Below are 143,887 nucleotides of genomic sequence, written 5' to 3' on the forward strand. Positions count from 1 at the left end.
GAAGTGATAGAGGTTGATCGCCGCCAAGTTGTGTCGCCTTGGTAAAGAGAGCTCATAGAGGAACGGTCGTTCGATCCGTCTTACCGGCCCTCCATGGCTACAATCACTCATCGCGGTTCGGAGAGCAGAACCGTAGCTCACAGAGCTACCACTGGGCGCCAAAGAGAGAATGAAGCACTCCGATCCGCGGCTCGGACGGTTGATTCACCATTCACTGACGAGATCCTAAATGCCCCGCATCCAAGGAAGTTTGCTATGCCAGTCTTTATTCTGTTTGACGGAACAACCGATCCGATCGATCATGTGTACCATATCCAGTTGAAGATGGCCCTGAATAAGGAAAACGACGCTTTAATGTGCAAATGTTTCCCTACAAGCCTAGCTGGACCGGCGCTCAGCTGGTTCAAGAACTTGCCTAGGAGCTCCATTGGTAGCTTCCGAAACCTGTGCGATCGGTTCATAAGCCAGTACTATGGGAACAAGCGTCCGCCGAAGGACATCTCGAGCCTATTCACAATAAGACAGCACAAAGATGAACGTCTCCAGGCTTTTCTCACCAGGTTTAATCTCACTAAGAGTATGGTGATCGAATGCCACCCTTCTACAGCGGTTCAAGCCTTCAAGTTAGCCATGACACGTGGCACTCCGTTCCATACCAGTCTGGTAGTGAACACGTCGACGACTATGGATGAACTCAATGAAAGAGCCGATGGCTTTGTGCGCCTAGAAGAAGAGGAGGCAGCCAATGCTCGGACAGCGTCGCTCGTGTCGACCAAGGAAAAGTCCAAGGCAAAGATCAGGTAGAAGCAGGCTCAGCCGCAACGTCAGACCTCCTAGAAGGCAGAAAAGAGGTCCAGGGAGGAAGAGCTGATCACTCCGCTGAAGGTCACTCTGGCGAGGCTATATCAGGAGAACAAAGATAAGTTTCATCCACCACTGCCAATTAGGCAACCCCTCGAACAGAGGGATCAGACTAAACATTGTGCTTTCCATTCCGATTTCGGTCATCAGACTAACGAATGCAGGAATTTGAGAAGGCAAGTGGAGATGTTGATAGCTAGAAGGGAGTTCGCGAGTTATGTTCAAGGCTCGGCGACAGAGCAGAATCGACCGATGGAACAAATAAAAAGGAGTCATAAACAAAGCTCCCACAATTCACAACCAGTTCGTATAATCAATGCTATCCACGGTCGACCCGAGCCCAGTGAAGATTCAGATGAGCTACTCCGAGCGCGCCTACGGCAGGCGCATATGAAGAAAAGGGTCAGCAGTGTGAATACTCTACACCAGCAGATCACATCGATACAGATAAAGTTCGACAGGACAGACCTGCAGCGTGTTCAAGTCCCCCATGAAGACCCGTTGGTAGTCAGTTTGACAGTGGCGGACTGCCTGGTGCGCAGAGTTCTGATCGATCCCGGGAGCAGTGCGAATGTCATGCCGAGGGACACATTTGATCGGCTCGAGATTAAACCAGAGAGGCTCAAGCCCACTAGAAATCCCCTGTTAGGATTCGATGGCAAGAGGGTGGAGCCCGTCGGAATGGTGGAAGTAGAAGTTCAAGCTGCAGAACGAGCTCTTATGGAAACTTTTGTGGTTGTGGAGATTCACCCCTCGTACAATCTCCTGATGGGAAGAGGATGGATTCACAGAGTCCAAGGTGTACCCTCAACTCTGCATCAGGTCATGAGGTGCCTCGGACCCGATGGAAATAAGGTGATAGACATTCGTGGGGATCAGGTTGCAGCCAAAGAGTGTTATTCCGTCACACTGAAGTATGCTGGGAAAGGGAAGGCGCCCGTCCGATCGGCGAGCCCCAGATAGCAATTACAGGAACCTCCACCTAAGCAGAACAGGGTGGAGGAGTCAGTTGACCTGACCGAAGAGCCCCTTCTGGATGTGCAGATCGATCAGTCCAGGCCAGAACGACCAGAGTAGGAGTAAGACTGACCAAGGAAGAGCAGCAAGAGCTAATTGACTTCTTGTCTCACAATGCCGATGTATTTGCATGGAGTCACCTAGACATGCCTGGAATTAATTCCTCCGTATCCTGTCATTCCTTGAATGTCAATCCCAATTTCAAACCAGTAAAACAGAAGCAACGAAGATTTGCTCCAGAACGCAACCAAATCATAGCCGAGGAAGTTGATAGGCTGCTTGATGCGGGATTCATCAGAGAAGTACACTACCCTGATTGGTTGTCCAACGTCGTTGTCGTGCAGAAGAAGAATGGGAAATGGCGAGTATGCATTGATTTCACCAATTTGAACAAAGCCTGTCTGAAGGATAACTTTCCGCTGCCAAAGATTGATCAAATGGTGGATGCCACCACCGGGTATGAGCGTTTAACCTTTCTGGACGCTTATTCAGGCTATAATCAGATCCCTATGGACCCGGCAGATGAAGAAAAAACTTCTTTTGTAACCGAGCGAGGGACATACTGCTACAAAGTTATGCCTTTCGGACTAAAGAACGCGGGAGCAACTTATCAAAGACTTGTTAGCAAAATTTTCAAGGATCAAATAAGAAAGATTGTGGAAGCCTATATTGATGATATGGTGGTAAAGAGTAGGAAGAAGGATGATCATCTGAAACATCTGCAAGATGTATTTGATGTGCTGAGGCGATATGGGATGAGGCTCAATCCAACCAAGTGCTCGTTCGGTGTGAGTTCCGGTCAGTTTTTGGGACAAGTGGTCAACCGTAGAGGCATCGAAGTTAGCCCCGCTCAAGCAGAGGCTTTGATTAAGAATACCGAGCCAAAGATGATCAGAGAGGTGCAAGCCCTTACAGGACGAATAGCTGTATTAAGTCGATTCATTTCTAAGTTGTCAGACCGCTGCAAGCCGTTCTTTGACACGATTCGGAGTCATGGAAGACAGGTCTGGGAAGATGAGCAACGACAAGCATTGTCCCATTTGAAGGAATATATGCAGAATCCACCAGTCCTGTCAGCCCCGGATCCAGAAGAAAAGTTATTTCTATATCTTGGAGTATCTAGTGTTGCGACAAGTGCCGTTCTGATTCGTTGCAAGGAAGGGGTGCAACACCCGGTATTTTATGTCAGTAAAACAATGACCGAGGCAGAACGAAGATACTCGAAGGCCGAACGGGTGATACTTTCACTTGTAAACGCAAAAAGAAAGTTGAGGCATTATTTCGAATCCCACCCTATAGCTGTTCTAACAACTTTTCCAATCAGAGTGCTTATGCACAAGCCAGAACTCTCGAGCAGAATGACAAAGTGGGCCATAGAGTTAAGTTCATTTGACATAACGTATGAGCCGAGAACAGCTGTCAAAGGACAAGCGGTAGCCGATTTCCTGTTAGAATGTGACTCTGAGGATACGGAAGAAGACCTTAGGTGCGGCTCTTGGAAACTTTATGTGGATGGCTCCTCTAACCAGATGGGGGCTGGAATTGGGGTTAAACTGCAAACTCCAGAGGGTACTTCTTTAAGTCAAGCACTCAGACTTGAGTTCCGAGCCACCTATAATGAAGCGGAATACGAGGCGTTGCTGAATGGGTTAAAGTTGGCCAGAGAGCTACAGGTCAGAAGTTTGACTGTTTATAGTGACTCACAGTTGATTGTTCGGCAGGTAAATGGTGAGTACGTGACCAAGGATGACACGATGGAGGCATATCGTTCTGTCGTTCTGCATAAAGCCAAGGACTTTGCAAAGATTGAATTCATACAGTTACCGAGGGAACAGAACGCAGATGCGGACCGGTTAGCATGTAGTGCTTCGAGTTCCGGTGAAACATTGGCGAGGGTGATTCCAATAGGAATATTGACCCAGCAATCTATTTTCGAAGAACCTTTGGACTCTGACCCTTGGCAAGTCAATGTCATACCGTATGAACCGAGTTGGATTGATCCCATCATCACTTATATTCGAGATGGCGTTTTGCCTATGCAAAGGGATGAAGCTAGGAAAATAAAAAAGAATGCTGCAAAATACGCCATCGTGCATAGCCAGCTGTACAGAAGGTCCTACTCTGGCCCATACTTGAAGTGTGTCACCCCCGCAGAGTCGCAGCAGGTGTTGCGAGCTATTCATGAAGGCGTATGTGGCAATCATTCTAGGGGAAGATCGTTAGCGCATAAAGCAATGACACAAGGGTATTTCTGGCCGAACATGTCAAGAGATGCGGAGGAGTTCTCTCGAAGGTGCGATAAATGCCAACGATATGGACCATTGATCCACCAACCACCTGAGGAATTGCACGTAATGGCCTCGCCATGGCCTTTCGCGCAATGGGGGATGGATGTGGTCGGTCCTCTGCCAACGGCAAGAGCTCAGAACAAGTATGTGCTACTGGCCACGGATTACTTCACTAAGTGGGTGGAAGCAGAACCATATCCAAGCGTGACTCAGACTCATGTGAGACGATTTATTTGGAGCAATATTATCTGCCGTTTCGGCATTCCAAGGTCAATAGTCATGGATAATGGCACGAACCTCGACAACAAGCAAGTAAGAGAGCTGCTGGAGGAGTATGGAATTAATCAGATGTTGGCTGCAGTAAGTCATCCCCAGGCCAATGGACAAGCAGAAATTACAAACAGAACAATTTTCACCTGCATTAAGAAGAAGCTGGTGGACCATAAAGGGAAGTGGTTGGATGAGCTCCCGAACGTCCTGTGGGCTTACAGAACCACCCCAAAGCGGCCGACTGGGGAGAGCCCGTTTGTAATGGCATATGGTACCGAGGCGGTTATACCGGTTGAGCACTTGGTCCCAACTATCAGAAGCTTAGCATGGAGTCGAGATCAGAACAACAGAATGTTAAGATTGAACCTCGATATGATATACGAAAAGAGGGACGCTGCAGCAATAAGGTTAGCATCATACCAGCAAGTATTGGCGAATAGTCACAACAAAAGAGTGAAACACAGAGATTTTGCCCCTGGCGATCTGGTTCTGAAAAGAAAGGTGGGGATAGTCAAAAAAATGATGCCACCATGGGAAGGCCCATACAGAATTGCAGAAGTCATAGGGAAGGGAGCATATACGTTAGAGACCATGGCGGGAAGGTTGGTCAGCAAGCCCTAGAATGCCACGTCTCTGAAGAGGTACTACCAATAAAAGCTAAGTTTCGGCTTTATTGGGTGTTGTTTGTTGTCAATCAAGTACGTATGAATGTGCAAAAATTTATAAAAATAACTTTCCTTTTCAATGGGTTTTTAAAAAAATGAAAAGCCAAGTGGCATTCTAGCCGAGCGCCAGACACTTAAGCAAGATAAGTGGCAGCTGGCACCATAAGCCGAACGCCAGGCACTTGCTAAAAAATGAAAAGCCAAGTAGCAAGTGGCATTCTAGCCGAGCGCCAGGCACTTAAGCAAGATAAGTGGCAGCTGGCACCATAAGCCGAACGCTAAGCACTTGCTAAAAAATGAAAAGCCAAGTGGCAAGTGGCATTCTAGCCGAGTGCCAGGCACTTAAACAAGATAAGTGGCAGCTGGCATCATAAGCCGAACGCCAGGCACTTGCTAAACAATGAAAAGCCAAGTGGCAAGTGGCATTCTAGCCGAGCGCCAGGCACTTAAGCAAGATAAATGGCAGCTGGCACCATAAGCCGAACGCCAGGCACTTGCTAAAAAATGAAAAGCCAAGTGGCAAGTGGCATTCTAGCCGAGCGCCAGGCACTTAAACAAGATAAGTGGCAGCTGGCATCATAAGCCGAACGCCAGACACTTGCTAAAAAATGAAAAGCCAAGTGGCAAGTGGCATTCTAGCCGAGCGCCAGGCACTTAAGCAAGATAAGTGGCAGCTGGCACCATAAGCCGAACGCCAGGCACTTGCCAAAAACACGCACACGACAAAGTTAATATATATATATATATATATATATATATATATATATATATATTTAAAATGGGTTTGAACAGAGCGTAACACAAAGAAAAAAGAGAAAAAAGAGTCCTGTCATCTTATTCATGATAAGCATTGGAGTTACAAAAAATGAAGTATTCAAGGCACATTATTACAAAAAAGTATGGAATTGAAGAGTCTGGAGGAGTCCTAGCTAGCTGCCTCAGTACCAACAGCCTTCTGGTTGTGCCGATCCGCCTTCTCGGTCCCGTCAGCCATCTCACCCTCACGAGGTAGGGAATCAAGATGAATAACAGAGTCATTCTGCTGGGGGCCAACGTCAGCAGTGACTATGGGGGATACCACAGTTGACGAATGAAGAGCGGTTAGAGGCTGAACGGTAGGAGGAGCTGTAGTGATCCTAGAGGAAGTAATCTCCTAACATTCATCAAATATATGCTCGGCTTCGGTGGGTTCTGGGTCAACATAGACCCCCAGAGGATCAATCCCTAAATCCTTATCAATCTCATCTGGAGTTGAGCTGGTCTGTCCCTCAGCCGAAACTCGGTCGGAGAAACCATCTCGGAATCCCTGAGCATATCTAAGAGCTCCGACTCTTGAGAACCGAGCATGAAGAGCCAGCATTCCACCATTCACTCTGCTGATGGTATCAATCAGAGTATTGCGCGTCCAGAGCTCTTTTCTCAAAAGCCATCCGAGCAGACTGTTTATCAGCCAGAAGGCGCTGGAGCTCTGCCTTTTCGTCTCTGATTGAATCACGTTCAGTTTGCCAGACACTCTTCTCAAGCTGGAGGACATCCTTCTCATCTTGAAGAGAGTCGTTTTTCTTCTTCAGGACATCTCTTTCTTTTTCGGTTTCTTCAAGCCGAGCCAATACCTCGGTATTCTTGCTGGCGAGAAGGTCGTTTTCCTTATTAGCCACCTCCAGGCTATCAGAGAACTTACGGGCCCTGGCGTTCCCCATTTCCACCTGCTTCTGCATAACCATCATACCGAACAAAGTCTGCATAGATATACATGAATACTGGTTAAACCGATAGCCTGGTCGGACGAAGGCAAGACCAAATAGTATGAGAGGATTCATGAGTTAGAAAATAAAAGTCACCTCCATGGCAGATTGGGGAAAGCGGCTGAACACATCCTTTTGGGATAGACCTTTCGCCGCCTCAAGGTCTTTCGGAGTCCACATGCTCCTATAATACGCCATGGCGGTCTGGCCATCCTTTAACATGGTCTCGTTCGGTTTCACGAACGTCCCATCCGTTCGGGTGTACTGAGGAGCCCATGGTGGTAAAACGGGAAGAGAAGGAGAAGCTGAAGCAGAAGCAGAAGTAGAGGCACCAGCTGCAACAGGCCCGGAGGGGGCAGGAGCTCTGACTGGGCGATGCAAGAGAGCACTCGGCCCAGAGACTCGGGTCCTTCTTATAAGAGGTTCCTCTTCAAGGTTGACTCCACTATCAGGATGAGGCCTTTTGCCTCGTTCTTTGCCCCGAGCGCCCCCAGCGGCAGCAGGGGTAGTAGTGATTTGTAGAGACGCGCTCGGGTTGGTAGCAGGGGTGCTGATAACAGGATCAATAGCCACCGTACTCGGGATGGTGTCAGAGATGGTGGCTGAGGAAGAGGCTGATGCAGGAGAGGAGGTTGCTCCAGCAGCAGAAGTGGCTGGGGGAGTATTTTTCCTCCTACCAAAGGATGGAATCTGAAGCCTGCTCATGGTATAGCCGAGAGATGAGAGCGCTAGAAGGTTGTCTGAAGTGAGGAGGTCTGAGCAAGAAGGAATATCGTTCAGAACGTATTTCTTCAAGTAATTACTCCTATCCCTGCAAACACTGTAGCTCAAGTCATCACAAGGTATGCCTAAGGAGCGACATAAGAAAGTACAAAAGCGAGGAACACATGTTTCGCAGGGACAATCGTTTTTATGAGATTTGAATTTCTTATATGAGGAAACAGAACAGACGCCAAATGCGCTTGGGATTGGGTAATCCTCTGCAACCGGTGAAGACCAGGCCCCACTGACGCTCACAATGTTATCCCTCCAACCCTTTTCAGATTTGATTGTATCCGTACATATGGACATCTTGTCGATCGGGTAAAGGTGGTAGAATGGCTCGTTAGTTCGGATCTTACTGACCTTATAACACAGAAGAAGATCTATGAGGTCAAGGTCCAGACTTCTGTCACGAATCAACAGTAGCATAACGGATATGATTCTAAAGAAATTGGGGTTTACCTGCAGGGGGGATATCCCCAGTCTATTGAAGACATAATTAAAGAAGGGGTGCAGAGGGAACCTAACGACATTCAGTTGAAGGTTTGTAAATAAAACTTCGCCGGGAAGAAGGCTGGCACCGGTCATAATATTAACATCCTTAGGGCAAACCCTAACTTGGATGTTGTCAGGAAGTCTAAGTCTCATACGAAGAACATCTAGATCTACAACCATGGTGGAAGTGATTGAAGGATCTAAAAGGGTAAAAAGAAGCCTGCCGAAAGTAAAAAGGAACAAAACTAACCTCTGAGATAGAAAGCAACAAAGAGCACTGCAAGATTGCTGGAAGAATGATTCTTGAAGGATTTCACCGGAAGAAATTTAGCACTGTTCTAAAAAGATAAGCGAGAGATTTGACTGATGATGGAGACGGTAAAAAGGCATGAAGTGGTATTCTAGAGCCTTATAAAGGCGAGGGGGACCCGAGGGCCGAAGAGTCAGGAAGGCGAGAAATTCATCGAGCCCCGGAACATTGATTCCGGATCTGACCGTCCTTTCCCCCATATGGGTTTCTCGAGCCGTCAACGTCATGATGAGACGCCTTCAATAATTACCCCCTTATTAAACAAGGGGTAATTATGGGGACAGTTGAGGAGGCCCAAAGTGACATGGGCCGGATATGACCTACAAACGCGACATCCGGTTCGTACAGATGGGTCAGGCCCATAGAAAGACACTGTCATATGGGCCGAACGCGAATAGCCCATCAAAGATGACCAAAACTCACAGAGGAACGGGCCTAGATCTAGCAGTCCATCAATATTTGTAAGTATCTATAAATAGGAGAAGTAATGGATAGAACAAAGGAGGAGATATTTTTTGGTTGAAATGTAAGAATTCTAGAGAGAGAAAGAAATGATGAATTTCTTGCATCTTCAGTATTCAATCTAAAATCCATTACATCAAGATTCAGAAAATTGTCAAGGCAGATTAGAAAATTACACATAAAATAGAGATATGGCATACCTGTCAAACCGCTTTGTGCCTATAGCATCAATTTCATCTACAAAAATAATGCAAGGAGATTTCTCCTTCGCAAGCTGAAAAACATCACGAACAAGTTTTGCTCCATCCCCAATGAACATCAATGAACCGTACAAGTATGATTTACTACTTCATTTGTAAAAAATAAATCCTAATAAACACTTAAATAAATCAACCAAGAGATATTCTTTGTTATGGATGTCAAAAAAGTATAGGAAATTTATTTTTATAATTCTGAATAATGTTCTTGTCAATTTTACCAACTGGAAAAGTAAGTTCCATGTAATTACTCAAGTCATTTACACAAATGTCATCTCCTTAGTTTAAGACCAGATACACTTTAGCAGAATTTTTTTGTTTACGAGTCCAAACGTCTCTTAAGATCCAAACCAAAAGAGTAAATTTCCATTATACAAGCAACAAACAGAAACAAGAAACAATATATCCATTTCATGATGTACCAAAAAAGATAAAAAGGGAAAGATCAAGTACAGGAATACTTGATGCAAATTCATCAAAAGCAATCAAAATCCTAAACTAAAAAAAAAAAACATATGTTTCGAAAACTGAATTGACTGGATTTTCAGGAAGGGAAAACAAAAGTCTTTGGAATCTCCAAAGTTAAATATGATAGGGATTATTACATATAAATGGGGTTAGGGCACCATATTTACTAAGAGGCTGAGTCAAAGTCCCATAGTTTGCCTAAAATGAGTTTGACCCAAAAGCTGAGGTGGCACATGGATTTCAGCAAACTCAACAAAAAGATTATGTTCCAACCACATAACTTACAACTTCAAAGACAATAAGAGGTGGACAAAAAAAAGGATGCCAAAAACTTCAAAGACAACATAAAGATCAAAAACTTTAATTTGTCCACTAATGGAAAAATAATATATGTGTGTCAATAAGAGGTGGACAAAAAAAAGGATGCCAAAAACTTCAAAGACAACATAAAGATAAAAAACTTTAATTTGTCTTTGAAGTTTTTGGCATACTTTTTTTTGTCCAGCTCTTGTTGTCTTTGAAGTTGTAAGTTATGTGGTTGGAACATAATCTTCTTGTTGAGTTTGCTGAAATCCATGTGCCACCTCAGCTTTTGGGTCAAACTCATTTTAGGTAAACTATGAGACTTTGACTCAGCCTCTTAGTAAATATGGTGTCCTAACCCCATTTATATGTAATAATCCCTATCATATTTAACTTTGGAGATTTCAAAGACTTTTGTTTTCCCTTCCTGAAAAGTCTGTCAATTCAGTTTTCGAAATATATGTTTTTTTTTTAGTTTAGGATGTTGATTGCTTTTGATGAATTTGCATCAAATATTCCTGTACTTGATCTTTCCCTTTTTATCTTTTTTGGTACATCAGGAAATGGATATATTGTTTCTTGTTTCCGTTTGTTGCTTTTATAATGGAAATTTACTCTTTTGGTTTGAATCCTAAAAGACGTTTGGACTCGTAAACAAAAAAAATCTGCTAAACTGTATCTAGTCTTAAACTAAGGAGATGACATTTGTGTAAATGACTTGAGTAGTTATATGGAACTCACTTTTCCAGTTGGTAAAATTAACAAGAACATTATTTAGAATTATAAAAATAAATTTCCTATACTTTTTTGACATCCATAACAAAGAATATCTCTTGGTTGATTTATTTAAGTGTTTATTAGGATTTATTTTTTAAAATTGAAGTAGTAAATCATACTTGTACTATTCATAGATGTTCATTGGGGATGCAACAAAACTTGTTCGTGATGTTTTTTAGCTTGCGAAGGAGAAATCTCCTTGCATTATTTTTATAGATTAAATTGATGTTATAGGCACAAAGCGGTTTGACAGGTATGCCATATCTCTATTTTATGTGTAATTTTCTAATCTGCCTTAGGCAATTTTCTAAATCTTGGTGTAATGGATTTTGGATTGAATACTTAAGAAGTTATGTCATAATGTGACTAATTGATTGTAAATTGTTTCTTTCAAGGCAGTGAAGTCAGTGGAGATAGAGAGGTCCAACAGACAATGTTGGAGTTAATCAATCAGCTTGATGGATTTAGTAGTGATGAACGGATAAAGGTTTTTATGTTTGCCTTTAATTAAACACACTTTTAGTTCTCTGGTCACACGTTCAGGCAATTGTGAGCATTTAGAAGGTTTTGAATTCAATAATTAGCAGAGTTTTATTTTGTCCCCATATTTTTGGCATGGAGATTGTATCTTCAGAACTTCTTACTTTGTTGAAGGGACAAATATAATTCTGGGCTATGGTTTCTACATTTTGAGTGTCTTCAGATTATAGTTTTCCTCACCGGCTGAGTCATAGCAGACTCATCTGTGCCCGTGTCTATGAGCCATGCTTCAGATGCCACCAACAAATAACTACTTCACTAATAAAATTTCAGTTAACTTAAATTATTATCCAAGTTAGTAATGCAGTATTTCGTAATCTCATGAACTGCAGGTAACAAATAGAGCTGATATTTTGGATCCTGCACTCATGCGTTCTGGTCGATTGATAAACTTATTATTAGGCAAGGTAGGTTAGATGACACGACTAGGACATTAGGGATCGACAGTAACACTGCTTGAGTGAGGCAATGTGTATATTTTGGTCATTTATATTTATTTGTGTACATAATTTGGACATTTTCGTTACATTTTTTCTCAAATATCACCGATTCCATTATAATCTAAAAATATTTGTATACATAATTTAGAGCAATTTTGTTCAAGTTTGGTCACAAAAATCTAATTTTTCCCCTAAAAAAAAATGTTAAATTTTTTTAGCATCCATACTAGAGAAAAAAATTAGGGAACATAGTAGAATGAATAAAGATTTAATTTTTTAAAAAATGTATGAATATTTAACAATTAATAGGCATGAACACACCAAAGACTATATTCTAACCAGAGAGAAAATGACTATTCAGTGCCAAACAGTTGGTGATGAATCGGGTAGAAACTAAAAGAAGGCAAGAAAAATTGGGTGTGAACTTTAAACACCTTCTAGTAAAAAAATTCTTCTCTTTTCACAGAAATTAAAAAATAAAAAATAAAAAATAGTTAGAACCCAAATCAGCAAAAATCCTGCTAAGGATGACACATTTTTCATGATTTTGTTAAGCAACAAAAGGAACAAGATGAACAGAAAGCATTCAAGAATGAAAAGGTACCTTCATCCTGGTAGAACTGAACAACTGGTCGCTGGCTGTCGCTCCCCTCTGGTCGCTGCTCATTGATCGTCGGTCGCCGGTCGCTGTTCACTGTACATCATCTTCTTCGTTACACGAAAGGCACGGAAATGGTTAGGGGTTTGTTGATCGCTGTTTACAAAAAAGGGGGGAGAGAGAGGGCGGCACGAATGGAATATGAAAGAGGCATTAGGGCTTGAAATTAGATAAGTGTAAAAAAGGGCATTTTAGGCAACACATAAAATAGGAAGAAGGGTATTTTAGGCAACAGAAATATGAAACAGTATTTTTTCATGTGCCACCTCAGCTTTTGGGTCAAACTCATTTTAAAGAAACTATGTGATTTTGACTCAACTTTTTAGTAAATATGGTACCCTAACCCCATTTATATGTAATAATCCCTATATCTAAATAGAAGGGACGGTTTTTTTTTTTTTTTTTTTTTTTTTTTTTTTTTTTTTTTTTTTGAAATAAAAAAAAAAATACTTGTCCCAGTGCTCTATGTATGATGGAGTTCATTATAACTACTACTTTGGATTAAATAGTAGACACATCAGAATCAAAGTATAATCGATTGCAAAATAAATAAAATTCTACTACTACTTTGGATTAAATAACTACTACTTTGGATTAAAATTCTACTTTGCAAAATAAATAAAATTCTACAATGAAATATCAGTTTTGTACCAAACTATTTAATTAAAGGTGCAACATCAACTTTCATATTTATGGTAGGAGGTCGAGGGAAATGGAAAATGTGAAATGGGGAGGTTCCCTGGTTTTGGGCTGCTAGTAAGCCATGCACTTAGTTTTGTACTAAATCCACACTCCACCAATAAGGCTATAATTTCATACAATTAGGACCAGAGGGCTCAGTTCGGCAGTCGTCCCTACTAAAAATAAATTTATTTATAATTTTAATTGAAATCTTAAAAATACTTGCATTCAATTTTGATAATATTTCGTTATATATTCTTATTGTTAAAAACCATTACTCTCATACAATTTTTTTTTTGGTCTATCACCTTATACAATTATTGCATTATACTCGCAATTATAATCCCACCACCTAAACGTGTCAATACTAATTTTTAATTTTTTATCACATACCACTCATTCATTGTTCATTAACTTTAGCACAAAATCACAATACTCGAACATCGACTCTGGAACAACGTGAAAAACTCAACAACTCCAACTAGTCACTTGCAATAACTACTAATACTACATGGAGTAACTCAACTTTTTTTGGGGTCAAATTAATCTAAATACTACTTCGTACATGCATTAATCTAAGGTGGCGGCCTTAAGAAAGCACATATCGTCCATAAAGAAATGGTAGCGGCTTCACGCGCTTTTCGTTGGCGAAGCGCGGACATTCTTACATTTCTATATGCGACTGGAACGTGGTGAGCGCGTGTACGATCGCGCTTGGGACTAGCATTCTTGTTCCTCTTCTCTCGTATGCACAAGGCCACGGTTCTTCCGAGCCAACCATAATCAACCAACAATCGGGGGAGAGAGAGAGGTGGATTATCAGGAAACCCCAATTCGCTGAGTTTCTCTCTCTCTATATGCATCTGCTGTTTTGGAGAAATAAAGAGAGGAGAGAGAGAATGCATTGTCGCGTTACATCCCTCGCTCGATCCCTCAAATCCACCAACCAATTCACCAATCTACTCTGCCATCAGCCCTCTCTTCTCTCTCTCTACAACCATCTCTCTCTTCAATCTTTCTCTTCATCACCATCATCACCTCCCTCCACTGAATCCTCCAAATCGCCCTACCCTCAAACCCTAGAGGATCTTCGACACCGCCTCGCCGACGAATCTCCGACGCTCACCGACTTCATTCGCCTCCAATCCAAAGACGAGTACTCGGTCGAGGTTGGCACGAAGAAGAAACCCCTCCCGAAGCCCAAATGGATGAAGGAGTCCATCCCCGGAGGAGAAAAGTACACGCAGATCAAGAAGAAGTTGAGAGAATTGAAGCTCCACACCGTCTGCGAAGAGGCTCGATGCCCTAATTTGGGTGAATGTTGGTCCGGTGGCGAAACCGGGACGGCCACGGCCACTATTATGATTCTTGGAGATACTTGTACCAGAGGTTGCAGGTGAGCCATTCAATTAAGTTCATATTATATTTTTAATCTGATTCTCATTTCAATTTCTTTGCATTTTTTAATGGCAATGAATATTGATAAAGATCAATTGCTGGCATGAATGAATAAATTTTGCGGAAAGATTTGTTTTTGGTGAGTAAATAACAAAATATCATTTTAATTTATGTTATTTAGGGTTAGTGTGGGGATTATAATAGGATGAGAAAGTTGAGGTTGGCAGTACAAACCGTACAATCTTCATTTTAGATCAGATACTATTAGAAGGAACCCATAGTTAGGTTTATTATGACATTTCATTTGCAAATCAGATTGGTAGACATGAGCAACTAGACATACTTGTGCTCTATACAAGGCAATAGTAATTAGGGACTAATAATTATTGTCAACAATTTATGATCTCATACTTGACATCGAATTTAATTTATTTTTTATAAGTGCTTGACAAATTGCTCTGGGTAGTCATTTTGTTAAAAATCATAGTAGAGAAAAGGGTGCCCAATTAATTTTCTTAAAATGTGTTCTACACATCTTTGAGGTGGATCGTAAAATTATATATATATATATATATATAAAATTATAATTTCAGACATATGGTCGACACTTCATATAAACTCCCCAGTCTACGGCTAGCAACACAGAAAGCTGCGATTTGGCTTTCTTTTACCCTAGTTACAAGATAATTTGAAAGGAAAAGCAAAGTAAGGGCTCATATATAAGTTCCAAAATTTCCAATTAAAAGATAGACAATATTTGAAAGCAGAAGTAAGAAATGAAGATTTGTTAGGGCAGTGGTAGGAGGAGAGGAGGCATCAAAGTGATGCGTGCCCAAGTATACATGCGGTGTCCTTCTTGTGTGCATGCCCTATCTTTTCACAATTCATTGTCCCAATTTGTTGTTTTGTGTCGTATCCGTAATTCATGTCCATGTCTATGCAAATAAAAAGAAAAATCTACAAACTTTGTGTTGAGGGATGTAACAATGGAAACCTATTGGTGTATTTTATTGTGAATTCTAAACTATGCATCACAAATTTTCATTGTGTCTTATTATGTGGAAAAAGTGTATTTACTTAAGACTGATGCATCTAAAATGTACATAGGGCCTGCTTATTAGATGATCAAGAATAATAATAAGTGAGGTAAACTCATTCCCTCTGTTTTTTTAGTTAGTTTTTTTTTTTTTTACCTGGTCAACTTCATTTCAATGCATTCTCATTCTCACCGGCTCTGACTCTATGTTATCCATGTCAGTGATGTGCATGCTTATTGTACCAAAATAGAAGTATTTCCTTTGTCCTAGGAATTCTACAGATGACTTATCATATGTTGTGTTGTGTTGTGTTGGGTGGGGGTGGTAGATTAGTTCTGCACAGATGTTATTGCTTTGCTTACACGAATGCTGTATACCTATTGCAGAATCATATGTGACATATTAGCTTTTCATATGTCTATATTCAGAGTTTTCCAAGTCATCATTTGCTTACTTTTGTTGCTCTAAGAATATAATTGGAGTTCTGCTCCCTATATTGGAGATGTTTGTGCTTAACTTTAGATTTTCATACATCTACACTTGGAGCTGTTCCAACCATGGTAGGCGCTATATTGATTTGGTTAGAACCTTCATATTCATTGTGCATATGGTCATTTCATTGGTTATGTTAATATTGAATTTCAGATTCTGCAATGTGAAGACATCACGTACTCCTCCTCCTCCTGATCCAAATGAACCGTCCAATGTGGCTGAGGCAATTGCATCTTGGGGTTTGGATTATGTGGTGATTACTAGCGTTGACCGTGATGATTTACCTGACCAAGGAAGTGGTCATTTTGCTGAGACAGTGCAGAAGTTGAAGACGTTAAAGCCAAATATGCTGATAGAAGCCTTAGGTATGAGTTATTGTATTCTTGAAGTATGTGAATCAATTGATGCAATTGATGGGATTCTGCATGTTGGAAGTTGGAGCAACCGGATCTAAAAAGTGGCAAAAATTTTAACTGAAGTCCACCCTAAATGTGGGCTGTTTGAGACAATTTTAAACATGCTACATATGCTGAAACTTGTAACTAATTTCACTGGTGAAGCCTTTGCCTCAAAAGCAAGGGCTTGATCGACAGTTTGATACAACAATTACTAAATTTATTGAATTTTTAGTGTTCTTTTGGGAAATATTCAGAAATCCGTGGCGGAGGGGTTAGGACTTAGGAAAGCCCCTAGATTGGTTGCATTTGATCATCTGGTTGGTGGTCTGGTTCTTTTCCTACTCAAGCTGCTGAAGTTTTTGTTGTACCTTTGTATTTAAAAATAAAAAAAATTAGTGAAGCTCATAATAAGTTAATAACAATAAAGTAAGTATATACGAAAGGACATCTTGACCATGTTATGCAACTGACGTTGAACTCATCAAGACTTGGAATGCATTGTTGAGAAATCCATGCAGATATTATTGTGCCACATCATATTGAAATAGGCATAACAGGAAGGAATTCTAATGCACAAATGCATCTCTAGATTTCTGAATGCATCTCACTTCTTTTTTGTTAATTTTTCTTGTGTTATTTTGATTATCAGTTCCTGATTTTCGAGGGGACCCTGGGTGTGTAGAGAAAGTTGCAAAATCAGGATTAGATGTCCTTGCTCATAACATTGAAACAGTTGAAGAGCTTCAGAGTGCAGTTCGAGATCGCCGTGCTAATTTTAAGCAATCCTTAGATGTTTTAATGATGGCTAAGGGCTATGCTCCTGCTGGTACACTTACTAAGACTTCAGTAATGTTGGGGTGTGGGGAAACACCTGAGCAAGTGGTGAGAACAATGGAGAAGGTGAGGGAAGCTGGTGTTGATGTGATGACTTTTGGTCAGTATATGAGACCATCAAAGCGACATATGCCAGTATCTGAGTACATAACCCCCGAGGCTTTTGACAATTACCGAACTCTTGGCATGGAAATGGTTTGCTCCAACCCTATTATTTCAAAATTTTTGTTTTTTTGTATCTGGTTAAATTGCTCTTTGCATGCAATATTTTCTATGAGGTAAAGGGTAATATGGGGATAGTAATTTGAGCTATTGAGTTATATTTGTGAATTGGTATGACCAGTATTTCTTGTCTCTACTGGTAGAATATGTGCTGGCTAGTTTAACAGTGTCCTATTTCCCCACTTCCTTTTTTTTCCTCTCTTTCTTCCATTATTCTTTTCGAGTAAACGAGGCAATTGAGTATATCCTAATTTGAATTATACACTCTAACAATTTCTTAGTGATGTCATTGATCAACTGCATTGTAGATTAACCATCATGTTATATCTACATTAAATTGCTAGTAATAATGTTTAGTTGAATAATTTATTTAATTTCAAGTATGCCCATGGACCAATTGTATCTCCCCACTCAATCCTCCACTTACTACAAACACCAGATGAGTGATTCGTGTAGCACATATATCTATGGTTTCTTATATTCTCACGTGATGTCTGTAACACACTTATGAAGTATCTCACATACAACTTTTTTAACATACAACATTATATGTACCCCTTGAACATGTATAGGGTGATATCTATGGACTATGGTAGAATAACATGGTCCATCTCAGTAAGATGGAAACATGCATGGGAGTGCTTAGTTTAGTTTTCTTACGTGTATGGTTTGGATATTTTTAAGAAATTAATTTCTGCATGAAATGTGGCAGGGATTTCGGTATGTGGCATCGGGTCCCATGGTCAGGTCCTCCTACAAGGCAGGTGAATTCTACATCAAATCCATGATAGAATCAGATCGTGCTGCATCTTCATTATAGTGTTGTGACTCTTTGATGGAAGTTTGATCGTGTTATTTAATACCATAAACACATCATTTTGTTGTAATGTTTGGGAATTTTTTAGCAACTTCAAAGCTAATGAGCTTCAGCATATATCTGAAGTAAATTTTTTCAGATTATATAATGGTTTTGGGGGGCGGGGAAGATAAGATTGTGTTTCGGATCTTACCCAGTCTAGTAGGTTTGTTGTCAGAATCAGAGGAGATTGAGCTGGTCTGGTCTGATCTGATCTGATCTGTAATAATGTTTAATCATAATATGTTCCAGTTGTATATCCAATTTCAAAGTTTCAAGTATAGCAGCTGATTTAACCAATGGCGTTTTTCCATTTTCCTATACCTTCTTCTCAAACCCCAGCAAGAGGTTTGATTTTGAAACGAGCTTCTTCATAGAGAGGATCTACGTATTCCATTGAAATGGCTCGTGGAATAAGCCTTCAAACAGTATCACAATTTTTACTTATAAATTTCCTTCTCATTTATATATATATTAGAAAGTGTACATTATTTAGCAAAACAAAATAACCAATAATCTACCTGTAGAAAAAAGAAAAATGAAAAGTTCACGTGATCAATTGTTCCGAGTCCTTTCAATTTTAGATTTAACTCGTCCTTATATTTTTTAAATTTGCAACACTCTTTTATCAAACATAAAATTATCATGAGTCAATGGGAAAATGTGAGAATTTTATTATTTCACAGCACATGATTTGGACATATGATATATTTTAATAGAAAATAATTGTTGCATTAAATTGCTAAACCTATTTTTTTAATTGGTCAATTATGCAATAAATAAAGAAATAGAGCCTATCACTTATTTGTATTTGATATAAATATCCAATTAAAAATTATTCGGTTAGACACTTCACTACGGTGTAAGTATCACTACTCTATTTTAATTGGTAGTAATGAGTAGTGATGGTCACACCGGACACTTGCAGTGAATTACCTAACCGAATAATTTTTATTAAATGGTTGCATAATTGACCAATTAAAAGAATAGGTCTAGCAATTCACTGCAACTATTCGGCGCAAGAATCATTTTTCCAAATATATCTAGACTGATATTATAGGATTTGGTCAAATTTATTATTACCTTTTTGGTAATTAATTATTTCTTTCTATTTTGATTAAAAGTGGAATTAAGGTTGCAATAGAAACTAGTCCTCTGCCTTTATAAAGTGGTATATTTTTCATGAATTATGTATATTTATGAAACAACAATTGCAAAATTTTATGTGTGCAAAAAGGTTGAGAGAGAGAGAGATGCTGATTTCTACACTAGGCTTTGGCTATTGTAGTTCATTCCACGGCATCTCTATGTTGACTTGATCCTTCGAAGTTTACTGTCATGATGGAAGTATTTATATTTATTAGGCTTTGGCTATTGTAGTTCATTCCACGGCATCTCTATGTTGACTTGATCCTTCGAAGTTTACTGTCATGATGGAAGTATTTATATTTATTTATACATTATAGACATACGGAAATAAATTTTTTTTTATACATTATAGACATACGGAAATAATAAAATTTAATTTTTTGTGATTATGATTTGTGTTTAATATTTTGTACAAATTAATATTATAACATGTTACAGAAAAACATCACCATTGGATTGATTTGGTCTTCACACCGATTTCCAAGGAGTATTGTAAGTATTTTATATTCAGAATCTAAATTAAGCAAATTAGATAAAAGATAATTTAAAAGTAGTAGAGTAAGAAGAGAAACTAATTAATAACATACATCTTCCGGTAGATAATTAATTATGAAGAGGTGAGGCTGGTTTGACACTGATTGATCAATGTCATGATGATGATAGAAGCTGGGGTCACAAAAGAAGTGTTGGCTACTTAACAAAATATATATATAGGAGATAAAATTGAAGTGCTTAGAATATTAAATAAGTCACTCTCAAAGTTTTGTGTTTTGAGGTTCGTGGAAATCAAATCTGCTTAAGCCCTGAGATTTTACATAAACCTGGATGGAACAACAATATGCAGAATATCCATTTATTGATTATCAATACCATATATTATATATATCACCTAATTAATTACCATATCAAGTTTCTTAATTAATTGGAACTGGTGACAAAATTGTTTCCTTAATTATGAAACCTCACCATACTTTGACAGTAAAGGATACTTCTTCTTCCCTTACTTTTTTTTGTTTATTACACATTTTTTTTTTTTGCCTTTTCAAAATGGGTAAGTTTTTGTTTGTAACACTCAAAGTTGAATCAAAGCAATCAATTTCGTAGATATAAGTAGAAGCCTCCTTTAGCGAACGTTCTGTCTAAGAGGAATGTTTGTCCTGCTTGTGGATAGATATATAGATATATAATGATATAATGATATATCTCCCTTCTTTGTTACTTCAAAGCGCACAGGATTTAAGTAGATCAGTGTTAGGAGGGGAAAGACGAGAAGAAAAATTAGGCCGGACAGTTCAACTGAGTCGGAAAATTGTAAGTGAGAAACCTAATACTCAAGATTCTTGAGTCAAGAATCTTGAGTATAAAAGGTAATCTAATTAGAAATCATTTTAAATCCGATTACCGATTTATTTATTTATTATTGTAACACAAATTACCGATTTATCTATTTATTGATATATTTATTATGAATTTTTGAGTCAAGAATCATAAAGTCGGTTCATAAACTTAAAACTATATGCCTCACAACACAGATATGCATCGAATCCAAATACTAAAAAGAAAACGTTTGCATGGCGTTCATTTATATAGAGTCACAACGTTGTCTATAAACTATACATTAATAATATATGCACTCGTATATATATATATATACACAAATATATAACTAAAACATGAGAGAACTGATACCTTTCCATTCTTTTCCTCTACATAAGTCACCCAACACCAACAGAAAAAACTAAGAGAGTAGAATGAGAATCGAAGCAGTGAGAGTTGACGGATGAGAATATATATAGAGGTCCGTTATATCAACAACTAATTTGGTTTTGAAATAGTATTTATGTACGAATGCCAGATAAGAGCCGATACCTTTCCTAAACTAACACCAATTTCTACTTTAATTTTTGTGCATTAGTCCTTGTTGAATTATGCACAAGATTTTTAATTAAATTTAAATTTATTTAATTACTATTTAAACTCATAATGCTATATTCATTAATTTACAAAAAAAAATTTAAAATTAAATTATATATCAAATTTTCAATTTATAATTGCAAAATTTAACTTCATATTAGTAAGGGTATAAATGAAAAATTAAATCATTCCACGATTTAGAATTTAAAGTAAAAAAAAAAATCAAAAGGATTTATTTGTTTTAAAAGAAATTTTTAGGATTTAATTGTCTTTATTTATATATATATATATATATATATATATATATGACGTGAGAGTAATTTTAATGGTTGATGATTTGGCCATGTTAATGTTGCTTAGAGATAAAGCACCCCATTTTTATAGGTTTCCAAATTGGGAGTCTCTGTTTCCTATTATTCATCGAAAAAAAGGAAAAGAAAATTAAAAAATCTCGCTTTCGTATTTCGTATTTCACAATTACAATCAAGATTACAGGAATCCGTGACATGGCACAAACTCATTGGCAAATATTAAATATTTCTTGAACTTCACAAATTTCCAAATATAAGGCAACTCTTTTGTTTCCTATTCTTGCAAGAACTTCTCTACCTTTCTATACATATTCACACATAGTTTTGTCAACAAAAAACATGGAATTGTTACACCAGTTGTTTGTTTTCTAAGAAACATAACCTTTGACATGCTCAAACCTTAGAAAACAATTTTTTTTTTTCGGTTGCGATCGAAGCCTAGACACAGAGAATGATTGCCAACAAAACCTATTTGGGTCATCCCACCAAAAGAAGAAAAACAGCATCACCAGATTGGTCTGTACTTCATACTGACTTGTGGGAATCAATCCTGAACCGATTGTATGTGGCCGACTTGCTTAGTGCCAGAGCAGTCTGTCATTCTTGGTGCTCTCTTGCGGAAGCCCGAATATCATCACTAGAGACTCCATTGTTTGATCAACCACCTTTGCTCATACTTCCTAGTGATGATGATGATGATCAAGGCAATAAAAATAGCAGTTGCTTATACAATTTTACACAGAAAAAAGTCTGCAGGCTGATCAATATTCCAGAATACATGGGTCATGCTCATTACATTGGATCATGTCATGGGTGGCTGATATTTTATGACCATAAAGAAGCAGCCCCGTGTATCTTCAGTCCATTCTTAGAGGTTCGGATTCAACTTCCTCTTTTTCGCGGTGCCGTTGTCGAAAGGTTGAAAATCCCTTATATTGAGAAAGCTGTAGTGTCATCACACCCAATTCACAGTAAAAACAAGTATTGGGTTGTAGTAATATATGGTGGTTCTTCAATGCTTGGATATTCAAAGTGCGGAGACAGTGAATGGACTGCCCTCAAAGAAGCAGAAGCAGATAAACCCTATTGTGATATCATATCCTACAAAGATTATATTTATGCATTAGCCAAGACAGGGTCAATTGAAATTTGGGATTTCAACACTTGTAATTTGATCCCTACAAAAAAGATGGACATTAAGCCTTCTTTTCCTAGGGAAACCTTAGAATTTGAGAAGTCTGTTCCTCCAATTTCTTCTTATACTAGTCGATGTTACATGGTGGAATCGAAGGGTGATATTCTGCTTATTATGAGGTATATTGACAAATATATTCCTGAAGGAATACTTGTTGGTGATGAAGAAAACCCAATACATTTGTATCCATACATGACAAAGTATTTTCATGTTTACAAGCTTAATTTTGATCAGACAAAGTGGGTGAAATTGGAATCCTTAGGCGATCACACGCTTTTTTTGGGTGGAAATCACTCTGTTTTACTATCTAAAAAAAAGACTTCTCTATTTTGTAAAAGAAATTCGATCTACTTCACGGACGATTATTGGCTTCGAATGCATGGCCATCCCATATGCAAAGGTCATGACAATGGCAGGTTTGATTTGGAGGATCAGAGCATAGAACGAATTAATGAAGATGATTTGCACAAGATTAAACCAGCACCCATTTGGATTGTTCCTAATCCATGGTACTAGAGACACCACAACACAAGAACAAACCAAATTTCATATGATTTGTTTTGTTTTTGGAATATTATTATTTTTATTGACACTAAAGGTTAATTTGTTGATACTTGATAACAATTACTTATTTTGTAATACCATCTTCTGACGGGTGAGAACATATATAAATTGAGTTCCTATTCCCCTGTACCAAATTTGACTGTCAAGGATAATGGACTGGCCATTCAATTCAATCTCACGGGTGAACATTTGCTGTCTTATTTTTTATTTTATACCACGGCAATTTAACAAGTATATAGGATATGGTATGCTTTTAAGTTACTATAAGCAATTTTACAACACCAATCAAAATAAGATTAATAAATAAACAAGCACGTAAAATTTCCCGAAAATTATTGCATCAACTACATTTTCTACCCATACAGTTGTTGCTTATGAGAAGGATTTTAGGATCTAGGAAATGACAGGTTCCACCTAAGAACAATCATTCAGACAAGGAAAGGGTGGGTCACAAGAAGAAATGCGGTGCCAATGAATATATTGTCTAAATAATGTCAACAATAAATACCATGCCCTCCAATAATAAGCAGCTGGAAGTCTGGATCAGCTCTAAGGTAGCTTGCTTTCCAGCAATGGTATAGGTAGAGGAAATCATACAAATAAGTTCTTTGTGGTAAGCTTTATCTGCTTGCACTTTGTTCTGTTTGTCAACTCAATTTTAGCTAACTAATTGCCCCCACTCCCATGAATTTGGGCAATAGGTTACGGAAAGTGATCAATCAAAGCAAATTTTTCCTTCATTCCGAGCTAAGCTCAGTTCAACTTATCACATTACCACACTTTCAAATAAAAAGAAATGTTACAGAAAGATACTGTAGCTGGGAAATCAATCCGAGTGGCAGAGAAATTTTTTCACACTAATTCAATATAAAGCGGTCCTGAACACTATACTGAAGATGAGCCATTCCCAAAAAAAAATATTTGTTCAAAATCAGTAAGAATGATATGAATCAACATTTCAGCATGGTTAATGAGAAAAAAATTAAGCAAAGATTATGTTAATTCAAAGAAATTCTCGTAAGGCAAGGTCTCTTTGCTGTAAATAATGAGTCCAATAAACATTCGTAACAAAGAGCAGCATGTAAAAGAAAGGAATATCTGCCATTGATACCTTAGTTCCCGAGTTGTGAAATCGCTCAAGTTTCATCAACACAGTGAATGCTGTGCACGAACCAGGTGTATTGATCGATTTTAATGTTTGTTTCCTTTTCTAGGAAGCCCAGTGTTTAGCTTAAACTTGAACTCGAGGAAAGATCGGCAAGTGTGCTATGTTGTTGAAGAGGTCGTGATATGCACTCGGTTGGACATGGTGCAGGAGCTGGATGTGCAATGAAGGTAGGAATTTCTTCTCCGGGCATCAGTACTGACAAGCCTCCAGCATAAATTGTCATCTGCAATTGTACAAGTAGATAAATAAACAACTAGTTTGAGAAAATAAATGGAGGGCCAATAAAAAATAAAAAAAAGAGTCGAGAAATCACAAGAAAATATGATCAGAACCACACAAGTTTTACACACAAACTAATGAACTGCTAAATATTTACAAGGGAAAAGGTTTTGAGTTCCTCAAATGACACATCCATTTAACAAAGGCATCACAGCAGACCACATGACGTTTTAGGTATAAGATTGCGGACAGAATAAAATCAAACAAGAGAATGGGTTGGTTTTATGAATCAATGGAGACCCCTTGACACCATAGTGTGGGTCTTGTGATTGGTATCGACTGCATACAAATGAAACTACTGCAGCACTTTCATGGCAAAGCACTAAACAGTCCAGCATCAACAAGAACAAAAAATCTGAGACAATAAGACCAACTTAATAGTGAAAAAAAGCAAATATTAGGAGATGAGTCCCTAAAATGTGGCAGGAACGTCGATTGCATGTGGCAATGATGTGGCAAGCAAAAAGGTTTCTCCAGTATGTAGGATATTTCCCTGCATATATTCTTGCCAATATATTCTCTCTTGTTGTAGGTAGAATGTCTACAGCCGGTGACACCAAAAAAACATCCTCAAGTTCATATGCATTAATTGCTATTGCCAAAAATTTCGGAGAAGACATCGGCTAGTGTTTATCCACCAAAAAAGACAACCATGCTTACACTGTAGATACCAAACTGAAGTTAAGTGTTGGTCGCCAGGTGATGAGTTGTCTGCTTCACGACATTAATGGAGTCTCTAAGGTTGAGAGTTGAGCAAGTAGCAGCCAAGGCCCAGATCAAGAGAAAGAGACAATACTCATAGGGGAGGAGAGAGAGAGTATCATAATCTATTCTATAGTGAAGCCGTTGACTTTTCCGACCGCTTCATCATCGTTTTCAGTCCTTGGTGATGGATAGGATATATGCCGGCATTATTTCCGGCTTCTTCTCAACGGCAATGGCTGCAAGCATTGAGTTGGGAATTTTTAAAAGGTGTGGGACCCTTCATAAAGTAGTTTGTTATATGTATCACGAATTCATTTTGGTGATGTTAATCATTTTCCTTCTCTCACACGGCAAATGACTATCATTTTCACAAAGTGGAGGTAAGATGATTTCAACTTTCAAAATTAGATGCAATCTATTAAAAATGATTATGATTTCCACAGATCATTTTTAAACCAGAGCAGGAGGGATTTCCCACTAAACAAGTGACATAAAGATTTGAATTGATCATTCATAAGATGCATGATACATACATAAGATGATGCAAGGATCGATGTACCAACTTTGCTTCAAGGTGCATAAAGCAACGCTAAAAGGAATACCTGTCTGTAGATTCCATGACATTTTCCATAAATTAAGGGTTTCTTACAAGTTACAACTAAACCCTATTGCAACCAATTAGACGTTAAATATTTCCAATGCCAAACATTACTAAGGCAGATTGGATTTGCACATGTTACATAAGGATTTGGCTATATCTTACTGTTTAAGATGCAAGATAAAAATATAAAATGATGCAATTGGATTGATATCTTAGTTGTGCTTTAAGGATTATTAAATAACGGTAAAAGGAATACCTGTTCATGTAGGTTCTGCAGCATTTTGCTTAAATTAAGGGCTTATTCCAATAAAAGTCTACCGCCAACCATTTAGAGGTTAACTGGTTGCAATGCAAAACATTACTCAGGCAGAACCACAAATTCTTAAGTTCATGTTATGTAAAGATCCTGATCTACACAAGAAAAATGAGATTAAAAAAGGCAGCCGAGTGGGTACACCAAGCATAGACTATGCAAGGGAGGGAGAATTGACAAACTTTTGACCTCGTATAAGGCTCTCGGGACAAATATCTTTCCTGGAATAAACTATCACAGCAGGTGATGATGGTTGCAAACAGAAAGTGACATGCATCTGACCCACAATTATGAGCATATAAAGCATTACATGTTTGAAGTATTTAGTGGTCCAGAACCAACTCTAGTATGGGTACGTATGAAAATTTCCCATGTCTAATCCATCACATATTAATTTGACTATCCAAATGGAGGACACTTCCAATAATTCATCATGAAATTTTCCACTAGTAATAAATAAATGAAGGTGAAATTATACAGCACAAGATAATTCAATCAAACTAGGTTCCTTATTGAATAAGAATAGATTGGAATTGTTTGAAGGCGAATCTAAATCTTTTTCTCAGGGGACACATCAAATTAATGCTTATTTAAAGTAGATAAAGTTTGGCAATAAGTTAAGTTGGTCTGCTTATGTAATTTAGACAAGAGCACATGCTGGTGACAAAAAGGGACCCCCATTAGCCAAAACACACCATCAAAAGCAGACAACCCGTTATTTTAATGTCTCTTTAACTTATGTCATAGATTTATAAAAGTATAAATATATAAAATTTCTATAGGCAATAATATTGAAATTAGTTGCATGTGCATCAAAAGCTGGAAACATAAAATAATAAAATCAAAGACTTCCCAGACCATAATGAAGCGAGCATGTTTGACATTAGAAAAGATTGATTTACCCAATGGTTTCACTATGCTTCCAGAACACATGAACCCCATTATTTGAGCACATGAACCATCAAATCACCACATCATTCTGTGGGGAAAATGGTATGGAATTACGAACCCCATATTTGTATCTTTATGATGAAAGTGTTGGAATTTTAGGGATTATTATTCTAAGATATGAATCAAATAAGGTTGCGTTTCGGTGCCGTTGTAATATAATATTTGAACACAATAATGCAAGTATTCCATAATGCAGTCACCATAGAAACTCCAAACTATCCTACTCATTCTCCATATAGATTATGGAGTATTAAACTAATGACCTGACAAATAGTAAGCCCGCCCTTCAATAAGCAAAAGTTTAAAAGGAAAACAGACATATATCATCATGGTATTAGCAATCACCAACTAGAACTAGTTGGATGGATACAGAATTGGTGGGATGATCAGATCAAATCCTAAGGAATAAACTTCAGTTTAAGGGTAGCAACTTGTGCAAATAATGTCAAAAGTTAGGTCTTTCAACACCCATTAGATTTCTTTTTTCTATAACTTCAAGGGAAACATTTTAGTGACATCGTGATAGGTTGTTAATAATTCAGTGATTCAAAAATAAATAAATAAATAAATAAAATTTGAAACAGGACCAATTCTTGGCTGGAAATTTACTAGAAACCATGCTAGCAATTGAAAAAGATAAATCCTCGACATGCCAAAATAAAATGGTATCCTGGTAGTTGAAATTGGTCTAATTAAAGAAAATTTGGGGACATGCCAACATGTGCAATCCGATATAGGGCCTATTAAGCTGATGGTCCATATACAATAGAAGAAATGGGCCCGTTTGTCAAATGTCTCTTCTTCTTTATTTTTATTTCCACAAAGAATCACATGTAAAGATGGAAACATTTCTAACTTTGGCTTTGCATCCACCAAAGCCAGAATTAACTCAAAGAAAAAAGGTTCCTTCTTTTGGTAGAATTTTATTATAAAATTACAAAAAAAGAAAAGAAAAAAAAAAAGTAATGAAACTAATGTGAAGATCTATGAAATTACTGTAATATTTTATCACCATCATCAGTAACAGAAAATTAGATCATCAAAACAACAGTAAAAAGACATTTGTTTAAGATGTAATGTCTAGGACCCATTCATAATTAACATACTAAACAGTCAAATTGCATAAATAAGCGATAATTACACTGGTAAGTAAAGCAAATAACTGCATAATAAGTTAGCTGGTGTATTCATTGCATTTGAAGAAAACACTGACCATGAATATATATATATATATATATATATATATATATATAGAGAGAGAGAGAGAGAGAGAGAGAGAGAGAGAAAGAGAGAGAGAGAGGATGGTGGGCATTTCCACTATTACTAAAAGATTTGCTTTCTTTCCTTATTAGAAATTTTTGCATATCCCCAAAACATGAAATTTAATGGAAGATGAAAGAAATATATATATATCACACATATATATACACAGACACATAGAGAGAGGGGGGGACATACTTTGGGAGATGGGTAATCGAGCTTCCCACTGAGGGTGATCTGTGGGTCGAGATCCCCATGATTCCGGGCACCGGCAGGCGTGGATCTCGGCCGCAAAAACCTCTCAAAGATAGCCATAGCAAGAAACATAGAAATGAGAATGGCAGTGGCAACAAATCCAAACGACACCGCATTGACAGAATTATCAAACTGCCTCCAATGCTCTTCTCTCTCCACACTACTACTCACTGGAGCTACGCTCGTTATCGGTGGTGGTACTATTCCCGGCCAGCTCCTACCTCCTCCCATTATCCAGCCAGAACCTCTCTAATTTCTCTCTCTCTCATCACCAATCAAATTAAACAAAAGAATGAAGCTGAAACGCAAGAAATTAAGAGAGAGAGATGAACCCAGTACTCGCTTCCTTCATGGTAGTCTATTTCCGTCTTGATTGATGAAAATGGCCATAGTTAATCGCTTTGCAGAATTTGAGGAGATAAAATAAAAGACTTCTAGAGAGAGAGGTTGTGGAATCGAGAGAGTTACTTTCAAGGCTTTACGCTAATATCGAAAACTGCATAAAGTTATGGTCTTCTTCACCCTTCACGGATAGACAAAGAAAGACCAATAAAAAGGCGTGTGTGAGTGAGAGAGAGAGAGTCACAGAGATCACCAGAAGTTGAAAAGTGAGGTTTGGATGGAGGGTTTGGTCACTCATTTCTAGATTAAACTCTGGCTTATTATGTGAGTTAATAGCCAATTAACTCTTAATTTAATTTTGACTTGGGCCTGGGCCTACTCTTGGGCTTGTTTCTTTCGTGAGCCGAGCGATTTTAGTCAACCTTAAAATCATTTTTTGTTTTTTATAATTCTTTTTATATAGTAATACACTTAGATTTGTGTCGACTAACCTAAACTTGCATTTTTTATTTTAAGAACTAAAAAAACATACGTTAGATTTGTCAATATTGGAGAAGCCAGTTTTTCTTCCTCTTATATTAGGACTCTATGGTATAATAACAATAGTTTATAATATTTTGCTTGTTAGAGATGGTGTATTATGTCAAGTAATGAACATATCTAATTATACATTTTTTTTTTTTTTTATTTTAGTTATACAATTCATGTTAAATGAATCATATTCTGATAGTGTTTGACTTAATAATTTATATAAATCAATCTGATTTTGTGTTATGTTGAAGTCTTTTTGGAGGATTTTCTTGATTTTATTTATATATTTTTTTTTTGGAGGATTTTCTTGAATTTTGCTACCCCCTAATTATAGTAGTAGTACAAGTTAGAATTCCAATCATTGAGCTCAATCATACTGTAAAATACTCGCTAGGTTGGGGTAGATATCCAACACAATACTTTATTCAGGTCATTTCTTTAATATATATATATATATTGAAAGATTTCATTTCTCAATATGTTACGTGCAGTCTATGCAGATAAACAACGGTAACGTACACTATAAATACAGATAATCAAGGATAACATACATCACACACGAGGAACATATTAATCCCTAAGATTTGCTCACAGTTGCACATAAAAAATTGAGAAATTACAATTTATAATTCTATACAAATGAGATCATTGTAGAAGTCAAAGAGCATATGAAATAGCTACTCTCGTATCTATATTTCTCACGTGTCTACAATTGGGTGTGTTTGGTAGGGTTGATTTGGAGGGATAGGGAAAGAAAAGAAAAGAAATGATAAAGTGAAAGTGTATTTGGGTGGATTAAAGGGAGAGAAAAAAAAGGATAGAGAGGGGTAGTTATCACTCCCTATCCCTCACTTGGTTTCCCTTTCATTTTAAGAAGATAGAAAGAAAAAGCATGGAGAAGTAAATGATATTTTAATAATACTAGAAATAACCTTCACAAATCAACATACCAAATAAAAAAAATAAAAAAAAAATTCCAGTCAAGTCCCAATTATTATACTAGTATTATATAAAACTTCCTCCTCATCACTCTCTCTTTCTCTCCTCCCATGGCGTCAATATCAGTACCTATGTTCTTCATTAACAACACTCAAACGAAAAAAAATTGGTTCTACGGTAGACATTTGTGATAGCAATATCTGCATTAATTTAATTTGTACCGTTTGACTTCTTGATTTAGCTTATGCCCGTAGCTTTTTCACATATAGCATAAGCTAAACCATGTATACTTAACAATTTTATTTATTTTTAAATTTTGTGTACTATTCTTATTTTCCAAAAAGGTTATGAGCTTGATTTGTTCTCTGTTTGAGATAAACTTAAAAATAAATAAAAAATTTAATTTAGATTAAAAATATATGACTCACTTATATTTGAAGAATAAAAAATTAATCATGAACAGTGATTTTTCTTTGGATTCTCTTTGTTGTTGTTTACAGATCAAATAAAGGCATCATGTTGCTATTTAAATGGTTTTTTTAGTTATTGGCTCCAACACTCTCATATATGAAAAAAAGTTTTTTAGGAGCATTATAAAAGGAAGAGTAGGACAGTACTTTGATTATTATCCTTTTTTTCTTTCTGTTTCTTTCCTATCTTATTCAAACAAAAATAATTATTATTTCTTTTCTTTTCTTTTAGAAATTATTACACAGGGAATTATGATGTGATGTTAATGATGAACACTTCATACCAAAAATAAATAAATAAATAATAATAATAATATTATGTGTTTGCTTATGTTCAAATAATATATATTCACAATAAAGAGAGAGTGATTCAAATGAAGCATGTGAGTGGGGGATACATTTGTAATTTTGGAGGTGTATTTATTGCCTGGCGTGACCTCATCACTCTTCTGTTGTCATAGTAGCACTTCTTCCCATGTTAATAATTTAAAAAGGGGACAATGCCTCGTAGAAAAATATTTAAGTCCGCGTTAGTAACGATTTATAATTTGATAGGTAGTAAATTTAATAATTAAAAATAATTTATTTATTATTAATTCATATCAACGGTCAGTATAGAATTTTTTTTAAATATTATTCTTAATTACGTACCCTTTTAAAAACTCTAATTTTTAAACATACATATCTAATCCATTTTATATAGAGTAATGCTAGCGCTCGCACCAACGAGCTCTCGATCTACACCGTCGGATTCAAATGGCTTGAGATTAGGAATAAAACAATTTTTTTTTTTTTTTTTTTTTTCTCTCTCCCCTCTCTGTCCTCCAGCTTTCCGTTTCTCTCTCCTCTCTCAGACTCTGTTTTCTGGCGAAGAAGAGAGAGGAAAGTAAGAAAACGAGAAAACGGCGGCCAGGACCCTCCTTTTCCAGCGAAGAGGTGGCGGTGAGCAGAAAGCCCACTGCGATTCAACCACATCCAAGCACTGCCGACGTTCTTCCACAGCCCATCTTGCCCTCTGTTCTGTCAATCGCCCGCCTGCACAAGCCGCCGTCCCTCTCCTTACTTTCTCTCTCCTACCCATCTCAGTTCTCCAACTCTTCATCATATCAATTTTCAAGGCTGATCTCACCATCTCTGAATCAAAAAACAAAACCCAAAACCATCACCACCCATAACCGCAATCAACCCAAAACCTGATCCGAAGAACTGGAAACCCATCACCACCGATTTTTGTTTTCAGTTTTTTAATTTTTACCCATCACTGTTTAAAAAAAAAAAAAAAATTTGTTTTCTCTGATTTTCAATTTTTTATATATATATAGAAGTACAGTATTGATGCAGGAGTTCTGAAAAAAACAAAACAAAATAAAACCATCAAAGGCCATCGCCGGAATCAAACTACAGTAAACAGCCGAGGTCACCGCCGCCCGCCGGTGAGTAGAGAGAGAAGAAGTTTTTTTGGGTTAGGAAGGAGGGGAAGATGAAGGACGAGAGAGAGAGGCCGGGGAGTAGAGAGAGAAGATGCTTTTTTTTGGGTTAGGAAGACCGAATCCCTAAGCAAACAGATCGGGTGGCCTATATGCGAGAGCTCGTTGGTGCTACTGCGACCGCCCATTACTCTATTATATATACCACTCCTCCATTTTATTTGGGGCCCACATCGGACAGGAAACGTGGCAAATATCCATTGGATGAGTCGAGTCCCTAGGACCAACGTGTCAGACCCCCTTGTCGGCTTTACCAGGAGCACTGTTTAGCGTAAGAATCACACCAGATCGGGAGATGATTTAACGACTCAGATTAACCTTTCAAATTGATCACGTGCAACGTCATTTCTTACTTTACGTCGTTGCGCCGCAGCGCCTGAGATCCACACATGCCAGTTGAAAATTAGAGCAAGAGTAAATTACAGATTTATCCAGAGTCTTAGTGAATCACTGAATTAGAAACAACTTCTTGGTCCTCTATTTTATTTTATTTTTTTTAACCTTTTTGTTTTTTCAAAAAAAAAAATTTCAAATAATATTTTATCAATAAAATAATTTAAAAATTAGTAAGCATGGGTAAGTTGGGGTGTGTTAGTGTCTTTGACTAATTGATAAGTGATTAGCAATGCTCAAAGAAGATGTCTTGTGCATATTTGGTTCATCATCCTATTTTTATTTTTTATTAATAGAGGCAATGAACAAATTAAAGAGGAAGAAGTCTATTATCAACACAAGAACCTTCATAAGCTTTTTCTTTATTTATTTTCCTTCCTTCTAAATCAAAGCATCCCTGTGATGTTAAAAACAAAAAGCATAACCTAAAATGAAAGGATTGGTACAACACTCGGTAAAAGGTTGCCACCATCGCTCCCCGCGAAATACTCCCGCCAGAGCCAAACACATCTAAATTCCTTGTCGAGCTTATACCATAACTTAATATAAAAATCAAAGATCACTTGGTTATCCAAGTATACAACACAATATCTATAAGTACAAGCTCCCAAGTAGGACCAAAGTGATTCTCAAGCCACCACATATCAAAAGTTACAAATCTAAGCTCGAGCTGCACAAAGATTAGTACGAAATCCTCTAAACAATATATCTTCAGACCTTGCTTGTCCTGCTACCCCGTCCGCCCATGCTAGAACCTGAAAAGTTTTTTAATGAAAAAGGTGAGCTCAAGGAGTGCAGTAGGTTTCCTTAGTTTGAACAAATTTTTTGATAAATTCTAGTCTAGAACGTAGAAAAACATATTTCATTTATTAAATTTACAGGAAAAGAAATGACATTACTTTTTCAGAAAATGATCAGAACATTAGGCTAGGCTGCAAAATATAATCAAATAAACTATAATATTTCAAATCAACTGAAAATAACACATCATTTCCAAATTCCACTCGTATCAAAATTCATTAAATCGATTACTCAAGAAATCCAATAGTGCATCAAGGATGGCAAATTCCGGAAGGCAATAATAACCATATCCAATCCAACAGTGTCTACCCTCATGCGTCTTCAAGGAGCTTCCCCACGGGACCGCTACACCCGTCCTTCGGTTTCAGGGGCTCTCACCCGGGACTGTGAACACCCTATCCTTAGGGCCCGGGCCGTTTAAGGTTTTTCAACCCAAGGGAAACTCTTATCCTACCAATTTGCTTCCGAGTCACATACACAGTGGAAACACAATCAAGTTCAAACATAGGCAAATAATAGATGATACCCAAACTCAATATCAATACAATTCATAGCCACGTTTTACATTCCAAAATTTACCATAAACCATATACTTTAGATTAAATAGTAAGATAAACTCTAGAGAAACATCATTAGGTCTATTTTTACTGCTCAAAATTTTATATTCTAAATAAACCCATAAATACGGAAATAAAATTATCCAAAGGCCCAGCTTTACACAAAATGTCAGCAGAAAACTGTTCCTCATTAAAATTTCATAGAAATTTAAATACTCACTCAAATTAGATGAACAGGAACCCAAAGCCAAAGGAATGGTAACACATCACACTATAGTACTAACAACTCATCTTCAGTAAAATCTTCACAAAACTAGTATATTAAAGTCAAAAGAGTAAGGGAAATTCTGATGCATGTGTAGAAAGCATCCCACAAGCAGTCTCATGCAACTTCAACAATTCATACATAATACAAAACAAAACTAAATTAAACCAAATAAAGTTCCAGAGTCTCGATTTCCATGGTATTCCAATATATCAAAATTTCAAAGTTGAATAACGAAATTAAGTCAAGTAAATAGCAGTCCAAATCATAGAGTTCAACTCAAGTTTTCAACATAGGAACTATGTTACATGGACTCGGATACGGGTGTCGGACACGGGTATATATCCATGCGTCGGACGTGTCAAATCTCCAAATATCAGGACACATGGACACGGCTAAATATTAATTTTATTAATTATTTTATTGTATTTTCTAGAGTAAAGTAATGTTTTTATCTAATATAATATTCAATATAGACATTTAACTCATTTTAAAGTAATAATATAATGTAATTGAATGATTGGATATGCTTTGTAAGTACATGTCCAACCAAAAGTGTCGGACACATATCCCAATATGTGTCCAATACGGATACTTCACTACCTTTGAAGAGTCCATGTAACAGAGCATAGGAAACCAAATCAATCTCTAATGATTCAAAGTCATTTTCATATGAAATAAAACAAATTGAAAATTAGGTTCCATAGTTTGCATGTAAGGAAAACGATTTTGTGAACATTTATATTAATTTAGCGAATTTGAAACTAACAATTTATTTTTCAAGAAATTTGAAATAGAAGGAAAACCTTCCCTTGAGCCCCTTTTTCCAACTTTGTCTTCCAATTTTTCTTCCAATTTTCCTCTTTACTCTCCTTCCTTCTCTCTATCGATTCCTCTTTACTCTTCTTCCTTCTCTCTGTCGCACCAATCTCTGCTACATCTCCTTCTCCTTCCTCTTTTCCCTTGTTCTGGCCGAAAATTGCTATTGTACTCAATATATAGACCCAAGGCTTTATAAATGAATAAATATGATGAACATCTGTACTGGTAACTCACATGCATAGTTACTAATGTCCTATAAGACCCTAAGGTAATAGTTGCAGATATACAAGTGACTTGGGCATACAAATAATGGCAACACCTGTCCTTTAAAGTTTTACACGTGGTCATATGCCTTTTACATGAGACTACTATTTCCGGCTCAATAACCGTTCTGACTTTATTTCTCTAATATGCATAAACTGGTTCACATGTATCCAGCTATAAACTTGTTAAATCTCTAGTTCATAAAATCCTCTACGTGAACATTCTACCCTTAACAGCTACTTTACTAAAATTCAGGGCACTACAAAGGTCCTGGCAGTGTTCCTTGCAAGTTGTAAAGAAAGGATTAGAGGCGACTAAGCAATGGATTAAAAAAGCAGGCAACAGCTGCCATACACAATCATCCATAACAATGACTTCCATCATAAGGCAAATATTGTATAATTATTCAGCTTTGTTCAATCTTTTCCATCCCTCTGTGTAAATAACCCAATATCGGTTCACAGTCAATAACATCTTCACCATCTAGAGTAACAATGAGTCGCAGAACACCATATAGTATGAGCAATGGGCATAAATTTTGTTCAGGTAATATTTGCAAATAGAAAGACAAACATTATAACGATAGAGAATACTTGAACTTACATCGATGACATCTCTTATTAGGCACTTCAAAGTTTATCAGCCTGGTAGGAGTGGATATGAAAGATGCTTGCACATATTGATATTTGAAAATTAGCTTCAGATAGTGACCAACAAGGCTTGTTGCTTCGAAACAGGTTCACTGCAGACTATTGCACCGGATCTCTTAACCCATAAATCTATTCCACATGGATATATTAAGTAATTCACTTGACTGAACATCTTAATCCCAACTACTTGGGCTTAGCTACAAAGATCTATCTTTCTTCTCCGGGCTGCGTTAAATCCAAGCGATGAGCCACAACAGCATCAAAATTGACTAGAACTTGTCTGCCGAACACTGGTATCTACCTGTTTGTCATCTAACTGGACCAAAACGCAATTGATAAAACTTAATAAGGTTTCCAGCTCAGTTATATTACACATCTGATCCTCCTTGCAGGGGATCTTCATAAATTGAGCTCTAAACTACGAGGACAAAGAGCCCTCATCATAAACTCTGCAAATTTACATGATACCTTACATGTGGTCCAAGAATCAAATGCCAACAAGAACCCGGAACTTGACTCGTCTTTTAACGCTACCCATCCTATCATAACCAATACCAATCTTACTGTGCATCAACTTCATCGCCAAATCTGAATTCCCAGCCTTCCTCAAGGCATTAATTAAAACAGTACGAACTCTTCCTGGTATTTCTCGACCCCTGTCTACAATTCCATCAGCCAACTTGCAAGCCTGCTCAATACGACCAGCTTTGCACAACACATTGATCATATCTTCAAAAGCAGTCTCAGGAATAACCCCCATGGGTGCTAGTTCATCCAGAATCTTACAAGCCCTCGCCACCTTGCCTGAAAGACAAAGCCCAGTTGAAAGAACTCTAAAAGAAGCTGCTGTGGGTGTGACACCCTTATTGATCATCATATCCCAAAACTTCAACGCCTCCTCATTTCTATGTTCTCTGAACAATTCACTGATCAATATTGTGTATGTATACACTGTCTGATCACAACCTTCATCTTCCATTCTCTCAAAGAGCACTAATGCTTCATCAATCTTTCCACTCTTAGCCATAGCATCAATAAGTACATTATAGCAATAAGAATCCCGTGTGCATCCCATCTCGGCCATCTCTTCAAAAAGTCTCTCAGCTTCATTCACTCTCCCAGCCTTTCCAAGACCATCAATGAGACTTGAATAAAACACGGCATTAACGGCCACATTGTTACCTTTACAGAATTCGAAATACGCCATGGCCTCCTCCATCCTCCCACTCTTGCATAAACCATTAACTATTACACCACATGTAACCTCATCTGGTTCAAGCCCATCACTCTTCATTCTCTCATAAAGCCTCATAGCCTCCTCCATGTTGCCACTTTTCGAATACGAATCAATCAGAGCAGTATATATAGCCACATTAGCTCTACAACCTTTCCGAATCATGTTTTCGAAAACAGCATACCCTTCCAAAGACTTCCCATCTTTGCAGAGCCCTCCAATCACTAAACTGTAAGCATGAGGCGGGATCTCCAATCCCTTCTCCTCCATTTCTTGATAAAGACTCAAACAGGAACTGAAATCCCCTTCAGAATAACACGCCTGCATCAAAGTTAAATAAGTGATCTTATCAGGTTCCACATTTCTCACCTCCATATCTCTAAATTTTTCCATTGCTTTCCGAGTCTTCCCAGATTTACAATACCCTTTAATCATTGTATTGTAAGTCACAATGTCAGGCCCAATCTTCCCACCTTCCATGACCTCAAAAACCTGTTCTGCGGATTCAATAAACATTGAATTCACCAACCCATTCATCAAAAAGTTATAGGTGTACAAAGTCGGCTCAATACCATTTTCTTTCATTTGACGCCACACAAACAACAATTCCTCCACCAACCCAAGACTTCCAAAACTCCTAATCAAAGAATTAGCAGCCGAGACATTAATTAAAAAACCTCTATCCTTAAATTCACGAAAAATACATCGAATTCTATTTAAATCACCAGACACAGATAACACGTCAATCAAAGAAACATAGCATTCTAGATTATGGGTATAGCCCTTTTGCTTACCAGCCCAGTAGAAAAACCTCAAAGCGACGTCGAATTGCCCGCGAAGCTGATCGGAGTGTAACACGAAAGCCACGAAATTGGGTGATAATCGGATTAGGAATTTGTGGCAATACACTTGTAAATTGTGCTCCATGTTTGGAGAATTGTCCAACAGGTTGAGAATTTGCTGGACCCAAGGGGAGGGTTTGAGGTGTTTAGGGCTTGTGATGAGGTCAGAGAGGTCAGCGAAGGGCTGTATCCACTCGGGTGGTGGGAGTGAAGTAGTGAATACCCATCTGGGATTTGACCTGAAAGGTGAGGCTGGGTCTTGTTTCGAGGGTTTTGGTGGCGTGGATGGAGAGAAATGAGAACTTCCATTGTTGTACGGACGAAGAGGTCGAGGAATTGCAGATAGAGGTGAGAGAGATTTGGACCTTAGGGTTCTTCTCATTAGGGTTTAGATCATTTGCTGCTAAAATGGCAAGTGTTAGTACAAAGCTTGGAGCGAAAATAAAAGTAAGAAAAGTACAAAGATTGGGACACGATTGATAGGATTATTTTAATAAAAGGGACAAAAAATTGAAATTTTCTCATGTTTAAAATCCGTTTAGTGCTGAAAATGCTTTTATCCCACAACTTCACCGGAAATAATTAGTTTCTTGATAGGCTTATAAAATCCGGCAATAATTAGGTTTTTCTATTTGAAATGAGGCTTCATCCTTGGCTCATTGGGTTTTTTTTTTTTTTTTTTTCTTTATCTGAAAACAGTATTTTATCAGTTTTAAGAATTGTTTTTGAAAAATAAAATTAAAGATATCAAGTGTCTATTTAGTTTGTAATTTTAAAAATAATTTTTAATTTTTTAAAAATAGATTATTGTACAAAAAATTTTGCTTGATTTATAAAAATATTTATTTTCAAAAGACTTTTTTTTTATAGTTATCTGAAAATAATTTTTTATTTTCTAAATTAATTATTTTTAAAGTTACAAATTAAGCGGACTCATTTTTTCATTTATTATTTTTATTGAGATAATAATTTTTTTTTTCTTTTTAACCTTTTCTTTTTCAAATAAGATAATAATTAGTATGGACAAGTGTGCATTTTCCTTTTGCAGTTGTTGAAAATCATATTATTTTCTTTCTTTTTTATATATTCTAACATTAACGAATTTAAAATCTTCAGACATCACAATGCAAATAATATGAGAAAAAAAGTCTAAAAAATTAGTAGGACACTTGAGATTTTAAAATCTATTCTACCTTATTTTGGAACTCGAACATATTATGAACCAAAAATTTAAATTGGTATTTTAAAATTTGAATTTATTTTGAACCAAAATTTCTTTTCCAACTTGACAAACCTACTTCTTTCTGCGTGTATACCATTGCATAATTACAAATTCCTCTTCTTTTGATGTAAACTGATATCATCATTTTCTTATTTTAAATGCATATGTTCTTGACAATTAATTGATTGGGACACGATTGATAGCAACATTGAATTAGTTTTACTTGCAACTCCAAAATTTATTATTTACCAAAGGAGAAATAGAAAATTTATTAGAAAAGTAAAAATTGAATTTTTTTAATTAAAAATTAGAGATATCGAGGTCCAAAATCGAGCTCCTCAACCAAAAAACAACTCAATTACTAAACTACAAAATAAAGTTAGTATCATTTTAAAAAAATTAGAAAAGTCCTTGAAATTTAGAGAAATCTCAACAATTCAACTGTTGATGGAAATTCAATTGGCGGTAACCACAATGACACGATATCTAATTATAAGCTGTATATGTATATAAATGATTTCCTGTATAGTATATTCCATATTGGACTTTGCTTTCTTCTTTTCGAGACATGGCTACTGTCACCGCCCATATTCTCTCTCCACCCGCCAAATCCATCACAGAACATAAGAAATCTCAATTACCTTCGAGTACTCTGTCCCTCTCTTCTTCTTCTTCTCAGCTCTTCACCAAATCAAACCCATCTCTGAATTCAACTATCTCGGCCAATAAGAGACCCAATTGGCTCGTTAAATCGGTCACCGAGGATCGGAACGCGGTTACAGCACATACAAGTGGTTCAGATGACCAAGAGGAGAAAGAGAAAACTCCAATTGGAGGAGAATTAGAGGGAGAGAAAATCAGCATATTATCTAATGGGTCTGAAAATTTTGATGGGTTCTTAGGCAGAGCAATCAATGCTACTATTGTTCTGGGATTTGGTACTCTTGCAATCACTAGGTTACTTACCATTGACCATGATTACTGGCAAGTGAGTGGTCTTTTTCTCTTATGAAAATCAAAGATGGGTATATGTAATTTCATGGTTTTGTTGCTTATATATATATATATATATACTGAAAAATACCTTCATTTGCTTTCTGGAAAAAAAAAAAAAAAAAACAAAACAAAACAAAACTGAAAAATACCACGTGGGTTCCACTATAATGGTGTTGCAAATGAGTGTTTCTTTTTACTTCTATCTTCTGACCTCAGGTTTTTGGTAGATTTAGCTTGAATTTATTTTACTTAAGTTTGTGTTTATTCTTTGTTGAAGTCAGATGACTTTTGGAGAGTTTCAGTTTTTAATTTTTTTAATTTTTTGATATATTCAAGTTGTTTATCCATGTCTAGTATCTGCATATTCCCAAATTGAGTTTCTTTACAGTAACCAGAATTGTCACTTGTATTTCCATATGTGAGGCTTCATTGCTTCTTCATCTATGCCATTCAGGGATGGACCCTATACGAGGTACTGAGGTATGCACCGGAACACAATTGGATTGCTTATGAAGAAGCACTCAAAACACACCCTGTATTAGCGAAAATGGTGATAAGTGGGGTTGTATACTCTGTAGGAGACTGGATTGCACAAGTAAGTCTGTGTTTTTGAAACATATTTCAATGGTTTCAAGTGAGACTTGTTTTTTTCTCTAAACATTTTGTGGGATACCACTGCTGAATTTCCAGTGTTATGAAGGGAAACCTCTCTTCGAGTTTGATCGGACACGCATGTTTAGATCAGGCCTTGTTGGGTTCTTACTCCACGGATCCCTTTCTCATTATTATTACCAAATTTGCGAGGTGATTATTATTATGGTTCATACATACTTGTGTTCAATCCAACTAGTTTGTTGAAAACCTTTTGTGGATGGTTGAATTTGTTTACTTTGGTTTACAGGCTCTTTTCCCGTCCAAGGATTGGTGGGTAGTCCCTGCAAAAGTTGCTTTTGACCAAACCGCATGGGCAGCAGCTTGGAACAGTATCTATTTTGTGGCTTTGGGGCTCTTGCGTTTCGAATCCTCAGCAAATATTTTCAACAAACTAAAGGCCACATTTCGGCCCATGTTGACTGTAAGAAACTCTTCTTGTCTTATGTAAATGTTGAAGGTGTACTCGTAATAATTTGGAAGGGAAGGTTTTGGTGTCTGGTATATCTAACAACAGTAACCAATTAGTTGGGATGCTTTTGAATCCTGGATTAAATATGAATATAAATTCAATATAGGTTAGTCAATTTCTTGTTAGTCATCTACTCATCAACATCTGGTAGAATAAACTTTTGGTTGATTGTGATTTGCTTGGCAGGCAGGGTGGAAGCTTTGGCCATTTGCTCACTTGATTACCTATGGTGTGATCCCCTTGGAGCAAAGGCTTCTTTGGGTGGATTGTGTAGAACTCATATGGGTTACCATACTTTCAACGTAAGCATCTTTCATAATCAATTAGAACAGTTACAATACTGCATATTCTGATGCTCTGTTTGGCCTAAGAGGATAGGTAGAGGAAAAAGAAAAAATTGCACAATCATGTTGATTTGGAATGCTGGTTGTGATGTTTAATCTCTCTTTTATTTTTGCTTTATGTTCTCTTGTTTTATTCCATATTTTTATAAATCAAATCAGACTGGAGATATAAATTAAGAAAATGAAGAAGCATGACCACATTCTACACATGACACAATAAAATTATCTGCGGTAGAGATTTTCTTAGTCAGTTGGTAGATTATACTAGAGCCAATAATAGAAAGCTGAACACATTGAATCTTTTTTGGGTTCTCCCATTGAAGAATCCCAAATGGTTGGTTTGATCCTTTGGCAGTAGTGTTTTGTGCTTAGATTGTATTTTCTGCCAAAAATTATATGAAAATCATAATAATAATCTATCTGTGATGGGCTGTGATCTTTTACAGATCCTCTCTGTTTGGCTGTTAGATAAGGAAGGATTGCTGAAATGTTTCAGTAGAAGCTTTATATTTCTAAACTGAAAATTTCCTTTGTAGTTATTCAAATGAGAAATCAGAAGCACGAATATCTGAGGCATCATTGGAAGCAAATTCCAGTTCTTCATCAAGCAGTCCCCATGAGGTATGACAAGTTGACAGCTACATTTTCATTTGAGAGTCTACAACCTTTGGACATTTTAGGATAAATAAACTGAATGCTAAGATGGATAACCGAATGGGTTATTCGCTGATTATATCAATTAATGAAGCTGGACACAGGCCCATGTCTTAACCAAAATACAATTACTGATTTTCAACCAGGCTTCCCTATTCTTCAGTTTATGAAAAAGGCTGACTCTGCTCCCATCTTTCTCAGTATTATGTCTTGCATCATTGAACACTAACATCTTCTAATTTTGTGGTCACTTTGCAGGAATAATTAAGTTAACAACTCGAGAACATCTTTAAGTCAAAAGGCCAACTGACCGAATCATCTTTTCGATTGATTTGAAGAAAAAATTATGGCAGGGTCAGTGATATACCTCCACAGGGATGTGTACATGTGGCTTCTGCAACTGTATGTCCCTGCTAATCAGCACACCCCACTATTGTATTATTATTATTTTCATTATTTTATTTTATTTTGGGGTTGGGGGAGGGGATTCAATTATGTTATAGCAATTCATGCTTGTTTTAAATATAGCACAGAACATTCTTTTTTTTCTCTCTCTTCAATATGATATCTAAATTCAAACACTATAAGTTCTGCTGTTAGACCTTGATATATACATTGTTGCATTCATTCCTTAACAGTTTAAGCTTTTGGAGTAATTGATAGATGGTCTAACAGTTACATACGTGTGTGGATGAGATGTTACTTGTTTAATTGTCGCGGTTGCATCTTTTGATAAATAAGCTACATCACATCACGTACATGACTCGTACAACTGCCTTATGACACACAAATTGAATAACAGTATTGTTGATCATTTTCATTTTCCCCATTCCATTTGGTAGTAACTTCCTGAAGAAAAGGAAGTCTACCAGATTTAACGAGCCAATGGCAACGTTTCTTCTTTTTAACGTTAGTCCTCATTAGCAGTTGCTGCATGTGTGAATCTGCAATCCCTTTTGTAACTCTGCAAGGGCACTCAAACCATATCCCACAATGTTGTGGTGGCCTCACTGTTCAAGGACTAATGTTAAAATTGAAACTTAATGGTATCAACAGTGTTTCAAATGCTTCAACTGTGGTCTAGGGTTCTTTGGGGCTCTATTTACCTTCAAATGATGGTCTCAAGTCTCAATTCCCGGCTGCTGTTGCCCATCGTTGCTTAAGCAATCACTAATAATGGGTACTAATACTGGCAATTCTTTAAATTTAAGCATTCCAGCATCTATAAGGTTCTCAATAATTTGATAAGGATAAAATTTATCTGTATCAAAAACCAAACTATTATCTTGGTCTGTGTGGAGTCACTTTCAACAACAAATCAAACAGTTCTCAAATCATGGTTTAAGTTTAAAAATGCAACAACATTAAGACATAATAGATCAACACAAATGATATGCTGCAGCAGAAAAATATTTGAAGTAATCTTCAATGATATGAACACTCAATCCAGAAAGATTTTCTATTACTTGGATTTTTGAGGCTGAAGCCAAGGTATTACAACACAACTAATCCCATTTAATTTCTCAGATATTACAAAAATTAAGTTTTTGGTCTTTCCTCAGAAAATCTTGGAAGTTGAACAAGCGAGTTCACTCGTGTGACTCCTTCCAAACCTGACCAATTCTGATCTTCGGACACTGCATTTTCATTTCCTTCAACCTCGGCCGATACTCTTTTGTAGGGTTCGTTTTCTTCAGATGATCTGACAGTAAAATTTCTCTGCAAAGATGGCTCAGAGTTCTGGCCATCATCTGATTCTGCTGCATTACCAGAATGATTGCTCTGAAGAGTTGCTGAAGAGAAACCTTGTTCATCATAATCAGATTCTGAGTCCATTTTCCCGTCCAAAAATAAGCAAACCACTGCACAGTCATCCATCTTCGATGTTGGGTATTTAGATTTCCATTCACGGGCTGCAAAATCAACCAGAATTCGTGCAGCTGATGACCGGGTTGGAGCTGATGAAACTATCTCAACCACTTCCTCATTGCTTAGTACGTCCCAGACCTGCAACAAGAATACACTGGAACAGTTCAGAAAATTAAAAGAATAATCTAACTGGGAAGCCTGAGGCAGGACCTTTTTAATTCTTTAACAGCACAGATCCTTGGGAACAAGGAGAAAAATATGGTTCCTAATTACGAGATTATCACATCTGCACATTAATAATGCTGTCTTACGCATAATTGTTTCTTGTTTGCCGTGTTGCTAACTACTTGAATCTAGACAATTTTCTACAGCAACTATCAAACTGCAGGGACTCATGTCAGCACCAATATCATGACCCCTTTCGTATTGTGGTCATAATTTTTTCTTCTAACCTGTTCATGTCTGCACTATATCCTTTAAGATCCCTTGATGTATATTCCCTCTTCCCTCCACCACCTTTCTTCAAAGACAATCAGTTTCTAGGAAAATATCCATAGCAATTTCCCTAGCTTATGCTTAGTTGCATTGTTTAAAGTTCCTTGTACCCAGCCCTGCCACTGACAAGACTACAGACAGAGTCCCATGCTGCAGAGTGATACTAGAACTCAAATGGTCGAGTGCTTTACTTTACTAAATGGGCAGAGTAATAGAAAATATAACCAAAAAAGCTATTTCAATACTTAGAAAATTCCTACTCTATATATCCTTACCAAAAATTCCTCTTAAATTTCTCGGGCCTGTCTGTAACAGAAGCTGAAATGGGAATGATCTAGTCAACAAGCTCGAGTGAGTATTCTTCGTAAAAGTGAGCTACCCCACTTTTGATAAATACTCTCTTTTTCTACCAAGAAACTCAAGACTACTGATTAGGATGGAAGAACCCGAATCCTACCCATAAAGTCCTCACATTTCAAGGATGAACTTGGTTTGAATCAGGACCAAGCCAAGGACAACTATAAGTTTGAGCCCCTTGTTTATTTGTAAGTTGAGTTTGTGCTATGCTAGCTTAGCCTGCACTCAATTCCAACCACTGTATAATAGTATTTCATATTTCTCATATACTGCATTTTTATTCTCTTTAAAATTTTAAGGACATTTTTATATTTTCTCCATCTCTCTTTAAAATATTGCACTGTTGGCTGATCTTTTAAAATGTAATTACAGAGCTTTGGTTCAAATACCATGTTAGCAAAGTGACGTACTGTTTTATTGTTTTACTCTTAGGAGAACTGATAACAAATCATCTAATTTGGGATAGCTAGAATTTATGTTAGAACTGGTCTAAAGAAAAGATTGAAGTTATTGAGCTCAGACCTATGGAAGAACTTTGGCCTGAGCTTAGGAAATTTTCTTTTGGCAGAGTTTAAAGTTACCATTTCTGACCCGGCCCGGCCCGGCCCGGCCCTGCCCAGCCCAATTGACAAACCCACAAGTCTCAAAAGTCTCCATCACAGAGTCCCACAACGAAGTTATTAACATGCTGAACTGAGAGGGAAACCAAAAAAAAATGTAGGGAGACATCTTTACTTTGCACCCAAATTCTTTGCCTAAAACACATGCAAGTCCTCCACAGCTTGGCAAGAACACTCATTTTTAGCCAAGTTGATCTTCAAATGAGACAAACTCAAAAAACATGATGCATTGTGGATATCTTAATTGCTCCTTTTTACTCCTTAAAAAAGATGATGTCATTGACAGAAATAAGATGAGAGATAGGAATAGGGGTCCCACTCACAGCTCCAACCGAGAATCCACTCAGATAACATGCGGTCAACTATTTTACTAATCATAATGTTCAATACTTCCATCACTATAATGAAGAAAAAAGCGAGAAGGTTTGCTCTCCCTTGAAGCCCTTGAGGTAGCAAAGAAACTCGCCTGAGTTTCATTCAAAAGACTGGAAAAACAGACAGTCAAAATACAAATTTCGGTCCAATTTCTCCATTTCACCCCCAAAGTCACGTGCTAATGAACATGACAATGGAACCACTAGTAAGCATGAAAACAAGTCTTCTCAATATCCTAGATTTCATACATCCAGGCACACTACTTTGCAGAGAGAGAGAATCTCTTAACAGAGAAAGCAATAGAGAGTAGGTAGAATCAGGATTTCACCCCCAAAGTCACATGCTAATGAATATGACAATGGAACCACTAGTAAGCATGAAAACAAGTCTTCTCAATATCCTAGATTTCATACATCCAGGCACACTACTTTGCAGAGAGAAAGAATCTCTTAACAGAGAGAAAGCAATAGAGAGTAGGTAGAATCAGGATTTTGTTGAGAGGAAAAAAAAAAAAAAAAAAAAAAAAAGGGATCTTTTTCATTATATATGTGTGTGTGGGGGGGATAAGAAGACGGCAAAAAAATGAAAAACGAAAAAAAAAAGGGAAAAAGTCATAAAGAAAGGCGATAGGGAAAAAAGATAAAAGAAAAGGGTCTCTGGCGAAGAAGAAAAAGAAAAGGAAGAGGAAGAGAACGGCAGAGATATAGATAACCCTAAAGAGAGATTGAGCCAAGATGTCATGTCATCTTTGGTTGTGTTGCAAGAGAGTGAATTTCTGAGTTTTGCAAGAGACGAGCTTGACAGCTTTGCAAATTAACATGTAATATGAAAAAGAAGGCTTTAATCAATTCATTTTGGATGAAACCAAGTACGGCTTGGGTCCACCATCCTCACAACAGACCAAAATTGGATTAAACCAAGCTGATATCAGAGAGAACTGAGTTCTATGAGAGATTGTTGTACTGTTAATCCCGCATTCAAGAACTTCATAATACAATAATCCATAACCAGTCATTAGAAGTTAACAATGGATGACTGTCTAAACACTAATAGGCCTTCAATTATATAACTTGCTCATTTCAACTTATCTATCAGGAAAACAGTATCCTCGCTCTGAACTCATAGGTAATACAACAAAATACAAGTTATAGTCGAATGAAACCATTTAGATGCACTGGTAGAGCAACTTTCATGCAATATGTGTAAATATGAAATCCATGTCTATAATCAGATAACGGGATAAATATTACTGAAGAAAGACATGTCCAAGTTCCATTGACATAAGCTAAATGCATGCCAAAAATAATAAGATGAGTATCAATGGTAAATTACAACTGTAAAAACAAACCTTTCAGAGGAAAATGACAACAAAACCATACATCAGATCAAAATGTCAAATTAACTTTAATCAATATGTGAAAGTGTTTGCTTTCCAGGTGTTGTTGCTTCACTGGTATAATAGAATGTGGCATTTTACAAGATGCCAAAATAATTCTAATACTTCATAATTAACGATATGCCAAATTTCTCAAACTTGTAATGCATGCTCGTACTCACCAAAAAGGGAATAGTACAAATAATAATGAAATAATTAACGGTCCTTGGTCGTAATATAACGTCACTTACAAATAGATGTCACAATTCAGTCCCCATCCTCAAGTTCAATCCAAGTAATATTTTCTCACTTTTATATGGTTGTATCAAATTTATCATATTATGTCAGCTGTTTGTTTCTGTTAGCAGGCATAGTCCACATTTTCAAATAGATCCCCAAGTCCTAACGATACCCAACTAGGCAATCCCTAATCCGCAATTTATATTAAGATGCACAGGAGGAATACTTACCCCATCAGAAGCAAGAACAATGAATTTATCTCTCTCTGTAAGAACCCGGTGAGAAAACTCAGGTATAGATATCACCCCGTACTCCTTCAAGCAGAAGTCCCCAAATGCTCGAGCCATTGCTAAGCCAGGGGCATCGTCAAATGGCAACCAAACTCTTTGTACTTCAGGCTCATCTTGCAACGCAAAAACCCTACCTTTACAACGTTTAATCCTTTCAGCTTCTCCTATTAGCAAATACATCCAGAAGAACACAATCAGGAATTCACAACAAAAATAAATGGCTCAAAATCTGAATTTTGGTAAGAACATACTTGGCAAATCAGGCTTTAGATCAACAGTCAACTGAATCGCTACCATAGTATCGTTGTTGTCTTTAGATCCCAAGATTGCCCTAGAATCCCCAATATATCCCATGAATAGATTTGACCCCTTGCGATCAAAACATGAATTGCATATAAGAGTAAAAACTTTAAACGAGAGAGTAAAAAAAAAAAAAGAAGAGTGGGCACCCTGCCATACCTGCTTCACCATAGTGACAGCAGTGCTACCACTGCAAAAGCAATCCAGGTTAGGATGGGATCTCAGCTCTTTGTCCATGGCCTTGTATGATTTAAGAAAAGCTTCTCTCCATACAGAATACACTTTATCCTCTGTAGCGCCACCATCCTTCTCAAGATCTCCAACATCTGATTTTAGGTTCCGGGTGCAACAAGTAGTACTAGACACATTTTGCTTCGATTCATGAGAGTGTAAGAACGACAATAGCTTCAGTGGCAGAGTATCCCTTACTTTTCGGGCAACAAGATGACCATGTGGACCATGGCCATCAAATATGCCACAAAAAGTAGCATCTTCTGGCATAAAATCCTACAGAAATTCAAAAATGAAGAAATTAACCTCCAAAGATGACCAACCATATTCTCAAACAACAGGATAGAACTTACTTCCCACACGATCATGGCATCCTGGTTTATACCCTTACGGCCCTGCTGAGTGAATATACAAGAAGTTCGACTCCTTCCATTTGCGAAAACCCGATTAGGAATGGATGACAAATGTTGCAAAGTAGTCACTTGATCAAAAAATGTTTTCCTAGTTCTTTTTTGCCCACAAAATCCAATGCCCATACAAGAGGGAGAAATAATCTCTCCATTGCTGCGGCTGCTACAAGTACTCCGACTGCTAGTTGAGATGCAACCCCCCATTTGCACAGTCCCAGTAACTCACATCTGGTCGAAATAAGGCGCGAGGTTCCTCCTTCTGTGAGAACAGATCTCACATGGAATTCCCAAATCAGGTTATATGGTAAACCAGGCACAAGGCTACTGAAACTCCAGAGATTCCCATACACCAAACCAGGGAATTTTGGAGCCTAATAACGAAAACTATGGTATGTTTATCTTGGTCAAATGTCAATCCACTGGAGGCAACGTGAATCAATAACAAAACCAGCTAAACAGAACAAGAAAACATTAATTAATTGAATTGTTTTCTATAATTAAATATAAGGCCGCATGTAAACTAAACAGATCAAACAAAATATAGTTATAGGATTTTGCATGTGAAAGGAATATAAAATACATAAGGCTGTCTTGCTCACTTGTCCTGCAAAGGGAATCTCATTTATATAATTATCATGGTCTCCATTCATGAATAGTCCAAACCAGCATCCCCTAATGACCGGGTTCGATACACACAAGGAGGGAAGGCAAAAAGAATTAGTCTTACAACAAATAATCTTTTGATAAAGAAAAAAAAGCAAAAGAACAATTGGATTCTCCAGGTGATTTTTTGGGATTTTAACTTCATCTCACAATCATAAAGAGGAAATGTGTCGGCGTATGTATGTATGCATGCATACATGTATCTTATATATACATAGAGAGAGAAGAAAAACTAGACATATATAGTGCTATAGAAACCCCATAAAAAATCTAGATTGTTAAAAGTAGAATCTTATGAATAGTCAAAAATTTTGAACATATTACTACAATTCAATCTTCTAAAAGGAGAGAGAATGTTGAAGCTTTGATCTTTCCCTCTTCAAAGGAAGTCAAAATGGAGTTGCTAAAAAGCCAAGCGGCAAAGGAGGAAAGGACGAAACAAAGCCATGAACTCGTCAAAACAAAATTAAAAAGGAACTAAAAAGCAGGACAAGAGATCAAAACAAATCTTACTTTAATTTTTTGGAAAGTGAAAGAAAAGTAAGAACAGAGAAACCAGAAATCAAATAGAACTATGCTTGGTTGCTGAGAAAGAGAAAGAAAACAAAAGTCATTAAGAAGAATAAGTAATTAGGAATCCGGAAAAGCATAAACAAAGCTCAACTGAGCCACAAACACAATAACCAAACCCTTCGCGTCCCTTTCTATTCTCAGTAACCAAACAGAGAGCAAGAGGAGGAAAAACGAACGGGAGAAAAACAGATCCTTCATTACTCGAAACATTCATCGAAAAATTCGGAAGAAACAGCAAAGAATAATTCATGCAAACGCGCAGAATAATCACAATGACAATCAGTAAATATATATATATTTTTAATTTATAAAAGAATTACTAATTTTACGGCTTTAATGATTCAAATTTTCAAATGAAGAACAATTTCGAAACATAGAATCAGATGAGAAAAAGAGAGCGACAAAGAGGCGTACCTACACCATTGGTTTCTTTGGAGTTGTAAAATTGAGATGAGAGTAAGAAAGAGGTTAGATTCTAGAGAGAGAGAGTTATTTATTGGAAGGAAGAAGGTGCATTAATTGCGAGAACAGGCAAAAAGTAGAGAGAGATATAATTAATACATATATACATATATAGATATAGAGAGAGAAAGTAGGGACTATGAGAGGGAGTGTGTTTTGGCCGGCAGTTACTATTTTGCTAGCCGTGCACCTCCGGTCGAAATGATGATAGAGATAACCAAACTACAACCACCACGCTCTTGAAAGGCGCGTCTAGGATCAACAACGTTTGGCTCATTCCAGCCAAGCAAGCATGCTACATGACCCAGTGTCCAAGTATATTTTCCGGACGGAAATGATTTTTAAAGGCAATTTGGGAAGGCAAAATAGCAAACTGATTTGTATTTGGCTTCCCTTTTTTTTTTTTTTTTTTTTATGCATGTGTGTGGGACCTATGCATGTGTATGGGTCCAATAGACATGTATTAAATGACTAAAAATATCTGTTTTTACTGTTTAGTTGTTTGGTTGATTTTAAATAGTAAAGTTATATTTTAAGAGGATTAGGATGTTACGTTAAGTTTTAGAACGTAAAATTCATATTAATATTTCAGATGTTAACAAGAGAAGAATTAATTTAACATTTGAATTAGTGAGGTCCAAAATTCTGATTTCAAAATGAGGATTTCATGTTGCCAAAATACAGCACATTTCAATTCTATGAATAAAAATTTTCAAAGTCTTTATTTATTTATTTTTTGGCAAGGAGATTTTTTTTTTTGTTTTTTTTTGGAAGTCCCACTTTATCTTTTGATTTAGGACTTATCTAGATGTGTTAGGTCATGCACTATGCACAATTGTTTAAAAAAATTAATACAAATGCTGAATAAGTTCATTGTAGTTAAAGTCTTTCATTATTGATATCCATAAAGTGTAATTTGAGTTTAATTCATATATTTTGAGTGCAATTTCAAGACAATTTTTATTAAACTTGATTTCAATCTAAATGTGTTTGATTTTTCATAAAGTTAAAGTGCTTTCTATGAGTTAAAGAAGAGCAAATTTTATAATATAACCAATATTTGATTCTAATTATGTACTACGTAATTGATTTAGTCCAAATCAACTTATCAAATTAATGAAAAAGTGATATACATCAAGCCCATCTAATTTAAAAATGATACCAATACCAGTACTTGAATTGTGCAGTTGTTTGGTAAAATACATTTCAGAATTTGATCAAACTCCAATCTGCTGCTACAATCTTTAAAACAGAGATTTATTATTTACCTACTGTGCTGTTTTTGAATACATGTGCGTGGAATGCACGCGTTGTTTAAGGGAGTTGAAATTGAAACGGAAGTGAGAAATCAAAGAGTAAAGGCACGCCACACTGACACAAAGTGGGGACCACCTGACGTGGCACTAACCCAAATTAATCCATGAGAGAGAGCTTACGTGAAAAGTCAGACATCTCCACTAACAGTCATCCCTTGCCCGTGCCTTTCCTTCTTCATTCTTTTCTTTATTCTGTCTCTTTAGACTTTATCTAACTTTCTTTTCTTTTCTTTTCTTTTAAACATTTAATTTTGTACTAATTTATTTTTATTACTGCATTTAAAATTTTAAAGCGCAATTCACATCCATTGTATGGTCTATTATTTATTCATTTTTATTGTCTAAATCAATTTTGCTTTCGCTACATTTTTATTGTCTAAATCAATTACTACGTACATGTTAGTGTCCATTGAGAATTACATTAATAGTTTTAAATAATTTATTCAACAAGTTAATGAAATATGCGTGGTATGTAATTACATTGTGTTGGATTTCAATTCAAATATCAATAATTATATTGTAATTCAATTTTAAAAAATATAGTCCATAGGATCATAAAATAATAATTTTTTTAAACTATATTGTAATTCAATTTTAAAAAATATAGTCCGTAGGATCATAAAATAATAGTTTTTTAAAAAAAAAAAATTATATAGTGCCAAAATAATTGATAAAAGTTTGCATATTAGTGTCAAAATTTTAGCAATTATCGCTATTTTTGAGGATCAAGTGCAAAAAATACCTCTATAGTAGTAGTATGTTTACAGTACTTATCACACTTCTCATATGCAGAAAACATCTCTAAAGTTCAATTTGGTACAAATAGGTCCCTCCTGACACATTTAAGTTATAATTTGATTAAATTACCCGTATATACACATTTTACATATTATTTAAAAATGCATTATTTTATGAAACCACAAAAATGATCATTTAGTATATGGGAGTGTGATACGCACTGTAAGCATATTATATGAGTGTTTTTTGCACTTTTATAAATTATTGTTATTTTGAATATTTTGATCTTAACGGTTAGATTTAATTGAGAACGTAATTTTATTGCGATTTGAATAGTACGATAGCAGTATGTGATTGAATACTCATTTTTTTTTTTTTTTTTTCAATAAAGAATGAATACCCCATTTGTTGTTATGTAAAGAATTATATATATCTCTGAAAATTTATTACAAATTTTAAAGTTTAAAAAATTAAATGTATATTATTTATATATAATGAATAAGTATCTTTAATTTAATTTTTTAATTATATATTTAATGAAAATTGATAGATATATTAAAATTTATTGTAAATAATTTTTTTGTTATTTGTAATTATAAAAGGAATTGAATTTTTCATTTCATATGATATATTGTACATTAATTTGACAATTGTGACAACAATTTTTTAAAGAGAGATAATGCATTGTTAGCGGAAATATATAGATAATTTTTTTTCCCGAAAAGGTGAGAAAATCCTTAAAAGTAGGTAAAATATAGTTAATGTGTACATAATACCCATATACTATGAGATTATTAACATACACATTCCTTGAGCATTTTCAGAAGAGTAAAGGGCAAAATGAGTATTACAATATTACTTTCTGTCACATTTCTGATTGAGGGGTGGTTTCCCACAATTTTAAAAGAATAAGGACGTTTTTAACACATTTTTTCAAATAGGGGGTGCAAGTGTTACACAAAATATACACTAGAGGTGTTTTCTGTACTTGACCCTGCTTATAAAATGATATTTGCACTTTAATTTTATCAAACTAGGCAATTATTTCAAAATATAATTACAGGCATGAAAGACCTCCTATTTTATTTGTTGCAAAATTAAAATAAGAGGTCTAGCAATTCCTTGTTTGTTGCACTGAATAGTTAGAGTGAATTGCTAGACCTCCTATTTTAATTGGTCAATTATGCAACAAATAAAGAAGTGGAACCCTCCACTTAGTTGTATTTGGTATAAATAACCAATTAAAAATTATTCGGTTAGGCAATTCAATGCAAGTGTTCGGTGTGAGTATCACCACTTGAACCTGAGTCCTCATAATTTTGCTCTTGAGTTTTACCCCAAAAGGCCTCGCACTAATTGAAGTGACACACCTACATATAAACACTTCACCTTTTCCTTCCTCAGACGATGTGGGATTGTGCATCCGTAACTCGTCAGTGTGGTAGCCTGTCAGTATCTCGCACCTGCCGACGGCACATTTGTCCATAGGGTCATCACAATTCATCCCCCTTGGAGGCCCGACATCCCCGTCGGCACATTATCGGCTGGATTAGGCTCTGAAAGTAAAAAATGGAGTGATATATTTATTGCATACCATACTTTAAGACAAGGGACCATTATTTTTAAAGAAAACAAAAAAAGTGGTTTCCTACAGCATGTTTTTGGTTTTCCTAAGAACCTCTGCCAATTCATGAATGTCATGGTTTGTAGTATGTCTGTTTGTTCACAAGTTATCTGTTTTGCAGTTAGTAATCAGAGATACAAACCTCAAAATAAGAAACCTTTTTTGCATCCACTTGCAGGGCTCTACCATAACAAAGCATGTGATATGTTAGCTGTGAATGTTTTTATATAACAAAATGTCAAGAACCATTCAATTGGTTGAAGACCTGCCTAAAAAGACTTAGAGCTTTTCTAACGACTGTGAAACTGATGCCCATTTGGTTTTGTGTTTTATTGTTGGTTATTTTAGGTTTATATATATGTATGTATATACATATATATAGTGAGAAAGCATGCATGACAAAAATTGGACATTTTTTTTGAAAATTAATTGGGAAATTGTGTGTGTGTGATCACTTCTGATGCATGTACAATTTACTTTCAGACCATCCGGTTGGATTGGTTTGCCATAACCTCAAAATTCCAAGAATAAATTCACCCTGAATCTTAAAAAATAATAATATAATAAAAAAAGACAAACAAATTAAGTCAAAGGCAAAGAATTGTAAATATATCTTAATTATGGCAGTTGAGAAATGTAATTAACAGCAGTCCATCATCACAAGAGTAGTGAACTTCTCATATTTAATCACTAGATTAAAAGATATAATAAATGATTTATTTAATTTTTTATAGATTTTAAAAACTGTCTCAATCTATTGGTCAAATATGGAGAATTTATGTCTTGTTAGGAAAGAAATGGCAGATTGGATTTGAAATTCGAAAAAAAATTGAACTAAATTTTTTAAATTCTAAATTCAAGATTGTCGATTTGATACTCCTAAAGGAAACATTAACAGTTTTGGTGTACCAATCTCCAAATTGGATCATTTTTTTTTTTTTCAGAAATTGAAAAACCATTGCCTTTTAACACCTTCACTTCACATGAAAGTAGGAAGGTGTGGTGATCTATTAAACACACTACTACATTAAGTTTAAACAATCACCCGGTTTTAACTTTGTGGTGGTCCTTTTGCTTTTTGAGATGTATGTTTAAAAAACCATCAACTAGACCGACCAATGAAGATTAAATCTACTATTTCTTTTCGCTTTCTCTTTCTTCTAAAGGGAGGTGGGGAGAGAGAATCTTTATCTCCTCCATTACCCTTTTGACATGAACCTTACTAATGCTCTCCATCTTTACTCTATCTGCCCTAAAAATGTAGGCCATCATCAACTTTATTATTTTGCTTTATATGATTGATGGAGCTGCAAATATCTTTTTTTACTCGGCCTTGTTTCAATTTACATGCACACACATGTTTGCATAATGCATTTATATTTTTATTTTGGCAAAAAACTCACTCCAACACACAACCTGAACATTCATTTTTCATTAAATTTATTTATTTATTATTAACTGTATTTTAATTTATTCGTATTTATTCCGGAACTATATTTGTAGCATCCTAGGGTATAGCCATTAAATCTTTTATATTATTATTGGGATTGGGGTGTTCAAAGATTGAATTCTCATATTGATCCTCATTATCTTATGCGTAAAAAAAAAAAAAAAAAAAACTCTGAAATTGTACTTGTCGATATAGTTTGCAACACTGTGATGATAATATAATTGTATAAAACCATCCATTGCATGGAGAAAAGGAAAAAGATTGACTGCTTTTTTCTGTATATTAGTCAAAAAGAGACAGACATTTTTATTATTTTAGTGGCATGAAAACAAAATAACATGATTAAAAGGTAAGTTAATGTTACAACTTTATTTTTATCTCCCTAATGGAGAAAGCACTCCTCTAAGTCTTTGATCCCCATTTTTAAGGCAAAGGAGGATTGGCATTCTAGGGGGATGAGAAAAGTTGAGGCCCATTGTTAGGTACTTGGGCTGGGTAAGTTATCTTGGTAAAACCAACTCGGCCCGCTTGCACAGCCACAAAAACGAGAAGGTCCAAAACAAACTAAGAGCATTATTAACTTGGCCCAACTTGTTGGTAAGTAAGAACCACAATTGTTCGTTCAGGGTCCATTAACAGGTGCATGGATTGTGTGGGCTTGAAACTGTTGGGCCAGTAAGAAAGCTCCCAAAACGTTTTATAAAATACTAGAAGGCTGTTCATTACTCGAGCCTTAGCCCACCAAGTCTGAAATTTACTATGTAATAAAATTTAGATTTAAGTGCAAAAAAACACCCTTCAACTATTGGCCATGTGCAATTAACCCCCTGAACTACAATTTGCCCTCTTGAACTATTGAATTTGGTGCAATTAACCCCCAATGTGACATCTTCGGCCAATTGGTGAAAACGAAAATAATGAAAGACAATTTTACCCCTTATAAAAATTGCGTCGTTTCAGTTAAAATATAATTAACAAAAACCAACCTTAACACCATGGTTTGACATGGAGGGTGTAATCTCAGCAACCACTTAAAAATTGACAACACAGACCAACCTTATCACCATAAGTGAGACGTGGAGGGTGTATACTCATAACCCTTATCACATCTATCCATGTCCTGCCATTTTTGTGGGAAAACCAAACTGCTGAAACTTTGAAGAACTGAAGAAAGCTTCGGTAGAACGGATTTTCGATCTCTCAAGAGTTACCCAATCAGTAAAGCTCTCAACTTTAATACGTTAATTTATAACTACTGATGTAATGTACATGATACTAATATGCCTAGATGCTGGTTCTGCTACAAAGAGAGGGAAAAGGTAAACCATTTGTTTTGTGGCTGTGAGTTTACATGGAAGGTTTGGATGGAACTTGCTGTTTTGCGCAGATGGCAGTTACAGAGATATTTCTCAATCAAAGGGATGGCCGAAGACCTTGTTCAAAAGTTTAAAGTGAACAATACCAGAAATAAAATTTGCAAATTGGTGTTCACAGCTATGCTTTATTTCATTGCGAAGGACAGAAATAATATGATACATAATGACAAATGCTCTAATCCTAAGGAGATTGCCAAGTGCATCATGTGGGAGACATTTGATATTGTAGGACTTTGTGTTACACGATGTTATTTTAATGTTTGCATATCTTTAAGGCTATTTTTCATATGCTTATGCATTTTCTTCCCTGATGGGATGTCTGTAAATAGGGGTACGCCCCTATGAATTTTTGTATTTTATTGTTCATATCTTTATAAAACTTTCCTCCATTTAGGAAAAAAAATGATACTAATATGCCAAATTAGTAGCTCAGGGAGGTTTTCTGCTACATGGCTTATAGTTAAAGGGGGGTTTTTTGCACTTTACCCTAGAAATAATTATTCCCTCAACCAATAACGATAAAGGCTTGGTAATCGGCGATGGCGATCGCAATGGCTGTAAGAATAATGTAATGGTGAAATTTCGATGGCAAGTTCTGTTATAATATGGGTTTGGTGATGGGTTGAGATTTTTATGATTCAATTGAGTTTGGTTGGTGATCAATGACAAAATATTCATGATTTTGTGATTGGGTTTGCGGGTCTTGTGGATTGGGTTGCCAACGATGAGCTTGTATTGTCAAAGAGATGGAAGAGCAATGTCTTGGGTTGTTCTACAATGTTTATACTTTTAACTTCTTCCATCTTGCCCGTCTATACACATATTCTTTCACACCTCATTTACAAATGAAATATACATATATATATATATATATACATCCAGCCACAAAATCAATCGAGGAAGATGGGGATGAGAAATTTAGGAAAGATATACATAGAAGGGCATTATGGTCTTTAACTTTTCATAAGGGTTGTATGGTTATTTAATTATATTTGGGTTATCAGGTGACTTGCGTGCGCTCAAATACACCGGTAGATCGCCGGACTGGGTAAATTACTAGCAAATCCCTAGTTCAGGGGGGTTAATTGCTAAATTATTAGATCATGGGGGTTTTCTATTACATGGTCAATACTTTTAAGGAGTTTTTTTTTGCACTTTACCCTAAAATTTAGTTAAAAAGCCTACTAGAAAGAAAACTTGAGGGGTGAGTATAAACACTAAAACTCATGGAAGTCAAAATAAAAAAATACTAAATGATTTATTTGTATGTAAATTATTTAAATTACAGAAAAATGGTAATTTACCCTTGTTATTTTACTTTATAGGTTTAGATTACCAATGTAGTATTACTAATGATGACGTTATGGGATTATATATCTAAGCAGTGCAAAGATCAATGAGTCATAGCTAGTTTTGCATAATGATACACTAACTGTTCAAATCTGCCACGTGGTGTGGCTTGTGATTTAGAAAGATCAAAGATAAGATTAGATTTTCTAGTTAATTTGTACTACAGTATAAGATAAGACAAAACTCTGAGTCTTTGACCAGCATGTAATATGGGGAATCACGTATTCAAAACAAAGTCCAGGTCAAATATTTTTTCTCTGGTATGGTGGAAGAGACGGTGAAGAGAAAATAGAAAAGAAGAAATGAAACGGAGGAAGTAATAAATCTGTTTATTTAAAATAAAAATGGACTAAAATTATGAACTTAAAATCATAGAATTGATCAAGTGTATTCGCTTAAATAGAATGAGATATGGTCAAATGCCTAATAATAAATTACATGGAAACACATGTTCGACCAATTTGTTGAGGGCTTCATTTCAGTCCCACCAGGCTTTACCATAGGCTAAAATTATAAAGAATATGTCAACTAAATTGAAAAATTAAAATTAAAAAAAACAGCAAGAAAGAAAGAAGAGAGCTTATGAACTCTTGAACTTTTCCTCCATAGGAATTGGTTATTAGCACATGTTATTTGTGATGAAATTCAACTCCATTATTTTAGTTTGGTAGGGTACCTGTACCAAAATCTGTGGTTGGTTTATTTACTGTTATTATTATATTTTTGGTTTTTCACAAAATTAATTGTTCTTGAAATCAAACATTTGTTTTCATGTTAGGGGGTCTCAATTTTTATAACAGTAGTAAAAGTCATGTTGGGTACATTATTAAAGGTGTAGTCTAATAATATTTTCTTGTCTTTTAAATGATACTTTCTTTCTTTTTCAAAGTAAATAGTGACACTTATATTTCCATAATCATGTGTTCTCTAACTTTGAATTTTACATGAAAATAGTGACAATAAAGTCATTAGAGGATGATCCTCTCAAGTAAGTATGAAATAGACCACAAGAACAAATCAAGCAGTAGATTAAGCTCACCAAAAAGGCTAATAACATCACTGTGTTAAAAGATTATTTTATATAAAATATATACAATGTGTGTTACTTTCTTTTTTTATTATTATTATTTTTTTATTTTCAGGAGTATGTTAATATACATTGTCACCCCATCATTGTGTAAAATTATTATATATTTGTATATTTTTTTTACACAGCCACACTAACATATTTTCTCTTTTCTTTCTCTTTTTTATTTTATTAACGAATCAACCCTATGTTAATTAGGCTTTGGGCATAACATGTGGTTGGTTATTATTAACATATATATTTTTACACAAAAAGTATAAAATAATGATTATAATTAAAAATAATTAGTCCAAATTTCATTTTATTATTATTTTTTTATATATAAATTTGTTATAACATATATATATATATATACAGACACATATAACCATTGTAGTTGCTCTATGCACATAAATTTGCCTATTTTATACAATATTGGAGTTGACAAACGTTGCATTTTAAGTTATTCTTGGAATATACCTTTACATACGTTTGCCAACAGGTATATTCTTTTTCATAGCCACAAAAATATATGGTACAAAAGCTATCCCAACTCCCAAGCACAATTGCGACTCGCTCACGTTTAACATTTCTGTATTCATCACGAGGATTTTAATTTAATTAATATAATCTTAAATTGACTAAATATTACAATACTTAACAAATATGTGCGTAATAATTATTTAATGAGGGGGCTATGAGTAAATATTACTTAACAAATATGTACATAGTAATTAGGATAAAATGTAAAAAACACCTTTAAAATATATTTGTAATGCATATCACACCCCTTATATGTAAAAAAAACACCCATTAAGTTTCAATTTGGTATAAATAGGTCCCCCAAACATATTTAAAATTTAAATTGATCAAATTACCCTTATTAAATAATTTTATAAAATATATAAAAATAATTTTTTTAGTAAAAAGACCAAAAAAGACATTGTTTTTCCTTCTCATCTCTTCAACTCTTCCGCCGCCTCCTCTTCCTGCTCCCCACAACCTGGTTCTTCTTTGCCTTTGCTTCTTGTCTTTGACTTTGGTGGGAGTTTGCCACAACTAGTTAGCATCCTCACCCAACCACAAAGACCCTTGTTTTTTTGTTTTTCAATGATTCAATCCTTTTCTCCCTCTATAATTGAGGAGGCCCTGGATGACATGGGCCAGGTCCGACTCGCAAAACACAACCTTCAGTCCGAACAGCTGGGTCAGCCCATAGAAAGACACTGCCATATGGGCCGAGCGGGAGTAAGCCCATCAAGAGTGACCAGGGCTTACTGAGGAATAGGCCCAGGTCCAGCAATTAGTAAATATCTTGTAAATATCTTGTAAATATCTGGTAAGTATCTATAAATAGGAGTTGGAATGAAGAGGAGTGGGATTTGGATTCGGGTTGAGGTGTAAGAATTCTAGAGAGAGAAAGAATAGAAGGAGTTTCTTGCATCTTCAATTGGCGCCGTCTGTGGGAAACGCATAAAAGTTTGGTTGATCAATGAGGAGTATCGAATGGATTCAAACCAATTCGGTTGATCGAGACTCGATCTTGCGGATTTGAATCCAGATCTGAGCGATTGTGACCTACTCTGGAGGAATTACGATTCTTGAAGCTTTGGCAGGAGTGACTTCAGATCTACGCAACCGCGAGTTGCTCGATTGTGACAGGATCTGACGGATTTAGAGTCCAGGCAATTCAGATCTTGTAAACAGTGAGCATAATTCGGAGAATTAGAAGCCAGATCTAAAAATTCCTACTCACGAAGCTTAGATCTACTCGCGAACTTGAGATTAATGCCTTTACTCCGTTCGGGAATAATGATAGGTGAAAGCTCCAATCCGATGGAGGCTGTCCAGCAAACAAAGCTTGAAGAGTTGATGAATTTGATTGAAGCTCTCAGAAAAGAAAATGCAGAATTGAAAGCTGGATTGCAGCATCGGCAAATACCCGCAGTTTCGCATCCGCTTCCGGTCGGAGAAGGAGGTGTTCCATCTAGTATCGCGCATCAAGGCGATCAGAACGAGAACAATCAGTCAGCTCACCACCGTGATGAAAGGATGATGGACAATTCGCCGCCAAATGTTCGTCGAGTTGAAGATCACGAAGGCTCGACTCACGTTGATCCGCAGCGGGAAAGGTTTGACCGAGAGGAAGTGATGGAGGTAGATCGCCGTCGAGTAGCGTCGCCTTGGCAGAGAGAGTTCATAGAGGAACGGTCGTTCGATCCGTCTTACCGGCCCTCCATGGTTACTGTCACTCATCACGGTTCGGAGGGCAGAACCGTAACTCACAGAGCTACCGCTGGACTCCAGAGAGAGAATGAAGCTCTCCGATCCGCAGCTCGGACGGTGGATTCACCATTCACCGACGAGATCTTGAATGCGCCGCATCCAAGGAAGTTTGCTATGCCAGTCTTTATTCTGTTTGACGGAACAACCGATCCGATCGATCATGTGTATCATATCCAGTTGAAAATGGCCCTGAATACGGAAAACGACTCTTTAATGTGCAAATGCTTCCCTACAAGTCTGGCCGGACCGGCGCTCAGCTGGTTCAAAAACTTGCCTAGGAGCTCCATTGGCAGTTTCAGGGACCTGTGCGATCGGTTCATAAGCCAGTACTATGGGAACAAACGCCCGCCGAAGGACATCTCGAGCCTGTTCACGATGCGGCAACACAAGGATGAACGGCTCCAGGCCTTTCTTACCAGGTTTAATCTCACTAAGAGTATGGTAATCGAATGCCATCCTTCTACGGCAGTTCAAGCCTTCAAGTTAGCCATGACACGCGGAACTCCGTTTCACACCAGTCTGGTAGTGAATACGCCAGCTACCATGGATGAACTCAATGAGAGAGCCGATGGCTTTGTGCGCCTCGAAGAAGAGGAGGCAGCTAATGCTCGGACAACGTCGCTTGTGTCGACCGAGGAAAAGTCCAAGGCAAAGATCAGGCAGAAGCAGGCTCAGCCGCAACGTCAGACCACTTGGAAGGCCGAAAAAAGGTCCAGGGAGGAAGAGTTGATTACTCCGCTGAAGGTCACTCTGGCGAGGTTGTATCAGGAGAACAAGGACAAGTTTCATCCACCACTGCCAATTAGACAACCCCTCGAACAGAGGGATCAAACTAAACATTGTGCTTTTCATTCTGATTTCGGACATCAGACTAACGAATGCAGGAACCTGAGGAGGCAAGTGGAGATGTTGATAGCTAGAGGGGAGTTTGCGAGTTATGTTCAAGGCTCGGCGATGGAGCAGAATCGACCAGTGGAACAAATAAAAAGGAGTCATAAACAAAGCTCCCACAATTCGCAACCAGTTCGTATAATCAATGCTATCCATGGTCGACCCGAGCCTAGTGAAGAGCCAGATGAGCTGCTACGGGTGCGCCTGCGGCAGGCGCAGATGAAGAAAAGGGTCGGCAATGTGACCACTCTACACCAACAGAGCCCGTCAATGCAGATAAAGTTCGACTGGACAGACCTGCAGCGTGTTCAACTGCCTCATGACGACCCGTTGGTAGTCAGTTTGACAGTGGCAGAGTGCTTGGTGCGCAGAGTTCTGATCGATCCTGGGAGCAGTGCGAATGTTATGCCGAGGGACACATTTGACAGGCTCGACATTAAACCAGAGAGGCTCAAGCCCACCGGAAATCCCTTATTAGGGTTCGATGGGAAGAGGGTGGAACCCGTCGGGATGGTGGAAGTAGAAGTTCAAGCTGCAGAGCGAGCTCTTATGGAAACTTTTGTGGTTGTGGAAATTCACCCCTCGTATAATCTCCTGATGGGAAGAGGATGGATTCACAGAGTCCGAGGTGTACCCTCAACTCTGCATCAGGTCATGAGGTGCCTCGGGCCCGATGGAGATAAAGTGATAGACATTCGGGGGGATCAGGTCGCAGCCAAAGAGTGTTATTCCGTCACACTAAAGCATGCAGGGAACGGAAAGGCGCCCGTCCGGTCGACAAGCCCCAGATAGCAATTACAGGAACCTCCACTCGAGCAGAATAGGGTGGAGGAGTCAGCCGACTTGACCGAGGAGCCCCTTCTGGATGTGCAGATCGATCAGTCCAGGCCAGAACGAACTACTAGAGTGGGTATAAGACTGACCAGAGAAGAGCAGCAAGAGCTAGTGGATTTCTTATCCCACAATGTCGACGTATTTGCATGGAGTCACCTCGACATGCCTGGAGTTAGTCCTTCCGTCTCCTGTCATTCCCTGAATGTCAATCCTAATTTCAAACCAGTGAAACAGAAGCAGCGAAGATTTGCTCCAGAACGTAATCAGATCATAACGGAAGAAGTTGATAGGCTGCTTGATGCGGGATTTATCAGAGAGGTGCACTACCCTGAGTGGTTGTCCAACGTCATTGTGGTGCAGAAGAAAAATGGGAAATGGCGCGTATGCATTGATTTCACCAATTTAAACAAAGCCTGCCCGAAGGACAGTTTCCCGTTGCCTAAGATTGATCAAATGGTGGATGCCACCACGGGGTATGAGCGTTTAACCTTTCTGGACGCATATTCAGGTTATAATCAGATTCCTATGGACCCCGCAGATGAAGAAAAAACTTCTTTTGTCACCGAGCGAGGAACATACTGCTACAAGGTTATGCCTTTTGGATTAAAGAATGCGGGAGCAACTTATCAACGACTTGTCAGCAAAGTTTTTAAGAATCAAATGGGTAAGATTGTCGAAGCCTATATTGATGATATGGTGGTGAAAAGTAGGAAAAAGGATGATCATCTGAAGCATCTGCAAGAGGTATTTGATGTACTAAAGCGATATGGGATGAGGCTCAATCCGACCAAGTGCTCGTTCGGTGTGAGTTCCGGGCAGTTTCTGGGACACGTGGTCAACCGCAGGGGCATCGAAGTTAGCCCCGCTCAAGCAGAGGCTTTGATTAAGAATGCCGAGCCAAAGACGATCAGAGAGGTGCAAGCCCTAACAGGACGAATAGCTGCATTAAGTCGATTTATTTCAAAGTTGTCAGACCACTGCAAACCATTCTTTGACACGATTCGGAGCCATGGAAGGCAGGTCTGGGGGGATGAGCAACGACAGGCATTGACTCATTTGAAGCAATATATGCAGAATCCGCCAGTCCTGTCAGCCCCAGAACCGGAAGAAAAGTTATTTCTATATCTTGGAGTATCTGGTGTCGCGACGAGTGCCGTTCTGATTCGTTGCAAGGAAGGGGTGCAATACCCAGTATTTTATGTAAGCAAAACACTGATGGAGGCAGAAAAAAGATACTCAAAGGCCGAACGGGTGGTACTTGCACTTGTAAATGCAAAAAGAAAGTTAAGGCATTATTTTGAATCCCACCCCATAGCTGTTCTAACAACTTTCCCAATCAGAACGCTCATGCACAAGCCAGAGCTCTCGGGCAGAATGACAAAGTGGGCCATAGAGTTGAGTTCATTTGACATAACGTACGAGCCGAGAACAGCTATTAAAGGGCAAGCGGTGGCCGATTTCCTACTAGAATGTGATGCCGAAGATACGGAAGAGGACCTTAGAAGCGGCTCTTGGAAACTTTTTGTGGATGGCTCCTCTAACCAGACGGGGGCTGGGATTGGGATCAAACTGCAAACCCCAGAGGGTACTTCCTTGAGCCAAGCACTCAGACTTGAGTTCCGAGCCACCAATAATGAAGCGGAATACGAGGCGATGCTAAATGGATTAAAGTTGGCCAAAGAGCTACAGATCAAAAGTTTGACAGTGTATAGTGACTCGCAGCTGATTGTTCGGCAGGTAAATGGTGAGTACGCAACCAAGGATGACATGATGGGGGCATACCGTTCTGCCGTTCTGCGTAGAGCCAAGGACTTTGCAAAGATTGAATTCATACAGCTGCCGAGGGAACAGAATGCAGATGCAGACCGTTTAGCATGCAATGCTTCAAGTTACGGTGAAACATTGGCGAGGGTGATTCCAGTGGGAATAGTGACCCAGCCGTCCATTTTCGAAGAACCGATGGTCTCGGACCCTTGGCAAGTCAACGTCATACCGTACGAACCGAGTTGGATTGACCCAATCATTACCTATATTCGAGATGGCGTTTTGCCTATGCAAAGGGATGAAGCTAGGAAACTCAAAAAGAATGCTGCCAAGTACGCCATCGTGCGGAACCAGCTGTACAGAAGGTCCTATTCTGGCCCGTACTTGAAATGTGTCACCCCCGCGGAGTCGCAGCAGGTATTGCGAGCTATTCATGAGGGTGTGTGTGGCAATCATTCTGGGGGAAGATCGTTAGCGCATAAAGCAATGACACAAGGGTATTTTTGGCCAAACATGTCAAGAGATGCGGAGGAGTTCTCTCGAAGGTGCGATAAGTGCCAACGATATGGACCAATGATCCACCAACCACCTGAAGAATTGCACGTAATGGCCTCGCCGTGGCCTTTCGCGCAATGGGGGATGGATGTGGTCGGTCCTCTGCCAACTGCAAGAGCTCAGAACAAGTATGTGTTACTGGCCACGGATTATTTCACTAAATGGGTGGAGGCAGAACCGTATCCTAGCGTGACTCAGACTCAGGTGAGACGATTTATCTGGAACAACATTATCTGCCGCTTCGGTGTTCCCAGAACAATAGTCATGGACAATGGCACAAACCTCGACAGCAGGCAAGTAAGAAAGCTGCTGGAGGAGTATGGAATCAACCAGAAGTTGGCTGCAGTAAGTCATCCTCAGGCTAACGGACAAGCAGAAATCACAAACAGAACCATTTTCGCCTGCATTAAGAAGAAGCTGGAAGATCATAAGGGGAAGTGGTTGGATGAACTCCCGAACGTTCTATGGGCTTACAGAACCACCCCAAGGCGGCCGACTGGGGAGAGCCCGTTCGCGATGGCGTATGGTACCGAAGCAGTTATACCGGTTGAGCATTTAGTCCCCACTATCAGAAGCTTAGCATGGAGTCGAGATCAGAACGACAAGATGTTAAGATTGAACCTCGACATGATAGACGAAAGGAGGGACGCAGCGGCTATAAGGCTAGCATCGAATCAGCAAGTGCTGGCGAATAGTCACAATAAGAGAGTAAAACACAGGGATTTTGCCCCGGGCGATCTGGTTCTGAAAAGAAAGGTGGGGATGGTCAAAAAAATGATGCCACCCTGGGAAGGCCCATACAGAATTGCAGAAGTCATTGGCAAAGGGGCATATACGTTGGAAACCATGGCGGGAAAGTTGGTCAGCAAGCCCTGGAACGCCACGTCTCTGAAGAGGTACTATCAATAGAAGCTAAGTTCTGGTTTTAATTGGATGTTATTTGTTGTCAATCAAATACATATGAATGAGCAAGTTACCGGAATTTACAAAAAAAGAAGAGAAGAATTTTCTTTTCCAATGGTCTACTATAAAAATTTAAAGCCAAGTGGCAAGTGGCATTCTAGCCGAGCGCCAGGCACTTAAGCAAGATAAGTGGCAGCTGGCACTATAAGCCGAACGCCAGACACTTGCTAAAAATTTAAAGCCAAGTGGCAAGTGGCATTCTAGCCGAGCGCCAGGCACTTAAGCAAGATAAGTGGCAGCTGGCACTATAAGCCGAACGCCAGACACTTGCTAAAAATTTAAAGCCAAGTGGCAAGTGGCATTCTAGCCGAGCGCCAGGCACTTAAGCAAGATAAGTGGCAGCTGGCACTATAAGCCGAACGCCAGACACTTGCTAAAAATTTAAAGCCAAGTGGCAAGTGGCATTCTAGCCGAGCGCCAGGCACTTAAGCAAGATAAGTGGCAGCTGGCACTATAAGCCGAACGCCAGACACTTGCTAAAAATTTAAAGCCAAGTGGCAAGTGGCATTCTAGCCGAGCGCCAGGCACTTAAGCAAGATAAGTGGCAGCTGGCACTATAAGCCGAACGCCAGACACTTGCTAAAAATTTAAAGCCAAGTGGCAAGTGGCATTCTAGCCGAGCGCCAGGCACTTAAGCAAGATAAGTGGCAGCTGGCACTATAAGCCGAACGCCAGACACTTGCTAAAAATTTAAAGCCAAGTGGCAAGTGGCATTCTAGCCGAGCGCCAGGCACTTGCCGTACAAACACACAGCAAAGCTAATATAAAAAGAAAAAGAGAGAAAAGATATATATGTACTGAAGATAAGTTGAACAGAGCACAACACATAGAGAAAAAGAGTTCGGCCATTTCATTAATATTGAACATTTAGTTTACAAAAGAGAGGTGTCCATCATTACAAGAAGATATGAACTGGAAGAATTCGAAGGAGCCCTAGCTAGACGCCTCAGTACCAACAGCATCCTGGTCCTGCCGACTCGCCTCCTCGGCCCCATCAGCCGCCTCACCTTCATGAGGTGGGGAATCCAGGTGAATAACTGAGTCGTTCGGCTGGGGTTCAGCGTCAGCAGTGGCTACAGAGGGAGCCACGGTTGACGATTGGGGAGCGGTCAGTGGCAGAGCGGTAGGAGGAGCTGTGATGATCCTTGAGGATGCGATGTCCTGGCACTCATCAAATATACGCTCCGCTTCGGTGGGTTCTGGGTCGACATAGACCCCCAGAGGCTCGATCCCCAGATCCTTGTCTACCTCATCCGGAGTGGAGCTGGTCTGTCCCTCATCCGGAACCCGGTCGGCGAAACCTTCCCGGAATCCTTGAGCATACCGAAGAGCACCGACCCTGGAGAACCGAGCATGAAGGGCCAGCATCCCACCACCCACTCTGCTGATAGCGTCGATCAGAGCGGTACGCTCGTCCAGAGCTCTTTTTTCGAAAGCCATCCGAGCAGACTGTTCATCAGCTAGAAGACGTTGGAGTTCTGCCTTCTCTTCTCTGAGTGATTCCTGCTCAGTCTGCCAGACGCTCTTCTCGAGCTGGAGGGCGTCCTTCTCATCCTGAAGGGAATCATTCTCCTTTTTCAGGACATCTCTCTCTTGCTCGGCTTTGTCAAGCCGAACCAGCACCTCGGTATTCTTCATGGCAAGGAGGTCGTTCTCTTTATTAGCCACCTCCAGGCTGTCAGAATACTTTCGGGCCCTGGCGTTCCCCATTTCCACCTGCTTCTGCATGGCCATCATCCCGAACAATGTCTGCATAGGTGCACAATAGGAACGGTTAAACCAATAGTCAGAACGGGCGAAGGCAAGACCAAGTAATATAAGAGAATTCATGAGTTAGAAAATAAAAGTCACCTCCATAGCAGATTGGGGAAAGCGACTGAACACGTCCTTCTGGGAAAGGCCCTTTGCCGCCTCAATGTCCTTCGGAGTCCACATGCTCCTGTAGTAGGCCATAGCGGTCTGGCCATCCTTCAGCATGGTCTCGTTCGGTTTCACGAACGTCCCATCCGTTCGAGTGTACCGAGGGGCCCATGGCGGCAAGCTGGGGATAGAAGGGGGGCCTGAAGCAGAAGCAGAGCCACCAGCTGCAGGAGGCCCAGAGTGAGAAGGAGCTCTGATCGCTCGGTGCAAGAGAGTACCCGGCCCAGAGACTCGGGTCCTTCTAATAAGAGGCTCCTCCTCAGGGTCGATTTCACTGTCAGGATGAGGCCTTTTGCCTCGCTCTTTGTCCCGACCGCCCCCCGCAGCAGCAGGAGCTATGGTAGCTGGGGAGGGCGCGTTCTGGTTGGCCGCAGGGGCGCTGGCAGCAGGGTTAGTAGCCACTGCGCTCGGGACAGTGTCAGATATGGTGGCTGAAGAAGAAGCCGACGCTGGAGAGGAGGTCGCCCCAGCAGCAGGAATGACTGGGGGAGTATTTTTCCTCCTGCCAAAAGAGGGAATCTGCAGTCTGCTCATATTGTAGCCGAGTGATGAGAGCGCAAAGAGGTTGTCTGAAGTGAGGAGATCTGAGCAGGAAGGAATATCGTTCAGAACGTATCTCTTCAAGTAGTTAATCCTATCCCTGCAAACACTGTAGCTCAAGTCATCACAAGGTATTCCCAAGGAGCGGCATAAGTAAGTGCAAAAACGAGGAACGCATGTTTCACAGGGGCAGTCGTGTTTATGGGATTTGAATTTTTTATAGGAGGAGACAGAGCAGACACCAAAGGCGCTCGGGATTGGGTAATCCTCTGCAGCCGGCGAAGACCAAGCCCCACTAATACCCACTATGCTATCCCTCCAACCCTTTTCAGATTTTATTGTGTCAGTGCATATGGACATCTTCTCGAACGGGTAGAGGTGGTAGAAGGGCTCGTTAGTGCGGATCTTACTGACCTTATAGCACAGAAGGAGGTCTATGAGGTCAAGGTCCAGATTTCTGTCACGCATCAATAAGAGCATAACAGATATGATCCTAAAGAAGTTGGGGTTGACCTGCAGAGGGGATATCCCCAATCTGTTGAAGACGTAACTAAAGAAAGGGTGCAGAGGGAACCTAACAACATTCAGTTGAAGGTTTGTGAATAAGACTTCGCCGGGCAGGAGGCCGGCGCCGGTCGTAATATTAACGTCTTGGGGGCAAACCCTAACTACGATGTTGTCAGGAAGTCTAAGTCTCATACGAAGAACACCCAGATCTACAACCATGGTGGAAGTGCAAGAAGAATCTAAAAGAGGGAAAATGGAAGCCTGCCGAAAGTAAAAAGAACGAAACTAACCTCGGAGGACTGCAAGATCGCTGGGAGAATGACTCTCGAAGGATTTCACCGGAAAAGGCTTAGCACAGTTCTAGAAAAAGGGAGATTTGGCTGATGATGGAGACGGTAAAGGGAAGTGAAGTGGAATTCTAGAGCATTATATAGGCAAGGGGGCCCGAGGGCCGAAGCGTCGGGAAGGCAAGAAATCCCTCGAACCCCGGAACATTGATTCTGGATCTGACCGTTCGCTCCCCCACGTGGTTATCTCGAGCCGTCAGCGTCATGATGAGACGCCATCAATAATTACCCCTTATTAAATAAGGGGCAATTATGGGGGCAGTTGAGGAGGCCCTGGATGACATGGGCCAGGTCCGACTCGCAAAACACAACCTTCAGTCCGAACAGCTGGGTCAGCCCATAGAAAGACACTGCCATATGGGCCGAGCGGGAGTAAGCCCATCAAGAGTGACCAGGGCTTACTGAGGAATAGGCCCAGGTCCAGCAATTAGTAAATATCTTGTAAATATCTTGTAAATATCTGGTAAGTATCTATAAATAGGAGTTGGAATGAAGAGGAGTGGGATCTGGATTCGGGTTGAGGTGTAAGAATTCTAGAGAGAGAAAGAATAGAAGGAGTTTCTTGCATCTTCAATAATTCATACACATTCTCTTTTTCTCTCCCTCTATATAAAAATATATATGACTTGGACTGCACAAGGTACCCCATCAACAAGTTTCTAGTTTCCCCCACCAAGAAAAGAAAAATGTTTGGAACAATTTCAGAAGAGATGGAAGTGCAAGTTTCAGCCACAGAAGCATGGCAACTCTACGGAATTAACGCTTCGGCTGGCAAGGCTCACTGAAGAAGAGCTCTCTGATGTCATTCACAAAATTGACATCATAGAAGGTGATGGAGGTGTTGGCACAATTCTCAAACTAACATTTCCACCAGATAATCAATCTATAAACACACAAACACATATTAGTGTGTCCAATTAAATGTATAATTTTTTTTTTTTCTTTCTCTTGTGTTATTATTTTAGACATTAGTATAATATGAGTGGAGCAAACAGACTGATTAATACAGATCTGATATGTTTTGTATTAATGAATATTGAATTAGGGACGCCGGTTTTTTCTTATTACAAGAAGAAGTTTACAAAGATGGATGAGAGTCGAGTGAAAGAAGCGGAGGTTATTGAAGGAGCATATCTTGACCTCTGAGTCTGTGCGACGGCGGTGGAATTCCGATTGATGTCAGTCTAGCAAAATCGCTTCTATAAGGTTTTGCAGTCAGTTCCCTTTAATGTTCTAGTGCTCTCTAAGGGTTTGGACTGGCTCAGGCTGAATCTGCTGAAATTTTCGGGCGTTGCAGTGAAGAGGATGATTGCCGGTGCAGTGAAGAGGATGATTGCAGGGGCATTTTGGAAAGAATAAAAGGGTAAAATGGATATTACAGTATTAATTTATTAATTTATGTTAAATTTTTGACGAAAAGGTAATTTTGCATAATATTAAAAAATTTAAAAATATTTATTATACACTTTTTCAAATAAAAAATAAAAAAATTACGAAAAATATATTTCAAGTGTTTTATGTACTTACATATAGTAATTGTTTAATGGGGAAGCTCTTCAACACATTAAAAATAAAAAAAGAAAAAGAAAAAAAAAAGGAACATGTCTCTTCATAAATATATGTCTCAACTACCTTTCATTGACATCAGAGGTATTTCATAAATACGTGTCCCAACGACCATTAAGCCATTACTTTTCTTTTTAGAAATTGCAAATGGTTTTAGTCACTTGGTCAATTTAATTAGAAATAATGTTTAATTTTTTATTTTTATAATATCTTATTACACACTTGTTGTAACACCCCCACATTTTCCACGCATAAGTTGATCAAGCTTATACACGAAAAACGAGGGATATCAAAAACAATTGGCAATATACAAGCATGGAATACAAAATGATGGAAATAAAAGAATTTAGACAGGAAAGAAACATTAAATAATACAACATCCATCCATCCTTTATTTAATACAGTACTTCATTACAACTTGGAAATCCTACGTCAGGGATCCCTAAATATAACCCTGAGAGTTCAACGTCAAAAGTAAATAAAAACTGAAACTGAAATACTACATAAAACTTCTACCCTGCACTGGATCGTAGGAGTAGATGAGTTCGGATGATGGTCCCACACTGCTAACCTCAGCCTTGAAACGGATACTGACCGTATCCTGAAATAACAACAATGGTGGGTCAACCCCACGAGCAAGTCCTCTCTACTATGACCCAAATCAGAGAATCAAATAAATTAATTATTATGAATCGGATGAGTGCTATATCTGTATACATCCTATGGGAACTATCCGATGTATAACATGACCTCAACCAGAATAGACGGTGATCACTTAGACTCACACTAGGTGGTCAAGTGTCGCCTTTCCCTACCCGGGAAATCAGCTATTATACATGGTGCACGGTACTGACAACACAGACTATAACGAACTACACAGTAATAACACCTCGCAAAGTACTGATGAATATACTGAGCATATAAATTAGGCAACACATGCCAACAATATTAATAAAGATACCGAGAATGTCAATTTAGGCAACACATGCCAATAATATTAATAAATATACCAAGTATGTCAGTTAGGCAACACATGCCAATAATATTAAACCACATACCCCGACAGCCACACATCTGTCTATCGCAACGAATGCATAAGATATAAATGAGTCTAAACTTATTAGTCAGCTCACATGGTTCTATATGGCAACACATCCATATAATATAAATGCGACATAATAAACAGTCCATTTATTCCCTGAAATGCACACAGCATAATAATCACGATTTATATACGATTAACAGTATAAACATCCCGTAAGATATCATGGATAATTTATCTGACTAAAACCATGGCCTTATTTAATTTAACAGTAATGTTTGATACCATTTAATACGATAATAACACTATTTATATTTAACAATGTCGTTAAATAAACCACATTAGTATCCGTACTGAGAATGAGCCAATAAATGCTTAGAAAAGATTAATCGGTCATAAGAATAAGTAACGGGTGTTAAAATAATAATTTCGTGGCCCGTTAAACCCGTAATTACCAACACAGTACCTAAAAATCCAAGTTTAAGGTTCTGGAATTTACAAAACAGGCCCTAGGGGTATTCTGGTAATTTCCAGCAGCTGTAGGGACCCCACACGCGCCCTCACGCGCCTCCCAGAGCCTCCCCACGCGCAGCCAAGCTTTCCCCACTCTCCCACGCGCCTCCACGCGCGTCTGGCGTCAGCCACGCGCTCCCACGCGCGCGCACGCGCTGCCACGCGCGCACTAAGGGTGCCTTGCTGACGTGTCACTTTCTGGTTGGTTGGCTGCATCCGGACTCCGTACTCGCGTCACACTGGATCATCTCACCCTATCTTCCCTCCATCCAACGCCCATAGATCCGGGTGTACCGCGGTATCATGGACCGCGATGCACCGGATCAATCAGACTCCACTAATGGCCAGGATGCGCGCGTACACCCTCCTATGGTGCGCCGCGTTGCACCGGATCACTCCGGTCGTCTCCCCCACTGCCGGCGACCGGAAAACTCGCCGGAAGGTCGCCGGAAATTGCAGAAAATGCCCGGAAAAATCTAGAAAATTCTAGAAAAATCCCTAAAGTCTTATTTAATTATTTTTAGCCATTAAAAATTTCATAGGACATTAAATAAATATATACCATCCTATATAATTAAAATTCCATTAATTGAATAAAATAAAATTAATAATTTATTAACCTCTAAACCTTGGCTCTATGCATAAAACTAAGCTAAACAATTAATTTATTAATTCAAAGGGGAAAAGTAGATAATAACTTGCCTTTTTGGATTTAAAATAAATCCGCCGGTCTGCGCGTAGTCGGGTAAAATTGCCTACACCGGTCCAAGCTTCTTTCTCTTTCTCTTTTCCTTTCACTCTTATAAAATAGCTCTCTAGAATTTATACTTTGCTTCTAACTCCCTTTTATTTTTTTCTAAGGCAAGCTAGTTAATTTATAGACAAAATATATAATATAAATTTTACAAATATCTAATTTATAATAACTTCTCACCCATTTCTCATATTCCTACCTATATGGCTTTAATTCCAACCATAACCATTGATGCAATCCTATCCTAATCTCTAATTCCATCATGACTTTGGTTTAATACTATTATTATTATTATAAATATTATTATTATTATTACTAATATTATTATTAATAAACTTTTATAATAATTATTATTATTATTATATTATTATTATTATTATTATTATTAAACTAATATAATTATTATTATTACAAAATAATACATTATATCATCATAATACTATATAACACAAATATAATACTTTAATTAACTAATAATGATTAATTTAAGCATAACCAACAAATGAAATTATTATTAATAATACATGCATAATTAAATGAATAAATTTACTATTTTAACATACACAATTAATTTACATGCACAATTAAATGAACTTAATATAATAATGTAGTATGCACAAATAAATAAAATTAATTAACCTAACACAAGATTAATTTAAATACATTCTTTAAAATTACGGGGTATTACATTCTCCCCCCCTAATAAAGGAATTTCGTCCCCGAAATTCACTACATACCTGTAGTAAAAAGTTCTGGATACTTGGCACGGATAATATCTTCCCGTTCCCAAGTAGACTCTGTAGCACTATGATGACTCCACTGTACACGTACTAATGGAATAGTCTTCGTGCGCAGTATCTGATTCCTACGATCGAGAATACAGTAAGGTTGTTCCAAATAGGTTGCATCGGGTTGCAACTCAATCTCACCCACATCAATGTGTTGGTATCGATCTTCATCCCGTAGAAATTTTCGCAGCATAGATACATGAAAAACATTATGTACCCTATGAAGATTATCTGGTAGAGCCAGACGATAAGCTACTGCCCCAATCCGATCTGTAATCATAAAAGGACCCACAAAACGAGGCGATAACTTACCCTTTGACCCAAACCGCATTACTCCCTTCATGGGAGAAACCTTAAGCAAAACCTGATCACCAACCTTAAACTCCAAAGCACGAGTTCGACGGTCAGCATAACTTTTCTGTCTGCTTTGAGCTGTACGCATCCGATCCCTAATGATAGCGATCTTTTCTGACGTGTCCTTAATAAACTCAGGACCCAAAAAGTTGTTCTCACCAACTCCAAGCCAACAGACAGGAGACCTACACGGTCTGCCGTACAAAGCCTCAAATGGTGCCATACCAATAGTTTTCTGATAACTATTGTTATAAGCAAACTCTGAAAGCGGCAAATATTCCTCCCAATTGCCCTTAAAATCAAGAACACATGCCCGCAACATGTCTTCTAAAATCTGATTAACTCGCTCAGTCTGTCCATCTGTTTGAGGATGATAAGCAGTGCTAAGATATAGTTCTGTACCCAAAGCCTGCTGAAAGCTCCTCCAAAATCCTGATACAAACTTCGGATCTCTATCTGATACGATGGACAATGGTACTCCATGAAGTTTCACCATTTCTGCAATATACAGCTTAGCATACTGTTCTGACGTAAAGTTTGACCGAACAGGCAGAAAGTGAGCGGACTTGGTCAATCTATCAACAATGACCCAAATAGAGTTGTGATTATGCTGTGAAGTAGGTAATCCCTCTATGAAGTCCATGGAAATACTCTCCCATTTCCACTCTGGTATGGGAAGTGGCTGTAACGATCCTGGCGGTCTCTGATGATCAATCTTAATCATCTGACAGGTGCTACATTTAGAGACAAAGATAGCTATATCTCTTTTCATGCCGGCCCACCAAAACTGGCGTTTCATGTCCTGATACATCTTGTCTCCCCCTGGATGTACAGAGAACTGAGAAGTGTGTGTCTCTCTCATCACAACATTTCTCAAATTATCAGCTGAAGGCACAATTAAACGTCCCTTGTACCTCAATCCTCCATCAGTCCCTATAGAATAAAAAGGAACATCTCCGGAGGCTAACTCCGAAACCCGATCAATACACTGTTGATCTGAGAGTTGCGCTTGAATGACCTGATGAATGATAGAAGGAGTTACTACCACACATGCCATAAAAGCGTCTGCTAACTCATCAACAGTCTTCAAAGCATCCCACTCTGTTGTAAACAAAGCTGAAAGGCTGACATAGGGTCGGCGGCTGAGTGCGTCTGCTACAACATTCGCTTTCCCTGGATGATACTGAATAGAGAAGTGATAGTCTTTCACGAATTCCAACCATCTGCGTTGTCTCATATTCAGTTCCCTCTGTGTGAACAAACACTGTAGACTCTTATGATCGCTAAACAATCGAAAAGTCTCCCCCAAAAGATAATGTCTCCAAATACGCAAGGCAAAAACCACTGCGGCGAGCTCTAGGTCGTGAGTCGGGTAATTAAGCTCATGAGGCTTAAGCTTCCTAGACCCATAAGAAACTGGTCGCTCTTCTTGCATCAACACACAACCCAAACCCTTCAGAGAAGCGTCGGTAAATACTAAATACTCGATTCCACTCTGAGGTGTGGCTAAGACAGGTGCAGAAGTTAACTTGCTCTTCAATTCAGCAAAAGCAGCCTGACAAGAATCATCCCATACAAATGGTACATTCTTCTTAGTCAGATGAGTAAGTGGACCCGCAATTTTGGAAAATCCCTGGATGAACCTGCGATAATACCCCGCCAATCCCAGAAAACTGCGAATCTCTGTCGGTGAGGTAGGCTGTCCCCACTCCATAACGGCCGCAACCTTGGCTGGATCTACTGCTAACCCTTCTTCTGACACTACATGACCTAGAAATTTGACCTCTTTCTGCCAAAATTCACACTTCTCAAACTTCGCAAACAACTGATGTTCTCGAAGTGTCTGCAATACTGTGCGTAAATGTCTGGCATGGTCCTTCTCCGACTTAGAGTAAACCAGAATATCATCAATGAAAACAATGACAAACTGATCTAAGTATTCTCTGAATACTCTATTCATCAAGTCCATAAAGACAGCTGGAGCGTTCGTTAAACCGAAAGGCATAACACGAAACTCATAAGATCCGTACCTCGTGAGAAATGCTGTCTTTGGAACATCTTGTTCTCTGACTCGTAGCTGATGATAACCAGACCTCAAATCGATCTTTGAGAAGTAAGTAGCTCCCTTCAACTGATCAAACAGGTCATCAATTCTGGGCAACGGGTACTTGTTGCGAATAGTGACCTTGTTCAGTTCTCTGTAATCAATACAAAGACGAAGAGATCCATCCTTCTTCTTGACAAACAGTACTGGTGCTCCCCATGGTGAAGTACTCCTGCGAATAAATCCCTGGCTGAGCAACTGTTGAATTTGATCTTTCAACTCTCGCATCTCCACTGGTGCCATTCGGTACGGCGCCTTAGCAATAGGCGTAGTGCCTGGAGCTAAATCAATAACGAAATCTATCTCTCGACTCGGTGGCAAGCCTGGAATTTCCTGGAATACATCCTGGAATTCCTGTACTACCGGGATGCTGTCAAGAGATACCGCAGTCGCTTCCTGTGAGTCCTCCTCAAGAACGAATAAATAAGTGCTAGGCCCTCTATCAGGTTGTGGTACAACAAGAAGATACATCTCCTGTCCTGGTATGGAAAATACAATAGACTTTTCGTAACAGTTAACCTGAGCATGGTACTGAGATAACCAGTCCATCCCAAGTATAACATCATACGAATACATATCTAACACTAACAAATTTGCAAGAAATCGAAGCCGGCCCATATCTATAAGGATATCACCGCTATACTCTCGTAAAATTGCGCCAACTCCCAATGGTGTATAAATATTAAGAGGTTGGTCACATAACTGAGTCGTCATACCAGATAAGATAACAAAAGATCTAGACACAAAAGAATGTGATGCACCAGTGTCAAACAGTATACGAGCAGTTCTACCATGTATAGAAAACATACCCTCAATAGCCTGAGGAGCCTGCGCATTATGTGGCATGAAGTTATAAACTCTGCCATGATGCAATTGCTGTGGAGGTTGTCCCGGAGGAAATGGTGGTGCTGGAAGTGCCGGAATATTTTGAACTTGCCCACGTGGCATCGGTGGGGCCGGTAGAGGTAACGGCTGATTAGGTCTCGGCTGCCCATACTGTCCCTGTTTAGCTTTGGGACACATCTTGGCCGGATGCCCAATCTCTCTACAGTGATAACAACGTCCCGTAAAAGGACCTGCCTGCCTTCTCTGTTGATTTCCCGACCACTGTTCCTGTCCGGTCTGAGGTATCCCACCTTGTCTACCCTGATTAGGGACTCCATCCCTCTGCACATCTAGGTTTCCTTTGTTTTTCTTCCAAGGTTGATGTCCTTGAAATCTGCCCCGATCATTGGACCTGGTACCACTGCTGCTTCCTTTCTCCACTGTCTGGTAGTCTCGGTTAGTCCGCTTATCTCCCTTGGACTTCCGGTAATCACTCCTCATCTGGCAGTGCTGTAAGGCGGCATTAACCACCTGGATATAAGTAGTATATGCCGGACTACCTAAGATCACCACTTTAATCGGCCATATCAACCCCTTCACAAAGTGGTCTCGCTTCTTTTCTTCCGTATTGACCTCCTCTGGTGCAAATAATGACAAATTAATGAACTTCTGTTCATACTCAGCCACAGTCATATCTTCCTGTTGCAGATCCAGAAATTCAGTCTTCATCGCTGATCTTACTGACATAGGAAAATACTTGTCGTCAAAGCGTGTCTGAAATTCAGCATACGTCAATCTGGTCCTCTCATCGACAGTAGTAATAGACTCCCACCACTGCAATGCATTGCCTATCAGCATAAACGTAGCCAGCATCTGTTTCTGCACTTCGGTACAGATTACCATCCGAAGATGACGCTCGCTCTCCTGTTTCCACTGATATGCTAACAGGACATCTGTGGACCCTGCAAATGTTGGTGGATTTCCCCGGATGAACGAGTGACGAACTTTGTCCCATGACATTGGCTGTGCCACTGGTTCAGGAACAGGTACTATCGGAGGAGGTTGCTGGTTTCGTAGAGCAGATGCTACTCCTGCTGCCACCGCTCGTGCAATGATATCAGCAACTTGAGGAGAAAATTCCTGATTCTCATTTTGAGTTGGGGAAATACTGCGATGACGGTTCGCATTCCTTGTCCCACGCCGAGACATCCTTCTTTTAAATTCAGAAAAATCTAACGTCAGTACATTATAATGGACCGACTAAAAGAATACAAAGAACCCTAATACTTAGGCTCTAATTATCAGAATACACAACGCGGAAGTATAGTAATCACAGATCCCTAAGACACTCGAACCTGGAATGCTCTGATACCAACTGTAACACCCCCACATTTTCCACGCATAAGTTGATCAAGCTTATACACGAAAAACGAGGGATATCAAAAACAATTGGCAATATACAAGCATGGAATACAAAATGATGGAAATAAAAGAATTTAGACAGGAAAGAAACATTAAATAATACAACATCCATCCATCCTTTATTTAATACAGTACTTCATTACAACTTGGAAATCCTACGTCAGGGATCCCTAAATATAACCCTGAGAGTTCAACGTCAAAAGTAAATAAAAACTGAAACTGAAATACTACATAAAACTTCTACCCTGCACTGGATCGTAGGAGTAGATGAGTTCGGATGATGGTCCCACACTGCTAACCTCAGCCTTGAAACGGATACTGACCGTATCCTGAAATAACAACAATGGTGGGTCAACCCCACGAGCAAGTCCTCTCTACTATGACCCAAATCAGAGAATCAAATAAATTAATTATTATGAATCGGATGAGTGCTATATCTGTATACATCCTATGGGAACTATCCGATGTATAACATGACCTCAACCAGAATAGACGGTGATCACTTAGACTCACACTAGGTGGTCAAGTGTCGCCTTTCCCTACCCGGGAAATCAGCTATTATACATGGTGCACGGTACTGACAACACAGACTATAACGAACTACACAGTAATAACACCTCGCAAAGTACTGATGAATATACTGAGCATATAAATTAGGCAACACATGCCAACAATATTAATAAAGATACCGAGAATGTCAATTTAGGCAACACATGCCAATAATATTAATAAATATACCAAGTATGTCAGTTAGGCAACACATGCCAATAATATTAAACCACATACCCCGACAGCCACACATCTGTCTATCGCAACGAATGCATAAGGTATAAATGAGTCTAAACTTATTAGTCAGCTCACATGGTTCTATATGGCAACACATCCATATAATATAAATGCGACATAATAAACAGTCCATTTATTCCCTGAAATGCACACAGCATAATAATCATGATTTATATACGATTAACAGTATAAACATCCCGTAAGATATCATGGATAATTTATCTGACTAAAACCATGGCCTTATTTAATTTAACAGTAATGTTTGATACCATTTAATACGATAATAACACTATTTATATTTAACAATGTCGTTAAATAAACCACATTAGTATCCGTACTGAGAATGAGCCAATAAATGCTTAGAAAAGATTAATCGGTCATAAGAATAAGTAACGGGTGTTAAAATAATAATTTCGTGGCCCGTTAAACCCGTAATTACCAACACAGTACCTAAAAATCCAAGTTTAAGGTTCTGGAATTTACAAAACAGGCCCTAGGGGTATTCTGGTAATTTCCAGCAGCTGTAGGGACCCCACACGCGCCCTCACGCGCCTCCCAGAGCCTCCCCACGCGCAGCCAAGCTTTCCCCACTCTCCCACGCGCCTCCACGCGCGTCTGGCGTCAGCCACGCGCTCCCACGCGCGCGCACGCGCTGCCACGCGCGCACTAAGGGTGCCTTGCTGACGTGTCACTTTCTGGTTGGTTGGCTGCATCCGGACTCCGTACTCGCGTCACACTGGATCATCTCACCCTATCTTCCCTCCATCCAACGCCCATAGATCCGGGTGTACCGCGGTATCATGGACCGCGATGCACCGGATCAATCAGACTCCACTAATGGCCAGGATGCGCGCGTACACCCTCCTATGGTGCGCCGCGTTGCACCGGATCACTCCGGTCGTCTCCCCCACTGCCGGCGACCGGAAAACTCGCCGGAAGGTCGCCGGAAATTGCAGAAAATGCCCGGAAAAATCTAGAAAATTCTAGAAAAATCCCTAAAGTCTTATTTAATTATTTTTAGCCATTAAAAATTTCATAGGACATTAAATAAATATATACCATCCTATATAATTAAAATTCCATTAATTGAATAAAATAAAATTAATAATTTATTAACCTCTAAACCTTGGCTCTATGCATAAAACTAAGCTAAACAATTAATTTATTAATTCAAAGGGGAAAAGTAGATAATAACTTGCCTTTTTGGATTTAAAATAAATCCGCCGGTCTGCGCGTAGTCGGGTAAAATTGCCTACACCGGTCCAAGCTTCTTTCTCTTTCTCTTTTCCTTTCACTCTTATAAAATAGCTCTCTAGAATTTATACTTTGCTTCTAACTCCCTTTTATTTTTTTCTAAGGCAAGCTAGTTAATTTATAGACAAAATATATAATATAAATTTTACAAATATCTAATTTATAATAACTTCTCACCCATTTCTCATATTCCTACCTATATGGCTTTAATTCCAACCATAACCATTGATGCAATCCTATCCTAATCTCTAATTCCATCATGACTTTGGTTTAATACTATTATTATTATTATAAATATTATTATTATTATTACTAATATTATTATTAATAAACTTTTATAATAATAATTATTATTATTATATTATTATTATTATTATTATTATTAAACTAATATAATTATTATTATTACAAAATAATACATTATATCATCATAATACTATATAACACAAATATAATACTTTAATTAACTAATAATGATTAATTTAAGCATAACCAACAAATGAAATTATTATTAATAATACATGCATAATTAAATGAATAAATTTACTATTTTAACATACACAATTAATTTACATGCACAATTAAATGAACTTAATATAATAATGTAGTATGCACAAATAAATAAAATTAATTAACCTAACACAAGATTAATTTAAATACATTCTTTAAAATTACGGGGTATTACACTTGTAAATTCACTCTTTTTAATAAAAAAAAATCCAATATGCAAATTTTATTAAATAAACATTGAGTGAATGAGCACATAAATAAAATGTCCTATTTTAAAAATAAAATAAAATAAATAAAATGTCCTATTTTTTTATCACACAAAAGACAATCACACTTGCCAATCTTCCTTAAAGTCAATTACAAAAAGTTTTGACTTCCGTCCCTTAAGGTCGGATTATCCAAGTATGCATATCGACAAGTGGCAAGCGGATAGCAAAAATCCATTATAAGTTTAATTCAAAGACGATAAAAATTGCTTAGGGGATGATAAATTGAAGAAGGGTATATTATTTATAGTAAATGAAATGACTGCTTTGCAAAAAGAAAAAAGTATGGCCGCAAATTCAAAATATTTAGTTGAGTAAGAAGTTATTGGAGTCCAGTTTAAAAAATGGAATTTTTTTGGTGTATCTTCAGCAATGAAAATATGCAATATATTAATAAAAAAATGAAAAATAAAACCGGACAAAAAAAAAAAAAGCCCGTGTATTCATTAATCATTATGAAAATGGTTTGAAATTTCCCCATCTCATATTACATTGGAAAGGAAGGAGGTGCTTTTCTTTTAGTAATTTTATTTCACTTAAAAGTTAAAATCCAAATTTCTTACTTCTTATTTATTTATTTTTTAAGAAAAGGTTATATCTTGTACACTAATAATTTGGTGATAAAAAGTTGAAATTGATAGTTGAATAGTGAGCACATTTAGTATAATAGGGCCAAAACGAAGTGGGAGAGTGTAGGGCAGTTGTATTACAATAAGACAGGACGCAGAAATATAGGGGACAGATGTACAAAACCCCAATCGCATTCACATTTGTATGCTTTTAAACGTCTGGTTTATTGTCTCTCTCATTCATTTTTGTACTAAAGAGGCAAATGACGAAACAACCATGGAATACATTACTGAAACATGGGTGTTCTGTAATTTTCTTAATTCTTTTTATTAATTATATTTTTAATTTCCTTTTGACTATAAATTTCGTTGAACACAGTATTATGACAGTAAGTAATTTATTTTGTTTCCTGGTAATATTTTGACTTGTTTTAACTGTTCAAAAGTCCAGATGCAGAGTACGAGAAAACGTGGAGGACATTGAAGGCTCACATGTCACATAGTCAAGTCGTGTTCATCCAATAACTTATGAGTGTGTGTAGCCAAACTATTGGCTGACCCATGATAATGCCGTGGTCATCCACATAATTGTCCGGTAACGCGGAAATTCGATGTTCCTCAATCCTATCCATGGTCTTAATCCAATATTTATGAATAACCTAATTAAACATACTTATAAGTATAGATGTTTAGTCGTATTTATTTTTAAAATTTTTGGAGGACCATGCGGGGCATATGGTGTTGCTAGTGTATGCTACTTCCCTGTCCACCCATAAACTCAATCCACCTTTCATATTAACATTTCAAAAAATTCGCAAACTTAGAACGGTTCAGTCACATTAATGATTAATATTATAATCTATTGTCTTATTAATGCTCTCTCTCTCTCATATTTGGCTTTTCTGAAAACACCCCAAAATAGTCTCTTACTAGTGCTTCATCATTCATGAATTGACGGTTCTGATATATATATATATATGTGTGTGTGTGAGATTATATATGTATATGTATATAGAGTTGTTTTAGTTTTTGTTTGGCTTTCTGGGAAAGTTGATTCCTTTTAATTAGAAGAGATGGATTTCCGTTGAGGAAAAGATGATCTTGTCTTGTGGATAGAAATTTTATCTGGGTATCTCACATTTGGTTCGATCGCGTGAATTGTACGTTGTTCCCAAAGTTTGAATACTTTTCGACAAAATTCTCATATTTCTCTTGGGTTTTCTTTCCATAGATTGCGCCGAACTAGGGGGTGTTCTCGGAATTTCGGGTACATGTCATTTTCCCGGAAAATATACATATATATATCTATGATCCTTAGCGTTTTTTCCTTGTTAGCTTTTGATTTACTTTGAATCGTCCGACTTTTGTGAACAGAGTTGAGTTTTCTTAAAGGGTAATGGAAAATTAGTACTTCGCTTGGGTTCTTACCAATTGATCGAGATACAATTTCGCCGGAATCTCACTTTCCCGGTACCGTAAAAAGGTTGAATTGACAACATTGGCGATGGTGACTCTCTTTCTCCATATCTATATATAGAGAGTGAGTTTAGAGAAAGAAATTGAAGTATTTTCCTTTTTTCCCCATAAATTACTAGCTGTCTAAACGTCAAAATATAGAAATCTTGTAGACCAAGGATAGAAAATCCCGAAGGTCTCTCCCTCTCTCTGTGTTTTACCTTTTTGTTCTTTGGGTTCCTCTGTTTTCAGGGTTAGGAGAGAGAACAAGTAATAAATCTCTGTCTCTCTCTGTAATCATGATTTTCGACATTTCGTCAATGAAATCGAACCTGGAATGCTTCCTCGATTGCACAACACCAGCAGTCCCATCCCAATTCTTACCCAAGGTATGTTTTTCCTTTTTCATTTTTCTTTTTAGTTTTGATTTGAGGTGGTTTCTTCACAAAATTTCATTTCTTTTACTGAAACTAACTCATATATATTTATATATGTATATATTTATGTGCATCTGTGTGTGTGTGTGTTTTTTTTTTTTTTTTTTTGATTGCTTACATATTTTATGATGAATGATTTATTGCAGAGTGAGACTAGAAACCTTAACAGGCTTTGGCATCCTTGGGAGAGAGAAAAAGTTGAGTATTTTACATTGGCTGATCTTTGGAATTGTTATGATGAATGGAGTGCTTATGGTGCTGGAGTTCCAATCAATTTGGACAATGGCGAAACCCTAATTCAGTACTACGTCCCCTATCTATCTGCACTTCAAATTTTTACCAGTAGTCCATCGTTGAATGGTCTAAGGTATCACTTCCATTCTTTACATTTTTAAGTTGATACAGTTTAGAGCAAACTTCATTAGTAGTATAACCAAATATATGTGAACTTTATTCGAGTCTTGTATTTTAAATGCGTTCATTTGATTGGTTTCAAAGGTTTTAAGTTGTTTAGCTGACTTTCTTAAAGCACTATTATGAATTACTCGCAGTTTGTCGATTTGTCGATTAGTTGTTTTTTATTAGTACTACCATTTTCTGTTAGATATAGTAATCGAAATGCTTAAACTTCCCTATGGATTGTTTTAAGCTTATTGAATTTAGTGCTTAAATCCCTTTTTGGTTTGAGACCTTGCACTTCTGTAAATTGTTGGTTTCAATTTAATTAATGTTCAGATTTGTCTATGATATCTAGCCAAGCACTCATTTTATGTTTGGTTGTGTATCTATCAAAGTCATTACAAAACTAAATTCGAATTGATTCCCAAATAGGGATGAGATGGAGTCCGTGTGTGAGGCGAGGGATTCATTCAGTGATTCATTCAGCGAAGAGAGCGAGAGCGAGAAGCAATCGGGATGGGATGGATGGTCCTCCGAGGATGGAGGGTTGGAGCAAGAGAGTCTCTGGCATTTGAATGATAGGTTGGGCTACCTTTACTTTCAGTACTTTGAGAGATCAACTCCTTATGGAAGAGTTCCCCTCAAGGATAAGGTACTCATTATCAGTTCATGTTGCTCTTGTGAGTTGGGAAAAGCTTGATTGTAGCTTTCTTATGTTCTTTACTTTCGTTAAAGTTTATCTCTTCTATACATATATTTTTTCTATAATTATTGTAATAGAAGTGAAGAGAACAATGGAAATTATTATGGATATGTTGGAACCATTTTAAATCCTTTTCACAGTGAGCATCTGATAAATATCTAATGGAATTTTTGACCGACCTTGTTTTTCTCGAGTTATTTTCTATTAAAGTATTGATGTTGTCAATATAGATTCATCTTTATTATATTCTCCCTTCCACCTTGTCCCTATCTCTTGTATGAATTAATAACATACTTATTTCTTCTTCATTTGTGGGTAATTGAATTATTATGTTTCTTGAGCATGTGCTCTTTCTTTTGATGTATTTTTATTTTTAATACTAATTGTTGGGAGGATAAAGAAAATCTAATTCTGATTCCATGTGAAACACGAGGTTTCAATTTTTTGGATGATTCTGACAATTTATGCTCTATTTTTATATGATTTCTCTACCATACGAAATCAAGTGAATTAAATTGACATTTTTGGCTCTTTGCTTTCAGATCAGTGGATTAGCACAAAGATACTCTGGGTTAATGTCATTGAGAAGTGTAGATCTTTCACCGGCTAGTTGGATGGCAGTTGCCTGGTCGGTCTCTCTCTCTCACGCGCGCACGCACACATATTGTATTGTGCCACTTCTCCAGCCCCAGTGGCAACTGTGTATTATCTTGAAAGCTTAAACATAATTTACTTCAACAGACACAGACTGGGGCTTTGAAGTGACTAATTTTTTCCATTGAAAACTAAAAGTGACTTCTGTTCATGCAATGGTGCATGTATCATTTTCTTCATTAATCTGAAAATCTGAATAAGGAATAGAGATTGCGTAAGTAATTTGATTGATGTCAATAACATCAGGTATCCAATTTATCATATTCCTATGGGAAGGACCATAAAGGACTTGCACACATGCTTCCTCACTTACCACACGCTGTCATCTTCTTTCCAAGGTATACTCTTGTTCCTTTTTTTGACATAAAGCTTTGTTTATATCCTTTTCCGGAAATTGATTTATTGTACATTGTATGTTTTTTTATTTTATAAATATGCATCTCCAATATGTGTATCAATTTGCAGATATGGACCTTGAAGATGACATGGGAGGTGCAGGAAGGAAAGGAAAGGAAGTGGAGGGAATCTCACTTCCTGCATTTGGTTTGGCCACTTATAAGATGCAAGGAAATGTGTGGGTGTCGAGCAGGAGTGGTCGGGACCAGGAGAGGCTGGTGTCGCTTTTGAGCGTGGCAGATTCATGGCTAAAGCAGCTGGGGGTTCAACACCATGACTTCAACTACTTCACGGGGAATCGGCGTGGCTGAAAACCATAATACAACTTTGGAATTGGTTTGGTACCCAGGAAATTGATTTTGTACTATAGTCACTTTCTTTGGCCTTTGTGTTGTTGGTTTGAGGGATGTTCTTGAAAATGTGAAGATTTTAGTTGATATATCACTTTTTCAGCTTCATCAATGACCCTTTCTCCATGACAGCCCATTTTCAGATTTTAGGGATGAGTGGACCCTCTTTTTTGCCTGTCTGGGAGATTTGTGTGTTTCAAAACTATTTCTGCATAGGACAGGTTTAAGAGATGAGATGAGAAATGTAGCAGATGAGATGAGGAGGGGTTGGTTAGTTCATGGGGCTCTTAAAACTGTGAACTTTTTTCACTGTTGTATCATATGTTTTCTCCTGTTATATGGAATTCACAATTCAGTCTGCGTTTTCTCTTTTTGTCTTTTATTTGTTATCATGGCAAGTAATTCAGACATTCAATTTGTTTCCGTTGAAATTTGAACCCTCCATATTTTACTTCAGAAAATTCAACAATGTGCATTAAGAGGGAATATATTTTAAACTTCAAAAAATATGAGTGGGCGTACACAAAATTGGAGGCTTTTACCATGATGTTTCTCATAATTTTTGGTTAAATGGTATGTTGTATTGTACTACACCAAAATAGCTCTCCCTTCCTCCCTATATGAACCTTTACAATTAAATTTTCTTTGCTTCTCCATTTGGTGCGTAATAAGTGATGTGATAACGTTGTGGAGTTTGGTAGGTTGAGGTTTTGGGGGAAGTTTCTGATTGCCAAGAGATGAGGAGAAAAGGTGGATTGGATTCTAGCTTCTAGATAACTCGAAAACCAGAAGAAAGGTGGGTCCGAAATGTTGGAGCCACAAGTTTCAGCATCGTGAATCACATTTCAATATGGTATATCCTAAGCCTCTTGTTTTGTGCAATTAACCACCACTTATTATTGATCACTAAATCAAAAAGGGCTTTAAGATTTGTGATTTTTAAGCAAAATTAAGAGCACCTCACTCTCTATGTAATTAACGAAGTTCATAAACTCTCGTAACTTTGCTCATTTCTATGCGGTGCTTAATAGATTGAGGTTTGATTACTCAGTAAGAAAAATGGGATAAAATTTTGTTGCCATTTGTACACTTGGTTTCTGTATGAGGAGGATATTCTGATTGACTTGTCAACAAGAAAAGATAAGGGCATATTCCTTACACTTCATGTATTGTATTCTTATCTTACCTTCCATTTACACAATTGTCCAAGCAATAATTGTCCCTTCTCATCCTAAACTTGATGCTATTGCTGAATTGGGCTACCTCCAAAGCTCTTACCAATTGAGGTCGGTCTCTTGACAAATTCAAAATGGTCACCAAATAACAAATTCAGCTTCTTTAACACCTTTAATATTACTCAAGTCCATCACTGTTTTAATGTACTATAATAAATTTATGTTTTGTTCTGACAACCATCAACCCCCACATGAATGATGTGTCCTGCTCGTGATTCATGTATGTTTTGTTTTGACTTGGATCACCATGATTTTTGCCTTTATGGGAGTGCAGCCCAATATGTTTATCCACCTGGACATCAGTCCAAACACATAGTAGGGAAACTCATCATTTCTCATCCTATCCAAACAAATACCATCATACATATAAATGATCTGTGTGTGTGTGTGTGTGTGTTTATGGGTATATATTTACAGCATAATACAGAATTAGGGAGTGCACCCATTAACGAGCACCATCTACAACACCACAATGGACATTGGTTCATGAATTCAGAAGCGCCTTGGCACTTGCAACTCATCTAGCATTTCATAAATTTCGTCATGGCAGCTTGCCATGTCTTCAGATTAATGAAATCTTTATTTTTCTAATAAGGGCATTTTAGTTCCAACATTAAATTTTATTATGAAGTGTTCGGTGATTGGACAAGCTCAAACAATAAGAGAAACTAACTTTTGTTACAAATTAGTAGGTTTTAATTATCAAATTGCGTCAATTAATTTAGGACTGAGCTTGTCATCACCATTACATATCTTTATCATTTTCACTTGGATTCGTTTGGTTAGACAGAAATTATAATGGAAATTGAAAGAAAAGAAAAGAAAATCAAGTTTTCATCGTGCATTTGGTTAGCAAGAATTTTTTTCAAAAAAATTATAAGAAAATATTATTTTGTAAGTTTGGAAAGTATGAAATTGAAAAGAAAGTGATTATAGTTACCAAAATTACCTTTTTAGTTATAAAATTACTTTATACTTTTTGAGACCATTATTCTATCTTCTGAATTATGAACAAAATTAAAATTTTAAGTTCAAAATGAAACCATATTTAATAATTTGATATATGTGATTATAGGTACAAGTTTAATTAATAAAATATTTAGGAAAAAAGATTGAAGTTAATATATATACTTTTAGTCAAAGAAAGGAAAAAAAAAAAAAAAAGTTGGGTCTAAACGAAATATAGTGCTTTAACTTAATTTGTTTGATACATCTAATATGTGTAGAATTAAAACTAAATTAATTTGGTACATCTAATTTACCTAGAGTCCTAAAGTCGAGAGAAGTCTATGTATGAATTAAATTGTAAATTATATAAGTAGAGACACTAATCCTAGTTTTTCACCATACACTCTACTTCTATATATATATATATATATATATTGTCACTCTAAATCATTATTAATTATGAAAGAAAAAAAAATATAATAAATTTTTAATTTTGTATGTACATATAAAACTATATACAATTAAATTAGTATTACATTATTATATAAACAATTTACAATAGAAGAGAACTGGCCTATTAATGAAGTTTGTGAAGAAAGTGGCATGGGTATAATAGAAAATTAAGATATGAAGGCACCACTTTTACGGGAAAGTAAAATTTCCTTCTATTTTTTGCAAGAAATATTTTGAGAAAAATTAAACAGTTACGAGAAATTTATTTTTTTAAAAATTTTCTGTTTCAGGCTAACTAAATTCTTAATAAATTTTAAAAAAAATTATTTATTTTCCATTCTATCTACTTCATGCTAACCATAAGAACCCCAATATTAAGTCATTTTTCATTATGAACATAAGATCATTTTCTAATTGAAGACTGTCCGAGGATGACTTGACTTTTCTTCTATAAAAATCACAATTAAATTACACATAAAATGTTATTTATTAGTAGTGTGTTGTCCAATAGGAGTAAATGTTAAAATGACAATTTAAATGAAACCTGTCTAATGGATGAAATTATTAATAATCAATCCAATAAATATCTAACTTTTCCGGCGAACTGGGGTTGTGTCATGGAAGAAGTTGTTTGCTCTCCGTGTGACCACAGCAAGATCGCCGTCGAGAACTCATGGAATGCCACAAATGACCTGGTGGACTCTTTTCAGTTGGTAAGTTAGGTCTTTAATTTTCTGCTATTAGTCATGACAATTGAGAACCAAAAATTACCAGAAGATAATTTTCAGATTAGGTCTATAATACCAAACTTTATCAAGATTTAAAATAATGTTTGTGTCTCATTATTGCAAGAAGCACTTGTGAGAGCGCCAGGAAAAGGCATGATGAGTCCAAGATCACCGGAAAGAGGACGCTGAGGCGGTCTACGGTTATCATATTCCGCAAGGTGTTATTTCGAATTTCAATCGTCACTTTACCGACATGGCATCAAATTTCTCAAATTTTTACCATTTCATAAATTTCAACATGCCATTTTTGTCGTAACTTGACATTCATGAGGAAACTAAACAAACTGGGATATTAATCTTAGAAAAATGCATAACCATTCTATATCAAACCTCATAGAAACTTATATTATATATTGATGTGATATATGTATGCTTCGATTAACCATCACTACTGAGATAGTAGTGATGCCAACTAGAGAGACATTTTTTATTTTGATTTCATAAAGGGTAGTTTTATGCTAATATATATATATATATATATATAAATTGGTTTTTTGCCGAACGATGGAAGTCAAGAGAGTTTTGTGCAATTCGTCCTTAGTTAATATACGCCCTCTCCAATTTTTTGAAGGGAGTCTGTAAAAATAGATTGAATGTAAAGCACATGCTCTCAGTTATCAGTTAAAAATTTCATTAAACAATGAGATTCATATGGTTATTTTGAGAACATAACAAGCATACTCCATTTATTGGGACAACTTCAGCTTTGAATGTGAATCGTTCAAGTTGTATGGGATTTAGGAGCCATCAAATTAACCATCAAGTGCTAATGGCCTTATTACAAGAAACAAACACAACAAATCACTCTGGATAGGCCTCAATGATTGACTGTAAAGCTGGAATTTTGATGATCTTGTAGCGCCCAAACCCTCCATCCTCTAATATCTTTTTCCATTCAGCCTCAGTTCTCTCCTTTCCACCTGAGAAGTGCGATAGCATCACTATATCAAATGCCAACCGTGTCTTGTCAAACAGGCCATCACTCTCCGGTTGCAAAACTATATCAACAATAATAACCTTCCCAGTTTTCTCTGGTATTGCTTTACGGCAGTTTTTCAATATTTTGACACAATCTTCGTCACTCCAGTCATACATAATCCACTGCGATGAAAATACATAATTATTAGTACCATAATCAAAACACATATGTACTTGAATTACATATGAACATTTACTAGCATGTATGACACCCATGTGTGGATTAAACTTTGGGAGAGTGTTTACCTTCATGAAAATTGCATCTGCTTTAGGAATGACCTTAAACATGTCACCTCCGATATGGGTTACACCAGGATGAATTGGGGCAGTGGCAACCACATGTGGCACATCAAAGTTAGTCCCTTTGAGATGTGGATAGGTCTTGACAATCTCGGCAATTGCAGCCCCAGTCCTACCCCCGACATCCACCAGAGATCCAAAGCACCCAAACCCATCTCTATATTCTGATATCACAGCCTTAGTCGTGATCTTGGCTGTACATTCCATGCCACTGTTGAATATTTTGTTGAATTCAGGGTTCACAGATGCAAAATCCCACATGTTACAGCCATGTGCCTTGCTGAATGCAGTACCACCCTCTGTCATGCACTGACTGAGGAAATGCAAAGGGGCTGTTAGCAATGGATGGTTTCGCATTAGCACCAAAGGCGCTGGACTTAGCTCCTCATCACGCAAGAGCCATTTGGAGGAATGAGTGAGGCTGTAGAGAGTCTCTCCGCCATCTCACTGGGGATTAATTTCCTCGAAGAGTTTCATGTGGACTAAGAAATTCATGATGCGTTTGAGGCAGCTCATGTCTAGAGATGGAGCCAATGTCATTGGCAATTTGGGACAGAGTGATGGGACACTTGTGCGAGGCTATTATATCTGCAATGCCAAGTTCCACAGCACAGTTCAAAGCCATGGATTTTACAGAGCTATATATGTATTGCCATATATCAGCTTGGCCTTGTAGCATGGCACCTGCATCCATTAGCTTTTGATTGTCCATTCTCTCTCTGTGCGCCTGTGTTGTGTGTGTATGTTGTGTTACTGTGTGTGTGTCTGTGCATTCTTATATAGCTTGAAATTGATAGAAGGCTCGATTAGATAACAGAATCTAGTTATTGTCACAGAATGATTAAAAGCATGAAATAAACCAACCCGTTCTTTTCTTAGTTAAAAATATACATTTTGATGTATCAAGCTGCTCACAGTGATTGGGTTGGCCTTCTAATTGAAAGGCTCAATCAGATAACAGAATCTAGTTAGTATCACAAAATGATTAAAAGCAACAAATGAAACCAACCCATTGATTTCTCGGTTAAAAATATGCATTTTGATGTATCAAGCTTACAGTGATTAGGTTGGCGTTCTAATTGAAATTATACTATACTAGACTAGCAAAATGAAGAGGGTACAAATTGTGTTTGTCCCAAAACTTGTGTACGTGCTTTTTTTTTTTTTAAAATAAAATTTAATATATGCTTATTTAGTGTTCACTTGGGTGATATTTGAATTTATGTTTAACCTTATTTCTCTAGATTCTGTAACTTAATTTATCTGAAGTTTTCATTCTCTTCTTTGCTTTTAGTCGATTTCTCTTTTCATCCTCTTTAGATATGTTGTGAATTGCCTTGTTTCGTAAACAGCAACATATTTAATTATTTACAGATCCTCCTCCATTTTTTCAATATATTAAGGATCAGCGTAGTGAATGCAAAGCGAAGGCTTGGTATCAAAAGCCTGAGAACAAGTCATTCCGTCATTTGTGAGAGCAAAATTACGTTTGTATCATGGACTCACAATCCCCAAATGGAACAAGCACTGTAATGATATATGAGGAGAGACGACTTCCTTTCATCAGTTGTGGCTTTTGGGTTAGAAGCCACCAACCCAGCCGTGACACTTGTAGCATCAGAGACAAGTCACAGCGCCGAGCAACCAGAAAAACTGGAGAAACCTACCCGCCTCAATAGGCTCTATATCATAGAGTGGCATTGTCGAGTTTTTAATGTTGAAATACTTGGGAAAAAAACTTGAAAGGTGTTCATAAAATGACGTTGAAATATCTGCAGCATAAAACTCTGTGTGTGTTGAGGCAAGGAATTAGAATAAGAGAATGTGTCTCCATAACAACAATTGGATGGTAGGACGGGTTTTCAGTGCCTGGACAAACTGTATCTATTGTACCAAGTGGATTGACATCTTCTTTGTTCATGCTACTTAAACCTCACTCATGTCATGTGGCTGATATGTGTAGGGGATCATACTTACACGATTACAAACATCTCACACACCTCGTCTTCGTTTTTTGGCAAAGGGAAAAATACTACTACTACTAATTTAAACACTACAAAACAAAACACTTTTCAAACGGGCCCTTAGTGAACGGAGAGAGAGAGAGAGAGAGAGAGAGAGAGAGTGTGGAGTACAAAGAAAGGAAAGCCAAGTAGGCCACTCAACATGGAAAGCCTATTTTGCAAGCCTATATAACCAAGCGATCGCCTGTATTAGACAAGTTTAATAAAGGGTTTTTGGTGTTATATGTATGTGAATTGATGATGTTATAGGCCGAACATGAGTCACTTAAAAGAGTAATAGGGCTGGCTACTCAGATTGACATCACGGAATCCTAAAAGTGAATAATGGTGTTGGTTCATATGCATTAACATCATCACTAATTTTACAGGACTCTTAACTCATATGAGATATACAACTGCCAAGAAATAGAAATACATAGTATTATTTTTGATAGGTAGGCACTATTCTTGGTTTAATTTCAACTTTTTATGCAGTGAAGGGAGAAAGTTTGCATTGCAATGCCGGATAGGCCTGCCTTTGCATCAGAATGTATCTTTCTTCTTCACCACCAAATACTTGGTCCCATCATCATAATATATGTATCCTTCTTCACTCATTAATTGTTCATTTTTTGCACTTTTATCCACAGGCGTGCCAGAATCACCCTCAATACGGTCGTATACTCCATTCTAAGTTTCTAAATAACTTAATTTTTTATTTTTCTTGCTTTCTAAATAAATATAGTTTATTGCCGTCAATTTTATCATAGCACCCAATTTGACTTTACTTTTTTTATTTCCAAAATAACACTACAGTATTTTGATGTGAACTTTTAGGAGTAATTCATCAAATTGATTATCTAAAATAATATCCCCTTCATACGATTCTACCCTATAAACTCCGTTTGGGAGCTTCCCAAGGCCTCAAAAAGTCTTCCCAAGCTTCAAAAGTCCTTTTTTTTTTTAAAAAAAAAAAATGTAGTGCTTCGTTTACACATACTAGCCGATGATGGGGAAATCCATTTCAATGCCTTTTTACTAATTTGTCTGTGTACATCTCATAAATTAACAAGATTGTCCTATATTCTTTCTGATCCTTTATTCTTCCACGGCACCTTCAACCACCACCACTGTCATCTTCCACCACTGCCACCACCTTTTATCGTTTCTGTTGCCACTACCACCACATTTTGCCACCATCTTCTACCCCCGTCACTAACAAATCCTTTGTAAAAGGGTCTTATCAAAGAATGCCTTTTTATATTTGAAAGTTTCTCCAAACAAGTTTTTCACCGATTTTCTTAGATACTACTTCCTAGTCTCAAATATTTTGGGCTAACAATATTAATCACTCAAATAAATCACAAGACAATAAACAAATACATTAAACAAAATAAATAAAAATAATGATATCCGTTCATACTTCTAACAATAAAATTATTAAGTTTATTGATCTCACTTTAATAATCAATAACCTTAATTGTTTCACTATGAAAAGTATGGTTGAGAATTATTTTTCAATAAATAATCCAAAAAAAAAAAAAAAATGCAAACAAGAGGTATCAAAGATTTATGTGGGAAACATTTCACTCTTATGCGTGGAGGGTATCACGAGACAATAATCTTTTATCACTTAAAAAAATCAATCAATACAAACTACTATAAAAATTAATAATTCCAACTTTTACTATAAAAAATTATTTCAAACTACTATATGAGATCTTGTCTGACAAATTATTTCGAACAACTATATGAGATCTTGTCTGACAATATAAAATAAATCGAATAGTGGCAAACCTGCAAAACAAAATATCGCCTTTGTCACTTACCGAATTTTAACACTGCTTTCTTTTTTTCTTTCCACGTTGCACTGTTCCCCGCTGAATGTTTTTTCTTCCCTTCCTCCTGTTGCCGCCACATGGTAAAATACCCAAATGCCCACAAGACAAGCAGTGCTATTTTTTTCTCGTCTTGCTATACACGCCTCTTCAGGTCACTTCCCAAAACAGACCCACATTGATTTTTATTTAGGAAAAATTACATATAAATGGAGTCAAAGTTTCATATTTATTTAGAGCTGAGTCAAAATTTCATATTTCTCTAAAATGAATTGCTGAGGTGGCACATGATTTTTTACTGTTAAAAAATTGTGGTGCCTAAAATACCCTTCCGCGAAGGTACTACTTTTTCTTGGAAGGTACTACTTTTTTGAACTGAAGATATTACTTTTTGGTGTCCAGATACCATATTTTTTAAACACCCGCGAAGGTACTACTTTTTTGAACGGAAGGTACTACTTTTTTGTTAGGGAAGGGCATTTTATGCACCACAATTTTCTAAACAGTAAAAAATCATGTGCCACCTCAGCAATCCATTTTAGAGTAATATGGAACTTTGACTCAATCTCTAAGTAAATATGGAATTTTAACTCCATTTATATGTAGTTTTCCCTTTTATTTTACTTTAACACTCCAACCATGGTAGAGGTTCACTGAAAGTCACATCAGAGAGGGAGTAAGAGCAAATTCGAGTGCAAAAAAATAAAAATAATAAAATTAAGTCACAAATAATAATAATTGAAACCAAAGTATAAACGCAGAGTGTAAGAATTAAAACAGTACTCATCGAAAATAATTGAGTGACTCAAGGTTCATGAATTCAAAAGAGCCAGGCTGGCCGGAACAGATTCGTGCTTTGGCACTTAGCGGACTTACAACTCTGATCTAAATCTCCATAGCAACTTGCCACCATGTCTCCCATAACGAAAGGTAACTATTTTTTAATATGTGATTCTGGTCAATTGACGACATCTCAACAAAAGTCTCGCTCTAGATCGATCATTGGGGGCTGTGTCAATCTCATTGTAACCGTGACTGGCTCAACCACCAAAGTATTAACTATGGCTTCAATTGAAGAGCACCATATAGATAAGGTTAATTGTACTTCGCTTATTTTAGGTTTTCCTCATTAACTAATAAAAATATGTTGAATGTAAAGCGCATACTCTTTGTTATGATCAGTTTAAAATTTTTATTCAACAGTGCGTGAGATTCATATTGGTACTATGAGAACACAAGCATACCCCATTTCTTGGAACAATTTCAACTTTGAATGTAAATGGTTTAAGTTGGATGGTATCGATTAGAATGAAGCCATCAAGTACTAATTAACGAGGCGTTATTACAAGAAAACACACACACACACACAATCAATCACTCTGGGTAGGCCTCAATGATGGACTGTAAAGCTGGAATTTTGATGATCTTGTACCTCCCAAACCCTCCTCCTTCTAATACCCTTTTCCATTCAGCCTCAGTCCTCTCCTTCCCACTCGAGAAGTGCGCGAGCATCACTATATCAAATGCCATCCCTGTCTTGTCAAATTGGCCATCACCCTCTGCTTGCAAAACTATATCAACAATAATAACCTTCCCTGTTTCCTTTGGTATTGCTCTCCGGCAGTTTTTCAATATTTTGATACAATCTTCGTCACTCCAGTCATGCATAATCCACTGCGCGCATTCTAATTATTAGTACCATAATCAAACCACATATATATGAACAAATTAAAATACTTGCATGTATAAAACCCATGATATGTGTGGATTAATTAATTATGCTTTGGGAGAGTGTTTACTACTTACCTTCATGAAAATTGCATCTGCTTTAGGAATGGCCTTAAACATGTCACCTCCAATATGGGCTACAACAGGATGAATTGGTGCAGTGGCAACCACATGTGGCAAATCAAAGTTAGTCCCTTTGATATGTGGATAGGTCTTGACAATCTCAGCAATTGCAGCCCCAGTCCCACCCCCAACATCCACTAGAGATCCAAAGCACCCGAACCCATCTCTGTATTCTGATATCACAGCCTTAGTCGTGATCTTGGCTGTACATTCCATGCCACTGTTGAATATTTTGTTGAATTCAGAGTTCACGGATGCAAAATCCCACATGTCACGGCCATGTGCCTTGTGGAATGCAGTACCGCCCTGTGTCACGCATTGACTGAGGAAATGCAAAGGGGCTGTTAGCAATGGATGGTTTCGCATTAGCACCAAAGGCGCTAGACTTAGCTCGGCATCACGCAAGAGCCATCTAGAGGAATTAGTGAGGCCGTAGAGAGTCTCTCGGCCGTCAAGCTGGGGACTAATTGCGTCGAAGAGTTTCATGTGGACTAGGAAATTCATGATGCGTGTGAGGCAGTGAATGTCTAGAGATGGGGAGCCAATGTCATTGGCAATTTGGGACAAAGTGATGGGACAATTGTGGGAGGCTATTATGTCTGCAATGCCAAGTTCCACAGCACAGTTCAAAGCCATGGATTTTACAGAGCTATATATGTGCTGCCATATTTCTCCTTGGCCTTGCAGCAGATAGTCTGCATCTATTTGCTTTTGATTTTCCATTCTCTCTTGTGCGCTTTTGTGTGTGTGTTTGCGTTGTTAGAGTTGCGAATGTGTCTGCCTGCGTCCAAGATATTAATAAGCAAATAAAATAAGGAATAATTACACTCATCTCTCCAAAAATTTTGTCAACCTACATTAACCTCCTTTCTTATTTGTCAAATTACAAGGACCTTCCCTCTTTGATGGATGACATTAATAGTTCTGTCAAAATTACTTTTTTACCCTTATTATATCTCTATTGTATTTTATTATAAATACAATAAATTTTGAAAAGACAAAAAAGCCCAAGAGAGACCAGACCCATTTCAGTTTGAGAGAGGATGGTTGCGGGTCTGCAACAAGAGTATCCAACTCTGCAATTTCCTCGTCAAAAGCTTGTTTAGCCAAATGGCAGGTTTGCATGTTCAACGAACAAAATAAATCATGAAGTATTATAACATCTAACAGTATAGAGAGAGTGTTTATGTCTTCTCTCTCCTCTTATCGGATGAGACGTCCGTGGCGCGGCATTTAAGACCAACAGGTCTCCAATTCGAAATTAAAGAAAAGATTGGTGAACCTTAAGAGAAAATCATAAGAAAAAAAGATTAATTTTTCTCTTCACTCTGTTTCTATGGTACTGTGGGAAGGAAAAAGGAGAAGTGAAGCACACGAATTCACTGCTGCCTCTCTTGAGCTCCGATTTCGGCGGGAGAGTTGCCATCTCTGGTTGTCGGCAAGTAATGGGTTTGCATCTCTTGTGGTTGGCCACCGAATTGTGGATGAGGATGATGGAGTTAGAGAAAGAAGAGAGGGGTTCGAGGCTGTTGGTTGCAATTGTAATTTTTTTTGGGGGATAATAATAGTATTCTGATTCATTATAGTAAAAATGGACAGAGTATTGTTTTAATTTTTTTTATCTGAACAAGGATACAAGGAAAACAGGGGGAATCCCAAAACAGAGCAACCCAAAAGGAACAACATCATCACCCATGAAGAAGATAAAGGTCATTCTCAATAACAGAGAGGAGCAAACCAGGCCAAAAATCCCAATACAAATATGAAGATCGAAAGCTGAGGGAGAATCGGCTGATAGCATGAGCCACTGCATTACAAGAACAAGGAGCCCACATAAGAGAGCAATCCACCAAAGAGCCCAGAAGAGAGTAAATATCATCAAACATATTCACTAGGAAAGAGGACTCAGGGGAGAGGGACATAACAGACAAACAGTCACCCTCAACATCAACATTATTGAAACCCAAACACGCAAAAGGGAGAGACAATCTCTAAGGATCATAGCTTCAGCCATTTCAGCAGACCCAATGTTAGGCTTAAAGAAGGAAACGACTTTCAGAGGGTAGCCGGAGGAATCTCAGAGGATGAGGCCCCCTCCGCACGCTCGAAAACCCGTAGAGAAAGAAGTATCACAGTTCAATTTTAAGCGCCCCGCAGCAGGAGGAAACCAGTAAGAAGGAACAGGGGCTCGAGACATCGGTTGAGGGGAAAACAGAGCTTGTTGAGACCCAATCTCGGCAAACTCTTGAAAAGATGAGATAGCCTTGCTGACCACGTCTAAGACAACACGCTTAAGGCTCTTAAAATGAAGGTCATTCCGAGCCTTCCAAATATGCCAGCAGATGGAGCACCCCAAACTACACAAGTCTTTGAAAAAATGGCTTAGTTTCCAACCAGACACCAGAGAAAACCAAATATGGGACCAAGACCCATTTTCAGACTCTGTGAAAACAGCGTGCAGCGGGGAAGCTTTCCACACCATACGGGAAAAAGGGCAAGTGAAAATCAAGTGAGAGACTAATTCCGTAAAGAGGCCACACTAAAGACAAGTAGAATCAGCCACCACCTTGCGAGAACGAAGCTTTGAAAGGGTTAGAATCCGCTCATGACAACATTGCCAAAGGAAGAAAAGAAATTTGCGGGGAGCTTGAATCTTCCAAATGGACTTCCACAGGGACAACTGCTCTTGAGCATGGCTGGATGAGGGAGTGTGAGAGGCATTGACCTCTCGGAGAGACCTTGCAAGCTTGTAAGCAGACTAAACCGAAAAGGTACCATTTGGAGAGGGGAACCAAAACCGGCGGTCCGGAACGCCTGACAACCCAAGAGGGATCTGAAAAATGAGATTGGAATCCCTGAAGTTAAGGTGCTGACGGATCAAAACACGGTTCCAAGAGCGAGTGTTATGATCAATGAGCTCTTCGACCTTCTGCAAAGAGGGATGCACAAAAAGAGAAGAAATAAAAGGTTTTGAGGGGTCCGACAGCCAATTATCAGTTCGAATATTAATATCAGCACCATTGCCCACCCTCCAAGCAATACCTTTTTTTATAAGAGTTTTGGTTGTTGAAATACCTCGCCAGCCGCAAGAAGCATTGACTGGACATGACAAATTGAGAAAAGGTTGGTTACAAAAGTACTTTTGCTTGAACATAGTAAAGAACAGAGATTGATCATTCAAACTCTCACCCATTTCCATACGCCAACCAAACCTTGCCAAAAGGGCGAGGTTGAAATCCTCTAAGTCTTGAAAACCCAACCCGCTATGATTTTTAGGACGGCATAAAACATTTCAAGTGACCCAGTTAATTGGGTGACCTTTATCTTTACTTGACCATTAAAAAATTCGAAAATAACTAGTGATTTCCTCGGTAATGTAAGAGGGGATTTTGAAGAACTGGAGGGCATAGGTAGGGAGAGCCGCTAGAACTGATTTAAGCATCGCCTCCCGACCAGCCCGCTAAAGCATGTGACCTTTCATAGATTTCACCTTAGCCACCAATCTCTCCTTCATAAATGTAAATGCTTCCGCTTTAGAGTAATGGATAAGAGATGGGATACCTAAATACTTGTTAACCCAATTAGAAGGTTGAATGCGCATAATTCTACATAAAGAGAGGCACAAGGAAGGGTCAGTGTTCTTACTGAAAAAAGCACGAGATTTGGAGAAATTAACTCTCTAACCTGAAATGGAAGAGAAAAAATCAAGAATATCCATGAGCTTGGAGACCTTATACTCTTTAACCTTACAAAACAGGATAACGTCATCCGCGAAAAGCATATGGCTAACTTTGGGAACTGATTGGCCAATCTGAATCCCATGAATGGACTCAACGCTTTCAGCATGCTTTAACAATAGGCTTAGGCCCTCTGCACACAGAAGAAAGAGGAATGGAGATAAGGGATCACCTTGGCGCATACCCCGTGAGGGTTGAAAACATCAACCTGTTTCGCCGTTGATAACAACAGAAAACGAAACCGAGGAAACACAAGACATAATAATAGAGCACCATTTGTGGTGGAAACCAAAACCTTGAAGCATGCCTTCAAGGAAACTCCATTCAATGCGATCATAGGCTTTCTCCATGTCCAGCTTGAAAACGAGGAATCCCCTTTTGCCACTCGACTTGGATTTAAGATAGTGCAGAAATTCATGGACCAGGAGGATATTTTCATGAATAATTATGTTAGGCACGAAAGCTAATTGATGATCCGAAATGAGGAACTTCATGAGGGGCCGAAGGCGGTTAGCAAAAGCCTTAGAGAAAAATTTATATATGACATTGCAGAGGCTAATTGGCCGGAAATGAGACATTTTAGTAAGATGTTTTACCTTAGGGATAAGCACAAGGTTTGTATGATTAATGCTACGGAGCATGTGGCCGAAATCGAGGAAAGCATTGAAACCATTAAGAAGATCAGCTTTAACGATATCCCAGTTGCGTTGAAAGAAAAGAGGGGTGAACCCATCAGGGCCTGGAGCTTTAAAAGGGCCCATGGAAGATTAAGCCTAATTATTTTAGTGCATGCTATATTCTACTTTCAACACAATCATTATTTGAGTAATGAAATCTAATTATTCATGAATTAGAATGAAAATTCCACCACCAAACATCATAATGAAAACCCAATTTGCAAAGCAATGATTCCACCTCTTCAAGAAGTGTTTTGATTCCACCATCAGACATCATAACTAAAATCAAAGTTTGAATTTCAAGATTCGAACATGAGGGGAGAGGAGAAATAATTATATGGGTATTTTTGATATTTTAATTGCTTTATTTACATGGCTTGCAAGGGTTGAATAGGAATTTGTGAATTAAAAATTGCTGAAATCATCTTTTTCCGTTAGTAACAATGTTTTTTGTTAATGGAAGGGAGGTCCATGTTATCAATATACAAATCTCGAAGGAGGTAAGTGTTATTTGACAAACAAGTACGGTAGGTTAGTGTAATTATTCCATAAAATAATGTTGATAGCAAAAGTAAGAAGAAAGAATAAAAAATAGAGGAATGCTGTCAAGACTCAAGAATGCTCTCTAGCGGGAAAAGTTATGAGTCCTAAGCATTTAATCACTGAAATAATTTTTTGAGATATGGGAAAATTCAAATGAATCATTTAATACATTTTTTTAATTTATTAGTTAAAATGAAGAGTTTACAATGAGAGAGCTCTATTGAAAGTGTTACTTTAAAAAAATATATGTTAATGAGTAATGCTATGAGTACTCTATTAACACTTGTAATGTTGACGTAATGCGGCAGACAAATTACAAACACTCCATCAAAGCAAATCAGATTTACGATCAAGAGCGGATTTATGTGTACGCTCAAAATTTTTTTTTTTTTTTTTTTTTTTTATAGGTAATTTTAGTCCAGCCAAAAAAGAAAAAAATATTACTAGTATTAGCTCACAAAACAAATATTAACCCACTCCATTAACAATTCTTGGATCCGCCCTTATCTACAATAAAACTAAAAAATAGATATATGTATTTTGATGGAATGTTTGTAGTTGTATGTTGCACCACGTTGTTGCACGTTATCGTTGCAACGATTGTAATAAATTAATTTTTCACACTAACCATATTTAATTATTGCATATTTAAATTTTCAATTGAAAGATATATTAAAGGAAATCTGTAGAATCTAATATTTATTCTGGTTAACACATCATAAGTTACATTTTCCTATCTAATGTTCTGGTTTGGTTTGTTTTTGTCTTCTGCAAGTGATCAACATATTTCTGCAAGTTTTTTTTTTTACTTTCCTCCCAACCAAATATCATTATCTTTTAATCTAAGAACTTGGCCAATGTAAGCAACTTTTGCTACAAGGAAATATACAGAACTTATTTTTCTTATTTCAAGTGTGATTTTTACACCTTTTACTAACTTTTTTCTTCTATTAATCTACCTGTTGTATAGAAATATTCATCTCATACCAAAATAAAACCCATGCTGCTGCAGTTAAGTGAACCTACAAGAAGACATTAGAAAATAATTGGTGAGCCAATCCATCCATCTGTAGACGAGAGAAATTAGGAACCTACAAGAGCAGCCTTTATCATGATATGATTAGAAGCATTATTCAATCTATAATTTCACTCATCGGCTACTGCTTGTAACAAAGAGTTTATCAATTCTAGCTCAACACCATTAATGCTATAACTCCATTCCATCGTGCACATTTCAGCCCTGGAACCATCAAATTTGGCGTCGTGTACAAACAACCCACATTTGAAAAGTCACAACAGATCTTCGACCTCTCAAGTTAGCAATCGGCTTGGAGCTGCTCAAGTTCATAGCAAAAATGTTCCGTGGATTTCCAAAACAAGCTAATGAGCAAAACTAGTGGTACATCAGGTTGTAAGCCGGTAAACCTCGTATTTGACGAACGTCTTCTAGAGATAGTTCTCTCTCCAATTGTGTTCTTGTTACTTGTAGAACTTCCTAAGAAAAGTAATTGGCAAATCATCAGTTTATTCGGAAACCAATTCCAAGTTTGATTTCACAACTGACAAAAGAGAAAATTCGTTCTAGTAATTTGGAAAGACAATATTTCCACTACTCTTGTTTGGCTTGACCATATACTTGCATTTGGCAGGACAGCAACACATATATCACAGTCCATGCTGATGGCAGGTATTGTTTTGCCATTACTCTATGCCAACAAAATTATTAACAGTATGAATGGAGCCTTTTGTTCACTCTGGTTGCCAACAAGATTAGGGAAAAAAAAGAAGCAATATATGGGATGCCATGCTTATTGTAAACACATGAAGCTTTTTAAAAATAAAAAAATAAAAAACAATACAAAAGCTTCTTTTTAAAAAAAAATGAAAAAGAAATAATTGTCATATGCATGAGAGAGAGAGAGAGAGAGAGAGAGGGATTACGTTAAACTCCATGTACGAAGCACTCATAGCAAGCCACTGAGCATCCATCAACTCATAAGCTATACAGTATAGAACATCAAAGGCTTCTTCGTCCTCTGCAGTTACGTAAATTCGAAGTTCCTTTAGCAAGAACACAAAGTATCCTGAATAAAAACATTTCTGGTTTAAACCAGTGGGAAAACTAGTACTTTACCTCCTAATAATCTAACAAAATTGATTCCTGGAAGACATTTTGGTTTCTCTGCAAATGAAGAGAAAAACGTTAATAAGCATTAACATTTTCTTTTAGTTTATATTCTATAATTTTTCAATCCAATTACCATGGAACAAAATATATGTATATTTAAACTAGATTGAACCACCGGTAACATAAATGAGAAAAAGAGCTCAAATTGTGACAATGTTTTGGTCACCAGGGACAAGGCCAGAAATATTCATTTTAGGGGGTCAAACTAGTGATATACAAATAAAATAAAATAGCTGTAGCAAATTTTCTTTGGGGAGAAGAAAATATGGAGAGAATAACAATTGACAGCCTATAAATCAGGTAGTCAAGTGTCAAGTATTCTTTTTTCTTCTCTCTTGAATTCATAATATAACAAATAACATACATACATATGTATATAGACAGATATGAATAGAGTATTAATATATTGTAGTAAGGATTACAATGATAATTAACATTTAACAAAAACACTAGATTCAAGTTTTAAAAGTAAGACTAAAAAGGTTCATTGGACTTTGAAGGGCCACAAGTGATTTCTTCACCTTTAATTTTCCTATATAAAATCACCATTAATAACCATAAATAAGTACAATAAATAGAATTTTGAGAAAAATACAATAAAAAATTTGACCCCCCGTTGGTACTGTTATGATATACCTTCAAAAGAACATAAAAATGACAGGCTCAAGAATTAAAATAATTCCGATTGAAAAGATAATGGAGCAATTTGACACCTTTTAGAAACGACATTATGTGATAGTGCTTGAATATGCAATTTCTCTATTCAAGTTATCAGCAAAATTAACAAATGATGTGATATAGAGATCATAAGAAGTGACAATACAACGTCAGTTAAATGCTATGAAGGCAGAGACACTAATATTGATAAGCATTAGAGCTAAAGATGATATAATTTTATTTTCATTTCGTGCCATATGCCTCTTTTTGGTATGGCATCTGAACAATCCCTATCTAAACCAGTCGGTATGGCATCAGACAATATATATACTCGACAAACCTGAGTGCAAATCCAGCATCTGAATCAACATGAATGATACATTAATGCCAGCAACAGCAAATGGATATTCCCATGTTGCTCGCTTCCCACCTTGCTTGAACAATAACCTATGAAAAGAAGCCTTCATTTTGAATTTTTATATTATCAGTAATAACCCATCTTTTACATAACTTTAGACTTGCATAGATTAAAGATAAACGTAAAGAATATAGGTGCTAAGAGAAAATATCAAAGCAACATAAAACTTAGAAAGAAGAAATGAAGCATCCCAAGGACTCTTTGGAGAAGTCATACCGGATAAGTCCTTGCGTGAAACAGCAAATTCTCAAGCGAAATAAAACCACAACCCCTAAGAAAAAATAGGACATCTTAATGAGACAGAATACTTCTAAATATTGAGAACGTAAAGAAAAAATGAAAATAAACAAAGCGGTAATTATTCATATTACTTCTACCTCTCATATTCTTGCGTGCATCAGATTCACCAATTCTTTTTTATCTTAGGGTCAATTTGGACATCTATGAAGATGACATTTTTCCATTTGTTTCTGCTAGGAAATGTGATGTAAAATGAATCACAGAATAACTAGACAATCCAATTATTAATGTTATTTAAAGACCAGCTTTCCATTGCTTTGATTTTGATCACATGATAAGGTTCCTTTGAAATGACTCTGAACCTTCATAACCAAACAGCCCCTAGCGTTTGAAATCACTGGATTGTTTAGTAACCACCCAATGGCTACTATTTTGAGTTGGGTCGCTCGTTTGGGATGTGCTTGATATGCATGGGTTTGAAATCCAAATGCTTTCTGGGCTCCTTTGTATTTTGCTCTAATATGGGTTTTTGTTTTGTCTTGGTTATAAATGAGTGAGCTTGTCCACTAGCAAAATGTTCAGTGGACCGATCCACCGGCTATATCCAAGTCCATATGTAATTATTACTTATACACATATATACAATCATCTTAACTTCCAAGAAATAAAAAATAAAATAAAATAAATAAAACAGCCCCTAGCATTTGAAGCACAAATCAGTTCTCAGAAAGGAGGTATTAATGAAATAGATCATTACAACAAAGGTTTTTTAAGAAACAAGGCACCAGCTTTTGATGAAATAACCAGACCAAATCAAACTCATTTCAGCATCAGGAAAGCAAAATCTACTGTCAACAAAACCATGTAAAAACAACTGAATAAATCAGAAACCTCAAATATGATATGATTGCAGCCTAATAGACAACTTAAACCACCTTATTTCCCGACAGTTTATCAATCTTATTTGGATAGGGGCCAGCAAAACTAATTCGAGTTAGCATTTCGGGTTACAGATGGTACCTAAAGTCAGTTGATGGATTAGGGCCTTGCCAACCCATATCTTTCCATTGCTCAGAGATCAAACCATCAAGAGCAACATCTGGAAAGGCTGAATGCCACAATACTCTAAGAGCTTCCTGTCAAAAGGAGTGAATGCTGAAATCAAGTAATGCAAAAATCTGGTAAGCAGAGTAAAATGCTGCAAATCCTTTGGAAAGTCAGTTTCCAAAGGGGGAAAAAAAGGAATTAAAAGATAAAATTTAGGGACGAAAAAGTCACTAAACTGGGTCAATAAGTTGCTGTCCAAAGACTGCAGCTAAAATTTACACTAAGAGCCAATAAGTTGCTGTTCTGTAAGAAAATATATATCACGGTCATATAATAACTGTTATATCTATAGTTCTATACTTATTAAACAGTTCAAGCTTCTTGGTGAAAATTTAGAGGGAAAGTCCATGTTTAGCAACTAATTGAGTCACCCAAGTGTACATAATATTCATCAAATTTCAACAACAATAACAACCACCAAGCCTTTTCCCAATTATTTGGGGTCAGCTACATAAAACCCATGTTTCCATTCCGCTCTATTTAAGGCCATAGCCTCAGTCAATCCACATGCTATCATATCTTTCTTTACATTTATCAGATTTCAAGCAAGACAGAAATGTGAATGTTCAAATTGAAAAAAACAATTGAGCAAAAGCGTGGAGGGAGTACTTGATGATCAAGGCGAGTCTCATCAAAAGGTACTTGTAATCGTTCTTGAAGCCTTTGTAGTCTTTCTTTCTGCTAGGAAGTAATAGAAAAAAAAGTTACGTAGGGCTGACCAATTATAGCCATGTCAATAAAACAACCATTTTATCCACAGAATGTGAACCACTTAAACACAAAATAAATTCCCAAAGTTCTTTCAATTTGATGATTTCTGACTAAAACTTTCAAAGAAAACCCAATAGAAGGCTCACAGAAGCAGAATCAGAATCAGATGCATGTAACAATAAGAAAAATATCGCAACCTATATGATGTATGTCTACAAATTATATATACTGAGAGAGAGAGAGAGAGAAGAAAAATGAAAGATATATAATCGAATGCAGCAAGCCCATGACTTGTTAAAATGCCCAATTTACCTGAAGAGAAGTCAAAGGTAAATCAGTAATTTTTCCACTTCCAGAATGTTTATTGCCTGAGCGGCTAAAGATTCCCACTATCCATGATCGTGCTCCAACCATAGCATTAGCTACACCCACCAAATACTGAACAATGAATTATACACAATGTGTTTGGACAGGGAAAATAGGGCAGTAGCTATTGTCAGCAGAAACAGAAGCAAAAAGAAGGCAATATCAATTATTACACCAGGGGTTATTCTATCAAGGGGTGCATTCTTTTTACCTGAAAACATTCTTATTATGCTATGTAAGAATACAACCCAAACCAAACCCAACAAACCCCAACACACCACCCCCCCCCCCCCCCCCCCACACACACACACAAAATCAAAACAGCATTACTATTCAGTGGTTTTAACTGATTAAAATATATCAATGAAGTAATTGCTATGCAAGTGTTGTATTTATAAGATAGAGTTTTTAACTTATGTCGCATAATTTTGCATTTTTTTTTTTAGCAACTTCTATCAACTCGTGGACACTCTTAATCCTCTTCTGCTCTACTACTATCTATCTCTTGTTCATTTGGTGGTATTTTCAGTCTTTGCCCTTATAAATTATCAACATGGCAAGGCCCATGCTGCAACTGTAAGTATGTATGTTAAACTTAAATAAGAGACCATGTCATTAGGCTACCAATTGGATTTTTGAAACATCTCAAGCGCTTAAATTTATATTGTTGTTTCTAGAATATGGGTAATTGAGGATTCAAGCTTCGGAAGTCAATGAATAAGGTCAGCTCTGAAGACGTGTAACTATTGAAAGCTTTTCTGCAAAATCCACAACTTAAAAGAGCTTTTTTTTTTCTTTTTCTTTTTTTTTTTTTTTTTTTTTTTTTTTTGTCTTTTTGCTAGTAATTCCATCATTCAATTAACAGACCTTTAGTCATCAGACTCACCACTCAGTCAATTAATGCAGAAAAACTGGATTGAACCCTAATTATTTGTAAAATATGGAGCGATCTCAAATCTCATGCAGAAACTTGTGGGACTAAACTCTAGGAATTTTGGAATAATCCATTATTAACCAATCAGTCAAACATCAATCCTATAAAATGTCTGATTTTAACCCAAATTGGTACCACTGTAAGCAATTAGTTCATTAATATCTTTGAAAAGGTTATATCGTTAATGTATTTTTGTTTATACCAGGACACTGGGATTATGCAAGTGTATATGATTATGTGAGCGTATATGGATAATAGGGTCAAGTGCAGAAAAACAGCCCTAATGTATACTTTGCGTAGCACTTTCATCCCCTATTTGAAAAAGTGTGCTAAAAACACCCCTATCCTTTTAAAATTGTGCAGAAACACCCCTCAATCAGAAATTTGACATAAAGTAATGCTGTAATACCCGTTTTGCCCTTTTACTCTTCTGAAAATTCCCAAGGGGGTGTGTATGCTAATTATCTCATAGCATAGGGGTGTTATGTGCACAATAACTATATTTAACCCACTTTTAAGGACTCTCTCACCTTTTCGGAAAAAAATTTATCTCCATATATTTCCGCTAACAATGTATTATCTCTCTTAAAAAAAATTAAAAAATTTGTTGTCACGATTGTCAGATTAATGTACAGTATATCATACGGAATGAAAACTTTAGTTCCTTTTATAATATAAAAAAGAAAAAAATATATATTCTCAATTAAATTTTAATATAGTTATTCGTTTTTATTAAATATATAATAAAAAAGTAAATCAAAGATACTTATTCATTATATATAAACAATATACATTTAATTTTTTAAACTCTAGAATTTGCAATAAATTTTCACAAATATATATATATATATATATATATAATTCTTTACATAGCAACAAATTGGTAAACAATCTTTATTGGGGGAAAAAAAAAAAAACAAAAAACAAAAAATGGGTGTTCAATTGTCTTCCGTCATTAAACTATTCAAATCGCGATAAAACTATGTTCTCAATTAAATCTAACAGTTAAGATCAAAAGATTCAAAACAACAATAGTCTATAAAGTGCAGAAAACACCCCTATAATATGCTTACAATGCGTATCACACCCCTCATGAACTAAATGACCATTTTCATCATTTCATAAAATGATGCATTTTTAAATAATATATAAAATGTGTACATGAGGGCAATTTAGTCAAACTATAACTTAAATGTGTTAGGAGGGACCTATTTGCACCAAATTGAAATTTAAGAAAGTTTTATGCACATAAGGGGTGTGATACGCATTGTAAACATACTATAGGAGTGTTTTCTGCACTTGACCCTAGAAAATACATCAAAGGAGTCAGATGTGCAAATAAGTAGTTAGCAGAAATGCAGTCTTTTTGCCTATGTATAATTTCATCTCCAAGCCAGTGATATTTCTAGGTTTATTATAACATCTCTTCCCATTTAATTAACATTCATTAGCAGTGCTACTGCAAAATATAAATTAGCTGCATGCTAATAGAAGTCATGTGCTTTTTTAATCGGCTTAATTGCAAAAACTCCTCTGTACTATAAAAGTTTGCACTTTTTTTTCTTTTTCTTTTTCAAATGATCAAGCAAATTATATAGATAAGAGTAAAAGAACATAAATGAGAATGTTCCCCCCTACAATGAAATTTGGCCCCTCAACTATCAAAAAAAGTTGCAAGATACCTCCCTTCGGAGGGAGTACCTGTAATAATTTTTGTTAGTTGAAGGCGGTGATATGTTATATCTTTAGTTCAAGGGGGCAACTTGCCCAAACTTGTTTAGTATAGGGAAATTTTGGCAATCAACCCGGTTTAATTAACTGTGGGATTAAAATTAAGGGAAGAAACTACTCACTATTATGCCAATACCTTAATAGTAAAAGAAAGAGTGCAAGGTGAATCCAAATATAAGAAATTAAACACGCAAAGAAAGATATCAAAAGCAAAATATAAAATAACAAAAGTTCTATAAAGGGTATCAAGAATTTCTACTCACTAAAACATTGAGCTAACTGTGATATTACGTGAGCAGAATTATACGACCATGCCAACTCTTCATCAACCCTCTCTTGTCTCCAATAAACTTCATCATCATCAGCCTGAATTTGAAAGCCGTACAAAGTAATTGCACAACTCAGGTGCTACACACTATATGGTGAACCAATAGAATCATAAATAGTATTCATTTCTTTCTTTTAACTTTTTATTAAAAAGAAAAAGAATAAATGATTTCGTCAAATGTTATAGTATCCAGATTTGTTTAGAATAACAATCAGCAATCACTTATTATAAAAACACATTTATGAACATAATAGAAACACAACAGTGATTTCAGAACATAAACATGGAGTAAAACTGAAATCAGGACAAAATAGTATGAGTACTGAACTTCTACTAAAGTATGCAGAGCAGCACAGGAGCTCATATGAATTATACACAACGTGTTTGGACAGGGAAAATATACCAGTAGCTATTGTCAGCAGAAATGGAAGCAAAAGCAAGGTAATATCAATTATTACACCAGAGGAGTTATTATATCAAAGGGTGCATTGACATTATAGATTGGGGTGAAGAACATATATTGTGTTAATGGCACTTGTACGGGGTGGGTTCTAAAACCAAGCGATGTCAATTTATAGAGCAATGTTTAATTTAGTCACAGAGTGAAAAAGCTCATAAAGGTTTTTCACACCAAAAGGCTTAGTTATATCAGACTATCACATATGCAAAAGAATAATAAAAGTCCAGTGGGGACAAGCTGTGAACTAATGTGTAGCTCCAAATCATCAATGCTACAAAAATTAAATTGAAATTTGAATTGATTCTCATAAAAAAAAACACAAGGATGTATGAAGAAATTGGAGAAGGCAAAGGTTAAGGTTTAACTCCGCGAAGAGAAGAGCAAGAGGGAATGCATTGTCTATTCCTTAATTTCATCGGAGGCAAAATGAAAGGCAATAGATTCACCCATTTTCTCTCATCCAAGGGGAATAGATAAAAAGTAACATGATGATGAAAAAGCAAAACCAATGATTGCACCAGCCCATGCTTTGCTCCTATAATTCAACCTTCCATTGTTTCAATTTTCCCTCTCTCTCTCTCTAACTCACTTTCCAGCCAGGAGATAGAGAGAGAGAGAGAGAGAGAGAGAGAGAGAGAGGTAGGCAAAACCTAAATTTCAAAACCCCATAAGGGAAAGTTTAACAGCGCAATCAAAGGGATCTGTTTTTACCTAAACATTATTGCAAAGAAAAGTTTAGGGCAGAAGGCATGAAAATTTGAGTTTCCTCTCTGCATAACACCCGAGACGGACAGACCCATATTCATGATTCATTGATAAAGCTAGAGAGAGAAACAAATAAAAGAAAAAGTTACCTATTATGGCATATTGTTGTTGTTGTTGTTGAGATGTGAGTGAGGCCCTCTCGAGGAAAGTGGAAGAAGATGAAGAAGAAGGGCATCCTCTGTGAATTATTGGGATTTGGAATGAAAAAATGGGCAAAACACTCAGACCCTCACACAGATAGACTCTGGTCTTCTGGCATTGCCTTCCAATCTAGCCGTGTAGCTAAAAGGACGCCTAAACAGTAGCGCGCGCTCTCTGTGTTTTTTTATTTTATATTTCGGAATGTGCTATATCTCTGTGTGTGTGTTTGTGTGTGTGTTGTCCATCTAAATTGTGGTCAATGCATTTCTTTAATTGCATGTTCTAATTTGGACATATTAACCCCAATTCAATATGAACTCATTTGTATTTTGACTCTCTGTTTTTTTTTTTTTTTTTTTGTCAGAGATATCCTTATTTTTGTTACTCTTTTACATTTAATTTTAAGAATTTTTATGAATTAGATAATCCAATCTCTTTTAAAATTTGGACAAATTACACATCATACAAAGTTGTATTTGACCTTATTGATTCATCAACCATCAAAAAGTGGTTTTGAGTCTAAAAAATAGATAATGTTTATATATTAATATAATATTTTATATTATATTTTATAGGTAAAATTATTATTTTATAAAATTTAATCAGTCAAAAAGAAGGCTTTAGAAGTGTCTTTCGAGTAGATCAAAATAATAACGTTAGTGTATAATTTGTTTGAAAAAGATTAGTATAATATACTCTAATTTTTAGTTTTCACTCCCCAGTTAAATTGGAAACATGATTTTTAATCAGACTCAAATTGAATTAATTGAGTGGAATTAAAATTGAATGGTTGCATTAGGTAACTTGGCGGTGGGTATAAAACTTATGTTTGTTACGGCTAGTATGAACCGTACGTACGAGCTGAATTGAGTAAAGGCAAGAAGCTTAATTTGTGTTGATCACATACCATAGTAATAATAATGATTTAATAGTGGGTTTTACAATAAATATGAAAGTAAACAAACAAAATAATAATATAAGATGAAAAAAAAAACTCTTTGATTACATAAAGGAAGCTTTGTCTACAAATATAGGAGAAGAAGAGAGAAGAAAGATGAAAGAGTAGAAGTGGTGTGTTACAATGAAGGAAGGCGGAAAGGGCAGATGAAATTGATTCCCACGGGCATGGCATCATGGAACAGGATAAGACTTGTTATTACACATGCACTTATAAGCTATAGGACATGTCTCAGCCTCTTCAATGGTCGAGCACACAAAGCTCACCATCACTAGCCGGCACGGTGTGCACGACCCACAGGCGTGGGAGCAATCCGGCAAGGTCGATCCCGCAACTTGGTCGACGGCGTCGGCTCTCCTGTGCTTCCTTGATCTTCTTTCCCAATAAAAACCAGGTCTCACCATTGTGTCACTGTTGCTAGGCCTTGTTGGATGATGATGCCCATGATCTGCAAAACATATATAACATTAATGAAAACCTTATTGATAATATAAAATTGCATATTATTATACCATGACCAAGTTTGAGTAAAATTTGAAGGAGTGACAGGATTAAAGATATTTAGTTTTGATATAGTAGACAAGATTGAAAATTTCTCACTATATTTTAGAATTCAACTCAAAATTAATTAAAAAATAAAAGAATAAATAAGAAACAAAGAAATGACTGTGATATTGTTACTCCAGGAGTACTTTTTGCAATAAATATGGAAAATATATAAATCAAATTTTCTAAGGCTATGTTTGATCTTATATAATTAGAATTTTGAAATTCAAGAAAAGTAACTTATAAAATTGAATTAAAATTTTCTCCAATTTCGATTCAAAAGCTCTAATTTCATGGAACCGAACACAGTATAAAGAGAATTGTTCATACGTAATTGAATAAAAATTGGGTGTGCAAGTATATGTGTGTATATATAGAGAGAGGGAGTGAGTGTGAGTCATACGTGAGCGTTGCCGGTCAATGTGCCTGGCAGAGACGATGGCCGGAACAAGAAGAAGGAGAATGAGAATAGGTGCAATGCAAACAGAAGCATTCATGCTTTTAATATTTTCTTGTAGGTACGTACTTAATGTATCTGTTGGCCAAGCTTGGTGAGTAGTTAGAGATGGATTGCAATATGAAGTGAATGTGACATAGGAAGGAGAGATTTAAAGGGTTGGGAAAAGAAGATGGAATTGAAGCAAGTCACAGGCAATATCCAGTGATTGGAAAGGTCACATGAAAGAGAAGATGGGGGCGGGCCGAGTCACAGGGCTTGAACACTGGTGGAAGTGGATTTCTCTATCTTCACGCTTTTGAGCTTCCATGCAAAGCTGATTTGGGGTGAATGAATTTACTGAATGTTTCTTTTACGTGAGTTTCTGTCCTGGGATTACAATTTCAACTCATAAATGCAATTTCAACTCATAAATGCAATTCCATATGTAACAAATTTCATATAGTTTAAAATCATAAGCCAATGTACTGAGGTTTTTAATGTGACTGCCATTAATGTTTTCTCCGATCTTATTCTTATACCTCTTGAAGAACTAGCTAGCTACGAAACAACTCCTCCTTAATTTGGTCCCCATTTCCACTTCCAAAATACAATAAATTCTTTATGTGCTGAAAAATTAAATACATTCAAATTTCTCTCATTTACATAGCTATACAACTCGACCCACAATCCAAACTTTTGACGGTCCAATCCAAGGATTTTACAAGTTGGGCCGGGCCTCTGTCCAAGTTTATTTTGGAATGCCCGGTTTACGTATATCCTGGTCTAAGTTGAAACCAGTCAAAGGGTAGTAAAGGTATATTGAAATTGCAAAGAAAAAAAGGAAAAAAAAATTATGAATTATGCTATTCGCACTCCACAAGTATAGACCCATGCTTAAATATTAACAATTTAACATAGCTATACAGTCATATAGCTCTGAATTAATTATGTCAGATTGTTTTGTTTAATTTTTATTTTTCTTTACAAAGTAAGAATTTAGTAATAGATAACCGGAAATAAAAAACATATGCAGTGTTATTTATAATCTGATGGTACCTCGTAACTTTGTGCTAGGAGAGATTGTCAACTTGCTATGGGCAAAGTTTTAACTATTCCAATAACATGTCCATCATTTTTAGTTTGTTTTGACAAAAAAAAAAAAAAAAATTGTTTTTAAGTATTTTATTACGTGTGTGCACACTATGTGCACGCGCGTATAGGGACAAGTGTAGAAAACATTCTTAACTTAGCATACTACTTTTATCTCTATTTGAAAAAATGTGCAAAAAACACCCCTAATCTTTTCACATGGTGCAAAAATACCCACTTTCACATTAATTAGTATTATAATATCCGTTTTACCCTTTTATTCTTCCGAAAATGCCAAAGGGGGTATATATGCTACTAATCTAATAATATAAGGGTGTTATGTGCACATTACCTTTTATATATATATATATTTAAACTTTTTTCTCTATATATATCTCTAAATATATATTTTTAAAAAAAAAAAAAAAAACACTAACTTTGAGAATTTGTAAAACAAAGATTTGAATTTTTTGAGATTTGAATTTATCCTTTTCTACTAAAATTTGTTTTTCTTTATTATACCAACACTGCTATCAAAATAAATAAAAAATAAAAAAAAAATTCTCAATATCAATGTGCATTGGTTTTGGAGTTTTGAGCAGATTTGTTTTCTTCAGTTTACACTTTATTTTCGTTTTTTATTTTCTATTTTTATCTTTACTTTTCCTTTATACTTTTATTTTTATTTTATATTTTTATCTTTATGTGTCCATTGTCAGTGTCCTCCAATTGTATTTTTTTTCCAGTCATTTTATAAAATTATTTATTTTTATATTTTATAAAAAAGTTCAATAAGGGTAATTTAGTCAACTTATGGTTTAAATTTGTCAGAGGGGTCTATTTACACAAATTTGAAACTTTGGGGGTGTTTTTTTGCACATGAGGGACATCCTCATTTTCGATCATTTTACAAAATTATTTATTTTTATATATTTTATAAAATGGTTCAGTAAAGGTAATTTAGTCAACTTAAGGTTCAAATTTATTAAAGGGACTTATTTGTACCAAATTGAAACTTTAAGGGTGTTTTTTGTACGTGAAGGGTGTGATATGCACTATAAACATATTTTAGGAGTGTTTTTTGCACTTGACCATATATATATATATTAAATTTTGGTACTAAAAACTCACAAATTTAGTTTGCCTTTGAACTTTGGATTTTTCTATCTTGAAAGGTAAAAAAGTAAACCTTGTTCATCTTTTGAGGTCAATGGTAAGGTCTCTAGGGTAATCTTTCTATGTTTATGATTCAATTAGAGTCTCACTTTAGAAATTCATAAACCATTGGAAATTTAAAGCGATTAGTAGAGGTGACCACGAATTTGATCGGATCAAATTAAACATTAAACTAAATTCTATTTGATCCTAAGAGTGGGTAAAAATTGAATCCAATATAATTCATTAGAAGATTTAAACTGATTCAATTTAATTCGTAAAATATCGAATTAGTTTTATAAATTGAACATTTCTAAACCGTTTAATAATTTTTTTTTAGGATAAGGTACAGTAAACCCCCCTAAACTATACCCCCAGTGAGCAAAAAACCCCCCTAAATTTCAAAATGAGCAAAAAATCACCTTAAACTATTCAGTTTGTTGCACTTTACCTGATCCGACAATTGACCGATTAATTTCCTTGCATGTGAGAGGCCAAATTTATGTAAATGACCATGTAACCCTTATCCAATTTAAAAGACCATAATGCCCATAAAACACCATTGGACCCAAACAAGCCCTAACTAATTCACTCATTGTCTTCTTCCTCCATCGATATGTGGTGCTGCTCCTTCAATATCAGTGTGTATTGCAACAATCTCCTCCCATATTTCCAAATCATTATGTATCGCATCCCCTCTTTCCAAAAATAAAATAAAATTAAAAAATAAAAAATAAAAACCTATTTACAGAACAAGAAGCTTAGATTCATTCTTGCTGGCTGCTCCTCTCCACCGCCGCATTTCTTCCTCATAGTCGAGCCCTCGCCGGTCTGTTACCGCCGCTGCACCACCTGCCGTCTATCACAGCCGACATCATCCAAAGCCAAAACTGCCGAGGCCGTTTTCATCCTCTCCACCGTTTGAAGCCTCCTTGCTCGCCGTGAGTTCTGCCACTGTTCAAACCAGCCAAGCTCGCTGCCGCGAGTCATTCAGGGCCAAGTCAGCCCTAGCAGTCGGCGATGTACAACGGTAAGATCAGGCAGCCTAGGGACAACACGACGTTGGTGAACCGAGACCCATAAACAAACGACGAAGCCCCGACCAATAACCAACAACCAAAAAATCAAAAGGCGACGCCCCGACCAGTCACTTGGCGACTATGGTATACCGACCAGCACAGCAATCCACCAACAGAAGAACATGATGAACCCCCAAATTAGAACGACGGGGCCAAAGCTTGCACACAACAAACGTAAATGATTTGGGGTTCAGATTTCTTTCTCTCTACTCTGCCAATGTGAAGCTGACAATTGGGTACAAAAGCTTTTACGGTTTAATCGTTGTTTTGAAACTCATCGGTTAGATGAAGCCGCCCGTTGTTAGGTATGTGATGGCAATCTCGGTGGAAACCCCTTCAATTTTGTGTGCCAATTTTTGTCCCAATCATGATTTTGGGTCTCAAAGTGTAGGTGATGTTAGAGTTGATCTTTAATTCAGCGTGGTGGTGGAGAGGAAATCGACGTCTTCATTAGCGTGGTGGTGGAGAGGAAATCGGCGTCTTCATCATATTGATGTATGAAGATGAAGAATGAGTTAGGCATGTTTGTTAGGGATTTGTCCAACCATCAGCCAAGGGCATTATGGTCTTTTAAATAAATATTTGGCATTTTATTTTCTTCAGTGTGACGCGGCACCGTTTTATATAGGGTAAATTAGACTTTTCCAATTTCCGGTAGCTAGAAATGACCTGAAAAACATTCTGTCCTAAGACTACACCAAGACTATAGTTGAGGGAGTTATTTGTAGTTAAGGGAGGTTAATTGCAGTTGGGTTATAGTTGAAGGGGGTTTATTGTACTTTAATTTTTTTTTTTTTATTTGACCATAGCCAACAAATATGAATCTGGCAGAATCTATTTAAAATAAATGCTTCTCAAATTAAAGTATTAAACTAATCAAATTAGAACAAATAATAAGTGTAGTTGTGTTACTTGAACAGTAAAGAATCAGATCTTATCCTAAGTTTGAATCCAATTCCCTTATCCCCAACTAAATTAATTCTTTACTGATCAGAATAGTACTAACTGTTACTTTTTTTTCTTTTATTTTTTTTTTCAATAATTTCTCGTCTTTTTGATATGATATAGCAGACACATAATATGTACAATTCTATATATAACATATATCCTCCAGCCATATATATCATTCGTTTCAGACCGTAACTTTCAACCATTTTCTGTCTCAAGCAGCTAAGAGTCGTTTTTTTGTTGGTCTGAGACCTACTTCTTTAATTCGGAGAATATGCCCTAAAGCTTTTCCTCTATCAAAGAACGAGGAGGCACGCTCTGCTTTAAGATTTTACTGTTATATTATTTAAAAGTTTTAAAAATTTACCTTTAAATATGTTTAATAATCATTAAAAATACTTTTAATAGCTATTAAATTCGGCTCGGTATTCAAAATTGCGTTCTAAAAAATAGAACAAATGATAAATCATTTATGATGATAATCGCACTTATTGTTAGGTTTTTTATTTTATTTTATTTTTTTTATCATAATTTCTTAATTCTCTCTGATATGGAGACACATACAATACCATCTTCTCCAAATAATCGTTCTTATCAACACCAACACATAATATGTACAATTCTATATATAACATATATCCTCCAGCCATATATATCATTTGTTTCAGCCCTAAGTTTCAACAATTTTCTCTCTCGAGCAACTAAGAGTTGTTTTTTGTAAGTATGGGACATACGACTACTTTTTTAATTAGTAGTGTCTGCCCTCCAGCCTTTCCCTCTATTAAAGAACGAGGAGGCATACTATACTTCCAAAATTTTACTGTTTATTTGTAGAATTGAAATTTTTTTTTTTAATAAAGACAATTACATTCCATTCTTAATAAAATTGTTATTATCAAATATGAATATGGTAACTTCATATTAAGGGATATTATTATAAAATTAATAATAAAAGTATTTAAAGAATACACTACCAAATAAATTAAAATTTAATATTATTATAAAAAGTACTTATAATAATGTGTTCATCCAATCAAATACCGTAACTTCATATTAATGGATATTATTATAAAATTAATATTAAAATTATTTTAAAAATATATTATCAAATAAATTAAAATTTAATTTTATTATGAAAAGTACTTAGTATAGTGTGTCGTTCAACACTTAACGTGCTTTTTACCAGTAATTTTTTTTTTGACAATTCTATTGATAAAATTCCTTTTTTGTTTAATTTATTTATCCCAACACTAATTTTAAACAGACTCTTAGTTTCAAACCTTTGGACATAATCAAATACTCCGTAAATGGTTAGAAGTTATGAGTGTTTTTTTTTTTTTAACCCCTTCATCCAGCCAATCGACAATAGATGTTCAGTCGGCCGAGAGATCCTTTTTTGGATTTATTTTTTTTCTTCATATTATGAGAGTTGAACTAGAGTCAATCAGTAGCAATTTGTGTAAGGCATCATGTGAACTTGAAAAAGCAACTAAAAATCAGGCAATCGTACGACTTCAGAACTATTTACAAAACAAATTATTATATATATATATATATCTATAAATATTATATTTCTGATCTGATTCCTATTAATTCTGAATTTATGAATCTTCTACCGATTATTGGATTTTAAATTCGATTCGCATAAATTAAATTAGATTGAGTCAAATTTTCGAAATCGTGGAAAAAATGAACACTCTTAGCTGCTATTGAAAGGTGGGTTAATCTTTGTTAAGTAAAAAATTAAAAAATAATAATAATAATGAAAATTATGAACTTTCACTCTAAAATGTTCAGTCCACATAACACTGAATTTGATAGAAAAGACAAAAGGCACTACGTTTCATGGTGTCCCTTCCAGAATACAGGAGGATATGTTGACGATTCGTTACTAGAATGTAAAGTTCAACATAAGCTGACCTAATAAATTTAATGGTATGCCAAAGGTCAATAATGGTGCCTCCATTCACTGTTACTTAATTTTTGTTCCGTAACACACTTGGTCTGCCTAGCCAGGTTCGTGATTGCTACTAGAAGCTGCACGGTACACATTCGCATCGGACCTCCCATCATGCGATCCAGACCGTCCATTGCATCAAATTTACAGTAACTGGGTCCGTATTTGACGAAAAGTCAACCCATCATGCATGACCCAAAATATTGAGACAGTAGATGCCTGAAACGTGTACTTCCTAGATAGTATAGTCCTGAATACTGTGTCCCTGATTCACACTGAAGGCTGGTTGAATTGTTGACTTGCCAGCTTTAACACTGAAGTCTAAACGTGCGCCCGCCATGGAAGAAAACAGACATTAGAACGGTCAAAAACCCTGTATGAAGTAATTGAAAGGAGAACAATGCTACGCTTATACACATACGGAGTATATGTGTGTATATATATATGTGTGTGGATGTATTTCAGATCTTTATTAGAAATCCATCATCTCCCTCGGTCCCTCCAACCGGTATTAATTTCGGAAGTGCCATGAATTCTCTGGTGAGGAGCACGACCTTGCATTTTCGACACCGGTCGGAGCGCCACTACGAGCCGTTGGATCAAGTGAGGTATGATGATGATAATGAGCAGGGAACATATTGGATGCCAAAGAATGAGCAACGGGGGAATATGACTAGTTCCATTAGTTTTAGACGTGACAGAGCCAAGAAAAGGCAGATATTCCTCAAAACCTACAAGTTACCTTCAATGACCTCTTCATCAAGAAAATCGAAATCTAGGAAGATGAAGCAGGTGGTCGTCAAAGTTAGATCAGCTGTAGTGTCCATACTGTCGGTCATGCGATTTAATTCATTAACGTCTTGCAGATCACCATCGGCAGCTCGCGCTTCTTCTCCGGCTCCAGTTCAGAAATGTTTTTGATCTTTTGTTTTTTATTTAGCTTATAGTATCTCACTTACAATAATTAAGCGTGATTTGCTTGTGATTAGAAGGATTCACGTTGATCAATTGAGCTTTTGGGAATTAAGTGAGAAGAGAATGACCAAGAAATGGAGAAAGAGGAGGTTGCAGCTTGATGGCTAATTAAGACCTATCATATGGTTAATCCATATTCCTTTTTTGGTGGTGATTGGGGATAATTGAAATTAATTATCTTTCAATTTGTATACAAAACATATCTTCCGGGTTTTTTTTTTTTTTTTTTTATGTAATAGTGTAGAAAATTTATTAAACAGGGTTTCTATGCTTGAAATTAATTGTGTGTATGGATTCAACATTATCATTTAACCTGTTTTGAATTACTTGTTCAACCCTTCTCCCATTAATTTTCTTTCCATCTTTATAACTTGTAGGTATCAAAAACATTAACTGACTGTAGGTCTATTTTTAAATAATGGTTTATAACACTTAATTTTCTGATGTATGATATCTGAAGTTAGTTATAAAATCTTCCCATTTGAGCATTACACAAATAGAATTAGTTAGTAGGTCAAAAGTAACAAACATCAACCCATATATACTGAGATAGATTTGAAATTTGTTTGACGCAGCTAAGTACATTATCAACTACATTCACATATATTTCACCTCCATTCCCTTCATCAGTAGCTACCAAAATCAATTAATTAATTAGCTATATATATATATATATATAGATATGCCATTAATTAGGTGCATGGTCCCCAAAATCAAATCTCAAAATAGTAAGTAAATTAAGCGTACACTCCTCCTCTATATAAGAAGAAAATTTAGTTATATATAGTAGTATAACCACCATACGAGGCAGGCCAACTAGACAGAGAGGCCTATAACCACACATGCGTAACAATGCCCTTAACCATTGCAACCATCTCCAAATTAATCATCCTCTCTCTGGTCCAGATATTGTTGGAGATCAGGAAGAAGAAGAGCCTCTCTTTCTTCTTTCTAGTCTTGTGTTGAATGTTCAAAGCCTAGGAGGGGTACCTAAATTAATCCCTCTTTTTTCTTTGCATGTCCAATGAATGCTCCTCCTCCTCAACAACAATATGTCATGCTACAGCAGGGGAGCAATCAATCACAACCCCCTTTCCGTCGCAGCATCCCACCCTACAACCACCCCAGCCACCGTAGGAAAGGCAGCTGTTGCCTCAGGTGCATTTGCTTCTGCTTCTGCTTCATCTTCGTCTTGATCCTAATCCTCTTTGGTGCTATTTTCTATTTCTACAATGTCTACGCACCCAAAATGCCCATCTACCAAGTCGAAGACCTCAATGTCAAATCCTTCAATTTTGTCCACACTGACTCAACCGTCAACACCGAGTTTCTTGTTACTGTCAAGGCCGAGAATCCTAACAAGAACATAGAATTCGTTTATGGCGAAAACAGCTCCGTGGTCGTGTCCTACACCGACAATGCACTTTGCTCCGGGAAGCTACCGGATTTTCGCCAAGGCCATATGAACACAACATTGATGAAAGTGACATTGACGGGGAAGTCTAAGTTGGGGCCAGGGATGCAGGAGGCACTCATGAAGACCAGAGATGGCGGGAGCATTCCATTGCTTGTGAGGGTACAGGTGCCTATAAAAGTCATCTTTGGGGAATTCCCACTCAGACAATTCATGGTTTATGCTAATTGTTCTTTGGTTGTCCAGAACTTGGCACCCAATCAGAAGACTAAAATTTTAAATAGTAAATATAGCTTTGATTTTTCGTTTTGATCCACACCAAACACATGTACTTTCAATCTCTCTAGTACTTTAATTACTTTTCCGAGAGAACAAATCAGGTACTTCATTGCAATATGTTACTACTTTGTACCTACTATATATTCCAATTGTTTTACAAGGATTTTTTGTACCGGGAATTATATAAATATGTGCAGGCCGTGTAGCTTGCGTAATGTAAATTATGTAAATGTAGGTTTCTCTTACATTTTTCATTCATTTTTAACAATTTTAATTTTTCGGGCAATCAGCTTTCTCTTAGATTTGCATTAATTTGAATACTGTCTGTGAGTTTCCATGTTTAGATTATAATAGGCTTCTGTAATTATTAAGCGTATCGGAAAATTTAATTAAGAAAGAATGGCTAGCTAGATTGATGTCCAAATTGCTAGCAAAATCATTGATCATGATCAGCGAAGACCTGTGTATTAGTAAAACAATATGTAAAAGAATCAAAATCAATGGTGCTCATGTTTGGTTCTAGACTAGCTAGGTTAATGCATATAGACTCTATTTATTTGTAGTAAAAAAGAGAGAGAAAATGGTGCAACTGTTTATCATTATGTGTGAACCAATAACCAAGAGACAGTATTTAACGCATCACAAAAACTTTTTCATGTATTAGTAACAGGAAAATTTTGTTGTGGACTCATTGCCACCGTGGGGGTAGAAAAGGGAGGCTACTGCAATACGATGTATATGATTCTGAAACTGGAGCTTCTTCATCACTGGGGATGAATTCTAGCCATCTAATTTAACTATTAAAAATTCAAGTCATAAATCAAGTGATTATATATATATATTTAAGTAATGTAAATTATATTGGTGAAAAAGTATATAATAAAAGTGAATGAAAGTGCAAGGTAGCAATAAGACCTAGCACATCCCATGCAACAGGGCTACAAATTCTTAATTTCTAATAATGTGAAGTTAATCCAGTGTGCTTTTTCCTTTCAAAACCACATAAATAATGTGGTGAAACGAGTAATATATATAGCACCGTTTAGATATTAGAAATATGGTAATCCTTGTGCAATTGAAGCAAGATGTCACGGGTTTAGAGTTTCAGCACCACTCTAACTACTCTCGTACGGCACCAAGACATTGCTTCTACTCTTGCAAGTACTTGGTCAGCCTAACTCCCGTGCACACCTTAGCCAACACACTCCCCTCGTGTGCTTACTAGTGTTGTAGTGGCTCTCGCCCTCTCCTCACTTGGCTTGCACACTCACACACACTAAGGCACTTAAGTTGGTAAGGAAAAAACACTTCTATTACTTCAACGAATGCTTTGTACAAGGCTAGCCGCAAATTCTCTACAAGGCTCTTAAGGCTCACTCTAGGACTTGTTTGTTTCAAAATGAAGTCCTACTCCTATTTATAGGCATCCCCATCCCTAATGGATGGCTAGGATGCATTCTAACCAACGATGGAGATCGATTCTCTAGAACATTCTCCTACCTTCTTCACACTTCCATACTTATCTACTAGTATCTGTAACATTCTAGAACTCTCCATACTACTCCACACAATTCTGCAGAACTCTAGAATTTTCCACATACTTCTACAATATTCTACACATTTCTACACATATCTAGAATCTTCCACACAACTCTAGACAACTCCGGAAGATTCTAGAAACTCCACTCGCCATGCAATTGCCATACAGCGTCATCCTCAACTTCTGCGTATCGTCTGTGTGGCACAACCTCCATAGGCGGGGCGTGACATTCTCCCCCACCCATTTCCGTGACGCCCTCGTCACGGTTTCTTCAGCTGACCCAGCCTCTCGCAGGTCATCAGCACTTGCGCATATGTCCTTGGCCCAAACGTACGAGCGCCCTTCGGGAGATGTGAGGTCCTCACGAGCTCCATCGTGTTCACTGCCACCTCTGGACTCTCCTTCCTGCCCACGAGCGGCACCATGCATGCGGCCTTGCTTTCTTCACCTCCAAGTATCATCAACGCACCAAGGCATGGTAGTGGCGCAACGTTGTTCCTATCCATGAATTCCAGCCCCAGCACCATGTCTGTAACACCCCCACATTTTCCACGCATAAGTTGATCAGGCTTATACACGAAAAACGAGGGATATCAAAAACAATTGGCAATATACAAGCATGGAATACAAAATGATGGAAATAAAAGAATTTAGACAGGAAAGAAACATTAAATAATACAACATCCATCCATCCTTTATTTAATACAGTACTTCATTACAACTTGGAAATCCTACGTCAGGGATCCCTAAATATAACCCTGAGAGTTCAACGTCAAAAGTAAATAAAAACTGAAACTGAAGTATTACATAAAACTTCTACCCTGCACTGGATCGTAAGAGTAGATGAGTTCGGATGATGGTCCCACACTGCTAACCTCAGCCTTGAAACGGATACTGACCGTATCCTGAAATAACAACAATGGTGGGTCAACCCCACGAGCAAGTCCTCTCTACTATGACCCAAATCAGAGAATCAAATAAATTAATCATTATGAATCGGATGAGTACTATATCTGTATACATCCTACGGGAACTATCCGATGTATAACATGACCTCAACCAGAATAGACGGTGATCACTTAGACTCACACTAGGTGGTTAAGTGTCGCCTTTCCCTACCCGGGAAATCAGCTATTATACATGGTGCACGGTACTGACAACACAGACTATAACGAACTACACAGTGATAACACCTCGCAAAGTACTGATGAATATACTGAGCATATAAATTAGGCAACACATGCCAACAATATTAAGAAATATACCGAGTATGTCAATTAGGCAACACATGCCAATAATATTAATAAATATACCGAGTATGTCAATTAGGCAACACATGCCAATAATATTAATAAATATACCGAGTATGTCAATTAGGCAACACATGCCAATAATATTAAACCACATACCCCGACAGCCACACACTTGTCTATCGCAACGAATGCATAAGGTATAAATGAGTCTAAACTTATTAGTCAGCTCACATGGTTCTATATGGCAACACATCCATATAATATAAATGCGATATAATAAACAGTCCATTTATTCCCTGAAATGCACACAGCATAATCATCATGGTTTATATACGATTAACAGTATAAATATTCCATAATATATAATGGGTTATTTATATGAATAAAACCAAGCACTAATTAATTTAACATTAATGGTTATTACAGTTTACTAAAATAATACCATTAATAGTCGTTAAATCAATTACATATGTTTACTAGCGATTCGCACTTTAACTGATACAATTAATATTTAGAAATATTAATCGGACAATTATAATAATTAACGAGAAATAAAATAATAATATAATGTCCCGTTAATTCCAAAAATGCCAACCCGAGGCCCCAAAATGTATAGTGAAGGTCCTGGTAATGACAAAACAGTCCCTAGGGGTATTCTGGACTTTTTCCAGCAGCCGCAGAGGCCCTTCACGCGCCCCCACGCGCCTCCCAGAGCTCCCCACACGCGCCGCCAAGCTTTCCCACTCTCCCACGCGCCTCCACGCGCGTCTGGCGTCAGCCACGCGCGCACATGCGCTCCCACGCTCGTCTGGAGCGTTCCACGCGCGCGCACGCGCTCCCACGCGCGCGTTGATGGCTTCCTGCTGACGTGGCGTCCTCCGGTTGGTTGGCTGCATCAGCTTTCCTACATGCGCGCCACACCGGATCAATCCACCTACATCTCCTCCATCCAACGTTCACGGATCCGGGTGTACCGCGGTAACATGGACCGCGGTGCACCGGATCAATCGCTGCTGGTTAATGGTCCAGATGCGCGCGCATACCCTCCTATGGTGCGCCGCATCACACCGGATCACTCCGGTCGTCTCCCCCATTGTCGGCGACCGGAAAACTCGCCGGAAATTGCAGAAAATGCCCGGAAAAATCTAGAAAATTCTAGAAAAATCCCTAAAGTCTTATTTAATTATTTTCAGCTATATTTTAATTACATAGGCTAAATAAATAAATAACTAACCACTTTAATAATTAAAACACATTATTTTAATAAACTAAAATAATTTATTGAAACTTCTAGCATGGTTTCTAGTCTCAAAAAGAAACCCGAAATAAATTAAATGAATAGTTTATGGATTCAAAGGGGAAAAGTAGATAATAACTTGCCTTTTTGGATTTAAAATAAATCCGCCGGTCTGCGCGTAGTCGGGTAAAATTACCTACACCGGTCCAAGCTTCTTTCTCTTTCTCTTTTCCTTTCACTCTTATAAAATAACTCACTAGAATTTATACTTTGCTTCTAACTCCCTTTCTTTTCTTCTAAGGTAAGTTTAGCTAATTTATATACAAAATATATAATATAAATATTACAAATATCTAATTTTTCATCTACTAACCATCTTCCCAACCATAAGGCTTCAATTCCACCCATAACCATTGATGCAATCCTATCCTAATCTCTAATTTCATCATGACATTGGTTTAATACTATTATTATTATTATAACTATTATTATTATTATTACTAATATTATTATTATTAAACTTTTATAATTATTATTATTATTATTATATTATTAAACTAATATAATTATTATTATTACAAAATAATACATTATATCATCATAATACTATATAACACAAATATAATACTTTAATTAACTAATAATGATTAATATAAGCATAACCAACAAATTAGATTATTAATAATAATACATGCATAATTAAATGAATAAATTTACTATTTTACCATACACAATTAATTTACATGTACCATTAAATGAACTTAATATAATAATGTAGTATGCACAAATAAATAAAATTAATTAACCTAACATAAAATTAATTTAAATACATTCTTTAAAATTACGGGGTATTACAATGTCATGGTCGTCCATCTCCGCAACTTGGAAGTCGGCATTGCCCTTTCATCCTGGCATGCATAGTTCTACTTCCTTGCACACTCTACTCATGCGTGCCTCCTCGGAGTTGACGGCCTCGATTCAGCCCTCCGTTTTGCGCATCTCCAAGCCAAGTCGTTGCGCCTCCTCCGGGGTAATGAAGTTGTGTGTGGCGCCCGTATCCACCAACGCTTGCACGACTTTGCCACCAACCTGCGCATCCACATAGCGCACCCTAGCTACCTTCTTCTCCTTGCCCTTCTTCTTGGTGTCATGCGTTATGCTACTCAGCATCTGCATAGCCCCCATGCACTTGTCTTCGTCGCTGCCTGCATCGTCCACCTTGCCCTTGCCCTTATACTTCACAAGGGCGCTCATGGTTTTTTTGTTGGGGTAGTGTCGCAATATGTGCGGCCCTTCGCACAAGTAGCACTTTGGCTCCCACTTGTCCTTATTGCAGCGCTCCCTTTTGCCACTAACCTTGTACCTCTCTCCATAGTCCTTGCCCTTATCATGGCGTGAGCGTCTCTCATCATCGCTATGCTCATCATCACTGGACTTGGGCGAGCACCCTTTCTTAAAGCGCCGGTCTCCCCCACCTTTACTGTGGTCCCTCCTGGGAGACGTGGCCCTCTTGTCATCGCGTCTAAAGTCTTCAAGGTGCTCCGCTATAGCCATTGCGGATGCCAAGTCTCTAGGCTCCCTCCTTCTCAGCTCTGTGGCTACCCAAGACTGCAACCCATCAATGAACAAGCATACGCGTTGCCGCTCTGGCATATCTGGGATCTCCAGCATTAAGTTGGAGTACTTCTTCACATACTCCCTTATGTTGCCCTTCTGCTTAAGGCGCCTTAAGTTGATCATGGCGAGGTCCTCGACGCACTCAGGGTAGAACTGCCGCTTGAGCTGCCTCTTGAACTCCTCCCATGTGTTAACCGCTCTTGCGCCCCTACCGGTGAAGCGCTGCTTCCACCATAGAATGGCAGTGTCCGTGAGGTACATGGTGCCTGTCTGCACATTCTCTTCATCATCCTCGATCTCCATGCACTTGAAGTACAGCTTCATATGCCAGAAGAAGTTGTCAATCTGGCACGCATTCCTTACCCCATTATACTCTTTGGGCTCTGGCGCCTTCTTCTTCATTGGTTTCACCATGACCTCGCACGCCTGGGAGAACTCCTTTTTGCACTCGGCAATCTCCACGCCCAAGTCGTTTACCCGATCATGCAAGTCCCTTTCCTTCTCTTGTGCCTTGTTGGCGATGCCATCAATCAGCTCATAGAGCTCCACTATCCTTCTCTCGAGCTTGTTAAACTTGGTCTCCGTGCAGACCAAGTGTGTGGTAAGCTTCTCCTCTAAGCTCTGCTCCAAGACGTGGACTTGGTGGTCTCCTCCGCTAGCCATGTCTACTTCAACAAAGTTCCTTGACGAACCTGCTCTAATACCAACTGTCACGGGCTTAGAGTTTCAGCACCACTCTAGCTACTTCCGTGCGACACCAAGACATTGCTTCTACTCTTGCAAGTGCTTGGTCAGCCTAACTCCCGTGCACACCTTAGCCAACACACTCCCCTCGTGCGCTTACTAGTGTTGTAGTGGCCCTCACCCTCTCCTCACTTGGCTTGCACACTCACACACACTAAGGCACTTAAGTTGGCAAGGAAAAAACACTTCTATTACTTCAAAGAATGCTTTATACAAGGCTAGCACTCAAACTCTCTACAAGGCTCTCAAAACTCACTCTAGGACTTGTTTGCTACAAAATGAAGTCATACTCTTATTTATAGGCATCCCCATCCCTAATGGATGGCTAAGATGCATTCTAACCAACGGCGGAGATCGATTCTCTAGAACCTTTTCCCACCTTCTTCGTACTTCCATACTTATCTACTAGTATCTACAACATTCTAGAACTCTCCATACTACTCCACATAATTTTGGAGAACTCTAGAATCTTCCACATATTTCTACAAAATTCTACACATTTCTACACATATCAAGAATCTTCCACACAACTCTATACAACTCCAGAAGAGTCTAGAAACTCCACTCGCTATAAGGTTGCCATGCAGCGTCCTCCTCAACGTCTGCGTGTCGCTTGTGTGGCACAACCTCCATAGGCGGGGTGTGACAAAGAGCTTGGAAACAGAATAAACTCCTTGCTCTGTCCTTACCAATTTAACATGTTTGACAGTTGACTTGGGACTAACTGATGACAAGCTATATGTTGGTGATTATGCATGGCCAAGGTAAGTGAAGATTGACATATTTATGAATCAAATCAAACATTTGTACATGTTGATTACCAACGGTGGCCAAGCTTAAATTTCATTAATTTTAGCAGAAAACTGGACATATACCAGATTCTAAAAATATATATATTTTTCTTTTGATCAGTCAGAGGGAGTGATGTGAGGAGGGATAATATATATGCTGTATGATTCTAAATTCATACAATGGTGTTCTTGAATATTATTATTATTATTATTACGTATATACACACAGTCACACACACACAAAAGGCACAATCTCTGTACAGAATTCTGTTTACTTGTATATTTTTCTGTTTTCCTTATGTAAGAGACTCTGATTGAAATGGGCTTCATCATTGTCGTATCTTCTTATTCCTTTTTGTGTATTTATGTTTATATATTTATCTACATATATGTATGGTGTATGTACTAGTGTTCTGATGTTTCACAGGTGTAGCTTGCATTTCAGTTTTTCTAACTATACTCCCAATTTTTATTAATCACTTAATTGAACAAAATTGGCTGGTTTTCCCATATTGATAAATAAGTTTTATCTATTTATTTGTTTTTTATGAGTTTGAAAAACTGACCTCATGTATTGGGTATATATTCAGCATTCAGAACTTCAAAAGAAAGCCCTTTAAAGTGCTTGCATTTTACTATGCATCAGATTTTTCTTGCCTGAGTGGTTTAGGAAATTAATTACTTTGTATAATTAAGATCCATTATAATTGCTTGCATTTAGTTTGAAAATTAGCTACAAACATGGAAAAAAATTTAATTGCTATAGCCCCTGTTTGATTGATATATTTGTTAGGAAATGTGTAAGTTTTAAAAACTTTTTGAAGAATTTTCATACATGGATCTTGATTCATCACATAGATACAAGTTTTATGTAAAAATAAAATAATGATCCATTCAACTGAAGGATAGAAAACTTACATCAAGGTTTGAGTAAACCTTAAATCTCTCCTTTAAAGTGAATACTCTCAATTATTGTAGATCCTTTTCCTAGATGTCTCCTCCTTGGATCTCCATTTTCTTGGTAATGGTCTTGCCTTTAGGAATCATCCATAAGCTTCCATGAATGACCTTGGAAAGCTAAGCTTGTGGGAGCCTCCATTAGATGAGAACATTAGCTCTAAAATTCTAGAGAGAGAAAATATATTCATTTTTTTCTTTCAAAAGTCTCCCCTAAAATATACATGCACCATGTATATATATGCAACATAAAGATAAGAAAATGAAACAATAAATCATTCTTAATTTCTAATTCACATATCTCAAATCTAATAGGATTCCAATATTAAGTTGGGTTATGAGTGAGAATCCTTTGGGCTTATTATTTTCTTGGCAACAATGAATTAATAATCGACCCGATCCATATACCCAGTTTAATTAATTCATAAATTAATTTCTACCCCACTAAAAGAAATTACTTGAACTCCAATTAAATAATAAATAACCTTTAAGTCAATGTTGCACTTTGACCCCTCCATACATAATTAGTTATTGAATAAATAAAGCCATCAATCCGACTATTTAATTCATATATTTATTTTGATACCTTTGATTATTTCCGACTTGATCACAATAAAACATTTGTTTGACAAAAATAATAATTTAAATAAATAAATATATAATAAATCATTTTGTTTTAAAACACACGAAGGCCTTCGAATTTATTTTGTGATCAACCATAATCAATATAAAATAAATACAAGTAGCAATGATGCAAATATTGAAAATATAACCATCTAATTATTAATTACTTAATTACCCAAAGTGACGGTCTAAAGATTTCGAAGATTGCGCCGAACAAATCAAAGTTATTACTAATTAATAAAAGAGTTTATACTTCTCTTATGCTTAAGAGTCAAATGCCATGACAGTGATAGATAGCAATTGCATACTTCTTATACAATTGGTGAATTCAATGTATTATGTTTCGATTCATTATGGAATTGATAGTGTCCACTTGATTACAAGAGATATTTATATATGTATGTAATGACGATCAATACATGAATATAAATAGTAATCATAAATTGTTCATAATTGGTAATTATGGATGGACTCATTATTAATTAAGATTTGAACTGGATCCGAGTTAGGTTAAGATATATTGCGAGATATATAAATCCCAACAATATTATAGTAATCCCATTACTCTATTTGAATCGTTTGATTGCTAAGTGACAAAAGAATAATAATAATAATAAATAAATAAAAGAGGATTGGTATCCGTTTAACCAAAAAGAAAAATCTCCTAATATTCCAGACTTTTGATTAAGTGATTTATAGATATTATTTCCCTTATAATGCTAAAGTATTTTAAACAGAAAAAATGACATAATATTTCTCGAAAATTTTGATACAGGCTTAATTACAGAATTCTGATGGGATACGGAGCATTAGTGGTGAAATGATGGCATTCAAAAGTGGTGAAATTCAAGCTCCACTAAAGGAAGAATTTTAGGCTATTTCTTTAGAAACATTGATCAATCTGGCTGCAAGACTATATATATATATATATATATTCTTATCACTAATAGCGAGCTCTGAATAAGGTGATATGTACGCGGGCTCACATTCAGATTTATTGCAACACTCGTCATCCATTTAAGTGCCAAAAAGGTGCTTTGCTATTCCCTCAATTTGATAAGGAAGAATTTTAGGCTATTTCTTTAGAAACATTGATCAATCTGACTGCAAGACTGAATATATATATATATATATATATATATTCTTATCACTAATAGCGAGGTCTGAATAAGGTGAAATGTACGCGGGCTCACATTCAGATTTATTGCAACACTCGTCATCCAATTAAGTGCCAAAAGGTGCCTTGCTATTCCCTCAATTTGATTTGGACCATCACACAGAATATTACTTATAAATATACATTCATGAGTAGATTGTCTCATGCTTTACCAGATTCCAGGAAGCTACCTGATCAGCACTCCTCATTGAAAATTATATATAGATGTGTGTGTGTGTGTATAATATTATATATATATAGAGAGAGAGAGAGAGAGAGAGATAGCTAGGGATGCAATTTTTAATGGAACCACTACCAAAATGCATGGGATAATTGAGATGCTGACTATAACAATGATAATGGTGCTGCTATTGGTGTCATGATCAACACACAACTGAGGTTGACTTGTTAACTCTTCCGACCGGCCTATAAGATTAGTTTTTGTTAAATTTCGTCCCTAAGATAAGTTTCGAGGAAATCTATATATGTTAAGTCAACCTCTTATTGCTGCACAGCAGATCATGGTTCTCTTAGTCACTGCCATAAACACATCTTAAACTAAATTAAAGTCATATCATATGGGTAATGAGATAAGTGTTGATTTTTATTTCAAATACACGTTAGAATTGACATTTTTTAAAATAATATTATTTCAACGAAAGTTGCTAAGCCCGTATTGGATTAGAGAGAAATTAAATGTTAGATTGTAGCAAATGGCTATCAACCCCGTACATTGGCAATATTATAAAATTTAAGCATTTTAATTGGCTTCTCATCTTCTAACGAACAGATTGGCGTACATAATGATGAGCAAGAACTATGAGATAAACTTGAGACTGAAAAATAATAAACTAAAGAAGACATGTCAAACTGTTTTTTAGCATATCAATCCAGCATGATCGATACAAGGGAATATTCCACCATTGTTAAATCAAGAGGAAAGAGATGGAGTATTATATGTGATTCCAAATTCCATGGAAGGACAAGTACTACTGCTAAACAGAATTTTGTTTTCCCTTAATAGTCTATCTGGTCAGAGGGTTAGAAAAGTAAATGGAAGGTGGAATATTTTGGAAAGGAGGGCGTGTATATACACACACACACACACACGCATGGAAAGGAAGGTGTCATTTCCTCGTCCTTATTTTATTGAATGGATGATAAAGAGATGAGTTACACATTTCATTATTTGGTTAGGAGGAAAGACGTGGAATATTACTTTAAAGGTTTACCTCTTACCATGGATGATAGAGTTGATTAACATGCTACGGGCATTACTTATTATCTGTTCTCCTCTACTTCAACTAATTGTGAATATAATATGGTTAATTTAGGATTTGTTTGGCAGCCATAGTTGCTTTGTGCTTTTGTTTTGATTCAAAACAGAAGCAATATTTTTGTTTTTAGAGTGTTTTTAACACTATTTAGAAACTTGTTTGGTAACGTAAATTTATTACAAAATTTTTAAAAACAAAAACATGAAAACAAGTTTAATAAAAAGTGTTGCAAGTTTATTTATTTTTATTATTATTTTTTTCTTTCTATACATTGGAGGTATATCTTTACTTATTATCTGTGCTCCCCTACTTCACCTAATTATGAATATATATATTTTTTCTTTCTATACATTGGAGGTAAATCTTTGGTGTGCTTTGATTTTCCTATATCATTTACTGTTCATAATTTTAAAACTATGTTTGTTAGCCAAAAGTTTTGGACCAACAATATTCAGCCTATTTATGCCCTACTATTGTTGATCTATTGATCTCTAAAAAATAAAAAAATAAAGATTAGGTGTTTGATATATCTTTTTTTAAAACATAAACTGTACACTAGTAGATAGCGAACATATTAATGTGATGTAACTCATGTCCAATGAAAAAGGTTGTTGAGTTTTGAACAAAAGTGAGCGGCAAAGATATTTTGCATCAGAAATTAGTATGAATCAAAATTGATAATCAAAAGTTAAGCCACATGAATTGTATCACACAGTCCATACACATATGATTGTGCTACAGACTACATATAATAATAATAATAATAATAATAATAATAATGCATGTCTTCAATCATTTTGGATGAGAGATTTTATTTATGACTTTTTTGGGGTCAAAGAAAAGGACTATGGCATTATTGTCACCATGCAATTGAATGGTTTTTTCCACGAGGAGGAGGAGGTCTTGGAGATGGATACGAAGCAACCAGATATCAGGACTGTTCGACACGTTGCCGAATAGTATTACCAATAATATTTGAAAATCATGAGGCGTGAAGAGGGGTTAAGCCTGTGGACCACCGACACGTGCCGATTCCACCGACTTCCACAGACACCCCGTTACGTTGTTGACTTTGTAAACGGATCTGACTTTTTGAATTTGTCCACCGAAAGTGAGGGGTTGGGTAGTTTTATTTGGACTATAATATAATCAATCATGCCTATCATCAATAATAATTGTCCACACTTTTTATTCTTCACAATAAAATGCAACACTGTTGCATGTAAATTGATCTTCTAATCCAATTTTTTTTTCTCATTTTGTAATTCTTATATTTTATTTTTCTCATTTTTGAGTATTAATTTTTTTAAAGTTTCTAAATAATTTGTTTTCATGGTTCAGATGCGATATACCCATAATAAATGCCTCAGTTTGAACTTATAACATGTGGAAGATGCCAGGTGAAGTGATTGACATATGTTTTATTGTGAGGGTGTAACATATTCTCTTAGGTACGTGGACTAAGCTAGAGATGAAACAGCAGGCACTATATATATTCTTTCTAGAAATCCAATCCTGAGATTTAAAGACTAAAAGGTTTTTTTTAATTTCAATGCATGGTCAACATTTTTCTCACAATTGTGTTGTAAAGTGTACTTTTGGATTTTTTTTTTTAAATAATACTCTTGCATTTGGAATTTTTTTTTTTTTTTTTTTAAATAATACTCTTTGCTTTAACACAAGAGTGACAAGATGCAACATATATGCGATTAGAACATGGCAGTAATTGTCATACGAACAAGTTTTTCATTTACTTGGTTATCTCAATTTGGTTTGCTCTTGGGGTGATCCAACTCCAGACATGGTAATTTCTAATTACCAATGTTATGACTAAGCATTCTTACCAAGTTTGACTCTATATAAATTAAATCTTCAGAACATTTTCAATACAAAATGTTATATTTTCATACCAAATTTATATTTTGAGAGGAGTTACTATGTTAAAATTCTATATTTTTACAATTCTGCTCCAATAGTATATTTCATCTAAAATACTATTTTTTAACATAACAACCATTTTATATTTTGAGAGCACATTGGAGTGTCTTATTTTCATTTTAACAACTTTTGAAAAATCTTACAATATAAGAGATCTTTTGAAAGATCATTGAAGTGCCTTATTTTTATCCACTTGCTATATTTTGAGTTTGAGAGGGCATTGAAGATGCTCAAATGGTCTCTCAAACTCAAAATATTAGGCAAAATTGATATATATATATTTTTAATTACAATTGCCAAAAAAAAGTCCTACAAAAATTTATTAGGATTATAAAAGTTCAAATTTCTATCAATAATAAACTTTTTTCTAATATTGCCCGTTCTTTGAATACCTTTAAATGTTCTTATATTATTAAAATATTAATTATATACTTTACATTTAAATTTTTGATAGTACACAAATCTACAAAAACAATGAAAAAACACATATGCCCACCTAATTAGCAATTTTTCTATAATATTTAGCATATTATAAAATTTCACTATATGTAGTGGAATTTATTGTAACATGCATGAAAAGTTTGCGGTTCTCATTTCAGGAAGTAAATTCATGACACACAAATTATTTTCTAAAAGTAACAGTGAATTTATATAAATTTGAGATTATAAGAACATGTATCAAAATGGTACTAATTTTATTTTAAATATTTTTTTCAGATGAAAGGCATTGTAGCTATTTCAATAAAAAAAAAAATGGTAAAAAAAAAATTAAAAAATTAAAATTATTGTTAGATTTATGAACTTAATTGAATATATTTATTAAAATTAAGATTTTATTGTCTAATAAAATTTTATAGAACTTAATAGTCCTTTCAATCAAAAGGAAGACTAACATATGTAGTAATTTTCTTTCATATAGACAAACACTTTAATAGCCTTATTAAGGTTGAGCGATACTTGTTTCTTAAGCCGGCAGAATAGGTTATATGTTGTTATTAATTGCTATAATTAATGGTGATTTTTTTTTTTCCTGATGAATAATTAATGGTAATACATAGTTGGAAAATAAGGAAGCAATAAGGGTGAAGAGAGTATTGAATGATATATTGATTTTTTACACATTTAGAAAAAATTAAAGGCGAATTGAAATTTTTTTTTTTAGACTATTAGTATAATAGGTGTACGTTTGTTCATTTATCTAAAAACTCAAACTGTTAGATAATACTACATCACACTTATTTATATCCAATTACTTTCCTAGATCTGACGTGAGACAAACTACTCTTTTACAATTAGCTAGTTGCGAAAAAATCCCCTTATTAATATTTTTGACCAAAAAAATCCCTTTAACTATTCTAAAGGGTGTTTTTAACTAATATCTTTAAGTGATTGTCTAAGAAAAATTTTTAGACAAAATTATCCCTTAACATATCATTTTTTAAATAATTGATTATTTTTTTCTCATTCACAAAGCTAACAGATCAAATCGAAAATCCCAATTATTAAAAATTTGATTTCAAACTTGGAACTTTGTGCCTTGGGTAGCAAATGTAGCAGTGGCCGAGATGGGTGCAAGAAATAATTCTCCATCTTGGTGCCTAAATTGCGTACTTAAAGTAAGATTGAGTTAAGTTAAGACCTACTGTAACAAGTAGACGCTTGCCTATTTATTTAATATTAAAAAGTGCTACATACTTATACTCACCCATTTATATCCATTTTACTTCACATCCAGATCTGATTTGGGACAAGTATTCCTTATAACATTCTTTCTCATTCGAACTCACAACGCCCTCGTTACGATTGGGCCATCATGGCTAACGGGATGAGCTCACCCGAATGCCTTCAGACGGGACGCTTGACGTGACATCAAATCAAGAACGAAAATTTTTAAATAATACTACATACCCATTCATTTATACCTATTTCACTTTTCATTCGAATCTGATACGAAATAAGTAACCCCTGGTAGCAATTTGATGTCAACAGACAAAAGCAACAGAAAGTGATTAAAATGGACCCAATATAGACGGTTATAAATTCAATACAATCAAAAGATAAAATTGCAGCTTTGTGGTTTGTTAGATTATAGTTGTTATATTGAATTTTTTAGAATCCATGTCTGGTCGATTTTTCTATGTTACAGTAGAAATTGTAGTCTCTTGCCAGGATTAATTATTATTTTATTTTTTTTTGGATTATCTTTAGGCATGATCTATGCCGCGTTCATGTTTTCGATTATTATTTTTTATCTATGAGAATATGCACCAGTAGCTTTGTATTTAAAGGAATGAAAAAGCTTGTTTGATGAAATGAGAAGAGGGAGAGAGCGAAAAAAATAATTTGTTTGAATAATTAGTTAGGAGTTAATTTTGTCTAAATTTTTTTGTCAGACAATCATTTAAACGAGATCATTTAAAAACACCTCTTAGAATAGTTGAGGGGAATATTTTTTGGCCAAAAATATTTATAAAAAAAGTTTTTCAACCTACTAATAGTCGGGGAAATTTTTCTTACAATTTGCCAAAAAAAAAAAAAAAAAATTATGTGTCGATTCAATGATGAAATATGAAGAGAATGCGAGACAAAGTTCTTCTATGGGCATTACTTAGGAGGAGACATAAAAATTGAATACATATCTTGTGTTTGTCCATCAAGTATATTAGATGCACCAAGAAATATATGATCAAATTCTAACCCATGCTTTGGAAATTTATGTATAAGTATATTTAACTACGTTCCATTCAAACTTAACTTAGATTCATCAAATCGATGTCTTAGAATTAAAATTAAATAATTAATTAAAACTTTTAATTAAAATTTTCTTAATTTCAATTTCTAGTATCTATACTCTCAAATGTAACAAGTGTTTTTTTATTTATTTTCGTATGGATATATGGGAAATTTTTAAATATTTTCAATACTACAATAAATAAATACAATATAATTAGATGATTTGAAGCTTAGAAGCAACGAAATGGAAAGATCTAGAGCTTTGATTTTAACTGTATAGTTTTGGAACTTTTCTTCTATAAAGATCTTCTTTTCCCTGTAAGCTAGTATCACGTCTTATCAAGTGCTTCCTGTATCACAACTTTGTTGGTGTAAGATTTTTAGAGAGATAAAAGGTTGGTCGGAGTGAGTGAGAGGGTTGGAGTGGAAGCAAGGGAAATGGAAAGAAGCCGTGTGGGGCCATAGCAGAGTGGCATTGACCAATCCCTATTATTCTATACTTTCTCTCTCTAGAACAAAAGCTCTCTCTCTCTCTCCCTCTAAATCTTTTTCTGGCCTCTTATAAACCCACCTCCCTGCCTGTATCTCTTACTCAACTCTCTCTCTCTCTCTCTCTAACAAATCGCCTGCAATTGCTATTCTTCTGCTTTCTGTTTTCTCCATTTTCAGATTCTCTCAAAAACCACAAAACAACACGAATTACCCATTTGGTGCTCCCTCTTATGCTCCTCGTCAAAGCCGCTCGCTCTCTTTGAAGAGATTTGGGATGGGTTACTTCAAGTTCAAAACTTTTTTATATTCTCATCTGTCTTGGTTCGATCAAAATTGCTATTAAAATCAAACCCAGATTCTGAAAAAATCGGTCTTGTTTTTTATTCTCCGGCCAAATTTCAATCTGGTTTATGAAATTTTCTCACTTAGGGTTTTTGTCAAATTTGAATTTTAGTGTTGGTTATTTTGGTGATCCATCTCAAATTCTGTATCCCCAATATCAGGGGCTGAGTTTAGAAAGAGAGCGGGCGGCAAGGTATGGCTGACGATTGGAACAGGGGAAAATCAAAGAAGTGTATTGAAGAATCTGAGACCATGAATCGAATGGATTTGGAGAAACAGCAAGGCAGGGGCGTTCATATTGGCCGACAATCGAAGCCGGTTTTTGATGAAGCTTCCATGTCATGTAGGCCTCTCAAGAAGATCAGAAGTCCAGAAAGCCAACACCCATTTCTTTCCTCTGCTGACCAAACACCCTCTTTTCCTTCTTCTCTTCCCTATGCTCCTGCTGCTACTACTACTTCAACACCTTTTCCTCTTCCCACTTCTTCAAGGCATGTGTTTCCTTTTGCCTTTGATGGGTCTCAACAAACCTTGGAAAGTTTACAACAATTCAGAACCAATCCTCTGCCTATGTACCATATAACTCCACAAAATCAGCAGCAGATGATCTCTTTCGCTCCCCCCAATTTCGGGTACCCACCACCATATGTTGCACGGGACTCTGCTTCATCACAGCAGCAGCTATTGCAGTACTGGAGTGATGCATTGAATCTAAGTCCAAGAGGAAGGATGATGATGATGAACAGGTTGGGACAGGACAGTAGGTCCTGGTTTAGGCCTCCAGTCATGCCTGTTACCCCCACCAAGCTCTACAGAGGAGTGAGGCAGAGGCATTGGGGTAAATGGGTAGCCGAGATTCGTCTCCCTCGAAACAGGACTCGCCTCTGGCTCGGCACTTTTGACACTGCCGAGGACGCAGCCATGGCGTATGATCGCGAGGCCTTTAAGTTGAGAGGTGAGAATGCTAGGCTCAATTTCCCCGAACTCTTCCTCAATAAAGACAAAGACACAGCTGCAGCATCAGCATCAGCATCAGCAGTATCAACAGAACCTAGTTCATCCTCTTCTTCTCCTCCTACTCCCCACGAAAGTTCAATGCCAAGCCGGAACTCGAAGCAGCCTCGGCAAGCTCCTGAAGGCCTTAATTCTCAGGCCTCCAATACAGAATCACTGCCACCTACTCGAGGAGATAGTCACGGTGATGATACCGGATTGGGATCGAGTGAAATCACTGCAAGTGATGGAGTTGAGATGGTTGAAGGGGGTTCTGGTGCAGGGGAAGGTAGTTTGGAGTCGACAGAATTGGCTTGGGGTGAAATGGCAGAGGCTTGGTTCAATACAATTCCAGCAGGTTGGGGTCCAGGTAGCCCAGTTTGGGATGATTTGGATGCAACCAATAATCTTCTGTTGCCTTCAAACCTTCCTTTTGCCAATGCCCATCACCAGGAATTTCATGACTCTGATCCTCAGAACAAGCAAGCCAATTTTGGTTCAGCTCCGTCCTCGTCGTCTTCATCTACCATGAAGCCCTTCTTCTGGAAGGACCAGGAATGAATGAATAGTCACCCACAAGAAGCTACCTTAGCTTCAGCTTTGCAGATGGCAAAGGGTAGTACTCCCCCTCTCTCTCTCTCTCTCACACACACACACATATCTTGGAGAACAGTTTTTAGACAATGTCCTCAGATTTTTCCACTGGTTGCAAAATTTTCAGAAAAGACAGCCTGTGATTTTTGCTTCATTTCATTTCAATTCTTCTTCTGATCCTCAATGCTTATCTTTCCTTTCTCATTTTCTTCTCACTGGTTGCTGATTTTTGACAAAACAACCTGTGATTTTCTTTGGAGCATTGTTACTTCTTTCTTCACAACCACTATCAGCCCTTGATTCTTATTCACAAATAGATCAACACAGTTTCCCTCCACCACCACCATATTCTACACAAAGGCTGCATATTTCTTAAGCCTTGTGGCATTATCAGTTCACAACATGCATTAGGGGTTGTCCCCCTTTTGTTCTCTCTTGCAGTAGTACTAGTATGTTCCTAGGTAGTGTCATTATTTAGCATAATAAATATGTTATTTAGTGCTGTTATGGAGATGTAGTTGATTTAGTATACGACCAGCACAGAGGGAGACAGTTTTGTGATCTTCTTCTCCATTGGTCCATCCATCGCTGGCTCTGTTTTTTATGCTGTAAGGATGGATGTAGTAGTTGTTGTGTACATTTTGTGATATGTTATGGTCATTATTATCAATGTAATGTTGTTTGTATCTTTTAGCTGGCTGAAGTTATATGATTAGATCAATTTCCAACATTTGCATGCTTTATCTGATGCTTCATGTTTCACCTCTGAAGTCTGAAATGCTTTTTCATTTTGTTTGAGTTTACTTATATATTAGAGTGATTTTGCTACCTAAATATTACACTTAACTGCTAATTATATGATTCCATAAAAAATATATTATCCCACTATCTACATCCGTGAAAGCAGAATTTTGCTATCGAGAAAATCTTTGAGCTATGTTATATGATTATAAGTGGAGGTATTTTTCAAATCAAAGACACATTAACACTACCTTCATTTCTATGATAAAAGGGGTATTTTTTTTTAATAGTAAAATAGGAGCATTCAACATGAAAATACATAGATGTTATATAATAGTAAACTATTTTATTTTTATTTTTTTTTTGCAAACAACTCCCACAACGCTCTTGGGGAGACTCGAACTCCAAGAGCATTGTGCAGTTATATGGGAGGATGCGGAATGAAGGATACATTTATCTTGCTTATCACACACAAAAAAATAATAATAATAATAATAATTTGATAAACTCTGTCTCGAGTACATTTAATAAGCTAACAAGTCAAGTTTGAGTTTAATTTTTAAGCTCTTTTGATAAGCAAGTTGTGCTTTAACGACTAATAATTACTCATTAGACGTGCAAACACATTCATAAATGAGTTCATTAAACAGATTCATTAGGGTTCGGATGCGTTACTTATATGTTAGGTATTGTTTAGAATTTTAATCAGTCCCTTATTAATCTTCAAGCTCATGTTTGAAAATGAGCACGAGATCAAGCTCAAAATCAGCACGCTGAGGCAAACATATCGAGCTCCATGAAAAATATTTGAGCCAAGTTCGAACACTAATATCTTGGCTAGAATTGAGTTC

At 36.8% G+C, this 143,887-nt stretch overlaps 13 protein-coding genes and 1 pseudogene across 22 annotated transcripts; 6 read left to right on the top strand and 8 right to left on the bottom strand.

Annotated features, from left to right (window-relative positions):
- Window positions 1-13,769: 13,769 nt before the first annotated feature.
- LOC132308875 (lipoyl synthase 2, mitochondrial) lies at window positions 13,770-18,517 on the top strand. The gene is made up of 4 exons (XM_059807145.1): window positions 13,770-14,395; window positions 16,080-16,291; window positions 16,974-17,353; window positions 18,093-18,517. The coding sequence occupies exons 1-4, from the start codon at window positions 13,857-13,859 to the stop codon at window positions 18,198-18,200; spliced, it is 1,239 nt and encodes a 412-aa protein (XP_059663128.1). The 5' UTR covers window positions 13,770-13,856; the 3' UTR covers window positions 18,201-18,517.
- Window positions 18,518-21,755: 3,238 nt separating this feature from the next.
- Window positions 21,756-29,544, bottom strand: LOC132308876 (uncharacterized). Of its 2 annotated transcripts, XR_009482494.1 has the most exons (3): window positions 28,845-29,544; window positions 24,481-24,760; window positions 21,756-22,711 (listed from the first exon to the last, which is right to left on the bottom strand). XR_009482494.1 is itself a non-coding variant. In XM_059807146.1 (2 exons), the coding sequence occupies exons 1-2, from the start codon at window positions 29,130-29,132 to the stop codon at window positions 24,596-24,598; spliced, it is 453 nt and encodes a 150-aa protein (XP_059663129.1). In that variant the 5' UTR covers window positions 29,133-29,544; the 3' UTR covers window positions 24,341-24,595. The 2 variants fall into 2 exon arrangements, 1 of the variants encoding a protein (XP_059663129.1); XM_059807146.1 differs by lacking the exon at window positions 21,756-22,711 and having other exon boundaries at window positions 24,341-24,760.
- On the top strand, window positions 22,062-23,321 carry LOC132310042 (putative F-box protein At4g17565). Its single transcript, XM_059808284.1, has one exon. It carries the CDS (start codon window positions 22,062-22,064, stop codon window positions 23,319-23,321), a length of 1,260 nt encoding a protein of 419 aa, XP_059664267.1.
- Window positions 29,545-33,409: 3,865 nt separating the features above from the next.
- On the bottom strand, window positions 33,410-39,059 carry LOC132308877 (pentatricopeptide repeat-containing protein At1g03560, mitochondrial). Of its 2 annotated transcripts, XM_059807148.1 has the most exons (3): window positions 36,891-39,059; window positions 36,376-36,738; window positions 33,410-33,818 (listed from the first exon to the last, which is right to left on the bottom strand). In XM_059807148.1, the coding sequence occupies exon 1, from the start codon at window positions 38,878-38,880 to the stop codon at window positions 36,910-36,912; it is 1,971 nt and encodes a 656-aa protein (XP_059663131.1). In that variant the 5' UTR covers window positions 38,881-39,059; the 3' UTR covers window positions 33,410-33,818; window positions 36,376-36,738; window positions 36,891-36,909. The 2 variants fall into 2 exon arrangements, with proteins under 2 accessions (XP_059663131.1, XP_059663130.1); XM_059807147.1 differs by having other exon boundaries at window positions 36,376-39,058.
- A 1,189-nt stretch (window positions 39,060-40,248) lies between these two features.
- Window positions 40,249-43,424, top strand: LOC132308879 (uncharacterized). Its single transcript, XM_059807153.1, has 7 exons — window positions 40,249-40,708; window positions 41,171-41,311; window positions 41,407-41,520; window positions 41,618-41,791; window positions 42,026-42,141; window positions 42,720-42,804; window positions 43,096-43,424. The coding sequence occupies exons 1-7, from the start codon at window positions 40,289-40,291 to the stop codon at window positions 43,099-43,101; spliced, it is 1,056 nt and encodes a 351-aa protein (XP_059663136.1). The 5' UTR covers window positions 40,249-40,288; the 3' UTR covers window positions 43,102-43,424.
- An 847-nt stretch (window positions 43,425-44,271) lies between these two features.
- On the bottom strand, window positions 44,272-51,196 carry LOC132308878 (probable protein phosphatase 2C 52). 3 transcript variants are annotated; one of them, XM_059807149.1, is made up of 7 exons: window positions 51,050-51,178; window positions 49,999-50,071; window positions 49,343-49,850; window positions 48,918-49,265; window positions 48,710-48,827; window positions 48,399-48,622; window positions 44,272-44,844 (listed from the first exon to the last, which is right to left on the bottom strand). In XM_059807149.1, exons 3-7 carry the CDS (start codon window positions 49,601-49,603, stop codon window positions 44,377-44,379), a joined length of 1,419 nt encoding a protein of 472 aa, XP_059663132.1. In that variant the 5' UTR covers window positions 49,604-49,850; window positions 49,999-50,071; window positions 51,050-51,178; the 3' UTR covers window positions 44,272-44,376. The 3 variants fall into 3 exon arrangements, with proteins under 3 accessions (XP_059663132.1, XP_059663134.1, XP_059663133.1); XM_059807151.1 differs by having other exon boundaries at window positions 49,980-50,071; XM_059807150.1 differs by lacking the exon at window positions 49,999-50,071 and having other exon boundaries at window positions 51,050-51,196.
- Window positions 51,197-67,894: 16,698 nt separating this feature from the next.
- On the bottom strand, window positions 67,895-70,105 carry LOC132310506 (uncharacterized). Its single transcript, XM_059808674.1, has 2 exons — window positions 69,162-70,105; window positions 67,895-69,059 (listed from the first exon to the last, which is right to left on the bottom strand). The coding sequence occupies exons 1-2, from the start codon at window positions 69,762-69,764 to the stop codon at window positions 68,244-68,246; spliced, it is 1,419 nt and encodes a 472-aa protein (XP_059664657.1). The 5' UTR covers window positions 69,765-70,105; the 3' UTR covers window positions 67,895-68,243.
- A 13,987-nt stretch (window positions 70,106-84,092) lies between these two features.
- On the top strand, window positions 84,093-88,145 carry LOC132308880 (uncharacterized). Of its 4 annotated transcripts, none has more exons than XM_059807155.1 (7): window positions 84,093-84,917; window positions 85,085-85,221; window positions 85,416-85,636; window positions 86,101-86,320; window positions 86,914-86,999; window positions 87,272-87,363; window positions 87,491-88,145. In XM_059807155.1, exons 2-7 carry the CDS (start codon window positions 85,132-85,134, stop codon window positions 87,730-87,732), a joined length of 951 nt encoding a protein of 316 aa, XP_059663138.1. In that variant the 5' UTR covers window positions 84,093-84,917; window positions 85,085-85,131; the 3' UTR covers window positions 87,733-88,145. The 4 variants fall into 4 exon arrangements, with proteins under 4 accessions (XP_059663138.1, XP_059663140.1, XP_059663139.1 ...); XM_059807157.1 differs by having other exon boundaries at window positions 84,093-84,884; XM_059807156.1 differs by having other exon boundaries at window positions 84,093-84,644; window positions 84,752-85,221.
- A 3,851-nt stretch (window positions 88,146-91,996) lies between these two features.
- On the bottom strand, window positions 91,997-93,185 carry LOC132310507 (xanthohumol 4-O-methyltransferase-like; annotated as a pseudogene).
- A 4,433-nt stretch (window positions 93,186-97,618) lies between these two features.
- LOC132310509 (xanthohumol 4-O-methyltransferase-like) lies at window positions 97,619-98,900 on the bottom strand. Its single transcript, XM_059808675.1, has 2 exons — window positions 98,121-98,900; window positions 97,619-97,988 (listed from the first exon to the last, which is right to left on the bottom strand). The coding sequence occupies exons 1-2, from the start codon at window positions 98,886-98,888 to the stop codon at window positions 97,689-97,691; spliced, it is 1,068 nt and encodes a 355-aa protein (XP_059664658.1). The 5' UTR covers window positions 98,889-98,900; the 3' UTR covers window positions 97,619-97,688.
- Window positions 98,901-103,429: 4,529 nt separating this feature from the next.
- LOC132308881 (uncharacterized) lies at window positions 103,430-113,520 on the bottom strand. 3 transcript variants are annotated; one of them, XM_059807160.1, is made up of 10 exons: window positions 113,117-113,520; window positions 111,738-111,840; window positions 108,756-108,881; window positions 108,342-108,410; window positions 107,646-107,761; window positions 106,602-106,656; window positions 106,308-106,428; window positions 105,257-105,304; window positions 105,064-105,158; window positions 103,430-104,613 (listed from the first exon to the last, which is right to left on the bottom strand). In XM_059807160.1, the coding sequence occupies exons 3-10, from the start codon at window positions 108,855-108,857 to the stop codon at window positions 104,602-104,604; spliced, it is 618 nt and encodes a 205-aa protein (XP_059663143.1). In that variant the 5' UTR covers window positions 108,858-108,881; window positions 111,738-111,840; window positions 113,117-113,520; the 3' UTR covers window positions 103,430-104,601. The 3 variants fall into 3 exon arrangements, with proteins under 3 accessions (XP_059663143.1, XP_059663142.1, XP_059663141.1); XM_059807159.1 differs by having other exon boundaries at window positions 103,430-104,617; window positions 108,756-108,865; window positions 113,117-113,515; XM_059807158.1 differs by having other exon boundaries at window positions 103,430-104,617; window positions 113,117-113,514.
- Window positions 113,521-114,081: 561 nt separating this feature from the next.
- On the bottom strand, window positions 114,082-115,220 carry LOC132310510 (protein EPIDERMAL PATTERNING FACTOR 1-like). The gene is made up of 2 exons (XM_059808676.1): window positions 115,076-115,220; window positions 114,082-114,574 (listed from the first exon to the last, which is right to left on the bottom strand). Exons 1-2 carry the CDS (start codon window positions 115,167-115,169, stop codon window positions 114,300-114,302), a joined length of 369 nt encoding a protein of 122 aa, XP_059664659.1. The 5' UTR covers window positions 115,170-115,220; the 3' UTR covers window positions 114,082-114,299.
- A 7,957-nt stretch (window positions 115,221-123,177) lies between these two features.
- On the top strand, window positions 123,178-124,248 carry LOC132310511 (NDR1/HIN1-like protein 6). The gene has a single exon (XM_059808677.1). The coding sequence runs from the start codon at window positions 123,339-123,341 to the stop codon at window positions 124,038-124,040; it is 702 nt and encodes a 233-aa protein (XP_059664660.1). The 5' UTR covers window positions 123,178-123,338; the 3' UTR covers window positions 124,041-124,248.
- A 16,084-nt stretch (window positions 124,249-140,332) lies between these two features.
- On the top strand, window positions 140,333-142,988 carry LOC132308882 (ethylene-responsive transcription factor ERF053-like). Its single transcript, XM_059807161.1, has one exon. The coding sequence runs from the start codon at window positions 140,904-140,906 to the stop codon at window positions 142,260-142,262; it is 1,359 nt and encodes a 452-aa protein (XP_059663144.1). The 5' UTR covers window positions 140,333-140,903; the 3' UTR covers window positions 142,263-142,988.
- Window positions 142,989-143,887: the final 899 nt, after the last annotated feature.

Source organism: Cornus florida, unplaced genomic scaffold, assembly GCF_030987335.1.
Source record: "Cornus florida cultivar Cherokee Brave unplaced genomic scaffold, ASM3098733v1 CherokeeBrave_3.0.0_Hap2_Chr05, whole genome shotgun sequence".
In the NCBI taxonomy this organism is placed as follows: domain Eukaryota; kingdom Viridiplantae; phylum Streptophyta; class Magnoliopsida; order Cornales; family Cornaceae; genus Cornus; species Cornus florida.

Coding starts and splice junctions, on each gene's coding strand:
- LOC132308875 (XM_059807145.1), top strand. CDS start 13,857: ATGCATCTGCTGTTTTGGAGAAATAAAGAGAGGAGAGAGAGAATGCAT. Junction 14,396..16,079: donor ACTTGTACCAGAGGTTGCAG/GTGAGCCATTCA, acceptor ATTGAATTTCAG/ATTCTGCAATGTGAAGACAT. Junction 17,354..18,092: donor GAACTCTTGGCATGGAAATG/GTTTGCTCCAAC, acceptor GAAATGTGGCAG/GGATTTCGGTATGTGGCATC.
- LOC132310042 (XM_059808284.1), top strand. CDS start 22,062: ATGATTGCCAACAAAACCTATTTGGGTCATCCCACCAAAAGAAGAAAA.
- LOC132308876 (XM_059807146.1), bottom strand. CDS start 29,132: ATGGGAGGAGGTAGGAGCTGGCCGGGAATAGTACCACCACCGATAACG. Junction 24,761..28,844: donor TCGATTACCCATCTCCCAAA/GTATGTCCCCCC, acceptor GTACAATTGCAG/ATGACAATTTATGCTGGAGG.
- LOC132308877 (XM_059807148.1), bottom strand. CDS start 38,880: ATGAGAAGAACCCTAAGGTCCAAATCTCTCTCACCTCTATCTGCAATT.
- LOC132308879 (XM_059807153.1), top strand. CDS start 40,289: ATGGCTACTGTCACCGCCCATATTCTCTCTCCACCCGCCAAATCCATC. Junction 40,709..41,170: donor TTGACCATGATTACTGGCAA/GTGAGTGGTCTT, acceptor TATGCCATTCAG/GGATGGACCCTATACGAGGT. Junction 41,792..42,025: donor CATTTCGGCCCATGTTGACT/GTAAGAAACTCT, acceptor TTTGCTTGGCAG/GCAGGGTGGAAGCTTTGGCC.
- LOC132308878 (XM_059807150.1), bottom strand. CDS start 49,603: ATGGGGGGTTGCATCTCAACTAGCAGTCGGAGTACTTGTAGCAGCCGC. Junction 49,266..49,342: donor ATGCCATGATCGTGTGGGAA/GTAAGTTCTATC, acceptor GAATTTCTGTAG/GATTTTATGCCAGAAGATGC. Junction 44,845..48,398: donor TTGTTCTTGCTTCTGATGGG/GTAAGTATTCCT, acceptor TTCTTGTTGCAG/GTCTGGGACGTACTAAGCAA.
- LOC132310506 (XM_059808674.1), bottom strand. CDS start 69,764: ATGAGCAGACTGCAGATTCCCTCTTTTGGCAGGAGGAAAAATACTCCC. Junction 69,060..69,161: donor TTCCCCAATCTGCTATGGAG/GTGACTTTTATT, acceptor GCACCTATGCAG/ACATTGTTCGGGATGATGGC.
- LOC132308880 (XM_059807154.1), top strand. CDS start 85,132: ATGATTTTCGACATTTCGTCAATGAAATCGAACCTGGAATGCTTCCTC. Junction 85,222..85,415: donor CATCCCAATTCTTACCCAAG/GTATGTTTTTCC, acceptor GATTTATTGCAG/AGTGAGACTAGAAACCTTAA. Junction 87,000..87,271: donor AGTTGGATGGCAGTTGCCTG/GTCGGTCTCTCT, acceptor CAATAACATCAG/GTATCCAATTTATCATATTC.
- LOC132310509 (XM_059808675.1), bottom strand. CDS start 98,888: ATGGAAAATCAAAAGCAAATAGATGCAGACTATCTGCTGCAAGGCCAA. Junction 97,989..98,120: donor CAGATGCAATTTTCATGAAG/GTAAGTAGTAAA, acceptor GAATGCGCGCAG/TGGATTATGCATGACTGGAG.
- LOC132308881 (XM_059807159.1), bottom strand. CDS start 108,857: ATGGTTGGAGCACGATCATGGATAGTGGGAATCTTTAGCCGCTCAGGC. Junction 107,762..108,341: donor AGACTCGCCTTGATCATCAA/GTACTCCCTCCA, acceptor TCCTTTTGACAG/GAAGCTCTTAGAGTATTGTG. Junction 104,618..105,063: donor CTTCGTACATGGAGTTTAAC/GTAATCCCTCTC, acceptor TACTTTTCTTAG/GAAGTTCTACAAGTAACAAG.
- LOC132310510 (XM_059808676.1), bottom strand. CDS start 115,169: ATGAATGCTTCTGTTTGCATTGCACCTATTCTCATTCTCCTTCTTCTT. Junction 114,575..115,075: donor CATTGACCGGCAACGCTCAC/GTATGACTCACA, acceptor TATGTTTTGCAG/ATCATGGGCATCATCATCCA.
- LOC132310511 (XM_059808677.1), top strand. CDS start 123,339: ATGAATGCTCCTCCTCCTCAACAACAATATGTCATGCTACAGCAGGGG.
- LOC132308882 (XM_059807161.1), top strand. CDS start 140,904: ATGGCTGACGATTGGAACAGGGGAAAATCAAAGAAGTGTATTGAAGAA.